The sequence below is a fragment of the Trichosurus vulpecula genome, chromosome 6, assembly GCF_011100635.1.
Source record: "Trichosurus vulpecula isolate mTriVul1 chromosome 6, mTriVul1.pri, whole genome shotgun sequence".
Lineage (NCBI taxonomy): Eukaryota > Metazoa > Chordata > Mammalia > Diprotodontia > Phalangeridae > Trichosurus > Trichosurus vulpecula.
The window spans coordinates 27,956,833-28,101,011 of NC_050578.1; the positions used below are offsets into that span (position 1 = coordinate 27,956,833).

The following is a 144,179-nucleotide window of genomic DNA, read 5'->3' on the forward strand; positions in this document are numbered from 1 at the left end:
CTGCAGCCTGACTCCATAATATACTGTATCTTTAAATTCGCCTGTAGGTCCTGTAGACTAGGCCCTAACCACTAATGAATCATCTATGATTTTGGGCTACTTCTACAAAATTGGGATGAGCATGATCTGATTGTGAAGGCAAGAGGGGAGGCCTGCATCAGGACAGGAACATACCACCCTGGTGGTAATCCTTAGGTTCTGGGTCTGAAATCATGTATTCAGACCAATTATGATATCCAGGTAAGGAATTATTAGCTATTGGTAGAAGCAGGGGAGATCTGACATCCTTCTTCTTCCATAAATAGTATTCACTCCCCCAAACTTCACTATCAGCTGATTCAGGGATTCCACCTCTCATTGAGTTAGTCCATCAGACCATACTGCAGATGGACAATGAGCTGGGTCTAAAATTGAAGAGGGGTTAGCTTGCATATATGAGAAACTGCACAGTATTTTCTTTGATAACACATTTCTCAATGCCACAAAACACTTATTTTGAATGCAAATATTCATTCAGTGATGCTAATATGGCTGCAAATCACTTTTTCAGAAGAATCACAAGTGCATGCAACCCAACGGAAAAGGGAAAGATGTCCTGAGTGTGGGGTCAATTCAATTTAACAAATATTGTGTTTTAAGTTCCTTGCTGTTATGATGAAGTGGACTTACAAGTTTTGGGATATAATTGCTGCTATGTTGAATTGGAGTTATTGGTTTTGGGATTTGATCCTCTCATGTCTGAACAAATGTTTTACTTCTTCTGCCTTTTATATGGAGAGTCTCTTATATTCTGTGATACAGAATTATACAGGCATATTCATGGTCACCATTGATATTGTGACACTTGCCTTCCTGATACACATCTCTAGGCAACCTTCTATGATCACAAATTGCAGAGAAGGTTCTGACCTGCGTTGGTAGAATGAGCTCCTCACTGGGAGTTTCCTATATCAGAGGTGTTAAATTCATAGCCCCTAGTACTCCTTAGTGAGGCCTGAACCAGATTAAAATGTAATTGGGAAATATTTAACAAAATAAGTAAAAATATAATATTCAGTCTAACAAATCCAATCCAATAAACATTTGATAAGTGCCTATTATGTGCCAGGCACTATGCTAAGTGCTGGAGATACAATTAATAAAAAGAAAGTCCCTACCTTCAAAGGGAGTAACAACACACAAATGGAGGCAAGAATGGCGATGGGGAATAAATCACCAGAGGGTACCCGGTGTGGGGCTATCTTGTTCTGTGGAGTTCAAACCAGGCAGGGCAGCAGGTGCATAATGGAGTGAGCTAGGAGTCCAGTTTCTATCCTCTATAAAAGAAGGCATTAGGAGGAGTTTGGTTCTCCACCCTCTAGCCCTCCAATCATAAGGAAGAGGAAGCTGAAGGTGGTAGTGTCACTCAGTGTGTGAGTTAGTAGTGTGGTGGTGAATTTAGAAGTTATGAACTAATCATGGGAGCCATGGAGCTGAAACCAGGCAGGGCAGCAGATGAAAAATGGATATAAATAATATTTTGTTGTTGTTGTTCAGTCATTTTCAGTCACATCCAACTCTTTGTGACCCAACTAGGGTTTGCTTGGCAAAGATACTGGAGTGGTTTGTCATTCCCTTCTCCAATAGATAATATTACACTTTAAAATTAAGTCAATATGCTATCTGTGGGAATCCTTATTATCCCCATTTTTATTTGAGTCCGACATCATGCCACTGCTCCATACCATGTGCAAAGTAATGGCATAACAAACACAAAAGGAAATCGTGATGTGTGTGTGTGTGTGTGTGTGTGTGTGTGTGTGTGTGATAGGTATGACCAGAAAAGGAGGGGGACTACTCATGTAAAAACTATTGGTGAAGTTGAGAGCACTAACATAGGAAGACTAGCTATGTGCTCAGGCCTACATCTCTTAGTCAATTGTGTGGCTGTGAAGATAGAGGTACAGTTGTATACAATCACCTGTAAAATTCTGTTCTTCTCATGTCTTCATTAGGCAAATATTTTCAATATGTGCACAGCTCATAATCCTAAGCCATTTATAGAAACTGTTGACAAAGTTGGCATATGAACTCAATGCTGCTGATGTTTTCTGGGTTGTCATTTTAAAAAAATACCATCTGTATTCTTTTTCCATCCTTTTAGAATCTTCCCCTCTTCAAGATATCTTACAAATCAATCCCCAAGTGCCTTTAAAATAGTATTGAATCCAACACTGTTTGCATTTTGGTCAGTGAAGAATGGATTTCAATTCAGGAAAGGGTTGGAATAAGTGATTTCTGAGGTCTCCTTTTAACTTAAGAGATTCTACGGTTATTGATTCCTCTTGATATGATATACACTAATCTTTGGTTCTAGTTTTCTTTTAAACATGCTTATTCTACCCTTCCCAGCTTGTGGATTATATGCATTGAAAGAAAAAACGGAGCCAGTATCGTAATCTAGTAGTTCTGGTTTTTGTCATTCATTAACATTACTCCATTCACCTAGGGCAGCCAGCTATCCTTTCTTTTTCTTTTCTTTTAAAATGTCCCTAACATTACTTAATAAGTCTTTTTTTGTTCTTCTCCTCCATCAGGAAAGATTACAGAAGTGAAGCAATCGAAGAAGAAGGAGAATCAGAAGAAAGAAGGGTCACAAAAGCCAGTGGAAGTGTGGTTCATAAATAGGGTGGTCAACATATCAAATGCTTCGGAAAAGTCAAAAAGGCCTAAAACAGAAAAGTCTAATGGATCTGATAATCCACTGATCAGGTGAATCCCTAATGACTTTAGAAAAAAAAATTGGTTTCAGTGGAATAATGGAGATAGAAGCCAGCCTATAAAGGATTAAGGAATAAGTTGGCAGTGAGGATACTACTCCTTCTAAGAGTTTGGCAGTGGGTTTTTAATGAAGTTGATAGATTCAAAGGGAGCCAAGACTCCTGGTGGCACCCCTCAAAAATAGCAGACAGAAATAACAAAGAGGAAAAACAGCTTAAACATCCACAAGAAAAGAAGTAAATGAAAATAGGCTATGACCAAAGCAAAATGCTGATACAATAAGATCATAGAACAAACGAATCAGCTAAAATATCACAAGAGCAAATAAGGGAGAAAAAAAAGATGCAATCTCAATATTGTATTCCCCAATGGCTAAAGAGTACATTCAAAGAAATTAAAGAAGAAAAATCAAAAGAAAAAAATATAAAAGAGCTTGAAAAAAGCAAAAAAAAAAAGGGGAAGGAAATAACACCAGAATTAAAAAGCTGCTAACAAAAAGGAATTAGGAGGAAATTATGAAGAAAATAATTGTTGTCTATATTGGAAAACCTGAATCAACAGAATCAACCAACAGCAGACCTACATCACTGCTTAAAACAGAACAAATGGAGAAAATACAAGCATAGAACATAACTAAATTATCCAAAGATTTGGAAAACGTAAAAATTTTGTGGGCAGCTAGGTGGCACAGTGGAAGTCTCATCTTCCCAAGTTCAAATCTGACTTTAGACACTTAATAGCTGTATGACCCTGGACGAGTCATTTAACCTTGTTCCCTCATCTGTAAAATGAGCTGGAGAAGGAACTGGCAAACTACTCCAGTCTCTTTGCCAAGAAAAACCCAAATGGAGTCATGAAGAGCTGGAAAGAACTGAAAAACAACTTTTAAAAAATGGCAGTGAAAGGGAGACTTAGATCCAGCTTGCTGGAATAGCAGGTAAAATTAAGGGTTAGGTTTTATTTTTTCAGAACTAGGAAAAATTATTCATGTTTATAGGCAAAGAACGAGCATCCAGTTGGCAGGGAAGGATTGAAGATGCAAGAAAGGGAAGGTAATTGATGGAGCAAAGACCTAGAGGGAGCAGGAAGAGTGAGAATTGGTGGCACAGACAGAGGGTCTGGCCTTGTAAAAAAGTGCAACCACCATTAAGAGAGAAGAAAAGTAAGAAACAGAGATTTTTAGTTGAAGGAAAGAGTTTAAGGAAGTCAGAATGAGAATCTCAGAAGTGGAGGGGGCCATCTAGTCCAACTCAGAAGGAATATCTCTGATAAATGATCATCAAACCTCCACTTGAGCAATGAATGAGTCTTGGCACCAATTTTGGCATGACCTATACCAGATTTGTACAGCTCTAATCTTATATTGAGCTGATATTTGGTTCTATAATTTTTATTTATCACTCTTAATTCTACCCACTGGCTTTGTGGAAAATGTCTAATTTGCTTTCACAAATGACAGGGCTTCAAATACTTATTAGTCCTCTCTCCTCTAGGTTAAACATCTTAAGTTCTATCAAATGATTTTATTAATCAAGTATATGCCAGGGACTGTGCTATTTGCTGAGGATACAAGGACAAAAATGAACCCATCCATGCCCTTCAGGAGCTTCCATTGTATAGACTGAGACACATGAAGAGGTGATATACACAAGATACATGTAAGGTGATTTGGGGTAGGCTCTATGCAGTTGAGGGGAAAAGTGGGATCAGGAAAGGGCTCATGTAGGAAGTGATACATGAAGGAAGCTAGGGATTCTAAAGGTAGAGGTGTAAAGAGAGTGCATCCCAGACACAAGGAATAGCTTGTACAGAAGCACAAAAATGGGAGATGGCCCGCCACTTGTGAGCAACAGAAAGGCCAGATCATAGCGTACATGAAAAAGAACAACAGGAGAAGTAGTCTTGGAAAGTCAGGCTGGAGCCAGGTCGTAAGGGGCTCCCACAGAGTTAGGAAGATTATCCTAGAGGCAATAGGTTGCTGCTGCTGTATCACTATATTGTCACTTACCATCAGGATGCTCTCCTGGACTTCACTAGTCTCCCAAAACTCATCCTTCAATCTCTCATCCAATCTGGGGGCAGCTAGGTGGCACAGTGAATAGAGCATGGGCCCTGGAATCAGGAGGACCCGAGTTCCAGCCTCACACACTTGACACACCTACTAGCTGTGTGACTTTGGGCAAGTCACTTAACCCCAATTGCCCTGCCTTCCCCACTCAAAAAGATCTCATCCACTCTGAAACATACCTTATGGTATACCTGCTGCCCTCTGGAGAAGGCAGAGGGTGGACATCCCCCCAGATCTTCCACTTTAGGAGGGGGCCCAGGGCAGTTGTCCAGTCACTTCCTACCGAACTATAGGTTTTCATCATGCCCCTGTGCCAAATACCCCCTCCCCTCTACCCTTTTCAGCTTCTTTTTGTGTTGTCCTTCACCATTATATTCTGAGCTCCTTAAAGGCAGGGACTGTCTTTTACCCTTCTTTGTATCCTTAACACAGTGCCTGGGCACATAGTAGGTGTTTAATGAATGTTTAACTTGACTTTGGGACTTACTGAGCAAGGGAGTGACATGGTGAGGAGTACCACTTTGGGAGGCAACCCCTCCCCAAATCACTTTGGAATTTTTATATAGTCCTATGTGTATGTGTTGTCTACCTTATTAGAATGTAAACTCTTTGAGGCAGGGACCGTTTCATTTTATCCATATCCCCTTAATCCAAAGAATTATATATTAGGGTTGGTTATCATATCTATAGTGTGAACAGAAGGTCTAAAATGCCACATCGCCAAAAAGAGAGTTCTTAAGCTTTAAAAACCTCATTAAATGCGCACCATCTTAAAGATTTCCCTAAGTGGTATTATTTTTAGGTCTGTTAATCCATTTGATTTCTTAAATCATCCCTTTAAATATTTAGTTGTTCCTCAAAAACCATCTTAACGTACATTTAAAATAGGAATGAGACAAATGAGCAGCTTAGAGATAGTTCCTCAATCCTTAAGGCCCCTAGCCTTATGTACCTGTTGGCTACAAAGTACAAGATATTTAACCACAAAACAGGAATTTTACACTTTTAAGAGTAAAAACAGGATTGAGATGTATACGAGATAAAACCATTTGGGGCTAGGCCATGGCCCAGGCCAGCTCTGCTTCTGGTTCTCTGGACTGTGCCACAACTCTGCTGCATTTTCACCCTGAACTTCCCTCAGTGCTTGGAACCTCCTCATCCTGGACCATCCCTGTTCCATACCAGCCTCCTCCTACTGGTGAGGTCCCTGTGGGGACAGGCCCAGGTTGGCCCTGCTTCTGGCTCTCAGGGCTTCAGTACCATGCCCCTGCAAGGGCACTTCTCAGCCCTTGCCCCATCCTTTCATCACCTCCCTGTTCGTCTCCCATTACAATATAGGCACCTTGAAGGCAGGGACCAGCTTTCTTTTTGCTTGTATTTATATGCTGCGGTGGATAGGGTGTTCCAAGGAGGACTAGCACTTCTGGTGTGAGGGCTTGCTGAGCCCTTTTCAGGGCTGCTCATCCACCTTCGGTTTCTACCTAGCAGGGGCTCTAGGAAGCTAAAGCACGCACAGCAGCCACACCAGTGAATGTCTCGGCAGATGGGCCAGGCTGAGGGTAACTGATGATGGGCCTCAAATGTGATGGTTTGAGTGGGGGGAGGTGTCCACCCCAAGCATGTGAAGACTTCCCCTGGTTTGTTCCAATGGCCATGAAGGTGGCTGAAGCAGGTGCTGTGGAGAGCTTAGAGCCTGGTCAGACATTGAAGACACCAATGTTATCCACTGTATCTCGGGGCATTTCCAGTTGTCTTGAAACCGGACTTTGATGATTGCATGAGGCTGACGATTTTGTGTAACTCTGCCTCACTTAAATCCAAATCATGCAATGCAAGAGTCAAGACGTCTTTGAAAATGAAGAACAAACATTTGTAAGCCTAATGCTTAGCACAGTGCCGGGACAAGTAAAGTGCTTAATAAATGCTTATTGCCTCTCTAGAAGGGATAGAGACTGACCAGTACTAGGCAAAATAAAAAACAAAAAACCAACAACGGCAGATAAATAGGGATTTATTAAAATCAACGTCTCCAACAATAAAAAATTAAACGACATTAAGGCATCTTTTACTCCATTACTGTGTATTCAGTTAAGATTTTTTTTCTTAAAATACAAGAGAGCACATCTGTACAAAATTCTTTCCAATGCATTTGGCAGAATTGTTTTATTTCTTCTTAACCTATATATTATTAAAACCTCTCGTGTTTAAGCCTCTCAATACATCAATATTGAGAAAAATATACTTTAGATTTGTGAGAAGACAGTTCTCTGCAAAAAACAAAACAAAACATGGAAAGTAACTACATACAGATGTGAACTACATGAAAAGATCACAGTGGTATTCAACCACTAGGTTTCTTTGAAGCAATTTAAACATAAGTAATTCAAGGGAATGGACAGATGAAGCCATAAATAAAGTGACAAACCTATTAATATAGACCATGCTGCCAAATAACTTCACTCTTACTATTTACTCCACTGAGATGAGGACTTTAAAAGGGTATGCTTGGTAAGCAGCTCTAATCTAATTGGCTTTACATTCCCTTAAAAAAAAGTCACACCCTAGAAAAAGACAGTATAAATTAACACTGCATATATCATTATTTACTCTTCTTGATATTTGATCATTTATAAAGCTTAACAGGCTCCTCAAAGGACACTGGACATTCCTGGTGGCATGTTTTACCTTCCTTTAAGGCAAATTTGTGAGAATAATGAAATACCAACACATCTCTGCATGAACCTGTGATCTCATTACTTAGGAAACATACAAAAACTTATGTTTTATAAAATGCCACTTCAATAGAACAGTACTGCAAAAAAATGTTGACTTCAGTTTACTGTGTTAAAAGATGGTGTTTTCTTGTATCAAGTTTCTTTCATTATTCATCATCTTTAGAACCGGTTTTGCTTAACTATAAAAAGAGAGAAATAGTAAATTTAAGGTGTTACATCATTTCCACTTCACATCAAATTTAAAACACTTCCAGTTAATAGAACTGGCAACAAAGTTTACATATTTTGAAAGCTCTTTTATTTGGCATAACTTCAAACTTTAAACTCTTCTTCAAACACTTAAAACTACAGGGTTCACTATATATTAAAATATAACTATCAACAGGAGGCAACATAAAAATTATGTCTGAAACCCACTAACAAAAACTCTGAGTGTGTAAATACAGGATAAAAGATGAAGTATTCATAAATTGTCTTGGCTTTTTTTTTTTAAGTGGCAAATTATATATATTTCCAGACTTATAACTGAGTCGATTATAGTGCCACTAGAACCAGAATGAAAAACTGGGGAGAACTTATAGATTTAGAAATGTGGAAAGAAGCTCTGGAAAATGCAAACATTTTAGGGGAGCAGACCCTGGAGGCAAACTTCCAGGCAGAGCTTTAGTGGTTATTCCTTTTTGCCCCAATATCTTCCCTCACATTTTTTTCATTTCCTTTTGTCAACCTGGCCAGAAATTCTACTCAGTCTCTTTTGGGTTAATAGGCATTTTCCTTTAAAAATGCAAATACCTTTGGGACACCTGAAGACTTTCAGGCTAATTTCGTTGTAACATTTAAACTAAGGGATTGTGAATTCTGAATAGGAGAAAGGAAAAGATGTAATTTGGGGAACATGAAGCATTCAATTGGGGGGATATATCAACAACACAAAGCCAAAAGGAAGCTGGGAAGAAGGACACTGGGAAGTGAGAGTGGTACTGAAAGGAAGGGGTGAGGAGGCTAAAAAAATACTTCATCTACTTAAAAATGTTGTCTAAGACCCTCCTCTCTTTTCCACATCCCACTAATCGCTATACCACTTAGGACTCAACTTCCAGGCTAGTATAGTTCTACTATGTTATGTATTTAATAGCTCTGTGGGCTTTTGCTGGCCAGAAAATCTAAGTTTTCCTTATAAAATTGAAACTGAAAATGCCTTTCCTATAGAAGCAAATAACAAACCTACTAATAAAGCTTTGGAATTCATAAGCTGAGGACCTCTTTGTGGGTCCTACTACAAATTTCAAACATTAGCCAGCTTAAGAGTTGAAATTCGACGACTGAAATGCAGCATGAACAGCTCATTTTAGAGGAGCATTGTAAAAGTTATAGTCCTAGCAAATTTCAGGAATAATGAATCTGGGAAAAAAGTATATAAAACTTAAAGCTGGCTAAAGTGTTCAAAAGAGTGAATCGAAGGCAACAGTTTTAAACAAAGAACTAATAAATGTGAAATCTTTAATGTAACTGTTAGGATGGGCACTTTCCTGGGCACTGTCTTGGTTTAAGAAGACAATCCATAAAAATTTCCATGGCTCAATCCACATTCCAACTACAATTTATAAACAAACTTAATTACGTACAATTAAAGATGCACTGATTTATCAGCATAGAAATTTTGAGCCTGAATGGACTTTGAGTTGGTCATCTAGTCAAACCCCATCGATTTAACTGCTCCAGTTTGTCCAAGGTTGTACAGTTATTAGTGAAAGAGGTGGGATCAGGACCCTAGTTTAAATGATGTTCAATATGCCCTGCTCTGTATAAAGGGTCAAAGTTTCAAGCTAAGCACACGCACAGACAAATTGAACACAAAATACTCTAACACAGACCTAACATGAGCCTGTACCTATGAGCCATTCCTCAGGTTTTTGTAGGCATCATAAAAGTTAGTTAACTAGAGAAGGAAGTCAGGGATGAGAGGAGGAAGTGTTTTTCAAATGGGATCCATCAGCAGATCTGGAGAAAGAAGGGGCAGAAGTATCTATGTGCAGATCCTGGAGTAAAGTAGGGGGAGGAGCTGCAGTGAGGTGAGAGGCAGTGGCAATTTGTGTGTCTGTAGGCAAAGGAGATTTTCCCCCTTCATTTAAGGGAGGGCAGGAAATGGGGGGTTGGGGGTGGGGGTGGTGTAGCTAGGTGGTGCAGTGGATGGAACACTAGACCTGGAATCAGGAAGACTCATCCTCATGAGTTCAAATCCAGCCTCAGATACCTACTAGCTGTGTGACCTTGGGGAAGTCACTAAATCTTGTCTGCCTCAGTTCCTTATCTGTAAAATAAGCTGGAGAAGGAAATGGCAAACCACAGCAGTAGCATTGCAAAAAACAAAAACAAAAAAACCAAAAACACCCAGATGGGGTCATGAAGAATTGGACATGACCGAAATGACTCAACAACAACAAAAGGAAACAGGGAAAATTAAAGGGACAATTTCGCCAGGGGCATGCTGGTTTCCATTCTGTCATTTTCCTCACCTTACCCGCCACACACTCCTGGCTTCCTCTTAAGGCTAGGTGCTCTCTGGTTGTTCAAAGCCTCTACTACAGCACCTTGGTCACCCGTCCTAGAGGTGCCTCATATACTCCAAAAGTACTACCCCCCCTCCAAAATTCTAGTTCTTTCTATCTCTAATTGGTGGGACCTCAAGGGGTTTTCTGGGTAATTTCCCCTTAAATATTAAACATTAATATCAACTATAGGTAAATGGAGGCACAATAGAGTGCTGGGCTCAGAGAGAGGAAGACTGGAATTCAAATCCAGCCTTAGACCTTTGCTGGGTGACCCTGGGCAAGTCACTTAACCAGTCAGCCCCAATTTCCTTGCTTCTAAAATGGAGATAAGAGCACCCTCCTCCCAGGGTTGTTGTTAGGGAACAGTAATGTGTGAATTGCTTAGTATAGCGCTGGGCACATATCAGGCACTGAATAAATGCTTATTCCTTCCTTCTCTCTCCCTTCCCCGCTCTCCTTAAATGCTACATAATGGGCACATCTTTAGATTTCTATAGATTTTGTCACTGTTACAAAGTGACTGTGAACTAGGAAAAAAAAAACCACTTAAAGGTACTTACATGCTGAATGTGTACAAATATCGGAAACCAGTCAAATCCAAAGGTTGTCAGGGGAGAAAATGAAAAAGAGGTTACATATAAGTTTCATTATAATACCAGTAACTACTGACATTAAGGTAATAAAATACTTTGTATTTAAGTAACATACCTTAACCACATCAACCCAGTTCCAGCCTCGTGGAAGTTCACCTTTGTGATCTACAGAATTTTAAAAAAAATTTATTTCCAAGATAAAAAAAACAAGCTTTAAAACATAGACTATTTTCTAATGCATAAATACAAAGAATAAAAACCACTTAGTTATATAATCATTTTTAAAGTAGAGTACTACAGGCTACAGTAGCTTGTTTTTTTAGTTCATTAGTAATTGAATGTACAATCTTGGTGAACTGAACTTGTTTTAACTTTAAGTTTATAAAAGAACGATCAAATATCCCTTTTTACAAGTTTGCTCCTTCTTCATTCAAGACTATATACTTTCTCTACGTGAAACACAAAGGCAAAATGTTCAGTGTGGGGAGAAAAAAAAAATTTTATTCTTTATATTTGAGACTAAAGCAGATGATTGGGAATACTACGTACAGAATGCTTACTAAAAGTGTTCAATTCATAAGGAAGCTAGGTCCATTAATGACAAGGAGAAGGACCTCATAAAACAAGTAATTAACTTTAAAAATAAAAATATCCTCTTAACTTTTTTGTTGCACAATTGATACTATGTATGTTAATGTAAGAAAATGAATTTTACCTATAAAAAGCACTGTTCATTTTTGGGGAGACTACATAACTGTGTTCAGTAAGTATGCATGAATAATAAAAAAAACTTGGTAACATTTCTTTATGGAACTCTTGGCATACTTTACTTCTTGTTTAACCCTCAAATTTCACATAAGTTATATCAATTTGACAGGCAGAAAAATCGAAGCAAAGACTCACTCATAAAGAACAAGAAAGATGCTAATGGGGTTTTAGTTTTAGATGTTCATGTCTTGCCACACCCCTCAAATCTAATATTTCATTTGGTCCAAGGGAAGGACTATATATAATTCTGGCTACTAACTTTTCTGCCTAGAATTCTGAGAATGCTTTCTTTAAGGTAGTTGCAAGTCAAGAATATTTACGACACCCAGCAAAAGTTCTTTTGGCATCTGTCAGCAGACAAAACTACTTACTTTAAACTAAGTCAACTAGGACTATGAAAGCCTGGTTTATAGTTGTTCTGGAGAGCTTAATATGCTTATGATAAGAGGCCTGGTTACCAAGTTTTCTGGCCTGTTCTTTCCTTAGTAGATATGAGCCCTTGGTAACTCTTCAACCCTCTGGGACTCCTCTGGGACATCCAAACAGCACCAGACGGCACAAAAATCTCTATAGGGTACAAAATCAACTCTCTGAAGAACCAAAGAGTGTTCATCCACGAGGCTCACCAATGGCTTAGCTAATATATGGTAGGACTTTCAGGGGAACTCTCAATAGCTGCTAAGTTTTCAGTCATTGTTGCAACAGCTGCCAAAGATGAAACACGTGTGACAATTTTACTTATATAAGGGCTGGCATTACTGCTAAGGGGACAGCTGAAAAATAATTTTGGAAAATTAAGACTAGCATCTCATGGATACTTGCTTTTTAAATTATTTAACACTATTTTGTCTCACAGTAATGATAAAAAAAAAAGTTATGAGATGACATTTCTACAGCACTTTTAAGGTTTACAAAGTGCTTCTACTTTTTCTAATGTGATCTTCACAACCAAGTAGTGCAAGTATTAGTACCCATTTTACAACTTAGGAAACTGAGGCCACAGTCATACAACCAGTAAGTGAGCCAGTATTCACACAGCGGTTGTCTGACTCCAAGTCTAGCACTCCTTCTACTACATTAGAGGTACCTCCAATTTTCTACCATAACAATCATGGCACTAGAATTCTAGTTAACTGGATTTAACAAATGTAAGGACTCTTAAACATGAAGAAACAGAAGTTCCCAAAGGAAAGAACGAACATGTAAAATATAGAAGGTGCCTTCAGACCATTTTCCTAGCACACATCACACTAAAATTATCCTGCCAACCTGAAGGCACTAGTTACTCTGACATTCACTTACCTCAAATAGCTACATTTAGTGATGAAGTGTTAGTATTAGCTGTAGTAGTGGTAGTAGTAATCACCAAATTCGTACTTGTGGCTCAAGGCTGAATCTGATTCTAAGGCTCCAAAAGTAATCTTCTGAAACAAGTATTACTAAGCACCCACACAATCATAGCATGAGGCAGTCAAAAGTTTATCCGTGAGGCGATTAAAAAAAACTAGCGGACCTAATATTTAGCAGTACAAACCTGTCTTGTCTGCTAGCTTCCGTTTCTGGGTTTTTGAAAGCTGTTCTTTTTTATCTTTTTTCTTACTAGAGGGAGCAGGATTAGGAGTTTCAACGGAAATAATATTGTTTACTGATGTCTGAAAAGAAAAAAAAAGCCACAAATTATTACAGCTCAGTACATATCAAGTAAGCTACCTACATCTAGCTCCTGAAATGTCAATTGTTTTAATGTTAAATTGACAAAATGAAAATACACAAGATTAAAGTTATCTTCTATTAAACAGATAACATCAGTATACTGCTGGAACTTAATTAAACTGTTATAAAAAGTACCAGTGGAAGCAAGATCTAAAGCATATTGAAAACAGAGGGTCATACTAGTTTCCAGGGTAGATGCTAAGAGCAGTTAATTTACTACAACTTAAAATGTTTAATTACAGGCTTCAAAATTCACATAATTCACGCCACCAAGCACCTATGATTATATTTTATTTGTCCAGATCTTCCCAATTCTCCCTCTAACCAACGAAGAGAATCTTTTTAAACACTTTAGTCATTAAGTCAGTAAGGACATTTTGAAATCCAGAACTGTGATACAGCCTTACACTTAGAGGGTAGAGAAAGCAGAAGTTACAGTGCCTGTCCTTATACCCTGATTCAGAGAACGGTATGTAATCAAGTGTTAGATGTGATGTAGTATAAATGTTAATAGTGCTACCAAAAGACACGTGCTTTAAGTTCTGACAGAATTCTGTTTTCTAGGACTCTCTCAAATGGTACTTTTGTGATAGTCAAAACCACTTTTCTGTTCAATGAAATCTTAAACTGTAACTTTAGGATGAATTACGGCAAGCCCACTTTTAACAAGAAAAGGACTATGACTTAAAAGCAATACACTTTAAAGAAAGTACCACTAAACTGTCTGAATTATATTTTTTCTACTCTCCAAGAGAATTTAAAAATAAGGGTTTTAATAGATACATGGAAACTGTTTCCCATACCTCAATGGAGCCAAATGAATATGTAGGGTATTAAATAATTCTAGTTATTGATATCTTGGTTTCTGTGTGAAACTGAAGCTTATGAAATCTAATTTCCTAATTAAATTTTAAAATTTATTTGCACCTTAAACTTGACCCAAAGCTTTTTACAAAATAAAATCTTGGGGTATTTAAAAAAGCTACCATAAGGGCCCAGATTATACGCTCACCATAGAATTAACAGGATGATGATTCTCCATGAACTGTTCTTTATTGTCCTTGGCATATTCAAACAATGTATATGTCATTGCAGTTCCAAGATTAACTTCAACTTCTTCCTGTAATTTAGCCAGAATACTTTGCTTTACAGCTGACGATCTAGAACATATATTTTTAAAAGACATTAAAAGGGAGTAAGAAAGTAAAAGGGAGAGACAAATGAAAACAGTAAAAATGAAAAGCACTTACATAGTATTGTTGAAAAAAGCATTCATAGATATGATTGGAGCTGTTTGTGGATATGTTTCGGTCCAAGAAACTTCTATTAAGAAGGCTTTGGGATCACCATTTTCACCTATCTGAAGGAAAGGAAAATGTTAAATAGAAAATAGTTATACTCGTGTTACAAAAGCCAAAGCCAATAGAAGATAAAATTATGATACTGTAACAGCAAGCACCCTAGCATACCCAGGATGGCCTGCTAGCACAGGTTCTTGGATCTGCTTTTAAAGGAAAAATAGATTTTAAAGGAGTCAACAATCTTACTTTAATTAAACATATATATCATTCAGTTAGTTCAGGGGAAAGGTCCCCGAATACAGAGAAATTACAAGGAAAAAATTCACAGATCAACAGACATGGCTTCCAACTGTCTGACCAAAGCGATACATACATGGTTACCAGACAGGAAAGCACCAACATCTGAGTTTTCAAAGCCTGGGGCTCCTTAACGGCTACCCAGAGTCTTCTCTGGTCATTTCACGTGAACATTCTTCCAATCAGTGAGCCCCAAAGCAAAATGCTAACCTCAGAATAAATACGTGTACGTGTACACACACACACACAGCCAGAAGGCAACACAACCCTTGAGCTTCAGTGCCTAACTACCAAAAGGTGTGAAAGCCTTCAAACAAGACTCCCCAAGCAAGTTCTTCCCCCAATGGACTCCACGTGACTCAGGAGGTATCAGCTGTGAGCTGGAGTTTTAAGGCAGCAAAACATAATGACTGAACACATGTGATCACATTAGCCTATTAATGGGCAGGGAAGATCTTCCTATTCCATTAGCATTACAGATATTTAAAATGATAAATTATTTTTAATACTAAATAATACTAAACCATCAATTTAACTGAGTTTTTAAAAGTCTTTTTGTAGCAGCCTGGACAAAGGGGGCCCAGGAGCTCTAACTGAGCTCCAGCTCATTCCTAATCTGTTAAGAGCTTTGGTAGTTCTGGTCTTAGAATGTAGGACTTTATATACATGCCTTATTTCTACAACATAGAGGAAGCTCCTCCAGGAGAGGTCTTATGTCACCTATGTAGTGCCAGGGACTAGCATACAGCAGGAATTTTATAAACATTTGTTGAAAATTGGGAGGACTTAGATAAAAATCCACTAATGACAGAAAAAGCTTGTTTCTGTCATCATTTCCTGCCTATCAAACCACAAGATTTGATAAGATTTGAAACCATAAGACATTGAGAAACTCAAGTCATTCAAATTTCCATCTTCTGTATTCTTTACTCAGTTCCAGGGAAGAAAATAAAAAATGATGTCTTCAACACCTCTATGAATTAGTGTAAATATTGTCCTCATTTTAAAGACGAGGAAACTGAGACTCTGAAAAGCTAAACAACTTGCTTTTGATAAAAGTTGTCTGAAGTAGGACTCAAACCCAACTTTCTTGGACTAGTGCTCTATCTATTACATTATGTGGCAGTTATGTGCAGAGGAAAGAAAATGCAAATAAATAAAATGGGAAACCAACAAGCCAGAAAAACTAAATAAATTCAATTTCATTCATTCCATAAAGAAAATTAAGGAGTTTTAAGATGCAGAAATTAAAGCTATCTATATTCATATGAAAAAATGCTCTAAATCATTGTTGATTAGAGAAATGCAAATCAAAACAACTCACATCATATCTATCAGATTGGTTAAGGTGACAAAACAGGAAAATGATAAATTTTGGGGAAGATGTGGGAAAATTGGAACAAGAATGCATTTTTGGTGGAGTTGTGAACTGATCCAACCATTCTGGAGAGCAATTTGGAATTATGCCCAAAGGGCTATAAAACTGTGCATATCCTTTGATCCAGCAATACCACTGGTAGGTCTTTATCCCAAGAGATCATAAAAATGGGAAAAGGACCCACGTGCACAAAAATATTTATAGCAGTTCTTTTTGTGGCGGCACAGAGTTGGAAATTGAAGGAATGCCCATCAATGGGGAATGGCTGAACAAGTTGTGGTATATGAACGTAATGGAATATTTTTGTTCCATAAGAAATGATGAGCAAACAAACTTCAGAAAAACCTGGAAAGACTTATATGAACTGATTCTGAGTGAAATGAGCAGAACCAGGAGAACACTGTACACAGTAACAACCACATTGTGAGATGACTGACTTTGATAGACTTAGCTCTTGTCTCAGCAATGCAAGGATCTTAGACAACTCCAAAACACTCACGATGGAAAATGCTATCCATATCCAGAGAAAGAACTTGGGAATCTGAATGCAGATGGAAACATATCATTTGCTCTCCTTTTCTTTTCTTGTTTTGTTTCTTCTTTCTTGTGGTTCCTCCAGTTAGTTCTAAGTCTTTTTTACATCATGACTAATGGGAAAATGTTTAATATGAATGCCTAAGTAGAGCCTGTATCAGATTACATGCCATCTTGGGGAGGGGGAGAAAATTTGGAACTCAAAAATCTTATGGAAGTGAATGGTGAAAACTAAAAATAAATTAATTTACAAAAAAGAAAGTTAAGAATTTTCCACAAATACTTATTTGTCATGCCTCCATTTTCTAATTACTCTTGGTCCTCATAATTTGTTCAAATTTTTATTGCTGAATGGGAAATTGGGGAGATATTTCTAAAACACTGCTTTATATTAATAGCAGTAACTACAGCATAAAGTTCAACTTTTTTAGTTTGATACTGAAGGCTGTGCCACAATCTCTTTCTAATCTCATCTTGGCACCATTCTACTACACAAACCCCCTTTCTAGCCAGTCAGAATGTTCTGATTTTATTCCTACACAAACAACATACCTGTACTGCTGAACTTACCTTTCACCCTACCTGTCTTTCAAGATGAGTTCAAGTTCTAACTCCTCTGTCAAACCTTCTGACTGACCTAGCTCACAGCAGTAGTGTTCTTTGAGAATACCCTGTAGTGCTTAACTGTATGCAACATGCACTTTGGACTTATCGCTTGCTACCTGGGGACCTGGTATTATTGCTTTTGCTTTTTAAGTCTTATCTCCCCAGCTAAAAAGTAAGCTCTTTAAGGGCAGACACTGTTTTATGCTTACATCTATGCACAGGGCCTAATATTCCCCTATGCGCAAGATGAGAGAGTATTCAAAATAAGCTCACTCTTATGGTGCTATTTGCCAGAGACCACTGCACTTTAGCACAGGCACTAGATATTTTGGCAAAACCAGTCAGATGGTTGTTAGGGTTAAGTAGAGAAGATATGAGGGCTGTAGAGTCAAGCATATGACATCACTTGAGGAAAAGGCAAACTCTAACACAAACATATGCTGCTCACCTTCTTTTTTTGAGACTATCTAATGAAAATTCAAAGTACTAGACATGTACAATACTGTTCTTGTGTTAAAGATGCACTTAATACCAATTCTATTTCAGGCAAAGACTATCCCATAACTTTTACGCATATCATCTCAAAACTGGAAAATCATTTTAAGAAAATTGTCAACTATCCCTTTATAATAGCATGGTATAGTGGAAAGCAAGCCAGCCCAAGGCACTCTGTCACTAATGGGCTGCATAATTTTGAACACACTGCTTAGCCTCTTTGGTTTCTGTTTCTTCATTTATAAAATTAGGTATTTGTCCTTCAGTTGGGTCTGACTCTTTGTGACTCCATGGACCATAGCATGCCAGGCCCTTCTATCCTCCACTATCTCTTTAAGTCTGTCCAAGCTCATCTGCATTGCTTCTATGATACTATCTATCTACCCATCTCATCCTCTGCCATCCCCATTTCCTTTTGCCTTCCATTTTTCCCAGCATGAGGGTCTTTTCCAATGAGTCTCAGCTTCTAATGTGGCCAAAGTATTTAAGCTTCAGCTTCAGTATTTGACCTTCCAGCAAATAACCTGAATTAATTTCTTTAAGTGTCAACTGATTTTATCTCCTTGATGTCCAAGAGACAGTCTCCAGGAACACAGTTCAAAAGCATTGATTCTTTGGTGCTCAGCTTTTCTTATAGTCAATCTCTCATAACCATACATTGCTACCAGGAAAACCATAGTTTTGACTATATGGACCTTTGCTGACAGGGTGATGTCTGTTTTTTAGCATGCTGTCCACATTTCCCATAGCTTTCCTTCCAAGGAGCAAGTATCTTTTAATATCATAGCTACAGTGGCTGCCTGCAGTAATCTTTGAGCCCACAAATATAAAGTCTCATATGATGCTGTTTCCATTTCATCTCCCCCTATTTGCCAAGAAGTGATGGGACCTGGTGCCAAGATCTTAGTTTTTTTGGATGTTAAGCTTCAAGCCAGCTTTTACACTCTCCTCTTTTACCTTCATCGAGAGGCTTCTTAATTCTGCTTCACTTTCATACAGGCTCCTCAGGAGACAAAAGGTGATCCAATGGAAAAGGAAATGGCAAACTACTCTAGTATCTTTCCCAAGAAAACCTCACAGACAGTACTAAAATGCTAAAAGAGATGACACTGGAAGATGAGCCCCTCAGGTCAGAAGGTGTCCAAAACATTACTGGGGAAGAGTGGAGAAGAACCACAAGTAGCCCCAGAACTGATGCAGCAGCTAGGCCAAAGCCAAAAGGTTCAGCTGAGAATGTATCTGATGCTATAAAGATCAATACTGCATAGGAACCCGGTACATAAAATCTATGAACCAAGATAAGTTAGATGAAGTCAAACAGGAGACAGAAAGATTAAAAATCAACATCTTGAGTGTCAGTGAACCTAAATGGATGGGAATGGGTAAATTCAATTCAGCTGATCACTACGTATACTACTGGGCAAGATCCCTTAGAAGAAATGTAGCCCTCACAGTCAATGAAAAGATTAGAAAAGCAGTCCTGGGGTATAATCTCAAAAATGAGGGTATTAGACTACATGATATTTGAGGTCTCTTCCAATTCCCAGATTCTATATATTTATTGTGATTAAAATAATTTGTCAAATGCTGAAAGACATACGATTTATCTCAAAATTAAAAAGTACTTCATGTCATGCAGATGAAGAATTTTTGAATTCTTAAGTTCTCTAAGGATATATGCTACAAATAAGTACATCATCAATTTAAACAACAGAAACATATGACTAGATTTATTAAACAAAAATTAGCATTTCAGCAATGACTCATATCTTTCTGCAAAAATCAATGAATAAATATTTAGAAAAAGTCTCTGCCTTCAAAGAGTTTACATTCTAATCGAAGAGGCAACATATACATAAGTAGGCACAGAGAAGAAACCTAGAGTACAAAACTTAGAAGGGACGGCGATAAAAAAAGATTTCATTCATGCTTTGTGTCTTACCCTATATTGAAATGAAACCGGACTTAATTCTCGGAAACTTTCATCACCTTCATAAATAGAACGCAATGCTTCCAGCTCCATCTAAAAGAAATGGATCAAACAAGTCTGTCTCAGAGTATAAAGATTAACTGAGATACATGGGAGCTTGAGTTTTTGATGTAAATTTTCTATGTGAACGTTAAATCTGAAGCTGATAGTTTATGGTAAGCATAGAGAACACCGCTGGTACCACTTAAAATTCAATGAAGGAAATTTTTAAATTCCATTTAACAACTGTCTGGTACTTATGACACTACTCAGGATTGCTCAATGCATTTCATGGAAGTTATAACAAAGCAATCTATCCCATGTCTTCCTAAACCTATGTAAAAAAAAAATCAGCTAATTCTTCCCTTTCAAATACTCATAAATCAGCATGGTTTTAGTCTGTTGCTATAATTTCTCTCTGACAATTACCTTCTAAAAGCTTGAACTGTAACGTCTAATAAATAAGTTACACCAAGTTTGTTACATGTCTAACAATTTACACTTAAACAGCATTTTTCTCTCAAATCTTTTTTGGTATTAAAACAGGGAGAAAGTATTCAGCACATTCTTCTTCAATGGTTCAAGGATTTGTGATTTTGTAGTTATAGGCACTCCGTGAGGAAAACCTCTCAAAGTTTCCATCTTGAAAAAACAGATTATTCTAAAAACCTGGCAATGAGTCTCTATGACCTTAGGGTGATCCTTGGACAACAAACATGCAGTATGTTACCAGGCCCACAGAAGCCTTTCCAGGTTGGGAGGACATGTTGGAACTTGTAATCTCCCAGCCAAGTATTCAAGATCCTAGGGTCACACCCAGATTCTAGTGGAGGGTTACTAGCAATACAGCAGTATTTCAGCTGGTGCATGAGGAGGTGTGCATTGAAGAAGGGATATGTTCAAGAGATCACAGATCCACTGAAGCAGGGATTCCCTCCCATGAATGCTGCATTTAATAGTGGTGCAAAACAAGTACAAAATCTTACTAAACTGAGCTTAACCTAGTCAGTGTATTTGTTTTTAAAAATATTTTGATAAATGTGTTTCAATACAATCAGTTTTATTTATAATCTTATGTATTTTAGTCAAATCAAGTATTTATTAAGTGCCTAATACGTGCCAGGCACTATGCGAAGTGCTGAGGACATAAAGAAAGGCAAAAATCAGTTCCTGCTCTCAAGGAACTTACCACTTAATGGGGGAGACAACATGCAAACGACTATATATAAACAAGATGTAGAAAGGATAAAACAGAGATGATTACAGAGGGAAGGCAACATTAAGGGGGATCAGGAAAGGGTTCTTTCGCAAGGTGGTATTTTAGATTTTATGAATTAAAAAATGTTCAAGAGTCCCTAGGTTTCACACAATGGTCAAAGAGGTCTAAGATGAACTAAGAAATGTTTCAGTTATATTACGGGTTAAAGAAGCTTTTGGGGGCTGACCACCACTCATAACATTGCTTCTAAGAGAAAATTCATTTCACATAAGGAAGAAAAAAATTAGCCCAATTGGCTCTCTGTGAAAGAGAAACTGATGGATGAAAAATATTTCTAGATGTTTTGCCTTCGCTTCCTCATCAGGCAGTTTGGATAAAAAGAACTTTTTAAAGCCACAGACTGCCTGAATTCTCATACATATTTTACAGATGAAAAAAATAAAACATACTAATTCCCTCCTAAAACTGCTTATTCAAAGAAAGAATAGTTTTTAAGAGTTCAGTATTTCTTGGAGAATTAAATAATTTAAAGAGATATGTTTTAGACTTCAAAAAATATAGGTGATGGAGGCTGCATGTATGATTTTACTAATATAGAGAATATTAGTAAACTCTAAAACTTAAGTTTTTTAGAGTTGGCTCATCAGGGATAAGGCTTGAACAACCCCCCCCCCCCATTCCCAACAATCTCCTCAAAAGTCCTTTGAAAATAGCACCACAGCAGAAATAGCTACCTTATTAGCACTGTGACTGAAATTTCTTTATTTTTTCAAAGTGCCATTGCCCAAAATTTGGGTGAGCCCGCAGGTGCCTACTTCCCACCCACCGGACAACATCAAGACAATTTGGGTACACCAACAAGCTATCTTTATTTTTCCCAAAAGTAAATGACTTAATAATTTTTAAAACTGTAACTGGCAGGCAGAGAGGGACCTAAGTCCAATTAGATTCCAAGTCCCCCTGGGATAGGCAAGTATGTGTCATATGAACACTGGTGATCGCCAATTTCGTGCCTTTCCAGAGGAATTTCGAAGTATACCAAAGAACTAGCTGTAGTTCACAGATGGCTGAGCACCAAGAACATCTTCATTTTTTAAAGTAATCAGGGATAGGAGAAGGGGAGTCGGGAGAGGGTGCGTGTGGGGAACCTACTCACTCATCATCCTTAATACTTACTTGGCGCCTTCCCTTCCCCAGCTGGGCCGGCCCCCCCCCCCGCCCTTATTTTACAGGGTCCCTGAGAGGACAAGGAGCCACTAGCCCGGCCCCACAGGTCGGGTTCCTCCCCCACCAGGGGAAGTGGGGGTGGGGGTGGAGGTAGAGGAGTCTTGGGAGGCGGGGCGAGGCTTTTAGTACGCGCTTAATAAATGCCAGTTGACTAGGAGGGACCGTGCTGGGGGTGGGGGGGGTTGGTCAGGGTGAGAGGGACGTCCTCGCCCTCTCCCGGGGCACCCACGGGGACCGGGGCTGCCCCCGGCACTTCCCTCTCCTCCCTCCACCACCCTCGGCTCCCCGTGGGGAGGGGTCCTACCTCCTGGTCCTCGTTGGCGCTCATCGCTCCGGCGAGGTCCTCCTCCCTCCAATGGCGAGACAGGAAACTGGGGGAGGGAGGAGGAGGTGGCCAAGGCGGGGGTCAGCACCCAGAGGCGGGAGCCCCCACCCCCGCCACCACCTCTCAGCACTTCAGTCCCGTCACCTCGTAGCCTGGCCTGCCCCCGGGACACCAGAACGCATGCGTGCGACCGTCCACCGCCCTCTCCGCGTCAGGGCCCGCGCGCCGGGGCCACAGCGCGCGTGCGTGCGTGCGTCACGCGCTCCGCTCCTCTCGCCCCGCCCTCCGACTCGCGAGGTCTGGCAGCGCTGAGCAAGCGGAACAGCACTTGAAGCTAGGAGGAGAGCGAGCGGGGGACGAGAATAGTGGAGTCCTCCTCGCGCCCCGCCCCTCCTCTCCCATTGGTCCGCTCCCTAGAAGCTGAAACCGCTCCCACTCTATCCCCACGCACCTAAAGAAGAACCGGAAGGGGTGAGGACGCAAGGGTCGTGGTACCTCCCAGCTCTTCATTCGCTTCCTGGGTGAGAGGGGGCGGGGACGGTAAAGTGGGCCAGGAGTCGGAGCTGAGTCGCGGGGTTAAAGGGGCGACTACGGTGGTTGATCCGCGCTCGGTGACCCCACGTCCCTCCTCCTCCCTGTCCCGTGCGGGCCGAGGCAGCAGGGGTCCCCGGAGCGCTGAGGTACGCGGCTGGGGCCGGGCGCGGCGCCCCCCTCCCCGGGTTCCAGCCCTCAGGGGCCGGCCGGGCGGGGGGCGGGCTGGGGCCCGGGCTTCGGGGGCTTGGGCGGCCGGAATCATGGCAGGGGTCTGGAACTGGACAACTCCCCCATCCTTCTTTCCTCAGCGAGATCGCTTTTGGTAGCTGCGGTGTTTGGTGTCAGAGAGCTGGGGTTTGAATCTAGGCTCAGCCTCTTCCGAACTGGGTGATGCTGGTTAAGGCCCTGTCCAACTCTCTGGGCCTCAGTTTTCTCACCTGTAAAAGTAGGGGATTGGGCTAGAGATCTATTGGTTCTCAGTCTTTTGTGTCATGGTCCCTTTGGCAAACTGATGAAGCCACTGGACCTTCTTACAGTCAGTCAACAAGCATTTATTTGGCGTTGGAAGGGACCTTAAGAGGTATTACCTAGTCAAACTCTTACTGTTTGCAGAGAAGGAAACTTGAGTCCAACCTCACAATTTTGTGGATGTGGATTTCTGCATATCTGTGCTCTGCATGTGCTTAATTATGCAGCTGCGTGGTTCCCATGTTCATTTAAAGCTCATTGCAAAACCAACAATCCTCCGAAAGTTATTAATAAACGGGACAAGAACACGAGGCTTCCTCGAAGCTTGCCTTGATTAGCACTCATTCAGCTGTCTGCTGGGGGGAAAAGGTTTTTCTGCTACAGACGTGCTCAGGCTTCTCTGGTCTTTTCCTCTTCCTTGCCCTCCGTGGCACACGGTGGCTGCTTTTTGAGATGCACAGACTTTTACTGCAGCATAAGGGAATCTTAGAGCATAAATTACGTAGGGACGAATTATAAATGCAATTTTATTCTACTCTGTTCGGCACAGATTAGCACACAGGGTTCCATAAATATTCTTCTTCTCTTAGTTCATCTGCTCCAAAGTCATCTTCTGATGTTCATGGTGTGGAGGGCATAGATATACCAGGCAGTGTATTAAGTGCTGGGGCTATAAACGCAAGTAAGCAAAATTACCCCTCCTCTGAAGGAGCTTGTGGTTCTGGTGGGGGAAGACAGCACGTACAGGAAAGCTGGGAGGAAGTATTGTAGAGGCTTAATTCCAGGCAAGGTAACGTGAAAGTTCATCCGTCAGAGCCCAGAGTGGTTCCAGGGGTAATCCTAGTTTTTGAAAATTCCCACTGGCATGCAAGTTTGTATTTTGTTTATTTTTCCCAAGGTTTTACCAAGCTGGAAAGCCATACAGTTGTTCAACTCAATTCAGTTCACAGGACATTCGTTAGACTCTTTGTGTCATACACTGTTCATTGCCTAGACTCTATGCAAAGCTTAGATGAAATATAATTTTTGTCTTCATGAAATTTCTAGCCTAGTAAAGGGATATGGATTCTAACTTCTGTCTTTCATCTCAGCCATGTGAGGACCACCTCCCATAACTAGCAAACATCTGCTCATTTTTATCGTATAGATTCTTGTACCTGTCCTTTATTAGATTGTAAAGCTTCTTGAAGACAGGGACTGTCTTTGTCCTTAATAAATGTTTATTGACTGGCTGATTTTTCCATGAAATTTCTCTGTAGTCCCCAGTCTTTAGTTTTAGGTCTTCCATATTCTTTGTGTACCAGTGGCCTGCTCCTTGTTCTTATTGTATGACTTACCTCCTTTCTACTTATACGCACTGTACCTCATTCTGTTGCCCACAATTTTGATTCTTTGGAGGTTATGGTGTTCTATGACTTGCTGCCATGAGTACTGGCAAGCAAATATTAGTGCTAAAAATGGGTTTTTCTGTCAGCAGTTCAGAATTACTTGATAGGGATGTGCAGTTACCCAAATGCAATCCAGCAAGCTCTCTTCTTAAACTTTTAGCCAAGCTAATTGTGCATAATAGCCATCAATAGCTAAAATTTATGAAGTACTCTATGTTTTGCAAAGTGCATTATTATAAATTATCTCTTGTTCTTCACAACTACCTTGTAAATTAGGTGCTGTTACTAGCCTCATTTTACAGATGAATAAACTTCTACTGAGATTTGTGATTTGCCCAATGTCCTGCAACTAGTGTCTAAAGTGGGATTTGATCTCAGTTCTTCCTGACCACAAGTCCAGCTCTATACAGTACTGCAAAGCTACATCTACTGTACTGTCATAATTTTTGTACCAACGGATACCTAACCACATACATACTTTTCACAATAGGTTTTTTTCATTTGGTCTTTTCTGAGTGTATTGCTAGGTTCATTTCTTAAGAAGCTTAGGCATAATTCAGCTAGCATAATGTCATCCACAAATAAGAGCATCTGAAGGATATTTATCTAAAGGGAACCTCTTCTTTTTGGACTGTTTAGGACATAAATCATAGAATCATAAGATTATAGATTCACTGCTGGAAGGACCTTAGAGATCCTCACCTCCCACCCCCCAACACACCCCTTCTTACTTTATAGGTTGAGAAACTGAGGAACAAAAAAGGTTAAGTAGCTTAGTTGAGATAATATAGGGAGCAAATATAGAGTTGGGACGTGAACGCAGATCCAAACCTAGCATATTTTCCATTGTGCAGTATGCCTCTCCCTGTTTTATGCCTTTCTTGTTGATAATCAGGAGATCTTGAACAAAGTCATGTCTGTGGTTCTATCTATTGACGTATGCTTGGGAGTCACCTTATCAAAGGTGCTTTTAAAGTCATATATCAAGTCAAATGCCTTTAGAAAACAATCAACAAGCCATAAATTGCACTTTTCAGACATTTGTGTGACAATGAAACTTGACCTCCATTAGATCATAATTTGGGGGGGGGGGTTGGGGAAGTACAGGATTGTAAATTCCATTTACCAATGCACTTTTTTTTTGGTCTGGGGTCACTGACATGTACAGAGTCATAGAGTCAGTATGTGTTAGGGGCATCACTTGAACCCAAGTTTTTTTTTTCTTAATTTAAGTGCAGCTCTATATCCACTATGCCTTGTCCTTTTCTCATAAACTCTCCACATAATTTTCTTTCTTTTTTGATGTGCATATAAATCTTCTGAGCTTTTTTTGTTTGTTTGTTTGTTTTTGTAGGGGGGAAGGCAGGGCAATTGGGGTTAAGTGCCTTGCCCAAGGTCACACAGCCAGTAAGTGTGTCAAGTGTCTGAGGCTAGATTTGAACTCAGGTCCTCCTGACTCCAGGGCCAGTGCTCTACTCGCTGTACCACCTAGCTGCCCCTCTTCTGAGCTTTTTAAAAAGGAGACATGAAAGTTAGTAGTTGCTGATGTCTTCTTGGTCATCTTTTTGGGTAAGAATCCTGATTTTTTCTTAATCTTGTGCTACTTTCCCCTTTTGGAGAGAGCTTAAAATTGATGGCTCAGTGCTTCCAAAACTTCATGTTCAAAACTAAGCTTTTCACCTTTCCCTCAAAAACTGCTCCTCCATTATTTAATTCTATATAATAATAAACCTGGTTTATTATGTGCTGATAGACAAGGAAGAAGAAACAGCACTAAAAAAAATAAAGTCAGAAAGAAAATCAGTGGGACCAGATCATGTCATGAAGAAGAAATTTATGTTGGAGATGGTAAAATTTTGGAAGCATTGAGCCATCAATTTTAAGCTCACATAGACAGAAAAGGAGGATGGAGGACAGATCTTCGGGGAGTAGCCACCTTAGGGAGGTAGGGAAAGGATAAGGAAGTTAATTGGAGAGGTAGCTTGCTGGCAAAGTTAATTAAGTGTTATTTTTTTCTCATCTATAGACACATTCTGGTAGAAGGCTATAATGTTAATGGGATAATAAGATCTTCCCCGCCCATTAATAGGCCTTGCAGTGGAGCCCATTAAGGGAAGCTTGCTTAGGGAGGCTTGCTTGTAGGAAGACTTTCTCACCCTTTGGTACTAAGTTAATTAGACACTGAATCATGAGGGTCGTGATGCCTTCTGGCTCTTAGAAGTGTATATATATACTCTGAGTTGGTATTTTGCTTTGTGGGTTTCATTTATGAGAAAGACCTTTTGATTCCCTGGTGGAGACTCTGTGAGTAGCCATATGTTCAGACCCCCTGACTGCTCAGATGTAAAAGCTCTCTTGAACTAGTGGTGGATGTAAAGTATGTAGCAATGTTGCTCTGGTTCAGGCAGTTAAGAGCCCTGTCTGTTGGTCTTTATGCTAATTTCTCTGCTTGTATTTTCTCTGGTGTTCAGGGTATTGACTTTTCCCCTGAACTAGTGAATGTAATTAAAAGTAGGATTGGTAACCGCTTTTTGAGCAGTCTTTCCTAAAAACAGATTAAAGAACTTGTGCTAGCAGGCCATCCTGGGTATGCTAGGGTGCTTACTGCGACAAAGGCTATGCTGCAAAAATAATTATAATACGAAACTGTGTAAAATTAAATGCATATGAGAAGAATGACAAAAGGTCTAAAAGGATGAGTGAGATTGGAAAGTGTACCAAGCGTAAGAAGTAGCTTTAGCAAAAGTATGAAAATAGGGAAGTGAGGGAGTGTTCTGGGACTAGTCCAACAGCATTGAACTATAGTTCTCAGACTTTTTGAATTCAAGACCTCTTTACACTCTTAAAAATTAGCCAAGACTCCCAAAAGAGCTCCTATTTATGTGGGTTACAGCTATTAATATTTACTGTATTAGAAATTAAAACAGTATTATTATAAAAGTAGCTTTGACTTTGCAGACCCTGTGAAAAATGTCCAGGGGTGTGTGGATCCCACTTTGAGAACCACAGGCACAGAGCACACGGAGGAGAATAATGTGAAGAAGCTGAAAAAGTAGAGGGGTGCTATACCGGAGGGCCTGGAATTCTAGCTCAAGGGGTTTCAACTTTGGTCAGTAGATCACAGAAAGCTTTTAAAAAGCTTTTGGCAGAAAAGTGATAAGGTCAGATCTAGGTACAAGGCACTTAGGTAGCACAAAGCTGAACTTGGAAGCCACTTCATGTCTCTCATCTTCAGCTTCCTCATCTGTAAAAGTGGAGATAATAGAAGCACGTACCTCACAGGGTTGCTGTGGGAACCAAAGAAGATATGTAGAGGGCTTTGCAAACTTTAAGGCACTGTATAAATGTTAGCTATTATTTTTCTTTGGGTTCCTTATTCTTCAGATGTTCCATATTTGTCTAAGGAGATGAACTAGATGATCTCTAAGACCCATTCAATTTCTATATCCTATGATCCAGATCTAAAGTTTTTAGAAATGTATGTTCCATGTTTTTAGATGGCCTTCTGTTGTTGTTTAGTTGTCTTCAGTTGTATCCAACAATTTGTGACCCCATTTGGGGTTTTCTTGGTAAAGATAGTGAGGTAGTTTGCCATTTCCTTCTCCAGCTCCTTTTGTAGATGAGAAAACTGAGGCAAACGGGCTTCAGTGACTTGCCTAGGGGTCACATGGCTAGTACATGTCTAAAGCTGAATTTGAACTCACGTCTGCCTTACTCCAGGCCTGGCACTCTATCCACTGCTCCAGGTAGCTGCCCAGATAGCCTTCTCTTTATTATAATTTATGTTCCTCTAAAGTTGGATCTCAAAAGGCTTGTTTTAAAGAGTACTAGAAGGTTTATTACTGTATTATTTAACATTTTGTGATCATATAATTCATATTAAAAGGAATTCTTTGATGAATCTTTTTGTACTAAGTACGTTCACCTTCTAATGTTTTGAATGCCAATTTTTATATTTTTTAAAAAATCAGGATAACCTGTATCTTTTTTTTCTCCTAAAGGCTATACACCAAAAACAAAGGCTTTTAAATAATCTCTTCCCTCCTCTTATTGTTTCTCTCTTCATTTCTGAGTAGAATTTTTTACTTTTATAGTTAAAGTAATAGAATAGATAGCAGGAGAGAGGAAGAACTTTGTTTAAATCCTGCCTCTGATACGTACCAGTTGTGTCACTAGCAGCAAGTGATTTAACCTCTTAGTGCCTCATGCTGCTGTCTTTTTCTGTTTTGACTCTTCCTGGTTTAGGTATCAAGACCATATTTGTATCACAGAAGGAATTTGGTAGGACTCCTTTACTTACTTTTTTTCAAACAGTTTATGTAGTATTAGAATTAATTGTTCTTTAAATGTTTGGGAAAATTCACTTGTAAATATATCTGGTCTTTTTTCCCCCTTAGGGAGTTCATTTATGGTTTGTTTAATTTCTTTTTCTAAATAGTGTTATTGAAGTATTCTATTTCCTATTCTGTTAATCTGGGTAATTTGCAATTTTGTAAATATTCATCCATTTCATTTAGGTTGACAATTTTATTGGCATATAGTTCGACAAAGTAGCGCTTAATGGTTACTTTTGTTTCCTCATTGTTGGGAATTTGCCTTTTTTATTTTTGATACTGGTAATTTGGTTTCCTTTTTTCTTTTTAAGAATCAAATTAGCGAATGGTTTATCCTTTTTATTTATTTATTTTTCATAAAACAGCTTCTAGTTTTCAGTGTTTTTTTTTTCTTGCAGTTTTGTTATTCTCCGCTTGATACTCAGGATTTCTATTTTGGTGTTTAATTGGGAGGCTTTAAATTTGTTGATTTTTCTCCCAAGTTTTTTGGTTTTTTTTTAAAGTTGTATGCCCAATTCTCTTTCTCTCTTCTATTGATCTTAGCCTTTTGAAATACAAATTTTCCCCTAAGTACTGCTTTGGCTGCATCCCATAAATTTTGATATGTTAGCTTATTGATGCTATTATTTTAAATGAAATTATTATTTCTATGATTTGTTCTTTGGATCACTCATTCTTTAAGATTAGGTTGTTTATTTTCCATTTAATCTTTAATCCATGCTTCAAAAGACCTTCAATGAGTGCATTTTTATTGCATTATAGTTAGAAAAAAAAGCATTTAAGTATTTCTGCTTTTCTACATTTGTTTGTGGAGTTTTTATGCCTGGATACATTGTCAGTTTTTGTAAAGGTGCCATGCACCAGTTGAGAAATAAGGTATACTCCTTTCTATTCTATTCCATATTCTCCAGAGGTCTATCCTATCTAACCTTTCTAAAATTCTATTCATCTCAACTTCTTGTTTAATTTATGGTTAGCTTTATCGACATCTGAGGTCTGCTAAGGTAGTGTTACTTTCTGTTTCCTCCTATGAATCATTTAACTTTTCCTTTAAAAGATTTTTGATGCTATGCCATTTGGTGCATATATTTTCAGTATTGATATTTATTCATTGTCTATGGTGTGTTTTAGCAAAATAAAAATTTCCTTGTTTATCTCTTAATTACCTCTTTTTTATTTTTGCTTTGTCTATGATCATGATTGCCACCTCTGCCTTTTTTACTTAAGCTGGAGCATAATAAATTCTGCTCCAGCACCTTATTTTAACTCTATGTGTATTTCATGTCTGTTTCAAGTGTGTTTTTTGTAAACAACATATGTTGGGGTTCTGGTTTGTAATCTATTCTTCTCTCCTGTTTTATGGATGAGTTTATCCCATTCTCATTCACAATTATACTTTTGAACTGTGTATTTCCTTCTATTCTGTTTTCTTATACTTTTTTTCCTTCACACATTAATGAAATCAAAGAACTACACCTCACCTGCCCTCTACTCTTGTTGAAGTACAAAGAATATGATTTTTAAGTAAGCCAGACTTGAAAAATAAATGTGGAAAATAATGAAAAAGGAGACTGAGCTCTTATGACTATTTTGTAGGACTAAATATAAAAACAGTACTAATGAACTATTAATTTAATGCTTGATTGGGTTAGAATGCTTGATTGGGTAGAAATTCTAATTCTATAGACAACTTCTTTTTATATTTAGATCACTTTTTCCCCCCAAATATATATTCCTCCCTTGATTTAGTGAGCTATCCCTTGTAACAGAATAAAAAAGAGGAAAAAGGCAGTTGAGCAAAACTAGTTAATATGCCAGCTGGGCTTTTGGTATTCCAGTACTCATAGTTCCCTACCTCTGCAATGAAGGGAGAGAAGTACATTTTCTCATTTCTTCTCTGGGACCAAGCTTTATTGTCATAATTACACTGCATCCAGTTCCTTTTTTGTTCTATTTTTGTTTCTTTAGTCATGTATGTTGTTCTCCTGGTTCTGCTTCCCTTTGCATTAGTTTATGTTTTCATATTTATAATTTCTTGATATAATTATAATTTCCTATTCCATCATGTTTGTGTGCCACATTTTGTTTATCTATTCCGTAGTCAGTGGACATCTACTTTTTTTTCCAGTTCTTTAGTACTATAAAAACGCTGCTATGAATATTTTATGGGCAGCTAGGTGGTGCAGTGGATAAAATATGGGACATGGGGTCTAGAAGACTCATCTTTGTAATATCAAATCTGGCCTCAGACACTTGCTAGCTGTGTGACCCTGGGCAAGTCACTTAACCCTGTTTGTCTCAAGTTTCCTCATCTGTAAAATGAGCTGGAGAAGGAAATGGCAAACCACTCTAGTATCTTTGTTAAGAAAACCCTAAAGGGAGTTACAAAGAGTCTGGTATGACTGCAAAAAGACTGAACACAGTGAATATTTTGGCGTACATGAAGCCTTTCTTCCTGTCTTTAACTTCCTTTAAGAACATGCCTAGCATTGGGATCTTTGTGTCAGAGGATATGGACATTTTAGTCAGTTTATTTGGATGACTCCAAATTGATTTTCAGAATTGTTGGATGAATTCATAGTTGTGCTAATATATATGTCTTTCCACCACCCCCACCTCCAACACTGTTTCTGTTTTTTGTCATCAGAAATTGTGATCTTTTCTTTGTATCTTGCTTTTCCTCCTCACGGTTATTATAGAAATGGAAAGATAGTTTTTTCTTTAGTAATTTCTTAATGGAAGAAATTGATTTAAGTAGAAACAACTATTTTTAAGTGTAATAAAACTTTTTATTTCATGTTTTTTACAGAATATTGAAGATGAGTCCCACCCGATGGGACTTTCCTGTGGAATTATGTTGCCGGCCTATGGCCTTTGTTACCCTTACTGGCCTCGATGTAGTCTATAATGCTGTTCATCGTGCTGTTTGGGATGCTTTTTGTGCCAATCGAAGAGCTGACCGAGTACCAATTTCTTTCAAAGTGCTCCCAGGTGACCATGAATATCCCAAATGCAGAACCAAGGTAACAGTCTTACTCTGCATGTGTGCCTGTGTGCACGAAAATGTGTGACATTACCTGAACTGACGTATCTGTCAGAACTTTATCAAGACTTTATTCACATTGAAATATTCACTTAAATGCCCTTGAAGATTAAAATGTATTAGTATTTTAACACACTAGAAAGCAGTACTTTGACTTTATAAGGACTTCTGTTCCATGAATTGGTGTTTGTATCCTTGATTTTACTAACTAAAATGGAAGTTTTAACATCAACTTAAAGACAAGGAAATGCCAATGGCTACTGCATTTCCCATCATTTCCAAGATGCATCATTATGGCTGCTAAAATTTTCTACTCTTCTGGCTCTAACTCAGCATATTGAGTGTGGAGTTTTGTATTCAGGATTGATCTTGAGGGCATATGGCATGTTTTGGAGGCTATAACTTTGCAAAAGGCTGTAGACAACAAAAGTTTACATAGGACATCTTTGCCACTGAAGCTCAGTGGCATCATGATAGAGTGGAAAGAGCTGTAGTCTCAGAAAACCTGGATTCCTGTCTGGATTACGTCACTTACTGACCGTGTGTCTTTAGCCAAGTTATTTTATCTCTCTGGCTCTTGGTGTCTCTAAATGTTAAAATGAGAAGTTTGGAGTAGATGATTTCCAAGATCAGTTCTTACGAGTCTGCGATTCTACATGGGAAACATCAGGCTTTCTCTGAAATCTTAATAGTGTGATGGTTACTAGTCACATTGTATTAATTTTCTTCTCTGTTGTTAATGTTGGGTGATACCTAAGTCACCATTCAGACCAACATTTGATGCCTTGCTTCCTGTTCTCTGAGAGTCTGGCTGCAAGTATTATTTTTTTCAAGGAGTTGGCTTGGTGACACCTCATGACAACTGACTTTATCCTCTCCCACAAGAATTGTATCATTAAGAGTAAGGTGGGGGTTATATATTGCCATGCCCCTGCAATTTAGATGTTGCTTGGAGTTCCCAACTGAATTCTTGAAGAAGGTCTTTCCAATCTGGGTTGTGATCTAGAAAATTTTCTTTTTCACGAGGTTGAAGTAGGCCCTAGCATTACAATAGTTGTTGTTCTGCCTCCATATTAAAGCACTGTGTTCCATTTTGCTTGGCCCTTGGATGCTGCAAAAGCCATCTGTTCATTTCTTGTTAGAGAAGAAATACAGGGTGTCCCAGAAGTCAGTACAGTCTTAATCTTTAGTAGCTTAATGTACACTAAGACTTTTGGGAAATGCTGTATATCATCTTAACTAAAATCTACTTTTTAACCCACCTCCAATGGAGCAGGATACCGAAGGGCAATAAATAATGAGATAGAGATTTGTAAAACCGTGAAAAGGACTCAAGAAAGCCACCTACCCATTGTTCTTCCTTGTTTTCTCTCAGATCATCAAATAACAGCTTTGTAAGTTTACCTCAACCTGTGTTAATGTTTGCAGAGGACATCCTATGAGTGGTACATCCCAAAAGGGATCTTAAAGACTGGTTGGATGAACAAACATCTGAATCTGGTTCCAGCACTCGTGGTTGTGTTCTATGAGTTGGACTGGGATGAGCCTCAGTGGAAAGAAAAGCAGTCTGAATGTGCTACTAGAGTGGAAATAGTGAGGTATGGCGTTTTGAGTTTGCATATAAATACTCTGTCAAGTACTATTTATTTAGAACTCCTGAATGCTGAATGTTATATTATACTAAGCCCATGGGGAGGGTTAAACTCCAAAGAAAGGGGCATTTCACTGCTGGCAGGCAATAAATAGAAAGGTGATGTGAAGAATGCTAGAGGTGATGTTAGCCTGCGTTTCTAACTGCTTTTGCTTACACAATCCACAATTTTGGTTGGATTGTACAATAAACTTAACTTGGAGTTAGGCAGATTTTTTTGGGTAAAAAATTGAAATTTTGTATATCTTTGAGTTGTCTTTAATTGCTGGTAAGAATGAAAATCTCTTTGGGTGAAAAAGAGGACCTCTTCTGATTCTTTTTAGTCGGTTGAATTATGATATTTTAAGCTCATAATATTTTAACTAAAAAGTAAAGCATATAAGCGTTATGCCAAAATACTTCCCCCCCTAAAATACTCTTTTTCATAATGCAGGCAAAGTTTACAAGGCAGAAACACAAAAGTTGCTGTGGTTCTCATTCAAAAGAAAACCCCTTTACCTCCAGGTATGAAAAGATTAATAAAACTATATAATTCTCTTCATCTGATTTGTTGTAATCCTTTTTTTAATCTCCTAGAAATTCTTGTTATACATTTTTTTGTTAATGTTTATATGCAATTTATAACACATGAACTTGTGAACCTATTGTTTTTGTAATGTTTTAAGAATGGTACGTTGTAGACTCTTAAGAGTTGGAAAGGGGCAGCTAGATGGTGCAGTGAGTAGAGCACTGGCCCTGGAGTCAGGAGTACCTGAGTTCAAATCTGGCCTCACACACTTGACATACTTGATAGCTATGTGACCTTGGGCAAGTCATTTAACCCCAATTGCCCTGCCTTCTCCCCTCAAAAAAAAAATTTAAATGCAATTTATTTATTTAACATATTTGGTTTTCAGCAGTGATTTTCACAACATTTTGAATTACAAATTTTCTCCCCATTTCTACCCTCCCCCCCACTCCAAGATGGCTTATATTCTGGTTGCCCTGTTCCCCAGTCAGCCCTCCCCTCTATCACCCCCCTCCCCTCTCATCCCCTTTTCCCTTCCTTTCTTGTAGGGCAAGATAAATTTCTACGCCCCATTGCCTGTGTATCTTATTTTTTAGTTGCATACAAAAACTTTTTTTGTTTTTGAACATCTGATTTTAAAACTTTGAGTTCCAAATTCTCTTCCCTCTTCCCTTCCCACCCACCCTCCCTAAGAAGTTGAGCAATTCAACCTAGGCCACACATGTATTATTATGTATAACCCTTCCACAATACTCATGTTGTGAAAGGCTAACTACATTTTGCTCCTTCCCAACCCATCCCGCTTTATTGAATTTTCTCCCTTGACCCTGTCCCCTTTCCAAAGTGTTTGTTTTGATTACCTCCACCCCCATCTGCCCTCCCCTCCATCATCCCCCCGCCTTTTATTTTTTTTTTTATCTTCCTCCCTCTTCTTTCCTGTGGGGTAAGATACCTAACTGAGTATGTATGGTACTCCCCCTCAGGCCAAATCTGATGAGAGCAAGGTTCACTCATTCTCCCCTCACCTGCCCTCTCCCTTCCTCCCATAGAACTGCTTCCTCTTGCCACCTTTATGCGAGATAATCCACCCCATTCTATTTCTCCCTATCTCCCTCTCTCAGTATGTTACTTTCTCATCCCTTAATTTCTTTTTATTTCTTTTAGATATCTTCCCTTCATCTTCAACTCACCCTGTGTCTGCTCTCTCTCTTTTACATATATATATATATAAACACATATACATATATATACACATACATACACATACATACATATACACATAGATATATACATACATACACATTCACTTATATATATACATAAACATATATATATACACATATATATATACATATATATGCATATTCCCTTCCACTACCCTAATACTGAGGTCTCATGAATCATACTCATCATCTTTCCATGTAGGAATGTAAACAAAACAGTTCAGCTTTAGTAAGTCCCTTGCAATTTCCGTTTCTTGATTACCTTTTCATGCTTCTCTTGATTCTTGTGTTTGAAAGTCAAATTTTCTATTCAGTTCTGCTCTTTTCACTGAGAAAGCTTGAAAGTCCTCTATTTTATTGAAACTCCATATTTTGCCTTGGAACATGATACTCAGTTTTGCTGGGTAGGTGATCCTAGGTTTTAATCCTAGCTCCATTGACCTCCGGAATATCTCATTCCAAGCCCTTCGATCTCTTAATGTAGAAGCTGCCAGATCTTGGGTTATTCTGATTGGGTTTCCACAATACTCAAATTGTTTCTTTCTGGCTGCTTGCAGTATTTTCTCCTTGATCTGGGAGCTCTGGAATTTGGCAACAATATTCCTAGGAGATTTCTTTTTGGGATCTACTTGAGGAGGCGATCGATGGATTCTTTCAATTTCTATTTTGCCCTGTGGCTGTAAAATATCAGGGCAGTTCTCCTTGATAATTTCCTGAAAGATGGTATCTGGGCTCTTTTTTTGGTCATGGCTTTCAGGTAGTCCAATAAATTTTTAAATTCTCTCTCCTGGATCTATTTTCCAGGTCAGTGGTTTTTCCAAGGAGATATTTCACATTGTCTTCCATTTTTTCATTCCTCTGGTTCTGTTTTATAATATCCTGATTTCTCATAAAGTCACTAGCTTCCACTTGCTCCAATCTAATTTTTAAAGTAGTATTTTCTTCAGTGGTCTTTTGGACCTCCTTTTCCATTTGGCTAATTCTGCCTTTCAAGGCATTCTTCTCCTCATTGGCTTTTTGGAGCTCTTTTGCCATTTGAGTTAGTCTGTTTTTTAAGGTGTTGTTTTCTTCGGTGTATTTTTCAGTATTTTTTTGGGTCTCCTTTAGCAAGTCATTGACTTGTTTTTCATGGTTTTCTCGCATCCTTCTCATTTCTCTTCCCAATTTTTCCTCTACTTCTCTAACTTGCTTTTCCAAATCCTTTTTGAGTTCTTCTATGGCCTGGGGCCAGTTCATGTTTTTCTTGGAGGCTTTGGTTGTAGGCTCTATGACTTTGTTGTCTTCTTTAGGCTGTATGTTTTGGTCTTCTTTGTCACCAAAGAAAGAATCCAAAGTCTGAGACTGAATCTGGGCGCGTTTTCGCTGCCTGGCCATATTCCCAACGAACTAACTTGACCCTTGAGTTTTTCAGTGGGGTATGACTGCTTGTAGACTAACGAGTTCTATGTTCTACGTTTGGGGGAGAGGTGCCAGCTCTGTCAGAGCCGCACTCCTGCTTCCCCAAGGACCCCCAGTCCAGACTGGGCTTAGATCTTCAGCAGGCTGTTGCACTCCTGCTCTGATCCGCCACTTAATTCCTCCCACCAGGTGGGCCTGGAGCCGGAAGTAACAACAGCTGTAGCTGCCCCACCTCCGCTGCCCCCGGGGCTGGAAGCCGAACCGCGAACTCCTTCCACTCCCGCAGCTTTTCCCACTAACCTTCTCTGCAGTCTTTGGTGTTTGTGGGTCGAGGGGTCTGGTAACTGCTGCAGCTCACATATTCAGGGCACTAGGGCCCCCTCCGCCCGGCTTCTGGTCTGGATGTTCCACGCCGCTCAGGCTGGGCTCTGCTCTACTCCGTTCCCAGCTCCCAGCTCCGTGTGGAATAGACCTCACCCAGAGACCATCCAGGCTGTCCTGGGCTGGAGCCCTGCTTCCCTCTGCTGTTCTGTGGGTTCTGCCGTTCTAGAATTGGTTCAGAGCCATTTTTATAGGTTTTTGGAGGGACTCGGTACGGAGCTCACTCTAGTCTGTGCTTACCAGCCGCCATCTTGGCTCCACCCCCCCAAAAAAAAATTTTTAAAAAAAGAGTTGAAAGGAACCATAGAGACTATTGATTCCAACCCAAACAAGACTCCCCATTCCAAGATCCCCCCAAAATCATTATTGTGTCTCTGAAGACCTCCAAGAAGAGGAAACCAAGTCACAACCTCTGGAACTGTTACATTTTTCAACAGCTCTGATAGATACGAATTTCTTCCTTAAATCAAGCCTAAATCTACATCTCTGCAACTTCCACCCATTGCTCTGTTCTCTTTAACTAAGCAAATTAAAATTAATCCCTCAGCCATTCAGTAACTTTAGACTGTCATATGTTCTTTTTTCCATGCTAACCTGTTCCATCGACCCATCCTCTTATGTTATGTTCTTTAGTGGCCTAATGTTCTTGATTACCTTCTTCTGAATGTGATCTACCTTGTCTCTGTCCTTCCTAAAATGCCATGCCTGGAAATGAACATAGTGTTCCAGAAGTGGTCTGACTAGGATGGAGTAGAGTGGGACTATCACCTTCCTTATTCATTCTGTAAACCAGGCCTGCACAACGTATGGCTTGCGAGCTGCCTACTGCCCATGGGCTGCTTGTGGCCTGCCAAAGGATTTTGGGCAGTCTGTGAAAAATGTAGAGGATGTAAAAGAAAGTAAAGATGTACTGAATTCTTTGTCCATGCCCCCACATGACGGGCTTAACCCACCTTCACTAGTCACTATTGAGTCTGTCCTGTGACTTGGGTTGCCACAGTGTAGCGTCTCCTGTGTGTCATGTGACCCACAGCAACCAACCATTGTCAAGTCTGTCTCTAGTCTGAGAGGAGCAAGAGTTGTATCTTTTCCCTGTGTTTTCAGTGGTTACTAAATGTCAACAGTAAGAATACCTGAAAAATGTATTAAAACTTGTACTGCTTAGCAAAGTAATTTTTTTAAACATTAATGTGATTTCATGATAAATAAAAATCTTAAGTAATAAGTGTAATTAATATTAATTGAAATTTCCCTTTTTAAAAATATAGTTTATTTGCAAAACAGTTTAATCATTAATTATACCTTTACTTGGAAAGTGAGCCACTAAAAACCTATCTGCAGCCCGAAGAAGTTTAGCCTATTTTAATTTTGACCTCTACCTACTGCCAAGTTGTGTGGGTCTTCTGTAAACCACCCCTCTATCAATAGCATTAGCTTTTTTTTTTCTTTGCAGGGGGGAAGGCCAATTGTTTTATGGTCCTAACTCCTTTTTTTCTCTCATTCTCTTTGTGATGGGCCTGCAATAGGAGAAGATGTGATTGCTTCAGAAAGGGCAGCTGCTTTATGTAACGCCTGTGAACTTTCAGGAAAATCTCTGTTTGTCCTGCCACACACTGATCACCTGGTGGGATATATTATAAGGTAGGTGGTAGAGTAAAGAAAGAGCTGTGTGTTCATGTAGAAAAATGATATGCAGAGTAGTTAATGATTTTACATTTTTAATAGCCTGTTCCAGTATTAAAATGCAAATCATTAGAGGCTCATGGCCCTTTTTTTTTTTAAGCAAGAAAGAACCCTCTGTGACCTGCCTTGTAGAGTGAGTCAAATGATAACTTCTCTACAATATTATCTTACATTTTTATAGTATTTTAGAAAACATTTTCCTCAGATCAATTCTGTGAGTTGGGTAGTGCAGTTATGGTCTCCTTTTACAGATTCAGGAAGCTGCGGCTCAGAAAGGTCAAATAACTTGGCTGGGATCCCAGGACTCAGAGATGTTGGATCTGGCACAGGCACTCAGGTGTCTTGAGCCATAAGCCAGTCTTTTGTCACTCATGCCATGTAGCCTTTCTCACTAACTACCCTCCTCAGTGGAATGGGCTAATCTGTGTTCTGCTACCTTAACTTTTCAGGCCTGGGTTTTGAACAACTTAGTATTTTGTTCTCTGTCTCTGTCTCTCTCCCTTGTCTCTCCAACTCTGTCTCTCAGTCTCTCTACTCTTCCCTCTCTCCCTCTTTGTCTCTCTCTTCCTCTGTCCACTCTCATCTCTCTGTCCATTTTCAACTGTTTTCAGTTTCTTTGTTTTTCTGTCTCTCTTCTCTGTCTCCCTCTATTCTCTCTGTCTGTCTCTCTTTTCCTGCATTTGAACCCCACTAAACTTTGCACCACTTTGATTTTAATGATTTTTTCTTGAATACCTCTTCCTGGTGTGCTAGCTATTGTGAGGGATTCAAGAGAAATATGACATCAATCTCTTCCCTCAGGCAGCTTCAGGTTATTGGAGAGAGAAGACTGATGAAGGTGAAGTAGTTAAAAAGCAGTAAAAGACAGTGTGTTGTTAAGTGACTCAATGAATGACGAAGATGTATTCTATTTAGAAGGATTTAAAAGCAGAAGAGAGATCACTGTACTCTGGGAAAAGTTTCTCAGCATCACAGAACCCAAGTATGTGCTTAAATAATTTTTTGAATTGAATTAAGATTTACTTAACTGCAACCTGACCTACCTTAAAAATGGTAGGTACAGTCACAATGAGGTTAGAAAAAATCACTGAAGGTTAGAGCTGAAAGGAGTTTGCATAACTGATTCATCTTCCTGGGCCACAGCTTCTTCATTTTAAAGTGAGGGGGGAAGTCATCTGCCTCAGTGTCTTCCTAAGAGGAAAGTGGCATGTCTAAGGACTTGAACGTAGGCCACTTTCTATTATGCAACAAGAATCTTAAGTGAAATTAAAAAACAAGGGCATTCTATACATTTAAAAAAACTCATTTCACCAAAGTTAATATAATTAATTAAAACAGTCACAGACATTTCAACTTGAATGTAAATGTTACAGAGAATGGTTTTGTTCTTTTCATATGTTTTTTAGCTCTGAATTAAGATTTGCTTGCTCTTGGACAACCAAGTGGCAAAATCACAAATAGGCTTGGGAGACTACATGTGGAGTGATAGTCTTATTTAGGACATGCCACATTTTCTCATGTCTATATTTGTATGTCTCTTAGAGTTTAATTTTGATTATAGCAGAGAGAAGTGGTGTCAAATTCAAATAGAAATAAATGCCTGCAGGCCGCATATTGACCTATAAAACCACAAATGAACATTATGTTATGTTTTTCTTTTATTAAACATTTCCCAGTTACATTTTAATCTGGGCCTTCCATGACTTTGACACTTCTGGAATAGAGAATTTAATATCCCTTTCTGATTTCAGTTTAAATATACAAATCATATAGTTTGACTTTTGATGCCTGCTCTAATTCTTTATGAAGGAAGAACTGGGTAAGTGCCATATGTATTTTGGCGAGGGGTTGGAGTGAAGAAGGTATCCAGGATAGGGGGAGAAATCAGAACAATGTTTTACTTCCCCCATCTTCTAAAAGAGGCTCTGTAACAAGAATTGTTAACCTTTTTGTGCGTCTTGGGCTCCTTTCACAGTCTGTTGAAGTCTGTAACCCTTTCTCACAATGTTTTTTTATATTCAAAATAAAATACGTGGGACTACAAAGGAAGCCTATTATGTTGAAATGTCATTTTCAAAATGTATATATATTTTTAAAAAGAACCAAATTTGTGGATTCCAGGTTAAGAACCCCGCTCTGCAGAAAGTGAACAGGAAGATAATGAATGTAGCAAGATTCCTAAACTGCTACTGTTACTGCTTTCCTTACTTTTCTTCTTCCTTTGGTTAAAAGATTTAGTTACTGTAATACTTTTCTTTTTGCTTAGGCCAGGATGCTTTTCTTGGCTAATCATAGTTTCTTATGTCTGCGCTGGACCTAGAGCCTCCCAGGAGCAGAAGAGTCTCTGGTATTCGTCTGAAGCCCTGTAAAAATAATGCGATTGTGGTTTGGAAACCTCAAGGTCATGGAACTAGAAACTGCCCGCTCTGTTATCCACAGGCTCCCTCCAGCTATTAGGATTTGATTCACAAGAGGCAAGCCTCTATCCCTACATCCACCAAAGGAACATGGCCTGTGAATGTGCCAGGGCATTGGCAGCCAAAAGAACAACCCCAAACCTTAGCCTGCTAAGTGTGTCCCCATGACAATAGAAAGATGCTGATAATTAATAACAAAATTGAAAAAAACACAGCAAGTTGTATATTTAAGAACACGTTGTGTGCTACATTACATGGATTCAAAAGAAGTAGAAGACTTTTCTCTGCCTTAAAGTTTTACAGTCTAACTGGGAGATGACTTACGTAAGCAACAACTAAAAAGCATTTCAAGACATAATGAAAAGTTAGCTGTTAAGAGTTATAGGAAATAGAAAGTGAAAGATTTTGAGAGGCAAAGTAGTTGTGAAGGAAGAACTTGAGTTACATTTTGAAATGAGTGAAACATAGGAATTGTTCCCTCCTGGTTGGGTGGGCATTTTGGGATGGAGTAAAAGCATGAAAAATGAACAAATGTTAGTATTGAGTAAAATCATTAGTCAACCTGATGACACTCCATTTTCATGCTGGACCGCAAAGATGTTTGTTTAAAATAATACTTTTGCAGCTAATTGATGCAGTGGATAGAGCACTAGCCTTGGAGTCAGGAGGACCTGAGTTGAAATTCGGCCCCAGACGTTTGATACTTTATAGCTGTGTGACCCTGGGCAAGTCACTTACTCGCAGTTGCCTTGCAAAACAAAAACAAAACAAAAAACCAACTTAAAATTCTCTGCATACCTAAAATGATATTGTTGTTTGATAACTTTGAAACTTTTCTAGCATATTTGCCCCCCAAATTTTCTCTTGTTTTTCTACCCTCTCTTTTCCATTTATATGGAAAAGGAGGGTAGTAACTATGTCAGTACTATGCTAATTTATGTTTTGAACCCTCACATTCAAAAAGAAGTAAAAGCCTTGATTGTGTATGGGGGGTGGGCAGGGAGAAGCCTAGTGCTCGAGTGAGCGTATATATGTGTGTGGGCCTGCACATGTGAGGGGGGAGAAGGGGAGGGAAGGAGGAAGGGAGGGAGGGAGGAAGAGAGAGAGAGAGATAGAGAGAGAGAGAGAGATAGAGAGAGAGAGAGACAGAGGCTTGTAGAGAAATAATAGAATTTATTTGGCCTGAAAACAGTAGTACAGGAATATGTTATCTCTGAAGTTAAAGCCATACGTTGAGAACCGAAACTAAGCATTTTTGGTGCTTCATGAGATGTTTTAGGCTTGTTGCACATGGACTCCATACCTCAAAGCCATCCAGATTGGATATAGGGTTTTTAAAATTTGTTCTAAATAGTTTCAGCAGGTGACTTCTGGGAACCCCAGGAGACAAGGTGTTCTAGCCACACATTATTGTGTCCTATTGTTTTTAAAAGCAGGCTATAGAAGTATATCGCTTGAAAAATATAATTGGAAGACATAATTCTTAATCTATGATGATCTGTTTAAACGTTAATATTTCATAAAGTATAGTTTTAGATAAAAACAATCTTCAAAATGATTTAAAAATAATTTCTACATATCCTTTTGTATTTTCTTTAGATGTTTTAAACTCTTTGAAAACAGCTTTAAAATATTCTCTCTTTTGTTATGAGATAAAAAGAAACTTAAAGTTCATTTCTTCTGTTTTATGCTGGTTTTTCTCATATTCCAGAAGGAGATTTCTGCTTTGTGAATATTTTAAATTTTTATTCAGTTCTTTCTCACTGAGTGTTCTAGATGAAGTATTGCAGTGATAGTTGGCAGAGATAGTTATTTTATCTCATTTATATTTTGGAGGTCCATTTTGAGTTCGTTCAGTTTACTGCTTCTTACTATATACCCCATTAAATTTACTGAAGTAGTTAAAAAGTTCTAGCTGTCTATTTCCTTAAGCTTTTCCAGATGTCTACATCTCATGTTCTGATGGGTGTAATAGCCTGAATTGTGAACTAAATTTTTACTTTATTTTTTAAAAATCATGTGATTAAATTGTGAAACATGATAAACCATGGTACTAAAGTCAGGCTTCATAGATAAAATGCTTTTGAAAGTATTAGTAGTTTAAGATCATTTCAGTATTAAAACATTTCTTTTGCAGATTAGAAAATGCCTTTTATGAACATGCACAGACTTACTACTACACTGAGATCCGAAGGGTAAAATCTCATAAAGAATTTTTGAACAAAACAACACACCAGGTACATATTCCTTTTTTAAAATAGGAAAATATTTTAATCATTGTAGAGTAAAATTTTAAACTTATATTTTTGTAAAGAGATCATTTTAGTATGTACTTTAAAGCTTGACTTTTTAGTGGTATAAAAGCACCCATCTTCAAATGCAGCCAAAATGTTAATTAAAAATCTGTTTCCAAGCTCTATGAGGCTTAAACTAAGCATTTAGAAGTAGGATGTAACATTTTCACAGCTCTGTTTTGGTTTGCTGTATCAGCCATTCCACATACGTCTGTATTGTATATTTTAAATTATGCTTTTAAGTTTACTTTATAGATACAGGATTGTATAAAGTGGCAATAATTTGTTTGTATATTTTTCTAGCTTTTATTTGTCAGACATCAATTCAAAATTGCTTTCTTCAGTGAACTTAAACAAGATACACAGAATGCTCTGAAGTAAGTCTATGACACTGCCAGACATTTCCCCTATTTTTTTTTATTAGCAGTTTGAAATATTCTTAGTGTCCACCAGATTTTATTTTTAAAATGTATGGTCACCTTAGACTCATGCTTAATATTTTCTGAGCTTGTCCTAAAGAAATATGTTCTCTCTCTCTTTTTTTTAATCCTTTTAACATCTTATTTCTAACTTGGAGTAAATTTCACAGTGGTTTATATTTATTCAGTCTGAAATAATTTATTTGCCTTTTAACTTTTATTTATAAACATTGACATTTTTTTCAAATTCAAAGGAATTTTTAGTATATAATTCTTTTAGTCACTTGGCTATTTTCCCCCTTGCGTGTTTCTTGATGGTGTTTCCATTTGAGCTGTGAATGAGACTGATTTTTGAATTAAATAAATAGGCAATCAATTGACTGGTATGATTTTAAAACTAGACTACTGTATGAACTTTGTTTTGGAGGACTCTTAATTTTCTTAGATTTTCCTTTAGAATTTCCATTAGATTTCTTACTTCATAGACAGAAATGGGGGTAGGGGAACATTCCTATGCTTTTAGAACACATTATAACCTTAGCAAAGCAACTTTATAGTATATCTGTCAGCTTTTAGTCTCCTTAGATGTTTTATTATTAAAACTGGAGAGGGGAAGTTGTTCACTGATGTGGTTTTAGCAGTAGTAAATCTTGGCAACTCATACACCTTTTCCTTCCTGTGTATCGCTGTGGCTATCAGAAGAGTCTTGATGAGAATATAGACCTTGCTGAAAGTAAGTAACAGAGTCCTTAACCACAAAAAATTTAATTCGACACAGTTCCCATCTCCTCACCTGCCCGTGCCAAGCCTTTGAAGATAGAAAACTTATGTAACTGACAATGGCACCTTGGCAGGGGCATCAATAGTGCAGAGTAAAAGAAGGATATTTTTTACAGAAGTGAAAGGGAGGGGAGAGGGCACAGATGAGTATTGCAAAGTAGAAAAATAAAGGAGCGAAATGGGAACTGCCTTGTTTGATTCTTGACAAAATAAAACTGTTTATTTCTACCTAGTTTCAATTTTTTTTTGTCTTGATCTGTGATTTTGCCAGTAAGGGGTTCTCTTGATGGGACATAGTCCTTTATTAATGCAAATCAATACCTTTTCTGCTACTTATAGTCTTAGGGAATTGCCTTGGCAAGTTAAATGACTTTCCCAAAGTCACACAGCCAAGCTATCAAACTTGAAACCATGTCTTCCTTACTCTTGAGGCCAGTTTTCCAACCATATGCGACATTACCTCCCAGATTCAAAATATAGTGAGAATCAGAACACATTCTTTGAATATTAACATGAAAGGCTGATATAAAATAATTAGTTTATAAAGTTGATATGGCTGCTGTCTTCTAAAACCTTTGTTACAACAAGGATTCTTTAAAACTTACTTAAGTCTTTGTTCCTTTCTTCAAGAATCCTAGGAAGAAATTATTTTGGATAGGGAAATTAATAAGAAAAACTTAATTGATTTCTATGAAGAAGACCCTATTCTGAAATTTTTTTTATTATATTAATTTATGTTACCATTGCCATTGAGCCATCTGGGGTAGATAGCCAATGTGCCAGTTCTTGATGGCATAGTTTTTATTGGTGCTTTCACCTATATTCACTTTTTTCCTCTTGTACGTATACTTTATGTCTGCCCTTGTTACTCACCTCATTAGGGACAAAGTTCCTGACCTCTAACCTACCTTGATTCCATATAGTAGCTAAGGTATAGTCTTTGTGTGTACATGTACCTTTATGTTTTGCTTAAAGTTTTTAAACAGTAAGAAATTCTTTTTCCTTAACTCTTCCTTCTCCTTCCCCAGAAAAAACCCACCTTTTTATTTCAATATTTTGGTTTTTTCCAATTACACGTAAAAACAATTTTTAACCATTTTTTTTTTTACAATTTTGACTTCCAAATTCTCTCCTGTCCTCCCTTTCCTCTGCCGTCGTTGAGGAGGCAAACAGTTTGATAAACATTATACATGTGTACTCATGTAAAACACTTCCATATTAGTCATATTGTGAAAGAATACACAGACTAAAGAAAAAGAAAGTAAAAAAAAAACCCAGTATGCTTTGATTTGCATTCAGATTCCCTCTGTTTTCTCACTGGAGATGGATAGCATTTTTCATCATAGGTCCTTCAGAATTGTTTTGGGTCTCTGTATAAAAGAACCTACTTCTTCAGCTAAATTTCAGACTTTAAAATGCTATTATTCTCAATTGGTATCTGTTGTAGATCTGTACAAAGATTAATTTTCCAGAAAAGGAAATGTTTTTCTATCCATATGGTATTTCTGTTAAACCTATAATAAGCAAAGATGATTGATCATTTTGTGGTTGATTGGGGTTCCCATTTTTTTGCCTTTCTGATGGATAATAGAACTGTGTTCAGAGGCAAGATTTCCCCATTGCATTTGTATAGAAAATTCATCCCTTCTGTCCCTCTCCCCAACTAACTGTATCCCAGGGTTGAAAGCAACAGTAATAGTGGTTCAATGCTCCATCATATTAGAATTCAGTGAATTGGGAGGATGAGGTATCAGGAGAGTCTTTCTACTCTCTGCCTCTCCCCTGTGCCCCTAGCTGCAAAGTGTCCTATTCGTATTATCCAGAAAACCTGTTTAACACTTCTGTGTTAATTACTAATTATAACTTGTAGAGAGGTAGAGTCAGAGCCTTGTAGGCCAGAAGACCTTCTTTCAGGTGCTACCTCTGATGTAGGCTAGCTGTAAGACCATGGTCAAGTCTTTCAGTGGGAATGGCAACTTCTCAGAGATCTGCATCGATAGACAGCGGTTCCACACCCAGAGAATTCCTTATACCACTAAAGTCAAAGGTCCAGACAAAAGCTATTTTCCATGAAGTTATTGGTAATGGATGGTAGAGTAAAAAAGGATGTATATATTGTCTTCCTTTTTAGTCATATTGCAAGGTAATTTTTTTTGTCTATTATAATAATTAATACAAGAGGTCCTTGTTTGTGGAAATCAGAGATGAATATGATATGTTAAATGAGTTTTTGGGCCAGAGAAACACTCAGGAAAAATCATCTATTGTTTGCATTTTTCCTCATAAATTTATTCCTAATAGTTGTTACTGTTCTTTATGATGTGTCTTTTAAAGTTAACTACCAAATGTTGTACTGCAGGAACTACAGGACTGCTTACAATCTTGTACATGAATTGAGAGCCCATGAAACTAATATGCTGGAAATTAAAACAATGGCAGGATTTATAAACTACAAGGTAACAATTCTGTATTAACTATCAAGAGGATTTTTTCTCCCTTTCATTTAAAAAAGTAAGACTGTAAGAGGATGGTAACTATTCTATAATTACATTTTTTAAAAAATCCTTGGGTCAGAATCAGTTTCTACTTCTGAGAACATGGCATTTTATTATCATCTCACCAGTTTTATCCTTCTTCCTCCCAGTAGACACTCTTATTCAGAAAAACTTAATTACGAATTCTTGGTTTTTCAATTAGTGGGTTCCCCTGTTTTCATATGCCCTTTTTTGCCTTTGCCCAATTCCTCAGAGAGAGTTAATGTTGGAGAGACTGTGATAAGAGGAAAGTTTGTAAACTACTTTCTAGAGGTTTTTTTTTTTAAATTTTGAGATACATTGTTTTTATTATTATTTAGGATTAAATATTTTTTGCCATTCTGAACTTGATGCTTTTATTCAGAATTGTTATTGTTTTATAGTTATCTCTTCCACATCACAAGGGGTAGGGGTGCGGTGCCCCCCCCCCATCTGGAAAATTCACATACAATTTTTTGGCCCTCCATACCAAGGAAGAAGTCTGAATTATTATGCTATTAAAAATAAATTATGTTGATATTATACAATCCTATACATATGTTTTATGCATTTCTGGGTTTCTAAACTTTTTCTGTGTCATCTGCTGGCCTTCTCATATTGTCTGTGCCTTCTACAAAACTCCCCCCAAATTCCCATTTAATTTCTTACGCTGACCTACAATATATCGAAACTGTGAAAGTCATGGCATGGAAGGGATAACTGTATTTAGAATTGTTAATTCCCTGGTGGTCCTAGAGATTTCTGGAATATTTTGTAGATTCGGGGGGGAGGGGGCGGGGGGGAGGGTGTGTGTGTGCGCAAGCTCATGCTAGAGAGAGAGAGTACCTCTATTTTTATCCATTTTTAAAATCCTGGATTTGTTCTGAAATTTAGTCTTTTTTTTTGTCCTTTATTGTTATTTTTATCCATAGATAAGAACTTAAAATTAACAAACCTTCATGGTAACTCTGCTAAACAGATGGAATGTAATCCTTTTTTAAAGGTTTTCAAGGAAGGATGTGTCTGGTTTTGGTTGTTTGTTTAGCTTTTTTTTACAGTAGGATTGTATAAAGTGGGTGTGTGCTTTTTGGTGACATACCTTTTGACTCTTGATTCAGATGATTTTTGTGTTTTACAGATCTGCAGGCTGTGTTTCCAGCATAACACGCCATTGGATGCAATTGCTCAGTTCCGAAAACACATAGACTTGTGTAAGAAAAAAATTGGAAGTGCGGAGTTGGCTTTTGAACATGCTGCTTGGATGTCTAAACAGTATGTTTTTAATTTTAAAAGTGATACGTAGGACTTTGGACATCTTACATTGAGTTGGATTTAGTCCTAGATTATACTAGGGTTTGTTTGATGTTAAAGCAAAGGTTTTTAATTGGCTAGCCAGCATGCAATCTGATTTATTCTAGGATTTGATGTTGAATCATTCTAACTCTTACTAGAAACCAGTAGTTAATGGTACTTTTGAGACCTTTATCTTCTGGGCAAATACAACACTTGTCAACAGCACAGAGGCTCTTGAATGATGAGAATTGTGTACTACATTGACATATATTTATTATGAGAGTTCAAATGCAGTTGTCTAAAACCTACTATTCATGTCTACTAGAGTTTAGTAAGGTGTTATAATAGATGTTAAACTTAATTAAGAGTATAATTTAATTATAACCTGCCAGAAATGGATAGAAAGTCTTATGCTGCTTAAGTGAATAATTAGTGGGCATAAATAATTTTGTTTTAATACTATTTCTTTGAAGGTTCCAGGCCTTTGGAGATTTATTTGATGAAGCTATCAAATTAGGTTTGACAGCTATTCAAACTCAGAATCCTGGTTTTTATTATCAACAAGCAGCATACTATTCTCAGGAAAGAAAACAGCTTTCCAAAGCACTTTGTAGTCATGAGGTAAGTCATTGACTTCTATGTTAATTAATTTTAAAAGAATAAATCTTTCATTCAGCAAACACTTAATCCTTTCTTAACTATGTAGCTGGCACTGGTGGGTAATGGTGGTGATATTTTTCCTCTAGTCTGTAAATATTGACAGTTTGCAATGTGTATCTTTTCAGGAATTATGATTATTGTTTTCTTCTTTAGTATGATAGCTGATATTTATCCAGCATGTATTTTACAAAGCACCTCTTGTAAGTTATCTTCTTTGCTACTGTTAATAATTCTATAAGGTAGGGATGGCCATATCATCTCCATTTTATAGATGAGGAAACAGGCTCAGAGAGGTTTAGTGACTTGTCCACTGTCACAGAGTTAGTAAATGACGGAGGAAGGTTTTGAACCTAGTTCTGGCTTCAGAGCCAGTATTCCTTCCTCTTTGTGATGATTGCCCCAACTCTTTTACTAAACCTTTGATGTCATTTTTTTGTGGAAAACATGTTGAATTCCAGTTGAACACTCCAAAGTCCGTTAGACTTTGCATTCGAGCAAAAGTCACAATTTACCTCCCCCTTTAAGGGGCAAGAAAATCAGTATGTAGCTTAAATTTATCTTTTTCTTCTGATCAGGACAGTGAGTAGGAATTGAATTGAAAGCGATTGAAAGAAGGGCATCCTTGGAAATACTCTGATAGGTCATCTTTTTGGCTCTTGTCTCCCCCGGAGTGTTTTTGATATGTTGCATGTTTTCACAGTTCTACAGCTTCTTGAATGTGACAGTACACTTTGCCTTCATCTTTAAATATGCCACTTAGAAATTGAACTCTCTTTTATAAGCAGAGTAAAGTAAAGGGGATAGTCAGTGCCTGATCATGTATGAAAACATTTTCTTTATGTTGACCATAAAAGGGAATCATGGGCACATCAAAAAGTTTGTACTTTCATATAAAAACTATCTGGAAGAAAACAGATTGGTTACCTTTGTTTTCCAGAATTTGAAATAGCTAAGATTACTACATAAAATTCAGAAAATTATCTGGCTTTGTCATTAAGGGTAAAAAAAAAATCTTTATGTTATTCGTACATGGTTTCAATCAGTCAACCAGTATTTGTAAGTTTTTGGTGTGGTATATTATTAAAACTTGAAATCAGGTTTGAACATGATTCACACATTATTGAAATTAGGATTTATTGTATGATGAAGAATTAGAAACAAGCTTTGATTCAACCAACATTTATTAAGAACTCTTGCCTTGTGTAAGGCAAAGCTTGATTCCTTTTGAAGATTTCTCCTGTAGGACTATTCCCATTTGCCAAAAGAACAAACACCTTTTACAGACAATGTAAAGAAACATGGGTGGTGTGTCAAATCCGCAAGACTTCATCAAGTTTATTTCCATGATCCTCCATTAAAGTCCTCTTCTCTTTCATTGTGTCCTGCATTTGCACTTAGATTTTTGAAGGCTATGGCAGCACATTACAGCATCTTCTAGAAAACCAGAATGACATAGATTAACTACGTATTATTTGTCTGGGGACCAAATTAGCTAAGTTCAAGAAAGGCTCATAAATAGAAAATGGGCTACTTAGTGATAAATTTTTTTAGCCCCAGGAACTCAGGAAGACAGTTTGAGATACAGAGGGTTATAATTAGTATCAATTCAGCAAGTACCCACCCTAATAAAATCATACATCCTTCAAGTATAATTTTCATGAAACTGTTATTCTGACCCTAGAGAAAATATGGACAGTTAGGGTACAGTGGATAGGAGTACCAGGACTGGAGTTAGGAAGACTTGTGTTCAAATCCAGCCTCACACACTAGCTTTATGATCCTGGGCAAGTCACTTAACCCTGATTGCCTCAGTTTCCTCATTTGTAAAATGAGCTGGAAAAGTAAATGGTAAACCACTCTAGTATCTTTGCCCAGAAAATCCCAAAAAGGGGTCATGAAGAGTCTGACATAACTGAAAATGACCAAACAACAAAATATAATAAATTTATAAATCTGATCCAGAACTTGTGTTTTAAAATGTACATAGGTGTTTGAATACAAATTCAGTGTTCATATTTCTGGAATTTCTTTCAAAATAACTTTTTAATGGATATATTGAAGAAGAAGAAGTGACTTGTACCAAAAAAAAATCAATTCTTGTTTAAGACTTTATTTAATGAATTTGCAGTCTTCTGTGACATATCCCAGTCCTGATCCCTTAGAAACACAAACAGGCACACTTGACTTTTATGGACAGAGAGCATGGCGACAAGGAATTCTAAGTAAGTAGCCTTTTTATTTTTTTTTTCTGTGTTGGGGGAGGTGGGGTTTGCTGTATTTTCCCTAGTGTAAATAGGCACTCATCTCCATTCCCTACATTTTTGGTTCTTCTTTACCTCAGATCTTCGCAGAGTTAAACAAGAGACAAAGTCTACCTCATCTCAGACTCCGAGGCTAACAATAGGCCAGCGAATTAGAAAGTTTCTAGCCCCTCTCCTAGAATATAGCAAATGCCCCTAAGGCCCAAGACTGACTAGTTATAAACCCAGCACGACTGTATGCTTTTCTGCATACTATAAACATCTGTGGGAAATGGTTCCTATTCAGAAGTCTGTTTGCCTCATAGAGACTTTCCTTCTCTATATATAGGCTAAATGAGGCTGCTTCTTTCAATGACTTGAAGTTATATATGAAATAAAATTTTCTATTGTGTTCCAGGCCATAAGCAATGTGTTTTCTTTCCATATTTCCGTGAAATAAAATACCTGCCAGTTTTTCCATTGATTGTCAGTGGGCAAATATATTATGAAGAGGAAGTTTGTCTTGTCTGGAGGCTTTTTTAAAAAGAGTATCTTTTTTATAGATTTATACTTTTCATTACAATTGTTAGACTATCTTTTTGAGATTTATACACCTTAAGAATCCATTTGTAATTAATAATATAACCCAAGCATTTTTATAATTCACCAAAAATTTAGTTTAGTAAATCACTGTTACTTTCAGCAATGTTTTGACTAGACTTTTAAGTTTGTTGCTTTGGAGATCTACTTTGACAACAATAAATGAAATCACATGAAATTTTACAATTTATTATGTTTAACTCATTAAAATATGATTGAACTACAAATGACCTAAGAAATAACTTCTCTGGATTCTTTCCAAGTTACAGAGATCATGAAGATGATGCTTGTCATCTTTGTAGTGATTGGTATCTTACTTGTCAAGGAATTTTTACTTGAAGAAGCTCTGCAGAGAAGTGAATTATGTAAACACAGTGAGGCTAATAGTAGTTCATTTCATCTTCCAGCTGTATTAATTTCAAAGGATGAAAGCACACCGAGTCCAAAATATTCTTTTCAGAACACAGATCAAAGTTCTTAAAGTAACAGCGATTTCTTTAGAGTCTTAGGTGACCAAAAAAAAAAAGTCTTAGGTAAAAGAATGCTTGTGGCTTTATTAAATTCATTATGGAGGGTTTAAGGTGTTTGTTCATATCATCCTTGTGAAGAATTTAAGTGTGTTATGGTTAAATGTATCATTTTAAATTTATCTTGTTCAGGTTTTGATCTTTCTGATCCTGAAAAAGAGAAGGTAGGAATTCTTGCTCTTCAGCTGAAGGAAAGGAATGTCAGCCACTCGGTGAGGGTTCTCCTCTAAACACTCATTATGTTCCTTAAGGTCAGCAACAAGCTGTTTTCTAACAATATCCCCCATTTGATCCTCTCTGATAGGAAATAATAATAACTCTTCTAAGTAATGCTGTTGCACAGTTTAAAAAGTATAAGTGTCCAAGAATGAAGAGTCATCTAAGTAAGTATCAACTGCTCCCTTAGCTATATATGACTTGAAATAGATTTTAAGGATTGTATTTAAATCTAGTAGGTTTTATTTTTGCTTCTGATATTTTATTTCTTTATTTTTATAGTGGTTCAGATGGGAGAAGAATATTACTTTGCCAAGGACTATAGTAAAGCTTTGAAGTAAGTATGATTATGTGTGATTTTCAATAGCCATATATGGACACAATTTGCCTCATCATGAAATCAGTGTAGCAGTTTTTATAGTAGGATTCATTGCATATATATTAGTCCGAGTGGCTGCTAACTATCCTTATATACCTCACAACTCATTCTGACTAGGATTGTTCTAAGGACCACCTACTGGCTAATTGTCTGAATGGAATTAAAGTTTTGTCTAGAAGTCAGGCATAGACTATTGTGCTTTCATGGGAAAAGTCTTACATGAATAATTTATTAGGTTTTTCATGTTTATATATGAACTGAAAAAACATAAACTGAAAATAAAGCACTTGAATTTTCTTAAAAATCTATTTTTGACCTTAAATTCTAGAATTAATGAAATGAATTGGAAAAAATAGACATACTTCTAATATTTTGGTTGCTTTCCCACTTTAATTTCTTTTTAGATTGTTGGATTATGTGATGTGTGATTACCGGGGTGAAGGATGGTGGACCCTACTTACATCTATATTGACCACAGCTTTGAAATGTTCCTACCTCATGGCACAATTAAAAGATTACATTACCTATTCCCTTGAACTCCTTGGAAGAGGTATCTTATTAAGGAAAAATGTGGTTGTGATTCTATAGGAGAACTAGGAATGAGCAAGTGAAAAAAGCATTCCACACCTACTTTTGTGTTAGGAACAGTGCTGTGTGCTATAAATAGAAATACATAATGAACTTCCTTATAGTTGAATATATGTGTGTTTTAGTGGTGATGGTAGGCATAGTTGGGAGTTTTGGTCTGAAGAGTCAAAGGGCTTGTGAGTAGAGTCACAGGGCAATTGATTATCACGCTCTTTCCAAAAGCAGTGGTAGTAGTGATTTGATTACTGTTTTGAGAGCAAAGGGTGGAAAGCTAGGAAGCTGAGAAGGGTGATCTGTTTGAGGTGACAGGAAAAATAAATATCAAGATGCTCCAGGGTTTCCTGCCTGATGATTAGATGGGATGTAAATTGTTTTCTGGGACCCTACCTTCAAGGTGTAGTGGATTAGATGAATTTACACTTATTTACTTATTCACCAGTGAGCACAGCTCAGTCTCAGGGTTGAGTTCCAAAGTTGAATGGAATTAGCTGCCCAGGGAAGTGGGGGCATAATCTCAGGAGGGAGGTTAAGTGTACCTGGAGGATGGCTCTTCTAGGTTTGGTGGTAGGGAGCATCAGCAGGGCAGATAGCAGGATTTCTGAGGGATTCCTAAATCAAAGTTTGGATGTTGTACATAAAAATATCATAGTTTTTAATATATGTATGTATATTATATATATATGTATATATATACACATATATGTATTTTCATATATATGCATACGTAGATAGGAGAAAGTGATTTTTCACAATGAGAGTTGAAGTGCTTTTGGGCCAAATAGAGTATCCAAATTCAGTATTGTACTAAACCATCTTAAGGCCTCATTTTTGGCACCTATGTCCTTAAAGGGAATTTTCATTTTTCTTTATGTCAGTTCAGGCCATCTATGATTTGGTGGGTGTGAGACTTCATCTCTAATTTAATATTTTTTAGTATTGCATAGAGCTTAGAAAGATTAAGTTACTTGCCCAGGGTTTTAGAGCAAGTATATATCAAAGGTGAGATTTGAACCCTAGTTTTATTCATTCTAAGTCCAGCATGTGTGCATGCTGCTTTTAAAAAAAATTTAGAACACTTTAATCACTTGTATGACTTCTATTTTTTAAATCCTTTTTCATATTAGCTTCTACCCTAAAAGATGACCAGAAATCTCGAATAGAAAAGAACCTTATGAATGTTTTAATGGTAAGATCTCATTTTCTTTCTCCCCAAATGTACCTTTCTGCCGCCAGCGGCTGTGGTGCCTAAATGGCCAAATGCCATGGAGAGTGAAAAGAAAAACACATAACACGGGCCAGGCGGGAGAGTAAAGAACAGCTCCATTTATTATGCAGAGGAACAGGGCTTATATACCTTTTAGGCAAGCAGAATCAACAAATCCACGTGTGAGGCATTTGCATAATGCATGACTTCCTTGAGCTTAGTTCCCCTTTTGCTGTAAAAAAAATTGGTTAATAGCCCACAGGTGCTATTTAGCAGTGTGCTGTGAGGGTTTTAGACAGAGCATGTGTGTACCGAGGAGGCTTGAAGAGCCTCTATCCTGAGCAGCACATGTATGCCGAGAGAGGGATGAAGAGCCCACGTGCTGAGTTATCAGCCCAAGGACTTTCTCAGAGCTGGCCCTCTACATCTTTCTACTAAACTTCGCTACCATCTTTCCAATCTCTCAGGTTTACAACCTTAATGTTATCTTTGACTTTGCACTTTCCTTCACTTACATATCCAGTCAGTTGGCAAATCCTATTGTTTCTACTTGTCCTCACAATTTCCCTCACATCCATCCCCTTCTCGCTAATCACAGCCACTTCCAAAGTGCAGGCTTTCATCACCTCTTGCATAGAGCTTTGCAGTAGCTTCCTAATTATTCTGTCTCTTAGCTCTCTTCTCTTTAGTCCATCCTCCATCTAGCTGCCAAAGTGATTTTCCTTAAACATTTTGCACTTGTCACTCTCCTACTCAATGAACTCTATTGCCCCTATTCCCTGTAAGATCAAATATAAGCTCTAACTGGCTTTCATAACCTGACCCCAGCCTCTTGAGTCACTCTTTCCAGACTGGCCCTCTCTTACTCTCATCACCACTCCATATCCCATGTTCGTACCCTTATGCTGGCTCTTTCCCATGTCTGGAATACAATCTTTCCTCACCTACACCTTAATAGAATCTCTCATTTCCTTTGAGACATAGCTCAAGCACCACCCTTTGCACAAAACTTTTCCTGATCTCTTCCAGTTGCTAATGGCCTTATTCCCAAACTACCTTGTACTTGTTCTATATACACATACACACACACATTATCTCCATTGATTACATGTAAGCATCTAGAGACCGGGGTGTTTTGTTGTTATTGTTACCCCAGCATCTTGCATAGTGCCTGATAGTGGGTAATAAAAACTTAATGATTGACTGATAAATTGGAGATCTCTCTTTTTTCAGTTTTCTTTCTTTGATCTAAAGCAAATGAATTGTGTAACTTTATATTGGTACAGAATGAAATTCCTGATCCAGAACCTGATTGTGATATGTCAGCTGTGAAAACTGCCCAGAAACTATGGGCTGATCGTGTTTCCTTAGCAGGCAGCAATATTTTCACAATAGGTGTTCAGGATTTTGTACCATTTGGTAAGTAATGAATGATTATATTTATTGAAATGACTCCTATAAAATTACTATGTTCAGAAAAAAATGGATAAATATGCGGTCAAAGGAAGAATTTTCAATGTGTTATATTTCATAGTCAGCTGTTCTATATTTTCTCTCATTTTCCTATTGACTTTTTTCCCATGACTCTCTTAAGAGTGATAAGCTGAAATGCCATTACTAGATGTGTATCCCAAAGAGATCATAAAAAAGAGGAAAGGACCTACATGTACAAAAGTATTTATAGAAGTTCATTTTGTGGTGGCAAAGAATTGGAAATGGAGGAGATGCCCATCAGCTGAAGAATGGCTGAACAAGTTGTGGTATATGAATGTAATGGAATACTATTGTGCTATAAGAAATGATTAGCAGGCAGATTTCAGAAAAACCTGGACAGAACTTACATGAACTGATGCTGAGTGAAGTGAGTAGAAATCAAGAGAACATTGTACATAGTAACAGCAACATTGTGAGATGATCAGTTTTGATAGACTTAGCTCTTATCAGCAATACAGTGATCTAAGACAATTCCAGAAGATTCATGATGGAAAACGCTATCCACATCCAGAAAAAGAACTATGGAGTCTGAATGCAGATCGAAGCTACCATTTTCTTTTTTCGTTTTTTTTTTTCTCGTGGTTTTTCCCTTTTGTTCTGATTCTTATTTCATAACATGATTAATGGGGAAATATGTTTAATATTATTGTACATGTATGGCCTATGTTAGAATGCTTGCTGTCTTGGGGAAGGGGGAGGAAAGGGAGGGAGAAAAAAAATTTGGAACTCAAAATCTTATAAAAGCCAATGTTGAAAACTATCTTTACCTGTAATGGAAAAAATAAAATACTATGGCGGGGGGCGGGGGGGGATGGGGACTGAGAAGCTGAGAGTCTGACTGCTTCATTTTTTTCCCTTTCTAGTTCACTGTCACTAAACATGACCATACCAAGTGACATGTGTCACAGTTGTGATGCTTAGAAATTTTTTTGTTTTACTATCCAGAAGTCTTTGCTGAGCTTTTTTTGTTCCACTTGATTAGTTCTGTATCACTTCATATAGATTTTCTTATGTATTTCTTTGAATTCTTCATATTCATTATCTTTTATGGTCTAGCAATATTTAATTGTATTCATATGTTGTAATTGGTTCATCCATTCCCCAGTACTTTGTTTTCAGCTTTCTGACATTGGAGATGATGCTTACATGAACAATTTTTGTCTGTGTGAATCTTTTCTTGCTGTCAGTAACCTCAAAGGGATTTAGTCCCAGTGTTGAGTTCCTTGGGTCTGAGGGTATAAAAATTATGTGAGAAAAGTTACCACACCAAAACTTGCATGGAATATTAATTGCACTGTATATTTTTGCATGCCTTTGCCAGCCTTAACAATCCAAGCTTAATGTTGCATATTTTTATATGTCATGTGACAAAAATATTTTGGTACCTTTGTTTTACCTACAGCATGTGGAGCATGTTAAAGAAATTGCATGCCATGCTATGAGGAAGGAACCTCCGAACTAAATTTCAGCAAAGCAATTGCATCTAAATTGTGTTCTCCCTTTTTTGTTGAATTATCTATATATACTTTATGCAGCTAAGTCAGAAGATTCATATTCTCTTTTATTGTAGAATATACATATTGCATCTTGCACATGAACATTACTAATGAGAAGAACATGTAGGGAGATTTCCAATTCTTTTACTAGTTATTTAAGGTATTTGTCTTGTTGTTTTGCTTTTTTTCAATTAATAGTTAATTCAAACAACTAATTTGCATTGCAAAGATGAAACAGTATCCATAATTATAAATATTGTTTAAATTTAAGGCATTGTTGACACTCAAACACGAATGAGTTTTTTGTGTACTTTGTAAAATTAGTTGTAGCTACGAACTTGCTTTTCGTACTCATTCAGTCCTCTCTGGTGTATAGAATTGCTCAGTGCTATTATTTCTATTTAAAGTGAATTTTTCCATAGAATCAAATAGTACAAAAACTTTCTTTACTTTTTAAGATAGCAATGATAATAAACAGCCATAACATTGTGATGGAATTCTTATTTTTACTAATATTTTAAAAAATCTAAATTGGAAAATGGAAGGTAAGTCTTTAGAGCTTATTAGCTCTATGATCACTATTTGAAATAAAATATTTGTTAGTAAAAAATGAAGAATTTGAAAAAATTTTCAGTATGCTTACAATTCAGAGTTTTTAAAATTAAAAAAAAAACTTTCTCACGTAATTAATTTTTTTTTCCTAGAGACTTCAACCTATTCAAAACATGAGCAGCAATAAATTTTCTTGTCTCTCTTCCCACAGCCTTTCCAACAATGAGCTCTCCCATATTTTAGCAACTTTGCTAGCTTGATGGATATGAAGTGATACCTCCAAACTATTTTAATTTACATTTCTTTGTTAATTGTGATTTTGAACTCTTTTTTTATGACATTATGGATAGCTTGTGTTTCTTTTGAAAACTTTTTATTTTATTTTGAGCACTTATCTATTGGGGAGTGGCTTTCAACCTTTGAAAATTTCCGTCAATTCCTTATTGATTTTGAATGTCATACTTCTATAAAAGTTATATTTAATGCAAATTTTTTCCCCCAAGTTTTATCTTCTTTTAGATCATAGTTGCATTGATTTCTCTGAATGTGTGTATGTGCAAAAGCTGCTTTAGTTTTCTAAAATTTGGGATCATCTTTTATTGTCTTTTTGTGTGCTTACAAATTATTCCATCTATAAGTTTCCATTCTGTTCTGATTTTTTTTACAGTGTAGTTTTTTTGTTTTGTTTTATGTTTAGGTCATTTATCCATTTGAAATTTCATGTGTAATCTGAATTGGAAGAGACCTTAGAAATTATCTGCTTCTTGTAAAATAGAGATTGCTCTTCCAAGTAATTTGTATTCTTGAGTTTATTTATTAGATGCTAGCCTCCCATGTATGTTTGTTTCTAGTCATTTCCAGTGATCTACTTTTCTATTTTTTTACTTAGTACTAGCTAACTTTTATGATGATTGCTTGTTATAATGTAGTTTAAGATCTCGTAGCATTAAGTCCTCTTCTAACTACTTCTTTTCACTATATTTCTTCACAATCTTGACCTTTTTTTCTTCCAAATGAGTTTTGTTATTTTGTCCAATCCTATAAAAAATTCTCTTTCTTCATTTAAAATGAAATACAACACTGCATCTTCATTTTCAAAAACTTCTGTTTTTACTTATTTGTCTTTGAACTACAGTTATTTCTGCTGAGATTGAAATGTTTTAAGTGCAATAAAAATGTCTAATATAAAAATGCATCCTTTCTGAAGAATAAGTTTTGAAGAAAAAAAACGAATGTAGGACCAGTGCCTGGAAGTATGTGACTTCTCTCTTTCCTTTTTTTTTCTAGTACAGTGCAAAGCCAGATTTCTAGCCCCAAGCTTTCATGTGGATGTGCCTGTTCAGTTTGATATTTACCTGAAAGCTGATTGTCCGCATCCCATCAGGTTTTCCAAGCTCTGTGTTAGCTTTAATAATCAGGTAATATATTTTGATTTGTTTATTCACTTGGTGGAAGGGGAAGTGTTTTATTTTAATGAAGTTTGCTTTAAACTAGCAAATTTAATATATTTTTAGTTATTGATGAATTTGTAATGACAAAAGTATTTCTGTGTGATCAGCCTTGAAATGAATTCATATTGCAAATCTTATTTATGAGCAGGCTAACTGCCTTTACAACAAAATGTTGAAAATGCTACCTTGGTTGTAGTTTTTATTTTTGTGCCACATTTATGAAATCTAAGCATTTTATATGGTGTGCATCATTGTTAGGATGGTGTTAAGTTGGAAAACTGTTTTCTCCTTTTTGCTATTTTAATTACTAATTCCAATATATTTAAAATAAATACTTAGAACAAGCTAATCTGTATATCTTAACATCTTTGAAGGCTAAATTTGTGATCATATGCTAAAATTCTGCGGTTTAAAATTATTCAAAATGTAAGTTGCAGGCTTGAGTTATTCACGAACAGTTGATATTTTTCTAATTGTTTAGATCTGACTTTATTTGTGTGAAAAGTGTTTTGTAATTGTGTTCACGTAGTTTCTGACTTTGTCTTGGCAGGTGGACTCCCAAGTATTTTGTATTATCTACAGTTATTTTAAATGGATTTTTTCTATCTCTTGCAGCTGGGCTTTGTTGGTTATATGTAGAAATGCTGATGATTTATGTGGGTTTATTTTATATTCTGCAACTTTGCTAAAGTTGTTAATTCAACTAGCTTTTTAGTTGATTCTCTAGAACTCTCTAAGTATACTGTCATCATCAGCAAAGAGTGTTAATTTTGTTGGTGTATTCTAATTCCTTCCAATTCTTTTTCTCCTCTTACTGCTATAGCTAACATATCTAGTACAATATTGAATAATTGTGGTGATGATGGGCATCCTTGCTGCACCCTTGATCTTATTGGGAAGGATTCCAGCTTATCTCCACTATGGATAATGCCTGCTGATGGTTTTAGATAGATGCTACTTATCATTTTAAGGAAAATTCCATTTATTGCTATGCTTTCTAGTGTTTTTAATAGGAATGAGTGCTGTATCTGTTGAGATAATCATATGGTTTCTGTTGGTTTTGTTATTGATGTGATTAGTTCTGCTGATAATTTTCCTAATATTGAACCACCCCTGAATTCCCGGTATATTCCTACCTGGTCATAGTCTGTGATTCTAGTAGTAGATTTCTGTAATCCCTTGCTAGCATTTTATTTAAATTTTTTGCATCAAAATTCATCGGGAAAATTGGTTTATAGCTTTTTTCCTGTATTTTAGCTCTTCCTGTGTTAGGTGTTAGCACCATATTTGTGTCATAAAAGGAATTTGGTAGGACTCTTTTGCCTATTTTTCTAAATAGTTTATATAGTTTTGGAATTAATAGTTCTTTGAATGTTTGATAGAATTTACTTGAGAATCTATCTGGCCCTGGGGACTTTTTCTTGGGGAGTTCATTGATGGCTTGTTCAATTTCCTTTTCCAAAAAGGGGTGATTTAGGTGTTTTGTTTCCTCTTCCGTTAATCTGGGCAATTTATATTTTTTGTAAATATTTATTAATTTTGTTCAGATTGCCAGATTTATCGACATGTAATTGGGCAAGATATTTCCTAATGATTGTTTTAATTTCCTCTTCATTGGTGGTAAATTCACCCTTTTCATCTTTGATTCTGGATATTTGGTTTGCTTCTTTCTTTTTTTAAAATCAAATTAACCAGTGGTTTATCTATCTTACTGGAGTTTTTTTCTCCCCATAAAACCAGTTCTGGGTTTTAGTTTTCTTACTTTCACTTTTATTAATCTCACCTTTGGTTTTCAGGATTTCCAATTTGGTATTTACTTGGAGATATTTAATTTGTGCTTTTTCCGGTTTCTTTTAGTTGTGTGCCCAATTCATTGATCTGCTCTCTCACTATTTTATTGATGTAAGCACTTAGAGATATTAATTTTCCCCTAAGTACTGCTTTGGCGGCATCCCATAAATAATTTTGGTATGTTGTCTCATTATTGTCATTCTCCTTAATCAAATTATTGTTTCTGTGATTTGTTCTTTGACTTGCTCATTCTTTAGATTATTTAGTTTCCAATAAATTTTTAATCTATCTTTCTACTGTCCGTTATTGAATATGATTTTTACTGCATCATGATCTGAAAAGGATGCATTTAATATTTCTCCCTTTCTACATTTGATTGTGAGGTTTTTCTGCCCTAATACATGGATACGTGTCATGTACAGCTGAGAAAAAAGTATATTCTTTTCTATCCCCATTTGTTATTTTCCAGAGCCTTACCTTCTTTCTTATTTATTTTGTGGTTAGATTTATCTAGTTCTGAGAGGGGAAAGTTGAGGTCCCCCACTAGTATAGTTTTACTGTTTATTTCTTATAACTGACTTAATTTTTTAAGAATTTGGATGTCATACCACTTGGTGCATATATGTTTAGTATTGATATTACTTCATTGTCTATGATGCATTTTAGCAAGATGTAGTTTTCTTATCTTTTTAAGTAGATTTATTTTTGCTTTTACTTTGTCTGAGATCATGATTGCTACCCTGCTTTTTTACTTTAGCTGAAGCATGATAGATTCTGCTCCAGCTGCTTACCTTTACTCTATGTGTCTCTCTTCTTCAAGTATGTTTCTTGTAAACAACATGTTCTAGGATTCTGGTTTTTAATCCAATCTGCTATCCACTTCCATTTTATGGATGAGTTCATCCTGTTCACGTGCATAATGATGATTACTGACTGTGTATTTCCCCCCCATCCTCTTTATCCTTCTCTCTCCTTCTACCTTTCCCTCCTCAGCAGTGTTTTGCTTCTGATCACTGCCTCCCCAATCTGCCCTCGCTTCTATCAGTTCTTTCTCCCTCCCTCCCTTTTCTTGTTCTCCTCCCCTCCTACTTCCCTATAGGGTAAGATAAAATTCTATATTCAACTGATTGTGTATGGTATTCACTCTTTCAGCCGGTTCCAGTGAAAGTAAGGTTCGTGTTATGCTGTCTTTTTCACTGTAATAGATCTTCCGTGCCTCTTCGTGTAAGAGAATTTACCCCATTTAATTTACCCTTCCTTCTGCTCCCAGTTATAATCCTCTTTCTCACCCCTTGAAGTCTCCTTATGCTAGCACCCTCTAGGTACTCCTTCTAACTGCAGTAATAGTGATACATTCTTAAGAGTTAAAAGTATCATCTTCCCATGTAAGGATGCAGTTTAGCATTGTCGAATCCTTTATTTTTATCTTTCTTTTTATGTTTCTCTTGAGTCTTGTGTTTGAAGGTTCAGCTCTGTTCTTTTTACCAGCAAAGCTTGAAAGTCTTTTATTTCAACGAATGACCATTTTTCCCCCTGAAATGCTCAGTTTTGCTGGGTATGTGATTTTGGTTGTAGTCTTAGCTCCTTTGCCTTTCAGAATATCGTATTCCATGCCCTCCAAAACCTTAGTATGGAAGCTGCTAAATCCTGTGTAATCCTTACTGTGCCTCCACGATATTTTAGTTGTTTCTTTCTAGCTGCTTGCCATATTTTCTCCTTCACCTGGGAATTCTGGAATTTGGCTGTAATGTTTCTGGGAATTTTCATTTTGGGCTTTCTTTCAGGAAGTGATCAGTAGATTCTTTCATTGTCTATTTTGCCTTCTGGTTTTAGGCTATCAGGGCAGTTTTCTTTGATAATTTCTTGAAATATGATGTTCAGGTCCTTTTTTTGATCATGACTTTAAGGTAGACCAATAATTCTTAAATTATCTCTCCAGGTCTGTTTTCCAGATCAGTTGTTTTTCCAATGAGATATTTTACATTTTCTTCTATTATTTAATTTTTAAAATTTTATTTATTTGATTCTTGATGTCTCATTAAATCATTAGCTTCCACTTGTCCAATTCTAATTTTTAAGGAGTTATTTTCTTCAGTTAGCTTTTTTACCTCCTTTTTAATTTGGCTAATTCTGCTTTTTAAGTTATTTTCTTCAGTACTTTTTTGTACATCTTTTTCCATTTTTGTGCTTCCTTTATCAAGCAGTTGACTGTTTTTTCTCATTTCTTTTCCCCAGTTTTTCTTCTATCTCTCTTATTTCATTTTTAAAGTCCTTTCTGAGCTCTTCTAAGAGTTCTTTTTGGGCCTGAGATCAATTCTTGTTTTTCTTTGAGACTTTTAATGTAGGCATTTTTACATTGTTATCCTCTTCTGAGTTTGAGTTTTGATAAATAAATTTCTATGGTCAGGTTCTTTTTGTTTGTTTTTTACTCATTTTTTTCACTGATCTGCACCGGGGCTCAGGGCCTCCTGCTGGCTTGCTGAGGCAGGGCCTGCTGGGATACTGCCTGACCTGCCCTGCATTCCGCTTTTGCCCAAGTGAGACAGACCTTTTCAACTGACCTTCCAAGTTGTCTTGGGCTGTGGAATTGTTTCACTCCTCCCTTTTGTTAATTCTGTCTTTCCAGAATTTGTTTTAAGGCTATATTTTATACTTGTGAGAGGTGAATTTGGGAGAATTCAAGCGGTTTCCTGCCTATTCTACTATCTTGGTTCCCAGACTGTATCTGGGTTGAGTCTTGAAGGACATAATAGACTTTATTAGGTGGAAGTGAGGAAGAGGTGCATTTTCAGGGATAGGAAACAGAGAGTGCCAAGGTCCAGAGATGAGAGATAAAATGTCATGTGTTAAGCAGTGAAAAGAGGGAGAGGATTCATTGAAGGAAACAAAACAATTAGAGAAGTATTAGAAGAATCAAGAGATGCTGTAATTCAGGAAGGACAGAATTTCAAGGTGATGTTATTTAACAGCATCAAATATATAGAGAATTCAAGCAGAATGAATTGCTAATGTCTCAGGGTTGTTGGCATTTCCACCCCCTTTGTCCTTATTTGCTTGAGTCAGTCCATTTTAACAAGTTCAGAATTTGCACAGTATCTGATAAGAGCCCCTTCCTAACTTGTCACTTCAGGCTATAAAAAGGGGCAAGTTTGCCAATTTCAAGGGTGGAGGGGATTGAAATGGACACATGCTCCTCTCTAGAGAGATTTCTGATGGAGAAAAGCTGACTTTTTCCATGTAAATCAGACTGACTTCTCCCCCCCCAAAAGTGCCTTAGAATTGAAACACAAAAAATAAATGAGTGGGCTGTTTTTGTCAGGTGAAAAGTATGCATAGGCTAATTATCATTGTTAGCTCCATAAGGGTCTTTGTTGTAGCAGACTCCTTAAGTCCTCCCCATTTTGTGAGATTTACCATTACGCAGAAAAGCAGCTAAAAGCTGCAAAGTGGCACAGTAGATGAAGTTCTGGACTTGAAGTCCAGAAGACCTGAGTTTAAATTCATCCTCAGACACTTACTGGCTGTTTGACCCTGGGCAAGTCCTGAACCCCTGACCCAGTTTCCTTATCTGTAAAAGCACCTACCCTCCAAGGATTATTGTGAGGATAAAGTAACAGATACTGTAATGTGTTTTGCAATCTTAAAAGCACTCTATAAATACTAGCTATTGCTATAATATTGATCTCATCCTTAAAGTATCTCTTTTAAGTCAGTAAGCTGTCACCATTCACTATAGTAGAAGCCACTTCTGAGTTCAAGTTAAGACATCAGATAGTTATTTCATTGTTCTTCATTTCTGTCTCACCTATTAATAGTAAACAATTCCTTATCAAATAATAACCAGAAATTGTTCTTTGTGATAACAAATGACATTTTACATATCCCTATATAAGCTTGCAAAGCACAGCCCTTGTATCTAATTTGATCTTAACATTGGCACAGTTTAAGGATAAAAAGTTAATGTGACTTGTCCAATGTCACACACCTAATAAGTGGTGGAACTGAGAATTAAAGCTGTTAAGTCTTGTGTTAAATTATGGATATGTGTTAAAGCTGCATCCTTGACTTAAAGGCTGTCAGTTTGCTTTTATACATTCTCTTATTTCAACTTTTTATATTATGAAGAAAGAGTGGCACTTAGTAAAGACAAATTTATTAACATATGTTGACTATATTTTCACCTCATGACAAAAGGATACAATCTGAAGATGTATTTTTCAACATCAGTATTATCCAAGTCAAGAGATTTAATTGAAAGTATTGTGTTCTCTTTTTAAATGTCAGTGACTCAATCCGGCAGGATATCTTTAATTCTCTCTATAATTTATTAATCTGCAAATGTCAGTATTTAACATTTTATAATGTTTGTAAGGTACATTGATATCATTAGATGGAAGACACCTGTATTTTTCTAAATTGGATTGAGTAATTTGAGATTGAAATTTACAATGCCTCATACAGGAATATAACCAGTTCTGTGTGATAGAAGATACACACCAAGTGGGTGATGTTTTGGAACATTCAACCCAAGGAGCCATGTGTCTAGTTCCTGGTAAAACAAGGAAGTTTACCTTTAAATTTGTTGCAAAAACTGAAGATGTGGGAAAGAAGATTGAGGTTAGTTACTGAATTTGAAAATGCTTACATAAGGTTATGTCATTAAATGGACTGATAATTCTATATCTTTTATGTATGAACATTCCTTTGCATATTGCATATTATAAAAAAGATAAAATTAAGTTGTATTTGAGTAATAGGTAATTTAATCTAGAATAATCAAAATGTCTTGTCCTTTTCAGTTATTTGCTTCTTGAAGTTATATCTGTATTGGTTGAAAAGGAATAATCGGGTAATGCAGTCTCTGGAGCCATTTGTACTATAGAATCATATTGGAGTTTGGCCCATTAGCATACTTAAATATTTCCATCTATGTGTTCACTGGTTTGGATACTCCCTCATTGACGTATATCACTTCTCCTCAATGACTTAGTGAAAGGTCTTCAGGGATTTCTTTGGTATACAAATTCACTACCTCACAGCCAGTCTGGTGGTGATTTGTCCCACACCTAGACTATCCTCAGACAAGGGCCATCCAGTCACTGAGCCTGACCTCAAATGTCTCTACAACTTGGTGCAGGACCTGCCAGAACTTACTGTCCCTTGCCATTAGTCATCAAGAGCTTAGAGTCCATCTTATGGTAAGGTTTTGAAATAGGGCTTTTGTTAGAAGTGTATATGCAGATGAATATGTTTATAATAACAACAGAAATACGATGGCTTTCTTATTTTGGATTTGAAGTTTTAAGTCTCTTAGTTTTGAATGACTGGCTACATTTATCCCAAATGTTTATTTTTTTTTTTTACTTTTTAAGTAAACAGTTCCACCAAAATAACAATTGCAACCTTTATTTTTAGCTTTGTTCTTATTATTTTAATAATAAAACTTATACTTTTTAGTTGAAGCTGAGTAGCATTCTTCAGAAGTCAGAATGCTGTTAGTTCTGTGAAATGCTGGGTTTGCTTCCCCCACCTCATATACACATTGTGAATTTGAATCTATCTCTTTTAATCAATAAAAATTTTATGGCATTTTTTGTAAATGTTTGAAGTCAAATTTGTGAGTTTAGAAGTTAAAGGCAATATGGCCATCAAAACAGACCATAACAGACTGGGGTTGAAGTTGTCAAATGTGTGAAATGGAGCTTTTCAAAGAATGCTTTGTTTTAGATTTCCTCAGTGGATCTAATCCTGGGCAGTGAAATTGGAAGATGTGTGATTCTAAGTTGGCAGGGAGGAGGAGGAGATGCTGCTTCCTCCCAAGAAGCACTGCAGGCTGCACGTTCTTTCAAAAGACGACCTAAGTTACCAGATAATGAAGTTCATTGGGACAGCATAATAATTCAAGCAAACACTATGTAAGTCTTCTTCGTTGGTCAGAATTAAGATGTGATGGTTTTGTTTTATTTTAAGAAAACTTGTTTTAAAAAATAAGTTTTCTGTGTTTTGAGCTTAGATATGTTTTTTTAAAGGATCATTTCCAGAGTTCCAAACATTTCTGTTCATCTCCGACACGAGCCCCCTGCCTTGACTAATGAAATGTATTGTTTGACTGTCACCATTCGGTCACAAGAGAAGACCCTAATCAGAGATGTGAAGCTCACTGCTGGTTTGAAACCAGGTACACTTTTCCTCTTCTTTATCAAAAAGGGCCATGGAGGAAGCAGAACTAAAAAAAGGAATGACTAAAGATATATTAGATCAAAATCCAAAGGCTGAAAAATTGGAAGAATAGATAAGGTCTCTGTAATTTTCAAAAAAGTATCTGGAAGATAGAGCTCAAAGAGAAAGTTTAATAGTCATTGATCTTCTTCCCTCCCTCATCTCCCCCCAATCCCAAAGAAACAAAAAACCTAAATACCAAATTTCAGGTCTTCCCAAAAGAATATTGTCTTAAAGTATTAGAATTCAAGGAGTAAGTGTAAATTGATAGATTCCATAACATGCCACTAGAGAGGAATCCCAGATTTATCTTAGCCAGAAATGTGGCTGCCAAGCTATAGAGTTGTCAAGTCAAAGAGGAAGTATTGCATGCAACCATGAAGAAACTGATAAAGAACTGAAGAACTTATTAGAATCATTAAGAAATACTCAGCACAATAAGAAAGGAAAAGAAAAATTAGAACGTGATTTATTGAAAAGTAAAGGAAAACCATTTCTCTCAGAGGAATACTTAATCCTGTAAAGTTGAACATGATCCTCCAGAAAGTAATAAATAGGCTTTTAAAATAATTGACTTCTAAGTATTTCTTTTGAAAAAGCTGTGGTTGTATTGGGCATGATGTTGCTTACCTGGAATGTTTGCTGCTGGGAATTATGAAATTGGTGATACACTTGAGCTTGGGAGTTCTGAGCTCTAGCAAGACTAGAGCCAATTTGGCATTCACATGAAATCTATCTACTACTACTAATGTGACATGCCTCTGAGAGTAGGAGACCACCAGGCTGCCCCAGGAGAGGCATTGTTCTCTTTGGCCTCATGACTTGGGTTAGAGCAAAGACCTGGGTTTGAGGATTTAGAGGAAATTGATACTTGTGGAAAGGTCATGAAAACATGAGTTTTATTACTATGCAGTGCAGCAAGTCGGCAAAAATGACAGCATACACAGACACACTCACTATATGGCAACACAGACAGATTTGGCCAAACAGGATCAGAATCACTCAAATGTGGGAGATGTGTACAGTGGTAAAATCTGGATGGGAGAAGTGCTCGATGTGGGGTTTGAGTAGGGAAGTTTTATATTGTAATAATGGGCTTGGTTGAGAACAAGTAATTAATGTAACAAGTAACTAATCCTAAATATGGGAGGGTACATTCCTAATCAAACCCAGATGTGATGGGGAAATACTTTGAGTCACTTATTTATACCAGACTCAGATGGAGAAGTTTCCTCACTGGAATCAGAAATTGGTTGAGGGTCCATATTTGTAATTGGAGATCTCAGAAATGGGTATTGGCACATATTCTCTGGAATCAGCCATGAGCCTCATCCAGTCAGAACAATGGTCCTTAGGGCCGTTAGTCTAAAGTAACTCCACAGTGGAGTCCTGTCGTTTATACAATATCAAACAATGTCACAGTTGTTACAGGCAGATTGGAAAAACAAAACAGGTCAAGTCTTCTTTGCTGATCACTATTGGAATCAGACCAATGAGTGGTTGCTGTACTTCCAGCCTAGACACAGTCGGTGAGAGCAACGGAAAGAAAGGAAAACAAGAAAAAGCTAGGACTGCTCAGTCTTTGAAATATAAATGCAGCATACAAGATAAACTTAAGAAATAAAAAAAAGCAAGTTTGTACCGCTCAAAAGAACTAGGTAATAATTCACTGTTCACATATTGTTATTGAGTCTAAGAGTAAATTGAAAAATCCAGAGAAACTCTGGACCTAGGTTTCCCCCCCAAAAAAACCACACTAGGGAGAAAATAAATCTTTTCATCAAACGTCTCTGATAAGAACTTGACAACCAAGATAATACACATATTATAAAACCAAAAGCCATTCCTCAACAGATAAGTGGTCAAAGGATATAAAAAGTTCTGAAAGAACTTCAAACTATAGGTAACTATATAAAGGAATGCTCTAAAACAGTAATAAGAAAAATGCAAATCAAAAGAACCCTGAGGTTTTACTGCACAGCTAGCAATTTGGCAAAGATGACAAAAGATAAGAATAATCAAGGTTGGAGGGGTGGTGAAAAGACAGGTACGCTAATGTATCGTTGGTGGAACGTGAATTGGCACAGTCATTCTGGAAAGCAATCTGAAATTAAGCAAAGAAAGTAACTAAAATGTCCTTATTCTTTGATCCAGAGATTCCACTCATAGGCATATGCCCCCAAAAAAGTCAATGACAAGAAAATCATCGTTATGTCAAATATTTAAATGATAGATAAGATATGTGCTATATAAATGGCAAACATAGAGAAAGAAAGCATTTTATTAAACTCTGGAGACAAAATAGTACTGATATCTTAACTAAGGAGAGAGAAAAATATAGAAAACTGTCTTTTGTCTTTGTTTCCGTAGTACCTGGTATGATGCTTGGCATATAGTAGACATCTAATAAATGTTCACTAAATTAGATTGAATTGAATATTACTGGGGAAAAATGTATTAACAGAGTCTGTAGGAATTTTAAAAAATTTTGCTGTGCAGTTTGGATTTTTACTAGAAATGCAGGGATGGTTCAACATTATGAAAATTATAAACATAATATAAACAGAAACATATTAATAACAAAAGTAATCAATACATAATTATATCCAAAGATGCAGAAAAAACCAATGACATGAAACATAGGAATCATGTTAAAATCAATGGAGAACATAACAATAAAAGACCCTTTCCCCAATACAGAAAATGTGTATATCTAAAACCAAATTCTGGCATTATTTGTAATGGAGATATACGAGAAACTCTCCCAGTAAGATTAGGGATAAAGCAAGATTGCCTTTTGTCTCCACTATTATTTGACATAGTGCTAGAAATACTAGCTGTAAGCAATACAAAGAAAGGAAATTAAGAGAATAAGCATTGCCATAGAGGAGGCAAAATAATTTCTGTTTGTAGGTGATGTGATATTAACTGGAGAACTCTAGAAATTCCCTGAAATTGATACAACTTTAGTAAATAGCAGGATTGACATAAATCATAAACTTTTCTGTATATTACTTACAGTACCTACCAGGAAGAGAAAGGAAGAAAAAATAAGAAAATGCTTTAAATATGTGTGAATTATCCTACAAAAAAATATATAGGACTTACATAAATAGAACTACAAAGCAATTTTTACAGAAATAGAAGAACAACCACTTTGAATCAGTGAGAAATTCAGTGTTCATGGCTAGACCATGCTATTCATATATGGTAAAATTAACAATACTTTCCAGGTTTATCCACAGATTTAGTGCTATCTTAATCAGATTGATAAAGAGGTATTGTATAGAATTGGTCAAAATCATGAAATTCTTTTGGAAGAATAAAAAGGCCTAGGGTTTGGGATATAAAAGGACATAATGAGAAAAAGGAAGGAGGGAGGCATGGTAGTTCCATAACTCAAACTATGATAAAAATAATTATGAAAACTTATCTAATACTAGATTTTTTTTAAAAAGTGGGTAGACCAGGTGAACAAGACCTAGGAACAAATGTTCAGAGTAATCTAGTATCCTATATACTCAAGAACACCAACTACTAGAGATGGAACTCGTTATTCACTAGGACTTCTGAGAAAAACTGGGAAGCAGTTTAGTGAAAAATCAATTTAGTTCTTTTTTATGTTGTTTATTTTTATTTTTCATCTCAATGATATGTAAACAAAAATTTTTAACATTCATTTTTTAAACTTTTGAGTTACAAGTTCTCTTCTTCCTCTCTTCCCTCTTCTTGAGAAGGCAAGCAGTTTAATATAGATTATGCATATGCAGTCATGGAAAACATTTCCATACTAGCTATGTTGCAAAAGAAAACGCAAATTCCCCCCCAAAATTTATAAAGTAAAAAAAGTATGCCTCAGTCTGCATTCAGACTCCATCAGATCTTTTTTTTGGAGGTAGATAGCAGTTTTCATCATAAGTACTTTGGAATTATCTTGGATCATTGTCTTGATTGAATAGGTAAGTCATTCACAATTGATCATCACACAATATTACTGTTACTGTGTACAATGTTCTCCTGGTTTTGCTCACTTCACTTTGCATCAGTCCATGTAAATTTTCCCAAGTTTTTCTGAAAGCACCCTGCTTGTCACCTCTTTCAGCACAATAGTATTCCATCATGGTCATATACTACAGTTTGTTCAGCCATTCCCCAATTGGTGGGCATCTCCTCACTTTCCAATTCTTTTCCACCACAAAAAGCTGCTGTATCTATTTTTGTACACATGGGTCCTTTTCCTTTTTCTTTGATCTTTTTGAGGTACGGAAATAGATTTAGTTCTGCATCTTATGTCATATAAAATAATAAACTGCAAATAGAAAAAATCTGATTATAAAAACATGTATCATTAAAAAAAAGAGACTGGAAAGTTTTATCTGCAGCCATGAGAAGAGTTCATAATAAGACATAGGATTAGACAACATCATAAAATACAAAATAAGCTTGTTTATATAAAATTAAACTTTTGCAGCAAATAAAGTCTATGCAATAGAATCAGAAGAGATTACAGATTTAAAAAATGTATTAGATATCTGATAAAAGTTTCATATTAAAAATCCATAGGAGGTTGACAGTTCTGTAAGACTGAATCATTTATCTATAGATGCGTGTTCAAAGGATACAAACAATTTATAAAAGAAGTATAAACAGTATCAAACCTCAACTGAAAAATGTTTCGGAATTGCTAATAATCAGGGACAATTAAAACAACCCAAGTGTCACTGTTGATCAGGCTTGCAAAGATGCTGTTGAAGGCTCTGTGGGAAGAGAAGCAAGCTAATTCACTGCTGGTAGAGCCACTAATTGGTTCAATTATCCTGGAAAGTTTTTTTAAATTATGTAAGAAAACCCACAAAATCATTCGTGTCTTTTAACCCAAGAAGATAATAACTTCTATGTACAAGAATATTCATAGTGTTGTTATGATAATAAAATCTTGAGGAGAAAACATGTACCCTATGATTGAGAAATAACTTTACAAATTATGGCAAAGAAATATAAAAGAATAATGAATATGGAAAAGTCAGTGAAACACATACATAAACTTTATATGAAGTGCTGTAGAGTGAAGAGAGCAGAGCTAAAAGAGTAAGACGATAAATAAAGTCAGCATGGAGAGGCAACAGAATTCTAGTTAAATACAATAATCAATGTTAATAGCATACTATTAAGGGTTAAGGGACATCTTTCCTTTTAACAAATTGTACTTTGTTAGGAAAGTTTAGGGTCTATTAGATATGTCAAAACAATACATTTTTTAAACAGAAAAAGTTGAAGTGTCATGATTATAAAAAGTTCTTGATTAACAATTAATGGGATTTAGTGCTCTTTCATAATAAGTGTTATGTTATTTTATCTCTCTGTCATTGTGACAACATGACTAATTCATTTTATTTTTTCATCATTACTTAAATTTTCAGGACAGGATGCCAATCTTACTCAGAAAACTCACGTGACTCTTAATGGAACAGAAATGTGTGATGATTCCTACCCTGCTTTACTTCCTGATATTCCCACTGGAGATTTGCTGCCAGGAGAACAGGTAAACTTTTTGGTCAAGTATGATTAGAAAAAAAAATTAGCTTGAAATGAAGCATGATATAATGAAAGCAATGGATTTGAATTTAGGAGGTACCAAGTTAAAATTCTGCTTCAAGCTCATGCTAGCAATGTGATTCTTATCAAGTCTTTCAACTATTCTGTGCCTCTTTTTCTTATCAGGTAAAATGGGGATCATATTATCTGTAGAACTTATATGAAGATCAAGTGAAATACTGCATGTAAAGTACTTTTGAAAGCTTAGTACTATATGACTGTAATCATTGTTACTATTTCAAATCATCAGACTACTGAAATGATAACAGAATTCCCTGAGACCTACAAATGACTTAGCTTCTTATATATTTTTTTCTCTAATACATTCTTGTTAGAGTAGTCTTGTTCAAGTCCTGAAGTTCTCATCTGTTTTAGAACAGATGATGGAAGTTCCAGGTCATTTTCTTCAATCTCTACTAACTCAAAAAAAACCCCAAAACACCCAGCCCCCGAAAAGAGGAATTATCTTCCAGTAGTAGAGCAGTTATAGTTGAATCCACAAGACAAAGCAAGAAACCCAACAAGGTAACAATATGAATTAGCACTGGAGAATGCTAATCCTTAACGTGTTCGTTCAGCTTCTCTCCTGCAGCAGCCTCCATATTTTGTAGGGACACATAGGCTTTTGTTTTGGGATTCACACATAGATTCCCCCTCTTAGGTCAGAGAGTCTACCAGCAAATCTAGCCCTTGTCTCATCCGCTATGCCATTGTAACAGGCAGCTGACATTAACTACCTAACCCTTGAGAAGAAACAGACTTTCTTCTGCCTGCGGCAGCCCCCTATCTACAGAGACTCTGCTCAAAATATCTACTTCTCCTTCCCCCCGAAACAGTAAGAAGTGGTGAATGCTGATTCAGCTCACCCAGAGAAAGAAAGTACAGGTAGAACTAAGGCAGGGGTCAGTATGCCATGCAGTAAGCCTGGATAAAAGGGAATCAAAATCCAATTGATGCCACTCCTTTCCCCCAGTGGCTACTTAGGGCAGGGACCAGACTGGTGAAAAGTAAATTCCCTAATGTGTCAGGATGCTAAGGCAGTTTCGCAGTTCAGTATACAACATATACCCACCATCAAAAAGGGAAGAATCAAAGTGACAGGGGGATGTACTTTTTTTTAACAAGGCTAAAATCAAAGATTTCAAGAGGAAGAAAGTTAAAAACCTAGAGCACAAATAGATAAATCAACATTGTGCTAAAATTAGGAAGAAGGATGACTACTTAAACATCAAAAAAGTTACAAACTTCTTTATTATGAAACAAAAGAAGTCAAACCAATGCCTACTGGTACGTGCCTGTGGAATCACAAGAGAACATGAAACAAGAAAATGTTCCAGAGTGTCTCAAAAGAAAGATGAAAATGTAAGATTACATATTAGAAGAGAAAAAATAATGAGCTTAGTGCCTGCACAACATAAATAATTAGCAGAGTAGAAAACAGATTCGCAGTGGTTAATTTCTCTATAAAAGTGAAAGAGAACAAATTTGTAATACGAGTATATTGCAGTGAGGGACAGTCTTGAAGGATAGAAGAAAAAGGCAATAACACTAAAAGAACACATGATCTGGCACATACTCAAAAATTGACCATGTACTAGGGCATAAAAACCTCACAATCCAGTGCAGAAAGGCAGAAGTAGTCAAAGCACACTTTTCAGATCATGATGCAATAAGAATTATTTGTAACAAAGAACCATGGAAAAATAAGCTAAAAATTAATTGGAAACTAAATAATCTAATTCTAAAGAATGAGTGGGCCAAAGAACAAATCAGAGAAACAATTAATAACTTCATTCAAGAGAATGACAATAATGAAACAACATACCAAAATTTATGGGATGCAGCAAAAAAAGTTCTTAGGGGAAGTTTTGTATCCCTAAATGCTTACATGAATAAAATAGGGGAAAAGGAGATCAATGATCTGGGCTGAAAAAGCTAGAAAAAGAGCAAATTGAAAGTCCCCAATTAAATACCAAATTAGAAATACTGAAAATCAAAGGAGAGATTAATAAAATTGAAACCAAGAAAACTATTGAATTAATAAATAAAACGAAGAGCTGGTTTTATGAAAAAACCAATAAAATTGATCAACCTTTGGTCAATTTGATTAAAAAAAAGAAAGAAGAAAATCAAATTACCAGTATCAAAAATGAAAAGGGTGAGTTCACCTCTAATGAAGAGGAAATCAAAACAATAATTAGGAATTATTTTGCCCAATTGTATGCCCATAAATTTGACAACCTTAGAGATATGGATGAATATCTACAAAAACATAAACTTCCCAGGTTAACAGAAAAGGAAGTAAAATTTCTAAATAACCCCATCTCAGAAAAAGAAATTGAGCATGCCATCAATGAACTCCCTAGGAAAAAATCTCCAGGGCCAGATGGTTTTACATGTGAATTCTACCAAACATTTGAAGAACAGCTAATTCCAATACTTTGTAGACTATTTGGGAAAATAGGTAAAGAAGGAGTCCTACCAAATTCTTTTTATGACACAAATATGGTACTAATACCCAAACCAGGTAGAGTCAAAACAGAGAAAGAAAATTATAGACCAATTTCTCTAATGAATATTGATGCAAAAATTTTAAATAAAATATTAGCAAAAAGATTGCAGCAACTTATCACGAGAATAATACACTATGACCAGGTAGGATTTATTCCAGGAATGCAAGGCTGGTTCAATATTAGGAAAACTATTAGCATAATTGACCATATCAACAACAAAACTAGCAGAAACTATATGATCATCTCAATAGACCCAGAAAAAGCCTTTGACGAAATACAACACCCATTCCTATTAAAAACACTAGAAAGCATAGGAATAAATGGAACCTTCCTTAAAATTATAAATAGCATCTACCTTAAAACCATTGACAAGCATTATTTGTAATGGGGATAAGCTAGATGCATTCCCAATAAGATCAGGGGTGAAACAAGGATGTCCATTATCACCCCTACTATTCAATTTGGTACTAGAAACGTTAGCTGTAGCAATAAGAGAAGAAAAAGAAATTGAAGGAATTAGAATAGGAAAAGAAGAAACCAAATTATCACTTTCTGCAGATGATATGATGATTTATTTAGAGAATCAAGTAAAAAACTACTTGAAATAATAAACAACTTTAGCAAAGTGGCAGGATATAAAGTAAACCCACATAAATCCTCAATATTCCTGTACATTACTAACAAAGCCCAACAGCAAGAGATAGAAAGAGAAATTCCATTCAGAGTTACTGTAGACACTATAAAATATTTGGGAGTCTATTTGCCAAGACAAACCCAGGGCCTATGTGAACATAACTGTGACACACTTTTCACGCGAATAAAGTCAGATCTAAATAAATGGAAAAATATCAGTTGCTGATGGTTAGGCCGAGCTAATATAATAAAAATGACAATTTTACCTAAATTAATCTATCTAGTCAGTGCCATACCAATTGAACTACCAAAAAATTATTTTACTGAGCTAGACAAAATAATAACAAAATTCATCTTGAAAAACAAGAGGTCTAGAATATCTAGGGTATTAATGAAAAGAAATGCTAGAGAAGGTGGCCTAGCCATACCAGATATTAAACTGTACTACAGAGCAGCAGTCATCAAAACTAACTGGTACTGGCTAAGAAACAGAGGTGTGGATCAGTGGAATAGGATAGGAATACAAGATGAAGAAGTCAACAACTATAGCAATCTACTCTTTGATAAACCCAAAGAGGCCAGCTTCTGGGCTAATAATTCACTATTTCACAAAAACTGTTGGGAAAATTGGAAAATGGTAGGGCAGAAACTGGGCATAGACCAATATCTTACACCATATACCAAAATAAAGTCAAAATGGGTTCATGATTTAGGAGTAAAGGCTGATACTATAAGTAATTTGGGAGAGCAAGGAATAGTTTACTTATCAGATTTATGGAAAAGAAAAGAATTCATGACCCAAAAAGAGATAGAGAGCATTACAAAATGCAAAATGGATAATTTTGATTATGTTAAATTGAAATGTTTTTGTACAAAAAAGCCAATGCAACAAAAATTAGGAGGGAAGCAGAAAATTGGGAGAAAATCTTTACAACTAGTATCTCTGATAAAGGCCTCATTGCTAAAATATACAGGGAACTGAGCCAAATATATAGGAATACAAGCCGTTCCCCAATTGAGAAATGGTCAAAGGATATGAACAGGCAGTTTTCAGAGGAAGAAATTAAAGCTATCTATAGGCATATGAAAAAATGCTCTAAATCACTACTGATTAGAGAAATGCAAATCAAAACAACTCTTAGATACCACATCTCTCCTGTCAGATTGGCTAAAATAACAAAACAGGAAAATGATAAATGCTGGAGAGGATGTGGGAAAATTGGAACATTGTTACATTGCTCGTGGAGTTGGGAGATGATCCAGCCATTTTGGAGAGTAATTTGGAACTACGCCCAAAGGGTTGTAGGAATGTTCATACCCTTTGATGCAGCAATACCACTTCTAGGGTTGTATCCCAAAGAAATCACACAAGCGGGAAAAGGACCCATATGTACAAAAATATTTATAGCGGCTCTTTTTGTGGTAGCCAAGAGTTGGAAATCAAAGGGATGCCCATCAATTGGGGAATGGCTGAACAAGCTGTGGTATATGAAGGTAATGGAATACTATTGTGCCATAAGAAATGGGGATGATACGGACTTCATAACAACCTGGAAAAACCTACACGACATAATGCTGAGTGAGCGGAGCGGAGCCAGGAGAACATTGTACACAACCACAGATATATGGATTCTGTGAGGACCAACCCTGACAGACTTCGCTCTTCTCAGCAACACAAGGTGCAAGGACAACTCCAAAGGACTCACGATGGAGAATGCTATCTACATCCAAAGAAAGAACTATGAAGTTTGAATGCAGATTGAGGCACACTTCATGCTTGCCTTTTTTTCTTTTCTTGTGTTTTTGTTTTTGGGTTGTTTTTTTTTTTTTAAGTTCTGTTTCTTCTTTCTCATGATTCATTCCATTGGTCATAATTCTTATCCACAACTTGACTAGTGTATAAACTAATTCAATGTGAAGTTATACATGGTAGTTATATGAGATTCCATGCCGTCTTGGGGAGGGAGGGGGGAAGGAGGGGAGAAAATCTGGAACTCAAAATTATGTAGAACTATGTGTTGCAAACTAAAATAAATAAATAAATAAATGAATGAATGAATGAATAAAGAAAAAGAAAAAGAAAAGAACACATGATCAATATACAAGCAAAGACCATTGATCTCAAGGACAGGATAGATATGGGCAGTTTGAGGATCATAAGTCTTTCAGAAGACCACAACAGATTTTAAAAAAAAACCTTCCTAGAACTTGTAAATACAGAAACCAAAGCACCAATTGACAGAATCCACATCCCTTCAGTGAAAAAACCTTTTGCGTCAAGCTTCTAGCCACATAGCAGCTAATGGGAATAAATCCAGTGAAATTCTGCAGATGACCAGGAGGGAGATGTTGGAACAAATACCTGTAATTTAGAGGAGAAGAACTGATGAAATAATTGACCCTGTGATTTAAAAGGCTTTCCTAGTAAGCTTTCTCTTCTAGTGAAAATTTAGTATTTATATAGAGTTCCAAAATATAATAAAAAAGAAAAGCAAGAAAACTCTGCACTTACCTGAATTAGTACTAGGTTGGTTAATAATATGTATTTTTCTCTTAGGCTCTTGGATCATGGTATATGTTTAAGCTAGGAATGTTCATTTGTTTTTCATTCCAGTCTGACACCTCATGACCCCATTTGGGTTTTCTTGGCAGAGACACTGGAGTGGTTTGCCATTTCCTTCTCCAGCTCGTTTGGCAGATCAGGAAACAGAGGCAAACAGGGTTAAGTGACTTGCCCAGGGTCACACAGCTAGTAAATGTCTCAGCCAGATATGAACTGAGGAAGTGGAATCTTCCTGATTCCAGACCTGGCACTGTATCCACCGTGCTGCTTAGCTGTCCTAAAAACTAGAGATGTAGAAGTTTTAAAAAACCATTTTTTTAGGCAACGTTATCCAGTGGGCAAAAGCAATGCATTTTTAACCTTCGGTTCTGTAATTACTCAGAACATCTCTGTATAGAGGTACTCAACCTAAAACCTAGAGAGCCAGCATAATGCAGTAGAAAGAGTCTTAAAGTAAGCTCTTTGAGGGTTGGGACTGTCTTTTGCCTCTTCTTGTATCTTTAGTGCCTAGCACAGTGCTTGGTACGTAATAGACATTTAATACATGTTTATTGATTGATTGATAAAGAGACCTGAGTTTAAATCCTGGCTCTAACATTTACCTGTTTTGTGTTCTTGGGCAAGGAAATTAACCCTGGGCCTTAGTTTTGTCATATATGAAGTGGGGATAATAATAGTTGTGCTACCTGAAGGTTGTTGTGAGATGAGCATTTCATGAGTGTGAATTAATTTTATTCTCACTTACAGCTGGAAAAAACATTATATATTCGTTGTGGAACAGTGGGTTCAAGAATGTTTCTTGTATATATTTCTTACTTGATCAACACAACTGTTGAAGGAAAAGAAATTGTTTGTAAATGTCACAAGGTAAATCTTTTTTCCTCTCTTTTGGCTGCTAGATTAGTTTATTGGAATAGAATGAAGCTTTAGCATCTTCTTAGCAGGTGTCTTTGCAATGATGAATTTTTCTTTAGCTCCTAAACTTGATAGCCCTGAGCTTCATGGTGCATTTGTCACAGTGCATCAAGGATCAGTAACTTTGATAGTGAGGGAATCTCGTCTGCCAACAGAAATCACAGCTCATCCACAGCTTAGAAGATTAGTCTTAGGTTACCTCACAAAGTGTTCAGTGCCTTTCCCAGGCTCACACGCTCGTAAGTAGCAACTGGATGTTACAGTAGATGGAACACCAGTCTGGAAATACCTGTTTTCAAATTTGGCCTCAGACACTTTCTACCTGCATAAATGTCACTCCCCCCACCCCCAGGTTCCTCCTCTGTAAAACGGGGATAATAATAACCTCTATCTCCCAGGGTTTTTGTGAAGATAAAAATGGAAAAAATATTTGTAAAGCATTTTGAAAGCGTTAAAGTGTTTGATAAATATTAGCTATTGTTATTAGCTATTATTAAGTGTCAGAATTTAAACCCAGGTCTTCATGAGTCCAGGTTTATCATTTAATCCTCTGCACATTAGGATAGAAGTGCTGCTACATGGTATTAGTCAGCAGTAGGCCGAAATATTGAAAATTGAAAGAGTAGCTAGGGAGCATTCTAGGCAGATGGGATGATTCAGCCACAGAAAGGAGAGGGGCCAAATACCAAGGAACACTCTTTCATCAGTGTTTTTCTTTCTTTTGGTCTCTCTGCACCCCTAGCTCTTTATAGGATAAAATCAGGAATGACTAGAGGAGAAAGAACTTTAAGGTACCCTGTAAAAGTAATGCAGTTGAAATTCGTTGTCTGAAAGCCCTGTGACCAAGAGATAAAAATGGATTAATTGATAGCACTAATTAAGCCCCCACAAAGCCTTGTACTTTTTGGCCGCTGCATAAAGAACCACTGATGATGCTGCTTCAGTGCCCCTTAATGGGGATAGAGATTGGAGGGGAGGGGTCCAGTTTATGAGCCAGATACCACTTAGTTGTGGATTTGTTTTCTCGGATTGCCCAGGGGACTTGTGCAGAGTCTTGGGCATTTTGTTGTGGAGGCTACCTAGTTAGGGACCTAGTTTCTACCTGCTTGACACGGTGATATGGTTTTTCCTGTTTAGGGAGTCAGAGTACACTGCTGCTTTTGCCATGTTTCCTAGGATCACAGGAGAATGGACTTAGAATTGGAATAGGGACCAAAGAGGCCATCTAGCTCAGGTTCCATTCTACCCGTTATTTTACAGATAAGGAAACTGAGGCCAGGGAAGATAACTGGCTTATTTAAAGTCTCCTAGGCAGTGAGTGCAAGCTGCCCTTACCTGCAGAGCGAGCCATTTTCCCATGGTGCCACACTTCATCCTCTTTCAGACATTTTCAAAATGCTATAATTCTAATATGATTTGAAACATGTATGTTGTTATTGTTCAGTTGTGTCTGACTCTTCATGACCCCATTTGGGGTTTTCTTGGTAAAGATACTGGAGTGGTTCACCATTTCCTTCTCCAGTTTATTTGACAGATGAGGAAACTGAGGCAAACAGGTAGAATGACTTGCTCAGGGTCAAATAGCTGAGAAGAAGTGTCTGAGACCACATTTGAACTCAGGAAGATGAGTCTTTCAGACTCCAGGCCCAGCGCTCTGGGCACTATGGCACCACCTAGCTGCTGTGTTTGTATTTTAACACCAAAGCATCTTTAGAGCTCTAGCCATCAAACTGTTTGAATGTTTTGAAACAGCATATAGTAGAGGGAAGAGCTTGGGACTGAGTCAGATCTGGGTTCTGCTTCTGTCTGCCACTGAACTACTTAGCTGACCTTGAGCCCTAGAGCTCCCCGAGCCTCAGCTCCTAAGGTATAAAGTAGGGATAATCCACACCTGTGCTCCCTGTCTCCTAGGGTTGTAAGGATCCAGTGGAAGTGAGAGGGCTTCCTCCACTGTAAAGCATTGCACAACATAAACCTTATCATGAGATTGTCATTGCATAGACTTTTGGGAAAAAATGTATTGTTGTCTTTCATTCTTATCATCTTTTAAATCTCCCTTCCCATTTAGCCTTTCATTGTAAGGAAGAAAAGCATTTAAGCAAAGCCACGTGGCACAGCAACCCTCTTTGATAACATGCACTGTTCCATATTCCATAATTTAAAAAATAATTCTTTGAAAGAAAAATGGAGGGAGGTGCATCACTTAATCTTTATGGATTCTTCTGTTACATAGGATGGGAATGCTTATTGATCAGAAATAGAATCTAAATTATATCCTTGTACTAGATTTATTTTAGTCTTTGTGGTTAGGATTTGGAAAAGGAAATTGAATATAGTTTCTAAATTCTTTTCCAGGATGAAACTGTAACAATTGAAACCGTCTTTCCATTTGATGTTGCTGTTAAATTTGTCTCTACAAAGGTATGTGCATCTAAAGCTTGCTGGAGATAATTTAGGGATACCAAATGTATAAGAATAAAATTACTCTCTAAAATCCTGATAGATCTCTCTTTGTTGTGGCAGTTTGAGCACTTAGAAAGGGTCTATGCAGACTTACCCTTTCTGTTGATGACGGACATTTTAAGTGCCTCACCTTGGGCTCTCACCCTTGTATCTAGCCAGTTACAGCTTGCTTCTTCCATGATTCCAGTGGATCATCTGCAGTCACATGTGGAGAAAGGTGAGAATTCAAATAAATTCTGTCCAATTTAAATTTTCAATAGACATTTGAAAATAAAATTTAGCTCTACATAGAAATTTTTGATAAAATTCACAATTAAGACAGCATCAGTAAATTGCCAAATTGTACCTTGCTCTGTTTAATTATATAATTATGTATTTTTTGAGAATGCCAAAATAAAAAAACCTAAAGAAATATATTTAAAGTATATAAGCAAAACCAGTTCCCTTATTTAAAACACACTAAGATATTCAGAATGTGAAAATTCAAGTTGTTGATAGGGCTTTAGATATTTCAATATTGAACATACTAAAATCTTCCTGATTTGATTTGATGTATTCACTTCCACATTTAGCATTCATGAAAATGGATTTTCTTTTTTTCAAATATATTTTTATTTATTAAATGTTTCCCATTCAGAAGAAGAAATCAAAGCTATCTATAGACACAAAAAATGCTCTAAATCACTATTTTAAGAAATATTTAATATTCATATTTTAAAATTCTGAGTTCCAAATTCTTTCCTTCCCTCCCACCACACCCCATTGAGAAGGCAAGCAATATATCAGTTACACATGTGGAGCCATACAAAGTGTATTTCCATATTAGCCATGTTGCAAAAGAAAATTCACCAAAAAAACTCCAAGAAAAATAAAGTAAAAAAAAGTGTGCTTCATTTTGCATTCAGAGTTTATTAGTTCTCTGTGGAGATGGGTAGCATCATGGATCCTTTGGAATTTGCTTGGATCATTGTCTTGATCAAAACAGCTAAGTCGTTCGCAGTTAAGAATTCTTAAAATATTGCTTATTGTATACGTTGTTGTCTTAGTTCTGCTCTCTTCTATTTGCATCAGTTCATATGTCTTCCTAGGTTTTTGTGAAAAGTATTCCATTCATCATTTCTTATAGCATAATAGTATTCCATTACAATCATATTCCTTACCTTGTTCAGCTATTCCCCAATTTGTGGGCATCCAATTCTTTTACACCATAAAAAGAGCTGCTTTATTTTTGTATATAAAGATCCTTTTCCCCTTTCTTTGGTCTATTTAGGATACAGACCTAGTAGTAGTATTGCTAGGTCAAAAGGTATATGCACAGTTTTATACCCCTTGGGGCTTACTTCTGAATTCTCCTCCAGGATGGTTGGACCAGTTCATTACTCCACCAACAGTTGCATTAGTGTCCTTTTTATAGTTCCCCTCCAGCATTTTAAATTTTTTTTTCTGTCATGTTAGCCTGTCTGATAGGTATGAGGTGGTATCTCAGAGTTGTATTAATTTGCATTTGTCTTGTCAATAGTGATTTAGAGCATTTTTTTGTGTGTCTATAGATAGCTTTGATTTCTTCTGAAAACTATCTGTTCATATCCTTTGAAACTGGTTCCCTTTTTAAGAATCCCCTTTTGCCCTCTGCAGGGAATTCTACTAGTAAATTTCTCCCTTAGACTTAGCACTTATACCTCATTATTTTTTTTTAAATTGGTGCTTTTTGTTTTTTACACCAGTCATTTCCCTATATACCTTTTCTAATCAGACCCCCCCCTATAGCAAAGGAAGATAGTAAATTAAACCAACTAATAAACCACTCCCAACAAGGTATGGGCCATTATCCTCCCATTGTCTCCCATCACTCTACATAGAGGGAAGTTTTTCGTCTTCTCTTCTGTGGGACCAGGATTGATCATTGCAATTCATCTCAATTCATCTGTCGTTTACCATAGTTTGTTCAGTCTTTGCCTAGCTGGTGGGAGACCGACTTTGTTTCCATTTTTGTTTTGCTACCACAGCAAGTAATGCTATAAATATTCGTGTAGGCCACTGGGTGGTGCAGTGATAGATCCTGGACCTGGAGATAGGAAGACCTGAGTTCACATACCACCTCAAATACTTACTTGCTGTGTGACCCTGGGCAAGTCACTTTCCATCTGCCTCAGTTTCCTCATCTGTAAAATAGAAATAATGGTAGCACCTACCTCCTAGATTTGTTGTGAAGATAAAATGAGATAACGTTTGTAAAGTGTTTTGCAAACTTTAAAGAGAGATATCAATGCTGGCTATCATCATCGTTTTTTTGATGTCTTTGGTGTTTGTGCTCTGCAGTGAGATTTCTGGGTTAAAGGTTATGAGTAGTTGATAAACGTTCCCTTGCTTAATTCCAGATGGTTTACAGAGTTGTTGTACAGCCTCACTGCTTCACTGGCAGCGCCTCGTCATACCTGTCCTCCCACATCACCTCTGACATCGACTGTTTTTCATCCTCTTTGTCTCCCAATTTTAGCAGTATGAGGAGTATGAGGAGAATTGTTTAATTGGTGCTGTTCTGGCTGTTCGTCGTGTGGAGCGCTTTTGTGTAGTTGTTGATGACCTGCCTCTCTGCTTTTGGAGACTGCCTCTTCGTAACTTTTGCCAGCTTGTTTTTAGGGCGGTGGCTCTCATCCTCAAATATTTATATCAAGTCATTATTTAACTTAGATGCCAGACCATTATCAGAAAGATATTTGGTGCAAGGATTTTTTTCTCACTAGAGAATTTTTGTTCTTGTTCCTATTATTTTTTCATATAAAAATGAAAAAATAAGTTGTCTAAAGTTTTAGTCTTTATTATCGCTTCTGCCCCTTATTTGTTAAGACTTCTTTCCCTCACCATAGTCATAAAAGGAACCTCTTTCCATTCCCTTCCAATTTTATTACGATACTTTGTGTACCTATTCCTGTATATATCTGTATCTCTCTTTATGTCTACATTTACCTCCGGCTGGGACTTAATGTAAATAATTTTGTTGTCGTTGAGTCGTTTCAGTCGTGTCCGACTCTCTGTGGCCCCATTTGGGGTTTTCTGGGCAGAGATCCTGGACTGGTTTGCCATTTCCTTCTCCAGCTCATTTGACAAATGAGGAAACTGAGATAAACAAGGTGAAGGGCCACACAGCTAGTGAGTACACAAGGCAGGATTGGAACTCAGGAAGTCTTCTGACTGCGGGCCTGACGCTCTTTTATGCACTGCGCCACCTCACTGCCAGTTGTAATAGCCAGCATTTACATAACGCTTTACATAGATTATGTTATTTAGTTATTCACAGTATTTTCACAATTATTATTCACAATAGCCCTGCAAAGTAAGTACTGTTGTTATCCTCATTTCACAGATGAAGAAACTGAAGCCGGAAAGGGTTAAGTGATTTGCCTTCAGTCACACAGCTAACAAGTGTCTGAGGCAGGATTTGAACTCAGGTCTTTTTGTCTCTCAGTCCAGCACTCTATCCACTGTGCCGTTTAGCTGCCTCTTGTAGTATATAGTGGTCCCTAACTTTCCTCACCGTTCTAGACTAAAACTTTTTATGAAAGTCTGCCAGTGCCATTTCAGAGTGATTCAAGAGAATCTCGCTGATAGTTGTCTTACAGACTGGTGAGAGTGCTAGTGAATGTTTCTGTCTTCAGTGCCCGTCAGTTGGTAATGTTGAAGGTGGAGTACCTACTGGACATTATATTATCTCCTGGAAGAGGTAAGAGTTACATAAAGCTTACCCTTTCCTCAACCTCATTGAATTTCTTAAGTGTTTATCATTCACCATTTTCACTGACCATATGGGATCCTGTGATGCATTGGGTGGCAAGTAGCAGAATAAAATATATGTAAACATTCTCTCCCTTAAAGATGTGAAAACTTACAGCAAAATGATTGCTAAATTTTTATTTGTGTTAGTCTAGATTTGGCTTTACCAAAAATGTCATCCCTTGCTTTTTCCTCCTTTTTCTTTCCTGCAAATCATCTCCCCCTCCCCAACCGTTCCCCCCCCACCTTGACCCACACTTTATATATAACAGAATTACATTTATCATCATGGGAAAAAAAAAAGACCTTAGTGCTAACTTGACTTCTCACTTCTAATTTATAATATCCTATATGTAGAATTATATTTTCATATTTGGTTTGTTTAACCTACGTACTAATAGGAATAAATCCAAAAGGTTTGGTTTGATTTTGCTATAATATTTATTCTAGTTTCTGCTGTACACATGTATTTTTTGATGAGAATAGAGTGATGAGACAAGGTTTTTTTTTCTTAAATCAATCTGTCAGGTTTTTCATTTGTAAGTCAGGGAAAAGATATGGCATGTTTCATAGTAATACTTTGTGCTTTGAAATGATAGTTTGAGAATGAGTAAGATTAGAGTTATTTTGGACTATTTAGAAAATACTCTTCATATGATTAGGTAATATTTTACTAATATTTCTTTTTTTAAAAAACGGAATGTTGAACTTGCATGAAACAAAGCTTTTGCTCCATTAAATTTACTTTCCTTAATAAACTCCTGAAAAAAAATAAAAATAATTTTTTCCTATGAAAGCAGTTAAAGAGAAGGGGTGATATATATACACACACACACGGTTTCTGATTCGCTCTTGTGTTTGCAGCATTGTGCATGAATTGTGAGTTAAACTTACAAAGTGACTTTTTCTTCACTTTTTGCCAGGACTTCAGCCATAGAAAACGTCCCTGTCGTCAACACTGTCATTACTCTGCCACATGTGATTGTAGAAAGTATCCCACTCCATGTGAATACAGGTAACAGGAATGTGAATTTCACTTGAATGAAGAAGATTATAATTATTATTACTACATGTGGGTGCAGTTGTACCTTTTCAAGCACACCGAAATCTAAATTAGGTCTTGTTTACAAGTTCTTAATCAGTTTTTATAAGAGCCAGTGTGCCACGACACTCTTTGAGTTATAAGTTTAAGGGGCTTATTAATTTATGTTGATAGTTTTCTCAGACCAGTAAAATCAAATCTGAACATCCTTACCCCTTCCAGAATTTCAGGAAACACTAAAGATTCAGTCAGATTTTTTTTTTTTTGGTGATGTTGCTTTCTCATTCTTCTCCAACTGCTTCAGAGAAAATAGTTTTTCAGATGTTTATGAATCAATCAACAAGCATTTAATTATCAGGCACTGTGGTAAGTGTTGGGGTTACAAAGACAGAAGTGAAGCCATGTCTGCCGTCAAGTAGCTCACCTTCTAAGAAGGGAGACAACGTGTACACATTTGTAGAATATTTACAAAATAGTACAAGGCAGTTTGGCAAGGGGATCTGTTTCCCAGATAAGTAATTTACTTATTGCTGAAGAAAACAAGAATAACATTTGTTAGTTATAAGAGGGACTGCAGGGGTTCATGGATATTGATGGGGAGGTAATTTGGGAGCTAATTCTTCTAGCAAAAAAATTGAACCTTGTTTTTCTTCTCTAAAGATCTGCCATCCTTTGGTCGTGTTAGAGAATCATTACCTGTCAAGTATCATCTACAGAATAAGACCAACTTAGTTCAAGATGTAGAAATTTCTGTGGAACCCAGTGATGCCTTCATGTTCTCAGGTCTAAAACAGGTACAATATTTTGCTGTCCTATGTAAAGTCTGTAGGTAGCCCTGTAATCAAGTATTTGTATACTTGTTTAAATACACTGATAGACCATGTTCTTCTTATTATTTTATTAAAATTGTATTCATTTGTTTTTTGAAAGTAATAAAATTTATATTTGTATACATAAGTCAAGAAAATACGGCACGCTTCCAGTTAAGACAGATCATGTGATGGTCAACTTCATATTATCAAGTTCAGACTTGTATGGGCCTCATGCTTCCCATAAAGTAGGTAGTTCACATGGCTTACCAATAGCACATATTCACTGACAGAATTACAGATCTTTTAAAATATTATTCAGTTATAACACATACCAGTATAAGTATAGATATAAATAGCTATATACTTATATCTAGCTTGACGCCATGCATTTATAGAAATTCTGTTTTACATATCCATGCCTACATGTATTATCTCCATTGCGATGTATGGATGTGAAATTCAATGTATAACTTGGTCCAACATAGAGAAACTTATGTGGATCCTTGTATTCTCAGTCTTCAGCTAGCATAAGCTACCTCATAGATCTTTAAAGTTATTTCCTTTGGAACAATCCAATTTACCCACCAGTTATGGTTTGTAGTAACAAAGTATGTGCTTTATAGTATATTCAGATTAGGTCAGTAGGTATCAAATCACAGAGTTGCCACACTTAGGTAAAACAGGTAACAGTTCACAGTTACTTATCTGTACCAATTGAGGAGAGCAGAGGTATGAATAATGCAGAACCGCTCATAAGTACCTTAGATTTGTTTTGGGCCTGTTCCTAAAGTTAGCAAGACACATGCATAAATTAGTATACACTTGAACACATTTATTTTCTACCTAATTCTAACATTATCCTGATTCATCCCTGTTGTTTTATAGTTTAGGATCCAAATTATCATAGGTAGATAAATGAGCATCGACTGAATGTGTATATACAACAAGCACGTGCATACCTGGTTATCTTTACTTACTACTTTTTATCATTTAGATTCGATTACGTATCCTACCTGGCACAGAGCAAGAAATGTTGTACAACTTTTACCCCTTGATGGCTGGATACCAGCAGCTGCCATCACTCAACATCAGCTTGCTCCGTTTCCCTAACTTCACGAATCAACTGCTCAGACGTTTTATTCCTACTTACATTTTTGTAAAGGTAGGAAGATAGTAGAAATTTTTCTGTTTTACTTTGTTGTCTTTTCATTTCACAATAATTATGCTTCAGTAATGATGTTCAAATGGGGTTAGATTAATTCTAATAGTTTTCATCAGAACTGTGTGCAGAGCACTGTGCTAGGGTAGACATGGGGGGCATAATGTGAGGTTTAGGTTAAGATATGGTCGCTACCCTAAATTCACTTACAGTTTAATAGAAGAGATATGACATATGTAGATAACAATATTATAATATTAAACGAGAGATTAGAGAGTTACAGAACAAAATTTGAAAAACAGAGGCTTAGTGAATTACAAGTTAAACATGAGTCAATAATATTGAATGACAACCTGGAAGTTAATGCAATCTTGGGCTGTATTAAGAGAGTTATAATGCCCAGGACCTCTAGTGGTGGTAGTATCAGGGTACTCTACCATGGTCAGACCACATCTGGAGTATTCAGTTCATTTTAGGAAGGACAAGCATGACCTAGAGAATGTCCAGAGGAGAATATCTGGGCTGTTGAAGAGGCTTAAGTTCAAGCCATGTAATAATCCATTGAAGAGACAAAGGATATTTCACCTGAAAAAGAGAAGACTCAAGTGGGGAGGAAGCGTTCTCTTCAAGTATTTGAAGGGCTGTCACGTGGAAGAGAGACTTGTTCTGCTTGGCCCTAGAGGGCAGAATTAGGAGTTTTGGGTAGAAGTTGCAGAGAATCAGATTTAGGCTAAATGTAATGAAAATTTCTAATAACTAAAGCTGTCTAGGAGTTAAATGGGCTGTCTGGGTTCACTTTCAGCTGAGTTTTTTCAGCAAAACCTAGATAACCTCTTATTAGGTATGTTGTAGATTTCCCACTTGTGGATTGGAATTGATGTTCACTGTAGCCCCTTCCAACTCTGGAAAATGTTGTGGTGTCTAAGGGAGAATGCCATTATTCGTGGGAGGATAAAGAAAGGTCCTAGTGGAAAAGTGGCCATTTTAGCTGGGTTTTGAATGAGTAAATAGAATTCAGTAGGCAAAGTAAGACCATTCCAGGCATAAAAAACTGAGCAAAGCCACGGATGCAAGAGACTGCAATGCATGTTCAAGTGGAGGAGGGTCATTATAGCAGGCGTATAGGATACATCAAGAGGAGTTCTAGGAGACATGGACACTCCCAAAATGTCTTGGGTCTTATAAGATGTGCAGATGAGTCTGCCTTTTACTTGGTGTGGAGGGTGGGATATTGAAGACTTGTAAACAGAGGAGTGACAGGATCAAATCTGTGTATAAGTTATTTTGGAAGTGATGTGGAGGATGGGTTGAAGAAGAGGAGTGGTATGGAGAGGGAAGAGCTAGAAGATGGCTGTTGTCATGAGTTAAGCCTGCTCCAGATAGAGGTAGCCAGGAGAAAGCAAAAGGACAGATGTGAGAAATGACTCAAAAATGACTTTAACAGGACTTGGTAATTGGTTGGTTTTGAGAAATGAGGAAGAGAGAAGAGTCAAGGAGAATCAGGAGATTACAAGCATGATAAACTAGGTGAATTGCGGTAACACAGAGAAATAGTAAAGTCACCCAGGAGGGGCAGGCAAAAAGGGCAGGGACCTAGCTTTGGATACATGAGTTTTATATGGGTTCATGGAACATCCAAGTGGAAATGTCGTATAAACGATGTGAAGTGGGGGTCTCAGCTCAGGAGTCAGGGATAGGGGTGTGAATTTGGGAATCCCAAAGAGGCAGTGGTTGATAGTGTACAAATGAATGAAATTGCTAAGGGAGCATGTGCAGAGAGTTTAGAGAAGGCAGCCAAGGAAATAGCCATTGGAACACCCATGTTAAGAAGTATGGAAGATTTGGAACCATGAGAAAGACAGAGAGAGGACATAAAGAAGTATTAGACGTGAGAGAGTATGTTGTCTCAGATGTTGAGGGATGGAGAGTGTATACGATAGAAGGGGGGAATAGTCATCACTATCAGTAAGGGTGGAGAATTTTAAAAGGCTGCTGAATTTGGAAATTAGGTCTTTAGTGTCCTTAGAGCAGTTCCAGTAGTAGCAGAAGAATGGGTGGAAGCTAGATTTCCAAAAGGTTGAATAGAGTAGTGAGAAAATAAAAGTGTTTTTGGGGACAGATTTTTTTTTAGTAACTTCAGTAGTAAAGAAGAGGAGAGAGATGAGATGGGAGGTATATGGAGTAGAAGAGTCAAGGGAAAAATTTGCTTGGGTCAGAGATTTGAGCATATTTGTGGGCAGAAGGAAAGAAGCCACTGACAAAGGGGACATGTTGACACATGAAGGAGAGAAAGGACTACTGGAGCAAAATCTGGGAATCATCAGTGTCAATAAGCATGAAGAATTTCAGCTGGGAAGATATGGCATCAAAGCCACGAGTAGTAGGATTAGCTTTAGTGAGTAGCAGAGAGAATTCACCTGTAACTAGAGGGAAGCAAAAATGTAAGCAATGATCTTTAGAAGTTAGAAATGGAAGCAGAGATTCTGTGGTGCTTATGTCCAGTGACCTTGAATCTTCTCAGTGGAGGAGGAAGCCTTGTCATATTTTAAAAGATCTGTAATTCTGTCAGTGAATATGTGCTATTGGTAAGCCATGTGAACTACCTACTTTATGGGAAGCATGAGGCCCATACAAGTCTGAACTTGATAATATGAAGTTGACCATCACATGATCTGTCTTAACTGGAAGCGTGCCGTATTTTCTTGACTTATGTATACAAATATAAATTTTATTACTTTCAAAAAACAAATGAATACAATTTTAATAAAATAATAAGAAGAACATGGTCTATCAGTGTATTTAAACAAGTATACAAATACTTGATTACAGGGCTACCTACAGACTTTACATAGGACAGCAAAATATTGTACCTGTTTTAGACCTGAGAACATGAAGGCATCACTGGGTTCCACAGAAATTTCTACATCTTGAACTAAGAGAGATGGGGATGGTGTTAGGAGGGTGCTGTCAAAAAGAGAAAGGGAAGGCTTTAACAATACTTGTAGGGAATCAGATAGGTAAACAGTAATGATCAGAAAGGATTATTGAACAGCAACAAGAAGCCTAGCTGAGAGTGGACATCAGGAATTTAGGTAAAAATGAGCTGTTTTATTCCCTTATCTGAGTCTTCTCCACATCTAGAGTGGAAGTGGAGAAAATGGATGAAGGATGAAGATTAGCAGGTCCAAAAAGGTGGAAGGTCAAACAGACATGGAATCCTAGAAACTAGTAAAATATCAAACTAAGCTGACTGTAAGACTAGACTCGGTAGAGAAACAAAAGAAGCCTGTGTGAGGAATAAGGAATACAACAGAAAATTACTCTGATCTCAGAAAAAGATAAAATTCTAACTTAGATCACTGAGCATTCCATATTTATGTAATACTGAAATGTATTTTTTTTCCTTCTTTAGCTTTATAAACCTTTTTTTAAAAAATAGAATTATTATCTAAATGCAATACCCAAACATTCTTTCAAATCTCTATAGTTCCATAATGCTGGATTTGGACCTTTTTTGAAAGCCTAACTCTGTGAACACATGTTAAATGCACATAGCTCATTTGCAGTTCATATGCTTATATTCTACTATCATCAGATCCTTGCAATATAAGACAAACAGGATGATTACAACAGAATCGTTTTGGAAACCATGAAGTGCTATATAAATGAGTGGCTCTTATTTTTTTTAAAATTTTTTTATTTAGTTAGTTTATTTAATATATTTAGTCTTCAGAATTGACTTTCACAGGAGTCTGAATTATGAATTTTCTCCCCATTTCTACCCTCCCCCCCCACTCCAAGATAGCATATATTCTGGTTGCCCCGTTCCCCAGTCAGCCCTCCCTTCTGTCACCCCACTCCCCTCCCATCCCCTTTTCCCTTCCTTTCTTGTAGGGCAAGATTAATTTCTATGCCCCATTGCCTGTGTATCTTACCTCCTAGTTGCATGCAAAAACTTTTTTTTTTGAACATCTGTTTTTAAAACTTTGAGTTCCAAATTCTTTTCCCTCTTCCCTCCCCACCCACCATCCCTAAGAAGGCAAGCAATTCAACATAGGCCACATGAGTATCATTATGTAAAACCATTCCACAGTACTCATGTGGACAGACTAACTGTATTTTGCTCCTTCATAACCTATCCCTCTTTATTGAATTTTCTCCCTTGACCCTGTCCCTTTTCAAAAGTGTTTGCTTTTGATTACCTCCTCCCTCTATCTGCCCTTCTTTCTGTCATCCCCCCTTTTTTATCTTCTTCCTCCTTTTTTCCTGTGGGGTAAGATACCCAATTGAGTGTGTATGTTATTCCCTCCTCAGGTCCAAGCTGATGAGAGCAAGATTCACTCATTCCCCCTCACCTGCCCCCTCTTCCCTTCCTACAGAACTGCTTTTTCTTGCCACTTTTATGGAAGATAATTTACCCCATTCTATCTCTCCCTTTCTCCCTTTCTCAATATATTCCTCTCTCATCCTTTATTTGATTTTATTTTTTTAGATATCATCCCTTCATATTCAGCTCACCCTGTGCCCTCTATCTATCTATACATATATATATATATACACACATATATATATACATATACATATATATATGTATATATATGTGTATATATATATGTGTGTATATATATATATGTATGTATGTATGTATGTATGTATATATTCCCTTCAGCTACCCTAATACTGAGGTCTCATGAATCATACACATCATCTTTCCATGTAGGAATGTAAACAAAACAGTTCAATTTTAGTAAGTCCCTTGTGATTTCTCTTTCTTGCTTACCTTTTAATGCTTCTCTTGAGTCTTGTGTTTGAAAGTCAGATTTTCTATTCAGCTCTGGTCTTTTCACTGAGAAAGCTTGAAAGTCCTCTATTTTGTTGAAAATCCATATTTTGTCTTGGACCATGATACTCAGTTTTGCTGGGTAGATGATTCTTGGTTTTAATCCTAGCTCCATTGACCTCCAGAATATCATATTCCACTTCAGTCCCTTAATGTAGAAGCTGCTAGATCTTGTGTTATTCTGATTGTGTTTCCACAATACTCAAATTGTTTCTTTCTGGCTGCTTGCAGTATTTCCTCCTTGATCTGGGAGCTCTGGAATTTGGCGACAATATTCCTAGGAGTTTTCTTTTGGGGATCTTTTTGAGGAGGCTATTGGTGGATTCTTTCCAATTTCTATTTTACCCTCTGGTTCTAGAATATCAGGGCAGTTCTCCTTGATAATTTCTTGAAAGATGATATCTAGGCTCTTTTTTTGATCATGGTTTTCAGGTAGTCCAATAATTTTTAAATTATCTCTCCTGGATCTATTTTCCTGGTCAGTGGTTTTTCCAATGAGATATTTCACATTGTCTTCCATTTTTATAATTTCTTGATTTCTCATAAAGTCACTAGCTTCCACTTGCTCTAATCTAATTTTTAAGGTAGTATTTTCTTCAGTGGTCTTTTGGACCTCCTTTTCCATTATGGCTAATTCTGCCTTTCAAGGCAGTCTTCTCCTCATTGGCTTTTTGGAGCTCTTTTGCCGTTTGAATTAGTCTATTTTTTAAGGTCTTGTTTTCTTCAGTATTTTTTTGGGTCTCCTTTAGCAAGTCATTGACTTGTATTTCATGGTTTTCTTGCATCATTCTCATTTTTCTTCCCAATTTTTCCTCTACTTCTCTCACTTACTTTTGCAAATCCTTTTTGAGCTCTTCCATGGCCTGAGACCGGTTCATGTTTTTCTTGGAGGCTTTTGATGTAGGCTCTTTGACTTTGTTGACTTCTTCTGGCTGTATGTTTTGGTCTTCTTTGTCTCCAAAGAAAGACTCCAAAGTCTGAGTCTGAATCTGAGTCCGTTTTTGCTGCCTGGCCATATTCCCAGCTAACTTACTTGACCTTTGAGTTTTTTGTTGGGGTAAAGTAGAGAGTACTTTGTTCCAAGCTTGAGAGGATGCGCTGTTGTTTTCAGAACTATTTCTATACAGCCAGCTCTGCTACACCAGTGCTTCTGCTACACCAGTGCTCCTCCTCCCCCAAGAACTGCCAACCCAGACTGAACTCAAATCTTAAGCAGCCTCTGCAGTCCCACTGTGATCTGCCACTTAATTCCTTTCACCAGATGGGCCTGGGGCCGGAAGCAACTGCAGCTGCAGTTCTGTCCTCAGAGCTGTACCACCCCTGCTGCCCCCGGGATGGTGGCCAAACCAAACTCCTTTCACTCTGTCCCCTGCAGCTTTTCCCACTGACTTTCGGTGTTGTCTTTGGTGTTTGTGGGTTGAGAAGTCTAGTAACTGCCACAGCTCACTGATTCAAGATGCTAGGGCCTGTTCCACCCAGCTTCTGGTCCGGTTGGTCCTGCTGCCACCCACGCTGGGCTCTGCTCCGCGCCACTCCCAGCTCCCTGCACGACAGACCTTACCCAGCGACCATCCAGGCTGTCCTGAGCTGGAGCCGTGCTTCGCTCTGCTATTTTGTGGGTTCTGCAGTTCTTCTCTGTTGTCTTTGGTGTTTGTGGGTTGAGAAGTCTGGTAACTGCCACAGCTCACTGATTCAGGACGTTGTGGCCTGTTCCACCGGGCTCCCGGTCTGGTTGGTCCAGGCAGTGAGTGACTCTTATTGATAATAAAGGTTTAAGAAATGCCATGTTTGGCTAAACTGTTGATCTGTCTAGTCTGGTATTCTGTCTCTGATAAGAACATCAGCAGACATCCATAGCTAGACCTCTATGTCCTTCATGAAATCACCTTCAAAAGACTGGAACAGATCCCAGATATCTCTAATTTTCCTTTATGTTACACTACAGATATTTGTATTAATTCTCTTTGACCCTTATTTGTATTTCTAGCCAGTACCAACCTCTTTGAATAACAAATTATATAAATATACTACTTCTCCTGTTAAGTTGTACTTCCCAGAATCTCAGAGCTGAAAGGGATCTCTAAGAGTGGGCACAAGGAAACACTGGCAGGAAGCAGCAGAGCTTAGCTTCAGTCCCAAGTCTTGTGACTCTAAATCCTTGCACTGCCCTCAGCTGTCCCTTTTTCCTTCCACCAGGTTGGGAGCACAGGTAGAAAGAAGAGTTGTAATTGGCCTCTATGCTACTAAAGGAAGGACAGAGTTTCCACTCTGCCTTCCTACTCTCCCGTCACCTCTTAGAGATGATTACTCCCCCCCTTAAGAAACTTTGCATTAATTCAAGGTGAAAATGAAACTTGTATCCATAGAGACATGACTACTCTAGCTCTAGTAAGTTGATTGGAGATATTAGAGTTAGCTACGTCTGGAAGCTTTAACCCCTAACTTTTCATCTCGTGCATGGTGCCTCACTCCACATAGTAATATCTCAATCTTCTTCTGGCTTACTGACAAAACCAGCTTTTCCTGGGTGGTATTTAACTTTGTAAGAAAAATAACTGCCAGAAGCAGTTGGGAGTTTTAACATTTCTTACATGCCTGCCTTTTTGATTATTATAATCCTTTTTTTCTAAATTGCAAGCATTGCATTCCAGTAAGATAACTTCTGCCAAGGAAGCCAACTGGAGATTGTTTTGAGAGCTTGCTTCTCAGTTAGTGGTGGAGATTTATAATTGTAGCAAAGACGCTTCCTCGATGTAGATTCTGAACCCCTTAGTTATTTCATTGGAAGTGTAACTGCCCCTTTTTCTTCCACACATTTTTGGACCCTAGAGAAAGTCTCAACATTTTTCTTTCTCTGACTAGAAATAATCATAATACTTCCTTCATTTTGTAGTACTTTAAAGGTTTACTACATACTTTCTTCGCTTTATGAAGTGAGTAGCAGAAGTGTTATTAGATCCGTTTTGCAGAAGAGGGAGTTGAGGTTTAGAATTGAAGTGATTTGAGTGTCACATAACTAGTAAATGACAGATTTTTGCATCATATAATGAGCAGATTATTCAAGTCCCTTTTCTACCCCTTCTGGTGGAGCTACTCCTAGCTTAACAAGGTCATAATACTTCTCACGTTAAATAATACAGGGGACAGAAATAGTTAACCTTTCCTTCTTTCTCTAAACCTGCTGTCTACCACTAATTTAGTTTAGATTCTAAATCAGGATTCCTGAACTTATTTGTGTGTGTTATGGACCTATTTGGCAGTCTGTTAAAACCTATGGATCCTTTCTCAAAATGTTTTCTTTTTAATTCATAATCACAGGAAATACTAAATTTCAATTATCAAAAGTAAAGAAATGTTTTTTAATCACCCAAGTTCACAGAGCTCCTGAAATCTGTCTTTGGACTCCATGTTAAGAACCCCTGATTTAGGAGCACCACCAAAATGTGACCCCAGAGCATTGTAAATAAAGACAAGGGAGCCTTTTCATTCACTCTCTTTCTGTTCTCCTCACCAGTGGGGCAGGGAAGGCTATACCTGTTGTTGTTCAAGTCATTTCCAACTCTTAGTGACCCTATTTGGGGTTTTCTTGACAAAGATACTGGAATGGTTTGCCATCTCCTTCTCCAGCTCATTTTACAAATGAGGAAACTGAGGCAAACAGGATTAAGTGACTTGCCCAGGGTCACACAGCTAGTAAGTATCTGAGGCCGGATTTGAACTCAGGTTTTCCTGACTAGGCCTGGCACTCTATCCACGGTGCCACCTAGCTGCCTGGACATACCCAGAATATTTCCTTTCAGTACTCATTCAGCTCCAGGGGATGAGAAAATCCATCTTATGCCTTCAGTAGGTGACAGAGACTCCTGATCTTGAAAGTTGTGGCCACTACTGGACTTAACAGTAGGAGACCAAGTTTTTCAATCCCAGCACCAACATGAAATAACTCTGTGACCCTAATCAAACAACTTTACCTTTTTTTTTTTTAATTAAAATACCCATTTTATTTGATATTTAAGTTCAGAATAAGACACACACCCAACTGGATATACACAACAATGTAACAGGTATTCTTCTAAGGTTTGTTAGTGCTCTGTCTCCAGAGATGTTCAGACAGAAGGTGGGTGACTCCTCCTCTGGAATATTGTAGAGGGGGATTATGCTTCAGGTTGTGCTGGATGTTCATTGACTTTACTTGGAGATCTATGATAGAGTGATTCTCAGTTCCTTTAAATTCAACCTGTGGTTTCATAGAATTGGCTAAATCGCCTGGTTGTCTGTAGTTATAGCCTGTATCAACTGAGTGTTTTCCAGGAAAAATAGGAAAGCGGCTCTTAGTTTGCTGGGTTCTCTTTAGGAACCGCATCTCCCTTCCTAAATTAGTTTTCTATCTTTTGGGATATCTGTGATTTCACCTTCCTATGGGGCAGAGGAGGCTGCAGTTCTTACGTACATTCAAGTATTTATCAAGTCCCTAGTATGTGCAAGGCTCTGGGAAATAAAGAAGAAACTAAAAACAACTCTTAGCCTTAAGGAGTTTACATTCTGTATGGTGGTGCGATGAGGATACAATATTAATATAGATAAGTAGGTACAAGAAAGTAGGAAGTAGAAAAGCTAGGGATTTGAGTTGGGTTGAGTTTAGAGAAATTCAAGTAGGTCAGTTTAAATGTAATTAGAATGTGTGAAGAGGAATCATGTGCAGTTCGAAAAAGTTAATGGGCAGCTTCACCTTTCTGATCCTATCTCCTTGTCTATAAAATGGGGATAATCCTTGCTAAATGCAGTGGCCTTTTCCTCATTCCTCATTCTTTTTTGACCTCTCCATAGATAGTCTATCCTCCCTGGGTTTTTTGTAATCTTGCTTTCACCTGATTTCTCCCTCCTGTCTCAGTCCCTTTTGCTGGATTATCATTCGATGTCCCAACCTTGGTATAATAGGTATACTCTTGAATTCCGTCCTAGGCCCTCTTTTCTTGTCTTTTAATATTCTGAGTAAACTCATCAGCTCCCATGGGTTCAGTGATTATCTATTTAGAAATTACTTCCAAATTTACATATCCAAGTCGTCATTTCTTTCCGATCTCAGTATTACCCACTGCCTTCTGGATATTTCTCTCTGGATGTTCTGTTGTTCTCTCCAACTCAGTACATTCTAAATTGAATCTCATTCTCTTTCCTCTGAAACCTGCCTATCTTTTAGACTTCCTTGTCTCTGTTGAGGGTATCAGCATCCTTCCACTTGCCCAGGTGTGGTTCCTAAATAATCTTGGAATCATCCTCAACTCTTTCCTTTTCCTAACCTTTCATATCTACTCAGTTGCTATGTTTTGTGTCAATTCTGCTTTGCTGTGTGTTTTTTTTTAAGATTTTGAAAATGCTTTTTTTTTTTTTAGTAAATAATATTTTTTTCCAATTACATGTAAAGACAGTTTTCAATATTCATTTTTTACAAGATTTTGAATTCCAAATTTTTCTTCTTCCCCTCACCCTTTCCCAAGATGACAAGCAATCTGATATAGGTTATACATGTTCTGCTATGTTTTTCTGTCCCCTTTTCTCCATTCAAAAAAATCATCACCCTACTTCAGGCCCTAGTTATCTGCTCCTTCAGTACCCTCTATGTAAATACCTCCGTCTCTCCCTTGACCAACCCATTCTCCATATAGCTGCCCAAGTGACTTTCTTAATTTACAGATCTGACCATGTCACACCTCTAGAAAGCCTTGGTGCCTCTCAGTTGCCTATAGGATTAAATAAAAACTCTTTTTTTATCATTTAAATCATGAAAAGGAGGGAGCCCCTTAACCTCTGAGCCAGGCCTTTTGCCTGTGGCCTTTTACCTCTTGGGAATTCCTATAGAGTTTCGTGTCAGTCCCATATTCAGACCCTCTCTCTTGCCTTTGTCTTGTCCCAGGACTTCCTTCAGTGTTCTAAAAGCCTTTCTTGGATTTGACCCATGCCAAATTGCCAGCTCCTGCCTCTTGTCTGGACTCCCCTAGAATATATCTTTACCTGCTTCTGCTTGCTGTGAATCTGGCCTCACAAGATTCAAGAACTCCACCTACTCTGAGATTGTATCTCAAGTGATGGCCTTGAACAATCCAATCACATCCCTCCCTACATAGACTTTGCCTGGACTCATTCCTCAGTTGGTTACCAGATTCTTAACCCCTTTACATTCTCCTGTCCTCCTGAATCTGAACCTCCACTATTGAACAAACACCATTCTCCTTTCTCAGCTGCCTTACTCCCATTCTCTCAGTCCTGTCCTGCTAAATGTTCTACTCCAAATTACCCACCTCTTCCAGTCTCTGGAATATCTGTTTTATACTTAACAAATTTGCTTTCATCTTAAACCTTATCCTCACCCACTCTCTCTGTCTTCTGGTTCTCATTGAGACTTGACTCCCTTTTGATGATGTGGCACCTTTGGCTCTCCATTCAATGGTAACTGATTATGCTTTCACTCATATCTCCCAGTTCACTGTGGTGGGAGAAGTTGGAATATTTCTTGTCTCCCTGCCAGATTCTCCCTCTATTACCATACCAAGGAGTAACCTCTCCTTGAGATTCATTCATTCCAAATTCATCACCCCATCAAGATTCTGGAAGCTGTCATCTACCAGCTCTCCTTCCTCATTGAATTCAGTGCCTGGATCACAGTCTTTCTTTCTGCTCCAACTCCCATCATCATCCTAAGGGAGTTCCACTTACACGTTGATACTCCCTCAAACACATTAACTTCCTAGTACCTCCAATCTTCTTAGTTCCCCGTGATCTATCCCTGCCCCACCTTCACCTCAGCTACAGACAAAGGTGTCTTGTCATCACCTGCAAGTGTTCCACTTGCTCATGAACTCTGAAGATCCTCTATCTCATCCTAATCTTGTATCATGCCATCTTTTCCTCTCACTTAGCATTCCCTGTTCTTCATCCTCATTATTGCTTCCATTCACTCCACCCCTCAACTCTTTCCAGGCTATGTCACTTGTTCACTGGCTGCACTCTCCTTTCTTTTCCATCTTGACCCTTTGGTGAATCACTTAAATTCTACATTATCCTCCAATTTCAGATGTCTGGCCCCCTTATCCTGTCACTGATCATGCTTTACCACTTTCCAGCCTTGGATTATTCCCACTGTCTCTTGCCTTTGCTCCTGTTCACTTGCTGCTTAACAGAACTAGAGAAAATCACAAAACTATTATGACTGGGTCCACTACAAATACATACATGCATATACATATAAATTCAATTGAGGCCTCATTACTGCAAGGTAATCTCTATAATTGGTTCACTGTCTCGCTCACCACAAAGACTTTCCAAACCTCCACTAGCTTCCAATGGCATGCCCCCCAGTCATATTCTCAGCTGAAGACCTTGCACTGAAAACAATGAAACTGTTCACTGAGAACTCCTCCTCCTATCCCCCTCATCTCACATCACTCAGATATCTTCCCCATATCTTTCTTCTTTCACCCCTGCCTCACATGAAGAATTAGTCCTCCTGGCCAAGGCAAACCCCAGTATGTGCACAAGTGATCCTATTCCATCCCATCTTTTTCAGCAGATTACTCCAGCTATTATCTCTGCTCTTTCACTAATCTAGAGTCTCCTTCCTGCTAGCTGTGAATAATCCCGAAAAGTATATGCTGGGCCCTTCACTCTTCTCTCTTTCTTGGCAGTTTCATCAGCTTCCATGGGTTCAATTACATCTATGCAAATAATTCTCAGATCCATCTATTCATCTCTAACCTCTCTCTTTACCTCTAGTCTCATATTTCCAACTGAGTATAAACATCTCAAGTTTAAGATAACAAATTCAATGAACTGAATTCATTATCTTCCCCTGTCCCCCCCAAGCCCACCCCATTTCCTTCTTTGTCCATTTGCAAATACTGAATTAAATAGAAACTATCAAATTGTAAACTAGTCCATTTATCCATTAGTTTAAAAGAGAATTTTACTAATCACATAAAAGCGAAAATTGAGAGATACAAGTAGAAAACACAGTATTCAAAAATTCTGTCTGGGGCACCCAAATCAGACTCACAAGAATTTCCCCCCCAAAGTAGAGCCAACAACAGCTTCCCATAGTCACATAAAAGATTAGATGGTGTGAAGGCAACAGAGTCAAGGTGTGGCAGTCCTAATAGGAGAGGGAGTGAGCAGCAGTGGGAGTTCCCATTGTCTGGAAGGGAGCATGAAATGTTCTAAGGGGAGTTGAGTTTCATCAAATGATACTAAATTGGCAAAATACATCTGAGGTATAAGACTGTTCATTCCTGATGGAGAAAGGTCCTAGAGGACAGGGACAGTACCTGGTCTGGCTTTGTATTTCCCTTAGCACCTAGTTAGTACATTGTCCGTAGTGGGTAATAATGTTTATTGAATGAATGTTACATGATGGCAGAATGCATAGGCGTTTGAAGTAGGGACATGCAGACTTTGCCAGGCAAACTTTTCAGCATGTATGTCCTTGCACTCACAGATCTTAAGAGTGAAACTTTGTTCATGTTCTACTACTGAATGGAATCCCGAGCCATGATCCTTGTTTGTGGGCCTATGGCCTGTACTGAAAAGTCCTTACAATGGCCTCTGCTTCATTGAATTAGGCTATTTTCTAATGAAACCACAGTATGATTACTGAACAGAAAGTGGGCTTCAGTGGAGAGCATTAGAGTGAACCCAATAGTAAAGACCCTCTTTTCCCCTATCTTTCGCCTACATCTCAATATTTTGCTCATGGAGTCATCTCAGTTCAAGTAAAGAGTCTGCTGTGAAAGAGACAAGGAAAAACAGAAAAGTAGATATTCCTCTCCACCCCACCTACACTTATCATTAATCCTGTTCAGGTCCAAAGTGCCCACTTATCCCAGGTCCGTTTTTCCACATGTTGCCATGTGGAAATTCTTCTAAATGCCTCTCCTGGAAAGGTGAAAAAAAGTGTGTGTGTATATGCACAATTGCAGCAGCCTTGTGGTGGGTCTGCCTGCCTCAAGTCTTACCCACTTCAGTCCCTCCTCTGCCCAGCAACTATCAAATTGATCTTTCCAAAGTGCTGGTCTCACGTTGTCTCTATTCGGTAAACTCCAGTGGTTCTATAAATTCCATATATAAAATTTCTTGTTTAAAACCCTTTATGACTTATCCCCCTCCCCCGCCTTTCCAGTCCTCTTACACCTTATACCTGCCCCATGCCATGCTGTGATCCATTCCCATTGGCCTCCTTGCTGTTCTTGCACAGGATATTCTACCTTATTACTCCCAAGTATGTTCACTGGTTATCTCCTATGCCTGGAATATTTTCTCTCCTCATCTTCGTCACCTGACTTCCCCATCTTCAGGTCCTAGCTAAAATGAGCACTTTCTGAAAGGAGCCTTTCCTGATTCCTGCTCAACACCAGTGCCTTCCTGCTGTGATTATCTCCAGTTTATCCTGTCGATAGCTTGTTTGTATATTGTTCACATCTTGTCTTCCCCATTAGAGTGTTGGGGTCGGGGACCTTTTTTTTGTATGCCCAGTATAGGTCCTGGCATATGGTAGGCACTTAATACTTGTTGGCTTGATGTTTTAAAACCAGGTTTGTTTGTTTTTCCTTCTTAAAGCCCCAGGGTCGGCAAGTGGATGATACTTCAATTGCTGCTGCGTAACCTCCAGACCTGACCCTGAGATGCTCCGAGAGAAGATCCTGCCCAAATTGGTAGAAAGACTTTTCTTTTTTCATCTACAACTATTGTTTTGACCAGACAGAAAAAGTTGGAACTTAAAAAAAAATTTAATGGCTGTTGTGACAACTCTTCAAAGAAACTGGTGTTTAAAATTTTTTTTTAAATTTCCTCTTTCATCTATTTTCACTAATATTTGAAATCTCAGTGTTTTATGGGGAGATGAGAATACTATTATTCTGGAAATATTAAATGTTTTTTAAAGTATTATTTAATATGCACATAGGCTGCCTATGGATGAACCATGGTATTAGTCGATGGCGAAGAATTATATTTAAACATTTTGGCAGCAGTAGTAGTAGCTCACAAATTTCTTTATGCTCTTAATAGCACTTACTAAACACAAAACCCTGTTGGATTTAGTCAGCACATCAAATTACACAGCAACACAATGACCCGCACTGATGACTGTTACAGAGAAATTTCCGGAAAGGTTGAGGGCAGATTAATCTAATTTCTCCAAAGAATACTTTTTTTTTTACCTGCCCATGAAGGCTGCAGTTTAGATTTTACATCAGTCATTAATGCTTGAAGTATTTGGAAAAAGAATGTTTCTGCCTACTACCATATTATCAGATTCTAAATTGAACTTTATGTTTTGGAGCAGCACAAGACACAAGTATAATTTCCTAAAATAAAATCTGTGTTTGGTCTGTGTTCAGCCTACTTAGCAGTGATGTGCAGTTTCAGAAGAACTGTTTAAAATAAATCCTTTTAAATCATGTATATACAAATTGTTGAGATGTTTTTCATCTTTAAATTTTCTGTATATTAAATTAAAACCTAACTTTGATTTCTTGGAAATGTATTATTTAAAATAAAAAAAGAATTGTCATGCAGAAAGTAAATAATGTAAATAAATAAGCTTTGAAAGACACTTACTTGTGTGTACATTGAAAGAAGAGAGTTGGAACTTCTGGTGCCAAGTGGAGGAATGGGGGGTGGGGGAGGGAATTGAAGTCCAAGAGCAGCAGCAGCAGTGAGCCTCACAGCAGGGGGCCTGCAGCAAGGCACCAAGCCTGGGGCAGTCCACCAGCTAGACTCCACCTATTCCCCAAGCAAGTGAGTAGTCTGTGCAGTGCTGCAAGGCCCCACTGATGGCCTTGACCCCATTGATAACCCCAGGGCTGGCCAATAGCAAGAACCCTGCCCATGGGGTCTGCTTGAAGAGAGACACTCTTTCATAACAACCCAGCAGCAAGGCACCACCCCTCAGGCAGTTTATCAACAAGATCTCTCCTCCAGGGCCAGCCATCAGAAAGACTCTGTTACCATCACAACCCAACAGCTAGGCCCCACTCCTGGAAGTAAACTCCATGCCCTGGGGAAAACAACATGGAGGCATCCACCCCAGAAGCCAGAAAGGAAGCCTGCCCTCCAGAGAAAGCTAGCAGCTAAGCCCTGAAGCCCAGTGAAAGATAGTAAGACCCAGAGTCCCAACACAAAAAACTTGAGACAGTACAGGACCAGAGCCCAAATCTCATATAAAAACAACAAGTCACCCCCTGTAATAGCAATTTAGATTCGAAGATCTTTCCCACCCATTGATAGGCCATGTGACTTGCTTACATCACAGGAAGCCTAAGTCACATGTAGTGAGAGGAGCCCTGAGAGGAAAAGGAAGTTGTGTCACAGGAAATGCTGAGAGAGCTGTTATGGCCATTATGACAGAACTGAGGTAAAGAGCCAGTTTGTGATAGCTGAGCAGACTGTGGTGGCTGTCAGTGAGTGAGTTTTGGGGAAGGCTCTAGCAGGGGGTTGGAGAGGTATTGGGACAGCAAGGCTCCATGCTGTGATAGTGTGTTTTAAGTTCCTTGTTGTTATGATAAAGTGGGCTCACTGGTTGTGGGAGCTGGTGGCTTAGTTATGGAATCTAGTTATTTGGTGTCTGAATAAATGTTTTACTTCTACCTTCTATGTGGAGAGTCTTTCATACTTTGTGATACAGAACCACATAGGCATATTCACAATTACTGTTGATGTTGTGTTTATTGCCTTACTGATACACTCCACCCCACCCCCGCAGAAAAAAACAAAAGGCAGAAAAAATGAGCAAAAAAAAAAAGAAAATTTGAACATAGAAAGTTACTATGGTGATAGGGAGGATCAAGGCATAAACTTAGAAGAGGACAATAAGCTACCTGTGAAGCCTCAAAGAAAAATGTAATTTGGTCTTAGGCCCTTCCTGGGAGAGCTTAAAAAAGGATTTTAAAAAGCAGATTAGAGAAAAAGAAGAAAAGTTGGGAAAAGAAATAAGAGTAATGCAAGAGAATCATGAAAAAAGTCAATAGAATGGAAAAAGATATACAGACATTTAGTGAGGAAAATAACTACCTAAAAAATAGAATTGGCCAATTAAAAAAGAAAGTGCAAAAGTTCACTGAAGAAAATAAGTCCTTAAAAATTAGGCTTGAAGAAGTGGAAACTAATGACTATGAGACATCAAGATACAATAAAACATACTTTAAAAAGTAAAAATATAGAAGAAAATGAAATTGCTCATTGGAAAAATAACTGACCTAGAACATAGATCCAGGAGAGATAATTTAGGATTATTGCACTATCTGAAAGCCATGACCAAAAAAAAAAAAGCCTGGATAATGTCTTCCAAGAAATTAGCAAACTGCCCTGATATATTAGAACCAAAGGGCAAAATAGAAATTGAAAGAATTTGCCAATCACCACCTGAAAGAGATCCCAAAATGAAAAATCCCAGGAATATCCTTGTCAAATTCCAGAGCTCACAGATCAAGGAGAAAGTATCACGAGCAGCCAAAAAAAAAAAAAAAAACAATTCAGGTATTGTGGAGCTACAATCAGGATTACAAAGAATTTGGAAGCTTCCATGTTAAAGAACTGGAAGGCTTGGAATATGATATATGGGAAGACAGAGCAATTAGGATTACAATCGAGAATCACCTACTGCGCAAAATTGAATATAATCTTTCAGGGGGGGGAAATGGATATTTGATGAAATAGAAGACTTTTGAGCATTTATTAAAAGAACAGAACTGAATAAAAAATTTGACCTCCAAGTACAAGACTCAAAGGAAGCGTAAAAAGATATAAAAGAAACAAGAGAAAACATGAGAAATTCAGTAAGGTTAAACTGTTTAAGAAATAAAAAGGTATAAAAGAAACAAAAAAGAGAAAACATAAATTCAGTAAGGTTAAACTGTTTATATTTCTATATGGCAAGATAATATTTGTAATTCTTAACTACTTTATTACTATAAAAGCAATTTAAAAGGAGTACATGTAGACAGAGGGTGTGGATATAAGTTGACTTGGAAGGGATGGTGCCCCAAGAAAGAAAATTGCATTGGAAAAAGAAGGGGGGGGGGATTGAATGGGTTAAATTATCTCACACAAAAGAGGCATGAAAGAGCTATTATAATGGAGGGGAAGATGATGGGTGGGGGTGGCAGGCAATTCTTAAACCTTATTCTCATCAAAACTGGCTCAAAGATACACACTCAGTTGGATTTAGGGGAAGAGGAACTGATGATAGGGAAGGTGATGATCAGAAGTAAAATATTTATGAGGAGGGAAAGAGTGGGGAATAAGGCGGGGATAAATGGACAAAAGATAGCATGGAGGGAAATAAACAGTTATCATAACCATAAATGTGAGTGGGATGAACTCACCCATAAAACAGAATCAGATAGAATGGATTAAAAAACAGAGTCCTACAGTATGTTGTTTCTAAGAAACACATTTGAAGCAGAGAGATACAGGATAAAGGTAAGGTGCTGGAGAAGAATCTATTATGGTTCAGCTGAAACAAAGAAAACAAGGGTAGCAATCATGATCTCAGAGAAAGCAAAAATAGATCTAATCAAAAGAGATAAAGAAAGGTACCATAGACAACAAAGTCATATTAATACTAAACATACCAAATTGTATAGGATCCAAATTTTTCAAAGAGGAGTTGAATGAGTTACAGGAAGAAATAGATAACAAAACTATATTGGGGAGAACCTCAGCTTTCCTCTCAGAACTAGATGAGTCTAACCAAAAAATAACAAAGAAATTAAGGAGGTGAATAAAATTTTGGATAAGTTAGATATGTTAGATCTCTGGAGAAAACTGAATGGAAATACGAATATATCTTTTTCTTAGCAGTACATGAGACCTACCAAAAATTGACCATGCATTAAGACATAAAAACCTTACAACCAAATGCAGAAAAGTAGGAATAGTGAATGCATCCTTTTCAGATCATAATGCAATAAAAATTAAATTCAATAATGTAATGTAAAGAGAGATTAAAAATTAATTGAAAATTAAATAATCTAATCCTAAAAGACAAGTGGGTCAAAAACAAATCATAGAAACAATTGATAATTTCATTAAAGAAAATTACAACAATGAGCCAATATACCAGAATTTATGGGATTCAGTCAAAGCAGTACTTGGGGGAAAATTTATATCTCAAATTGCTTACATCAGTAAAATAGAAAAAAAGCAGATCGATGGAAAAAAAAAAAACCAGAAAAGAACAAATGAAAAATCCCCAATTAAATACCAAATTGGAAATTCTGAAAATCAAAGGAGAGATTAATAAAGTTGAAAGTAAGAAAAGTATTGAACTAATACATAAAACTAAAAGCTGGTTTTATGGAAAAAAAAACCCAATAAAATAGATAAACCATTGGTTAATTTGATTTAAAAGAGGAAAAAAGAAAGCCAAATTACTAGCATCAAAAATGAAAGGGGTGAATTCACCACCAATGAAGAGGAAATTAACACAATTGTTAGGAGCTATTTTGTCCAGTTATGTGCCAATAAATTGGACAATCTAAATGAAATGGATGAATATCTACAAAAATATAAATTACCCAGATTAACAGAAAAGAAAAGAAAATACTTAACCCAGTCTTAGAAAAAGAAATTGAACAAGTCATCATTGAACTTCCTAAGAAAAAATCTCTAGGGTCAGATGGATTCACAAGTGAATTCTACCAAACATTTAAAGAACGGTTAATCCCAATACTATATAAACTATTTGGAAAAATAGGCAAGGAAGGAGTACTACTAAATTCCTTTTATGACACAAATATGGTGCTGGTACACAAACCAGAAAAAGGCAAAACAGAAGAATTACAGACCAGTTTCCCTAATGAATATTGATGCAAAAAAAAGGCCAAAACTTAAATAAAATACTAAGAAAGAGATTACAGCAATATATCACAAGGATCATACACTATGACCAGGTGAGATTTATACCAGGAATGCAGGGCTGGTTCAATATTAGGAAAACTATCAACATAACTGACCATATCAATAAGAAAACAAACAGAAATCATATGATTATCTCAAAAGATGCAGAAAAAACCTTTGATAAAATATAACACACATTCCTATTAAAAACACTAGAGAGCACAGGAATAAATGGAGCTTGCCTTAAAATAATAAGCAATATTTATCTAAAGCCATCAGTAAGCATCATCTGTAATGGGGATAAGCTAGAAGCCTTTCTGGTACAATCAGTGATGAAGCAAGGATGCCCTCTATCACCTCTATTGTTTAATATTGTACTAGAAATGTTAGCTATAGCAATAAGAGAAGAAAATTAAAGGATTTAGCAAACCTATTTGTATAAAAATATTTATAGCCATTCTTTTTGTGGTGGCTAAGAATCGGAAATAAAAGGGATGCCCACCAATTGGGGAATGACTAAACAAGCTATAATATGTGATTATAATGGAATATTATTGTGATATAAGAAATGAGAAGCGTAATGATTTCAGAAAAACCTGGAAAGACTTACATGAACTGATTCATAGCGAAGTGAACAGAACCAAGAGAATATTTTATATGATAACAGCAATATTGTTCTATGAAGAACAATCAACAATACAAATATCCAAGACAATCCCATAGGCCTATTGATGAGACATACTACCCACCACTAGAGAAAGAACTAAAATTGATTGAATATAGACCGAAACATGCTATTTTTCACTTTCTTTCATTTTTTTCTCTCTTATTTGAGTCTTCTTGTACAAAATGGATATGGAAATGTTTTACATAATTTCAAATCTATCTGATTGCCTACTGTCTCAGGAAAGTGGGGGGGGGAAGAAAGGGAATTTGGAACTCAAAACTTTAAATAAAAATGCTTTTAAAATTGGGGGAGGGAGAAGAGAATATTCCTAATAGTACTCAAATAGATCTGGGATCTCATCGATTTGGGAATTCCCTTCAAGAATGAAGATCATACCCCCTTCATATGCAGCCCTTGTCCATGTTGTCCCTTCTTTCAAGAAGTGACTAGTGTATGCTTCCTATTTTCATTTTGCCTTCTGGTTTTAATTGTTCTGGGCTCTTGATATCAGGTATCAGGCCACTGGATCCAGATAGTTCTGGAGGAGAAAGTGCCCTCCCTCACTCAAATCAAAATCAACTGCAAGTCATGTCATTTTCCTGTTGTCATGGTCCTCTTCAAAAACAAAGGACAAATACAATACAATATTTCTTACAACTCTTGATCATTTTTGTGACTTATAAAGATGTAGCCTGCTATAAAAATTATCTTTGAAGACCTACCTATTCCAGTTTCATGTTTTCATCAAGGAAGTCCTCGATATGCTCATAGATCATTCTCATAAGGATTATATAGTAAAGAGTAAAATAGGATGGATATTTGCCAATGTTTCCTTACTTGCCTTTTCTTTAAAATGTAAATATATGAGGCAGCTAGGTGGCACAGTGGTCAGGAGGACCTGAGTTCAAATCTGGCCTCAGACACTTACTAACCTGGGCAAGTCACTTAATCCCTATTACCTCCAAAAAAACAAAAAGGAAAAAGAAAAGTAAATGTGTGTGTGTGTCTGTGTGTGTGTTTGTGTAATTCTTGATTTTTTTTCCTTTCTTTTGGCATCTTCCCTCATTGAGACATCTTGAGAATGAATCCCTGAGTGCCTTTAAAATTCTTTTGTCTCCATCTGGGAATTCTTCTGTATTTGTTCTGATTCAGCCTCTCTTTCCAACTTTATCTTTTGATGTGCCATTGCCATGCTTTCATGTAATATGCTGTATTGGTTCTTAAGGTTGTAGAGCCTTCATTATGATGGTGGCCTCATTACAGTGACTGATGACAACAAAGTATTCTTTTCCATCATCCCTGAACCAATTCACTTTTTACCTTCAAAAAGTTGTATCCAAATATTTAAATACAATTAATTTGTACATAAAACTAAGATAATTTTTCAATCATTATTCATAGGTTTAAAACTATAAAAGAACTTAGAGGTTATCTTGTCTAAACCCCTTCATTTTAGAGGTGAGGAAGCTGAACTCATGAAAGAGGAAGTGAACTATCCAAGGTCAAAGAGTAGGTAATAAATAGCAGAGCCAAAATTCAAACCCATGTCTTCTGACTCTAACTTTCTTTTCTTTTAACACCTGGGCCCCAAATTTGCCTTTCTTTGTTACTTCATCAAACCTTAGAGATTTTGAAGGGACAATAATTTCTTCTCTTTTCAGGTGAAAATAACTGATCCTCATTTATCTCTTTCAGGCTGCTCCAACTAGTTTACCCTTTGAGTTTTCTCTTGGCTCTTGGGTTTGCATTTCAAAAATTATACTCAATCATGGTTTGCAGAACAGGAATGCTTAAAAGTCTTCAGTTCCCTTAAAGGTCAAATTTTTCTCTGTGGGATTATATCTAACTTTGTAAGACACAGAATTCTTGAATAGAGACTTTTTTCTTTTACCCTTTGGTTTATCATGTTCTCATGTCCCTTATACTTTCTGTGTAATTCTGTGTAATTTTGACTAGGATTCCTTGATATGTAATTTTATTCTCCCTAGCTGCTCCCATTATTTTCCTTTTGACCTTGACTGTCTGGAGCTTGACCATCACATTTCTGTATATGTTAAATCTGGGTTTATCTGCCGTGACCAGCCGATTTTATTTATTATTATTTTGCCCTCTCATTCCAGTTGTTTTTGAGAGTTTTTTTTTTATGATTTCTTGAATTATAGGATCTAGATTTTTTATTCTTTCTTTTCTAGTATGTCAGTGATTCTCACATGATCTCTTTTCATCCTGTGTTCTAGGTCAGTTTTTTTTTAATAGTAGTTCTAAATAGATAGTACATATGGCCTATATTCTTTCAACATTATATAACATTTTTCACTTTGCTCTAGTATTTTTTGTTTTATTATAGAAATTTTAGGTTCTGTTTCCTCCATTCTGCTTTTCAGCATATCCACTTTTGGAGTAGGGTTTTGTTTTCTGTTCTAAGATTAAGCTTTTTCTAAGTTTTTCTTTAAGAATTCTAATTTTATTCCTTAGGATAAAGGAAGCTTTATCCTTTTTAAGTAAACTTCCATCCTCTCTGAGTCCTTGTGGCCAATACTCTTTTGTGGACTTCCACTTGCAGAAGTATTCCCACATTGCAGAAGTATTCACTTTCTTCTGGAATTATATCCTCTTAACCCATAGAATTTCTTCATTGTATTGGGATTTTTTCAAGTGTTTGCTCATTTTGTTCAATCTTTACACTAGGGACGGTCACTAGAAATCCCCCTGCTTGCTATTTCTTCTGAATTTTTCTTACTTCTCTAGTTGCTGGAATTACAGCCACACCAATTCCTGAGCACACAAGGCATAGGGTGAAATTGGAGGGTTAAGAGTAGATATTTGGAGCTCCCACTCTGTCCAGAAAATGGCAGCCAGCTTGGTTTCTGAGCCCTTCACCTTCCATGCAGTCCTAGGTAGATACTGAGCAAGATCAAAGTGACTTCTGGTCCTTACACTTCAGTGCATTTCCAACCAGATCCTGAGCCCTTCCATTCTAGGAAGTCACAGAACAGTTATAGAGCTTGGTAAAAATTTACCTCCTGGGCTATTTATCCTTGGAAATTATGCAGTCTACAAATGGTACAAAAGTGGCACCCAGGCCTTCCCATTCAGAGTGATCCCAGATGGTACAAAGCAGGAACCTTTCTCTTTGGCCATTGTCCTTAGTGAAGTCAGTGGTAATTGAGGTTGATAACATGGTATTTACAAAATAAAAAAATCTCCAGGGTCACTACCTTGTCACCATTTCTTTTTGTTCATTTTTTTGCATTCATTGCTTCATTTAATGTAACATTATTGTTCTCGAGATGGTTTTAGGAGGAGTTGGGTTTAACCAGCTAGCTTTCACTTTTGCCTCTTTTACCAAGATCTCAAAGTCTTTTTCAGGACACCACACATTTAACACATGATCTACATATAATTCCATATATTATTTATACACACATGTATATATGTGTATGTATACATATACATGTGTGTGTATACATATACACACCTGTTAAATGCCTGTTGTATACTAGGCACTGTGCTAACTGCTGAGGATGCAAAAAGAAGCAAAAAGTCCCTGCCCTCAAGGAGCTTACACACATACACACACACACATGTTTGTGTAGATAGATATAGATATTGGTATCTATCTCAAAGGGATATTTAAAGATCCAGCAAGATTAAAGTTTAAACATTTCCCTTAATACCTAGGGGGCTACTTTTCCCTTGGGTCTCTGTGGAGAGCAGGCTTAATTTAGTTGAGTTTCTATATCACACTGGTATGTAGGAAGTAACAAGTACATATCCAAAGGCACTATCTGCTGGACAAGTCCTTGTTTTCAGTTATTCCTGGGTTGGAGTTCCAAAGGTCATTCCCAGAGTTTATTTCTTGCTCCTTTGGGCTTTGATGCTTCACTGTGTCTGTAACTTAGTCTCTGGAACACCAGGGCTCCCTCTGACCTTCCAAATTCAAAAGGTTAGAGACGCCACTTCCTCACCTATAATGAAAAGAATAAATTTAGAGACAAAGGACAAAGGTCTGTCTCTCCAGAAGTTCCCAAACTTATTTGGCCTACTGCCCCCTTTAAAAAAATTACTCAGCACCCCCCCTGGAAATCTACTTTCTTTAACCCTTTAATGGTTTGGTTTTTTTTAATTGCATCATTTAAAAAAATATAAAATACATTAATTGATGTATTTTAAATTTAATAATTTATTGTAAGCTTGTGGATTTTTTCCTGTATTGAAATTTTGATGATCTAATGTTGTGTCATGTTACTGTATAGTATCGTAATATAAACAATTCATTACACGCACATCTTCCTGCTGGACTTCCTGACAATCCTCCAACACTTGCTTGTTAGGACTGTCAGCAGACTTGACCACTGATTGATTATAACTTGCACTTTGTGTGTTCATTTGGAAAATAATGTCATCACTACAACTTTAACTCTGTCATACAACAGATGAAACATGTAGGAATGGCTTTTCCAAATGTTCTTCTTTCATTATGCTTCCATGGTCCCCTTATTTTTATTCAATGCACCCCAATTGCACCTGAGGCTATTACCATCACCACCCCTCCCCGATCATTCCAGTGCCCCCCAGGGGGCAGTATTGGGCCCCCTTTGGGAACATGTATGGCTTCTCCCCTTATAGCATGGTCTCCCACCAGATTCCATGAATAAATGAGTCACACAACTAGGAACCAAGAAACCTAAAAGAATGAGGCAAGATTCTGCATGTAATATTTTTTTTTAGTATAAAAATATTAGTATTTTAATAGACTATATAACATTATATTGCTATATTTACCATTGTCACTGTGATGAAATATTGTATTCATGTTGAGTAAGTGGTTGTTGATATGGTTTTAATAAAGCTCATTCTTTAGTTTTACTTTTAGTACAAAGAAAACCTTGATTTCCCCCCTCATTTTTGTCTCTTCTCCTCCCTATTTTTCTCTCCTTGTCCCCCCCCCCCAATATTTTATTTTCTTATTACTTTCGGGTTTTATAGGAAAATCTGAGGGGAAAGAGACAAAGCACAATAAAACCACAGATTACATATGCTATATTTGTAGATGTTGTGTACCAAAACTCCCAACAAAATTCTGTTTGATTCCCTCATTGTGGTGTGGAAGTGATGCTGGTATCTTAAGGGTTATCCTAATGAAACATAAGCTCTGGCAGTTTCTACTAATTTATAAACGTGGCATGGTAGATATAGTATTAGATATATATTTGGAAGATCTGGCTTTGAGTCTCAGTTCTTTTACTATCTATGTGATGTTGGGCAAATCATTTAAATGATTTGGTTCTGTGGTAAAAATAAAGTAGCTGGACAAGGTAATCTCAAAGGTCCTATCCAGCTTCAAACCCTGTCTTTGAGTAGCTCACATGTCTTTTATCCAAGGACTAAGTCTAGCTAATTTGAAGAACTTTATTGCCAGAATATTGACTGGACATTTGGTGATTAATTTTTTTTTAAATGCAATTTATTTATTTAACATATTTGGTTTTCAGCATTGATTTTCACAACAGTTTGAATTACAAATTTTCTCCCCATTTCTGCTCTCCCCCCCCACTCCAAGATGGCTTATATTCTGGTTGCCCTGTTCCCCAGTCAGCCCTCCCTTCTGTCACCCCACTCCCCTCCCATCCCCTTTTCCCTTCCTTTCTTGTAGGGCAAGATAAATTTCTACGCCCCATTGCCTGTGTATCTTATTTTTTAGTTGCACACAAAAACTTTTTTTGTTTTTGAACATCTGATTTTAAAACTTTGAGTTCCAAATTCCCTTCCCTCTTCCCTTCCCACCCACCCTCCCTAAGAAGTTGAGCAATTCAACCTAGGCCACACATGTATTATTATGTTTTCTCGCATCCTTCTTATTTCTCTTCCCAATTTTTCCTCTACTTCTCTAACTTGCTTTTCCAAATCCTTTTTGAGTTCTTCTATGGCCTGGGGCCAGTTCATGTTTTTCTTGGAGGCTCTATGACTTTGTTGTCTTCTTTAGGCTGTATGTTTTGGTCTTCTTTGTCACCAAAGAAAGAATCCAAAGTCTGAGACTGAATCTGGGCGCGTTTTCGCTGCCTGGCCATATTCCCAACCAACTAACTTGACCCTTGAGTTTTTCAGTGGGGTATGACTGCTTGTAGATTACAGAGTTCTATGTTCTACGTTTGGGGGGGAGGTGCCAGCTCTGTCAGAGCCGCACTCCTCCTTCCCCAAGGACCCCCAGTCCAGATTGGGCTTAGATCTTCAGCAGGCTGTTGCACTCCTGCTCTGATCCGCCACTTAATTCCTCCCACTAGGTGGGCCTGGAGCCGGAAGTAACAACAGCTGTAGCTGCCCCACCTCCGCTGCCCCCGGGGCTGGAAGCCGAACCGCGAACTCCTTCCACTCCCGCAGCTTTTCCCACTAACCTTCTCCGCAGTCTTTGGTGTTTGTGGGTTGAGAAGTCTCGTAACTGCCGCAGCTCACATATTCAGGGCGCTAGGGCCCCCTCCGCCCGGCTTCTGGTCTGGATCGTCCACGCCGCTCAGGCTGGGCTCTGCTCCACTCCGTTCCCAGCTCCCAGCTCCGTGTGGAATAGACCTCACCCAGAGACCATCCAGGCTGTCCTGGGCTGGAGCCCTGCTTCCCTCTGCTGTTCTGTGGGTTCTGCCGTTCTAGAATTGGTTCAGAGCCATTTTTATAGGTTTTTGGAGGGACTCGGTACGGAGCTCACTCTAGTCCGTGCTTACCAGCTGCCATCTTGGCTCCGCCCCTCTCTGCATGTAATATTAATGCCACCCTCCTTTGGTTTCCAAAATAACTTCTTTCTCCTGGGATAGAATATTTTAATTAAAAGAGCCACTTGGAAATCCTTAAATTCAGCAACTGGTATAAAATCCTATTCTCTTATGAAAGTAGTGGAATCTATCATTTATTTATCCTTGGAACCTTTTAAAGGTCACAACATTTATGTACACTGTACATAAATGCCTACATGTCAGAACAGGGAAATGCGGGTGGCATATTGTTTCTGCTGTATAGAACAAAATATTAAAGGGACATGATTTGTCAGAGAGGATAATTGCATCCAAGATCAAAATTGCTTATTAAACACTCCCACATTGGTTGACAAAAATTGTGACATTCTACAATGTAAATTGTAGGCTGTTAGAAATAATTTCTTATGCATTTTTGCTCCTTAATCATATGGAAGATTGCAAGAAGAACCTGCAAGCTTATCTTAACTTCTCATTTACAAAGCTGCTTTGTCCCTACAGTAAATGAGTCTGCATACATATCAAGTGAGAATTTTCAGACCTCTCTTCTGATTTCCTCCAAGATGTTTCAGTAGGGGTCTCCACCAGGACTTTTCTCCATGGAACACAGTGATCTCAAGAGGATTATAATTGCAGGTGATCCAAAGCTCACACGAAAGATAAGATTATGCATGTTGTGATAAAACCCAACACTAATGATGACTGGCATTCAAGAAGTGGCATAAAAAGATACCATCATGGATTTGTGTAACCAGAAAAGGAAATAGGATTGCATGTAGCAAGTATGAAGCATGACAGATGAGCAATCCCAGGGTTGTGCTGGTATTCAACTAAATGAACTTGACAAAGGCAAGACATCCTGTATGGAGGATTTTTGGAAAGAAAAGAATGCCAGTAGAAAGAAGATCCACATCACCAAAATTACAGATCCTTAAATAAGGAAGTGTAAATTTCCTGCTCAGTTGACCATGATCTACATTAAACAAATGCTTCTTTGATTGGAGAGGAGACAGATTTTCTGACTAAAGCAGTTGTATGTGTTCTGTGGACCATATCCTGTCCTCAAGCCCTTGAATTGCAAATCTGTTGTCACTTCTAAAAAATGAGATTAATATTGCCATGAGGTTGCCAACAATATCCTGTATGCTATTGATGTCTCCCTGCTTATCATGCTGTCTTAAGTTGTGATTTCAAAGTAAATTAAACAGACCTTTTTTCCTGACCAGGAGATTGTGGTTAAAAATAAATAAATAAAAATAAAACCTCATGGAGACATTAGGGGGATTATGAAACAGGGCAAGTTAAAGAGCCTCTCTTTACAACTGATAGCACCACCATTTCTGTGCCATTTTAGAAAGATATTTTTCCTCTGGATTCTGGTAATTTAGGGTATGTATCTTTATCTTGTTTTTAATTTTCTGTGCCTATTACATTATAAATTGTAATATGAAGAACTAGGATTTGTTCTCTCTTGTACAGTGTCTATGGCTTAGTTAATATGTACATAATAAATACTTTCAGATGAATTTATTATACTTGAGTCTTTGAGCGAATTCACTAAATATAATATATAAGAACATTGATAAGTTTTCATTTATTAGAATAATAATTCATGACATATCAATCAAATTGGCATAAATGGAAATAGTGTTGGAGGGGTTATGGGAAGATAAGCTTGGTAGAACTGTGAATTGATCCAACTCTGAAAAACTGGAATTTGGTAAGAAAGACTGCTGAATTGTTCATACCTTGCGATCCCTTGTGATCTCACAATGGGGGGCATAAGCTTCAAGGAAGACAAAACAGAAAGTAAGGTCTCATGTGAACCAAAAGATTCATGGTAGAACTTTTAGTGGTAGCAAAAACTTGGGGGAAAAAAGTAAGATGTCTGAACAAATTGTCAAATATGAGTATAATGTAATTGCTCAATAAGGAAATGACAAATATGAAGAATTCAGGAGAACTTGAGAATAGATGATATAACATTCCCTCTCTTTGTGGGAACTGTGGGCTTAGAATACTGTGTAGGCAATTAGGCACAGTTGGTTTCATGGCCAGCTTTGCATAACTTTTTCTTCCTTGTAAGACTAGATTCAATGGTGGGGAGACTATTAGGAAATGAGTATTAGGTAAAAGCTAAAGACATCAATGAAACATTAAAGAAAATAGCTTATGTTAATAAGCTATGTTAATGTCACATTAAGGTTTTTGAGTAGATAGTACAAGAATTTTTTAATATTGTTTCACAAATGAGGAAACAGAAGCTCATAGAAGTGGGCCCAAGACTTCAACATAGGTTTTCTAGCTTCAGATCCAGTATTCTTTCCATGATAACAAGTCACTATGCAAAATAAACATCAACCACCTTTCCCCTTGTCCCTCTTTTTTTTCAGCAGGATAAAGACAAAGCAAGCTAAACAGGCAAGTTAACAGGCTTCAAAATTATCTTGGTGGGCTGAAAAGCTTTCCCCAGACCAACCATATAGCAGTGACAAGTACCAAGTCCTGCACTTAGGTCAAAAATGTCAGCGTAGCTCAATGTGGAGAAGACCTGCCCATTCATGTAAAAAAAAGTTCACTATGTATCAATGATATGACTCACCTTCCAGAAAGGCTAATGTAACCTTAGGTTTGCCAAACAGATATAGGGAGGTGTTCATCCCACCTGGCAGATCTATTGATTGTCATTGTCATTTAGGGGGGGAAAAAAAGCTATAACTTTGAATCTGTTTAACTCAGAATTTATTCTTTGCTTCCTGGTGTTTTGGCCCAGTTTTTTAAGGAAAATATTGACAAGTCAGAGAGCATCCAGAGGACAGCAACCAAGATTGTAAATCAACTAGGTCACATGAGGAAATGTTACAGGACCTGGGCATGTTCAGCTTGAAAAAATGAAGACTAAGAGGATACTCTAGACTTTGGGTCTAGAATTGGCTGTCATATAAAAGAGATGGATAAACACATGATAATGCATTGTGTGAGAAGGTTTCACTTTTAAAGAGAAAGCCAGATAGATAGATGGGTGGATGGATGGATGGATGGATGGATGAAATTTAACAAATTTGCAGTTCGAATAGCAAAATCAATGACACTAGTTAGTATTCTGGTATTAGGCATTCAGTTAAGGAAAGTGTCATTAACCAGAACTATCTCATATCTACTGCACTGTAGTATGGATGTTCATCATGATGACCTAAAGGCACTGCAAGATACTGAATTGATTTAAAAATTTTTTATTTAATATTTTATTTTTCCCCAATTACATATAAAAATAATTTTAAACATTCATTTCTTAAAACTTTGAGTTCCAAATTCTCTCCCCTCTTCCCTTCCCTCCCACCCTCCCTAGGAAGGCAAGCAATTCAACATAGGTCACACATGTGTCATTATGTAAAACACTTCCACAATACTCATGTTGTGAAAGGCTAACTATATTTCCTTCCATCCTATCCCATCTCCCTTTATTCATTTTTCTCCCTTGACCCTGTCCCTTTTCAAAAATGTTTGCTTTTGATTACCTCCTCCCTCTATCTGCCTTCCCTTTTATCATCCTCCCTTTTTATCCCCTTCCCCTTACTTTCCTGTGGAGTAAGATAGCCAATTGAGTGTGTATGGTATTCCCTCCTCAAGTCAAATCCAATGAGAGCAAGATTCACTCATTCCCCCTCACCTGCCCTTTTCCCTTCCAACAAAACTGCTTTTTCTTGCCACTTTTATGCGAGATAATTTACCCCATTCTATCTCTCCCTTTCTCCTTCTCTCAATATATTCCTCTCTCACCCCTTAATTTAATTTAATTTTTTGTATCATCCCTTCATATTCAACTCACCCTGGCTCTCTGTCTATATATATGTATGTATATTCCCTTCAACTACCCTAATACTGAGAAAGGTCTCATGAATTACACACATCATATTTCCCTGTAGGATGTAAACAAAACAGTTCAACTTTAGTAATTCCCTTATGATTTCTCTTTTTTGTTTACCTTTTCATGCTTCTCTTGATTCTTGTGTTTGACTTGAAAGTCCTCTGTTTTATTGAAAATCCATATTTTGCCTTGGAGCATGATATTCAGTTTTGCTGGGTAGGTGATTCTTGGTTTCAATCCTAGCTCCTTTGACCTCCGGAATATCATATTCCAAGCCTTTTGATCCCTTAATGTAGAAGCTGCTAGATCTTGTGTTATCCTGATTATGTTTCCACAATATTCAAATTGTTTCTTTCTGGCTGCTTGCAGTATTTTCTCCTTGATCTGGGAGCTCTGGAATTTGGCGACAATATTCCTTGGAGATTTCTTTTTGGGATCTATTTGCGGAGGCGATCGATGGATTCTTTCAATTTCTATTTTGCCCTGTGGCTCTAGAATATCAGGGCAGTTCTCCTTGATAATTTCTTGAAAGATGATATCTAGGCTCTTTTTTTGATCATGGCTTTCAGGTAGTCCAATAATTTTTAAATTATCTCTCCTGGATCTATTTTCCAGGTCAGTGGTTTTTCCAATGAGATATTTGACATTGTCTTCCATTTTTTCATTCCTTGGTTCTGTTTATAATTTCTTGATTTCTCATAAAGTCACTAGCTTCCACTTGCTCCAATCTAATTTTTAAGGTGGTATTTTCTTCAGTGGTCTTTTGGACCTCCTTTTCCATTTGGGTAGGCATTCTTTTCCTCATTGGCTTTTTGGAGTTCTTTTGACATTTGGGTTAGTCTATTTTTTTAAAAAAATTTTTTTTGCAGGGCAATTGGGGTTAAGTGACTTGCCCAAGGTCACACAGCTAGTGTGTCAAGTGTCTGAGGCTGGATTTGAACTCAGGTCCTCCTGACTCCAGGGTCGGTGCTCTACTCCCTGCACCACCTAGCTGCCCCTAGTCTATTTTTTAAGGTGTTGTTTTTTTCAGTATTTTTTGGGTCTCTTTTAGCAAGTCATTGACTTGTTTTTCATGGTTTTCTTGCATCACTCTCATTTCTTGTCCCAATTTTTCCTTTACTTCTCTTACTTACTTTTCCAAATCCTTTTTGAGCTCTTCCATGGCCTGAGCCCAATCTTTGTTTTGATCTTCTTTGTCACCAAAAAAGGAGTTTGAGTTTGAGTCTGAATTTGAGTCTGAGTTTGTTTTTGCTGCCTGTTCATGTTCCCAGCCAACAACTTGACCCTTGAGCTTTTTGTCAGGGTATGACTGCTTGTAGAGTAGAGAGTACTTTGTCCTAAGCTTTAGGGTCCAAGCACTGCTGTTTTCAGAGCTACTTCTACTCCACAGTCACTGCAGGCTCTGTCACAGCAGCGCACTCCTCCTCCCCCAAGAACCACGAACCAGGACCGCAATCCAGATCCAAGCAGGGCACAGCAAGAGAAACTGCCTCTGTGGCCACAAAGCGCTCCTTGCACTCCTGCTCTGATCTGCTGCTAGAATCCTTCCATAGTGTGAGCCAGGGACTCAGGAAGCAGCTGACGCTGGAGCTCTGGAAGCAGACTCAGGAGCTTCCTGCTGCTGTCACTGCCACCACCACTGCTGCACCACCTCCGCCACCCCCAGGGATGGGGCCAGACTGCTCTAAACTCGATCCTGCAGTTTCCCACTAACCTGCTCTTTGGTGTTTGTGGGCTGAGAAGTCTTGTAACTGCCCCAGTTCAATGATTCATGGCCCTAGGGCCTCTTCTGGCTGGCTGACTCCAGGTCTAGTCTGTCCTGGCGTGGCCCACGCTGGACTGTGCTCCGCTCCCAGCACCACACTATAGACCCTTCCCAGTGACCATCCAGGCTCTCCTGGGCTGCAGACCTGTTTCCCTCTGCTATTTTGTGGGTTCTGCAGCTCTAGAATTTGTTCAGAGCCATTTTTACAGGTGTTTGGAGGGATTTGGGGGAGAGCTTAAGCAAGTCCCTGCTTTCCAGCTGCCATCTCGGCTCTGCCCCGCTGCAATTCACATTTTTCTTTGAGGCTTTGGATATAGCAGTTTTGATTTTGTTGTCTTCTTCTGAGTTTGTGTTTTTTTCCTTCCCTGTTATCATAGTAACTCTCAGTGGTCAGGATCTTTTTTTGTTGTTTGCTTATTTTCCCAGCCTATTTCTTTGAATTTTAGCTTTATAGTTGGGCTCTGTTCTTGGAGTGGCAGGGACACTGTCCCAAGCTTCAGGTTTTTTGTGCATCTGTTTTCAGAGGTAGTTCTGGAGCTTATGCTTCCATTTCTTCCAAGGTGGTATGATCTAAGAAGGGGTATGTTTACTACTTTCCTGGCCTGTGTTCTCATCTGTGAGCAACCATAAGCAATGTTTTCTACCCTGGAACTGTGACCAGGGTCCTTGCTCCCCTGTGCCTTCAAGCTCTGATATGGTAGTGCTCCTCTTCACCCAGGGACTATGACTCAGGACTGCAACCCAGATCCAAGTATGAGTAATGCAACAGAGTCCTGCACCCAGTGCCTGCAAAGGGACCCCTATAATCTTCTGACCAATTGTATAAGTCCCTTACAGGCTGAGAATTCTGGAAACTGCCACTAATTCAGTTGCCCCCAAGACCTGCTTCTGGTTTCTTCTAGCATGGCTTGTACTAGCACAGCCTGTACTGGAAAGCACTCCACTCACCCCAGTATGATCAACCTTTCCTACTGACCTTCTAAGCTGTCTTGGGCTGGAAAATTGTTTCATCCTACCCTGTCCTTTAGGGGGTTCTGCCATTCCAGAATTTGTTTTGATGCATTATTTATAGTTATTTGGAGGGGAATTTGGGAGAGCTTAAGTGAGTCCCTGCATTTTTCCACCATCTTGGCTCAGCCCCTGAGTTGACTTATGAGTCAAAGGATGATTACATTTGGTGTCAATGTTTTGAGTTCTAGTTCTTTGAAAATTGGTAATCCATACTGTTGTTATGCTACAAGAAATTTTTAAAAAGAGACAATTTCTGGGAAACCTGGGAAGACTTTAGGAACTGATACAAAGGGAAGTGTGCAGAGCCAGGATAATTTATGCAATCACAACAACATTTTAAAGACAAACAACTTGAGCATGTAGGTGGTGCAGTGAGTAGAGCATTGGCCCTGGAGTCAGGAGGATCTGAGTTCAAATCTGATCTTAGACACACTTACTAGCTGTGTAACCTTGGGCAAGTCATTTATTGCCCTGCCTTCCCCCATCATGAAAAATACAAACAACTTGGAAAGACTTAAGACCTCTGTTCAATGCCTTGACCAACCACAGTTGTAGAGGATTGGTGATGAAGCCTGCTACCCACCTCCTTTTGGAACATGGCCAATGGCCATGACTATTTGTTTTGCTTAATTGCTTATTTGTTACAAGGATTTTGGTTTGGTTGTGTTGTTTCCCCCAAAATGGAAGGGATGTGAGAGGAAGAGAAAATAGATTTTTTTGTTAATTGAAAAACATTAAAATAAAAAAAATTAAATTGATGAGATGGTAGCTTTGTATTAAGAATATGGTTATATTTAAATAACTATTTTATTGATTCTTTTAAAAAAATATTTGTCACTTCCCACCCCACCTCTACACACACATAATTAGAACACTGCATCATGACTCAAAAAAGTCTAGTTAAAACACAACAACACATTTTCCATACCTGTGGTCCACCTCTGCCAAGAAAAGAAAACTCAATTTTACGTCAGTTGCCCTGCCTCACTGCATTGGTCAGAGTTCCCATGCCTTTCAGTGATGATTTTCTTACATTAGTGGGGTTGCTGTGTAGATTATACTCTTGGCTCTACTCGCTCACTTCAGTCCACCTAAGTCTTCCTGAGGGTCTCCTCCATCCTCCATCTTCATTGTTCCTTCTATTACACTGAAACACTTAAATTAGCCCAAAGAATCTTTGATTATTTGAAGCATATATTTCCTTTCTGATCAATCAGAAAGTCTGCTTCCTTAGGAGCTTCCATACTTTGTCTAGAAGTGCCTTAGAAGCAATCATTTCACGTCTTACCTGCTTCTTTTTCATTGACATAGAAACCAAGACCAGTCAAGACTTTTAGCAACTAGGAGACGTGACTTCCACCCCAGCCTCTCTGCACTAATAATACATAACTCATTCCACAGGGTATTGTCGGTAGCTGATTCCAAGTTCCAGGGAACATCATACAATTTTCAAAGTGGCTGGACAGGCTGGGTGACTTATGGACAATGCGCCTTTTGTGTCCTCATAGGCTCTTTCAGTCTTGTCAAAGTTCCTTTGGACTTAGCTGACAAGAGTGTAGAAACACATGAATGTTGAGTGTGCCCTGCTAGCTTCATGATTTACTTTCTCAATGTGACTCACCTCTGAAGATGACCATTCAGGAGCGTTCTGGCAGTTGAAAATTGAGGAAGAGATAAAGCTAGCCTGCCACGTGCATTATTTATTTAGGAGCTTTTGTTTTCCCGTGTTACATATTAGTGTTCAGGTAGAGGTTTGTGAGGCATTTGGTAGGTTAGCCTGTTTGTTTGGGGTATATAGAAAAGAATGCCAAGGCACTTTAAAAAAAGCATCTAAGCCTACAATTATCATGCACCTTTGGCTCTGAAATGCCAATTATGCTATTCTTTGATTCTGCCTCTGGGGGAGAAAGGCTCACTCTATCTTGGCTAACAGTGGGAAAAGGATACTTTTGATGGACAGCGTAAATTCCACTTTCGAGGAAGCCCTTCGTTCAAAGGTTTAAAGATATAAATGTCTTGCCCAAAGTTATATGACCAGTAAATGATGGAACTGGGCCTAAAATAGTAATAATAGCCTTTATGTAGATTTACAACGCCCCTGCCTCACAGTGACCAGACAACTTGGGTAGTGCAACAATTATGCTCATTTTACAGGTAAAGAAACAGGCTCAGGGAAATTATGTGACTTACCCATGAGTTACACATCTGGAAAACAGCGTCTAAATGGCGACCTTGGCCTCCTTTCTGACTTCACATTCAGTGGGTTTTCCACTACATTGCACTGTCTTCCAATGCATGGCATACTTTTTTGCTCGGTAATCAGGATTAAGTGACTTGCCCACAGCCACACAGCTAGTAGGTGTCAAGTGTCTGAGGCTGCATTTGAACTCAGATCCTCTTGACTCCAGGACTGGTACTCTATTCATTGCACCACCTAGCTGCTCCCCCCCAATATTGTTTATTAAGGATTTTGCCAAGCCAGCTGGGGATGTAAGACAATATGTTTAAATTTCACTTTCAGAAAGGAAAATGGAGGCCAGAGCAAAAACAAGATTTGCCTCTAGAAAGGGTCTGGTAGCCTCTGGTTTGTGGCTTAACCTCTGAGAGATTCTATTGTTTTTCTAGCCTGTGGAAAGCCCCCTGGGCTCCTTTGCATGCAGGATGTATGATGGCAATAACTTCCTTTCCTAAAGAGAGAGGCATTTCTTCCATTTTCAATTCTAGTTGGCTTTATATAACACACATACACAGTGATTAGAGGCTAAAATTGGAGTCAGGAAGACATGAGTTCAAATCCTGAGCATCCTTGGAAGCCCAGTAGCTGGGAGACTATAGACGAGTCACTTAGCCTGTTTGAGCCTCAGTTTCCTTGTCTTTAAGTGGGGAGAATGATAGCACCTTCCAGGGATGTCTCGAAGACAAAATGGAGTGATACAAGGGGTCCCAAAAATCTTGGTGCAGTAGCCTAACATGAACTAACACTTTTAGGACACCTGTATCTGGAAAGAAAAGGCTTTGCAAACTGTAGAGAGCTATAGAAATGCTAGGTATTATTACTACTCTTACTAAGACTTCTCTGCTGCTTTTTCAGTGACCACTGGCCCAGCACTCCAGACACCTGAATATTTGGTGCCCAACGTGAGTGAAACGGAAATAGACAGTGAACCTGAAGCCTTCTGGGGGCTGCCTCCAAATCCTGCTTTTTCCTACTTTTCTTCTAGAGACACCCTGACTGCATATGGAGTCATAACTTCACCAAGGCCAGTTCTTATCAGATGAAGTTCCACAACCCTCTAATAAGCTCCTTAGTGTCCTGTTCTCTGCCTGGGAGCAGACCGTCTATAGTCTTCTATATGTAGAAACACCATACTGTGGCCCCCGAGAATCTCATTTATTGACTTGTCTCAGTGACAGAGAAATTCCCACTGTTAGAATCAATCCTGTGGGTTTAATCACTGTTTTCTGTCCCTGAAGTGAAACGGCCATCCATTAAAGAACAACGAAATAATCTTAGTGAATCTTAGTGAAAGGTAGCTCCAAAGAAGAAATGATGATGATGATGATGATAGAATATTTTAAGCAAAATACTTTACAGATATTATCTCATTTTGTCCTTACCACGTTCCCTCCTTGTACTTCTTTTCAGAAATGAGAGTCCGTGGGGTTACATCAGACTTTTTATTGGAATTGCTGGGGTTTTCTTCTTCTTTTTTTAAAAATGTGTTATTTTAAAGGGTGGCTCTGGATTGGGGAGGATGAAAATGCATGTGACGTGAAAATAAAAAAGAAAAATCTAAATTTTTCTTAAAAAGTAATACCTATGATCCCATAGGCACAAATTAATATTTTTGATTATGTAGCCCTCAAAGGAATGGGTCACGGGAAGGGGATAAGCCCCTACTATGTGCTAGGCATTGTGTATAAGCACTTCATAAATATTACCTCTTGATCCTCATCACAACCCTTTGTGGTGGGAGTATCAGTAAGGCAATAATAACCGTGTAGACGATAATTGTCAGAAGGGCTTTGGGGCTCTGTATCACAAAGTATACGAGACTCTCCACGCAGAAGGTAGAAGAAGTAAACCATTTATTCAGACACCGGAGAACCACATCCCACAAGCCGTTTACCCAACCCATCACAGCAGTAAAATGTTCAATACATAACGTCACAACATAGAGCCTCACCATCCCAAAACCCCTCTGACCTCCTGCTGGGGTCTTCCCAAAGACAAGCTCACAGTACAGCAAAGTCACAGTCTGTTCAGCTCTAACTATCACAATGGCAGCCATGGGCAGCCATAACTGTTCTCTCTCCCTCTCTCAGCATTTCCTGTGACACAACTTCCTTTTCTGGTCAGGAAGCTCATGTAACTTAGGCTTCCTGTGACGTAGGCAGGCCACACAGCCGATTAATGGATGGGAAAGCTCTTCAAATCTAAAGTGCTGTTACAGTAGGTGCTGTGATTAGGCTCATTTGAGCAAACTGAGACAAACAGAGGTTATATGATTTGCCCAGGATCACACAGCTAGTAAGTTTCTGAAGCTGGATTTGAACCGAAGTCTTCCTGAGTGCCCAGTACTCTGACCACTGCGCCACTTAGCTGCCAGCATAGAGGGTGAGATCAATTTAATTGGAGTGTATAAAAGGAAGGCGCCCAGAGAGGACATACTTGAGCAGGCTGCCATGGTGGAGGTCATGGGGCAAGCCAGGGACTAGGCATTACAAGGGCACTGACTGCCCAGGAGAAGCTGCCAAAAGAGGAAAGGGGATCCTCAGGACAGAACCTGGGAGACCCCAACAACCACGTGGTTCCGTGTCATCGTTTTGCCTAGGAATGACCCTTCTCAGCCATTTACTTTTTCGTGTCCCATCTATGCTGCACCCGCAGCCGTATCCGGACCTCAGCATACTAGACCTCCAGAATCCAGACCCCTCGGTCCTAGGAAGTTAATCCCTCATCTTCAGAGCTCCCACTCTAAGCCTGGTCCTCTTTATTAGTGACTGAGTACACATTAGCTCAATACTATATCTACTAACTGGTCCCCTCCCTTCCCTGTTCATCTAGTCGTCCTGTCCATCCACCCAGGCCATCTTGCTATCTATTCTCCACTGCATAAGACCCCTCCTGTCAAAAACCTCTACGCTGTAACCCTCTGGGTACAGTAATCAAATTAATAATACCATTGTTTCTGGAACAGGCACACCAATGCACCTCCCTGTTTATCAACTCACTCTCTTTGTGACTTCCTAGACCAAGCTCCCTTCCCTGGACATCACTTCCCTACATATGTTGTCTTCCCCTACTAGAGTGTAAACTTCTTGAGGACAGAGACTTTCTTTTTGTATTTGTATCTCCAGTGTTTAGCAAAGTCCCTGACACGTAGTAATTTTTTTTTCATTCATTCCATTTATTCATCAGGGGCATTTCCTTCTGTGTGCTAGATATCACTTACATGCATTGGTCAAAGTCTGAAAACTAAACTCATCACCTTCTCCAAACCAGCTCCTGCTCTGAATTTCCCTGTTGCTGTCAATATCATAAATTACCCAGGCTCAAATCCTAAGAGTCAGTCTTTTCCTCACCCCAAATCCAGTAAATAAGTCCTGTCAATTCTCCATTCATAACATCTTTATCTAGCATCTCTCTCTTGCTTTCTCCTCATCGTCTTCTTTTTTTCTTTTTTTGAGGCAATCACGGTTAAATTACTTGCCCAGAGTCATACAGCTGTGTCTGAGAGGCCCAATTTGAACTCAGGTCCTCCTGACTCTAGAGCTGGTGTGCTCTCCACTGCACCACCTAGCTGCCCTTCTGTCTCTTGCTTTCTGCTCTCACCACTCTCCACCTAATTCATATTTATCCTATTACTCCTGGAAAACAGAAAGATCATTGGATTAGAAGACAGGAAACCCAAGATGTGATCCTTTCTCTCTGCTCACTTACTGTCTCTGAGTCAGTGTCCTCATCTGTTATGTGTAAAGGTTGAATCAGATGATCTCTAAGACCCGTTCTAGTTATAAAATTCTGTTGCCTTTTCCAGTACTCTCCTGATTAATCTGCCTGCCTTTCGTCCTTCCTCCCATCCCCTTTCAATTCATTTTGCATACTGCTCGACAGAGAAATCTTTGTAAGGCATCACTTTGCACACATCCTGCTCAGAAAATTTTAGTGGCTTTTAGTTTCCAGCAGAACCAGGACCAAAACTTCCTTCAGGGTTGTAATATGAATCGGTTAGAAAGATCTTCCCCATCCATCCCCAGCCTATGTGACCTGCTTTGAGGTCTGGCCTAGCTCACAGCTGCAATACATCCTGAGTCACATGGAGCCTATTGGGGGAGGAACTTACCTAAAATGAATTGGCTTAAAGAGGAAGTTTGCTTAGGGGAGGCTTGCTTGTAGGAAAGCTTTCACACCTTTTGCTAATTTCTAATTAGGCACTGAGTCAAAAGGGTTGTGGCATCTTCTGGCTCTGAAAAGTGTGCATATACTCTGAGTTGGTAGTTTGCTTTGGGGGCTTGCTTATGAGAAGGATCTTGTGATTCCCTGGTCGAGACTGAGTAGCCCTATGTTCAGACCCCCGCCTGCTCAGATGCAAAAGCTCTCTCAATCCAGTGGTGTATGTAAAATAAGCAATATTATTTTGATTCAGGCCGTTAAGAGCCCTGTCTGTTGGTCTTTATGCTAATTTCTCTTCTTGTTTTTCTCTGCTGGCACTTTCTGTGGCGTTCAGAGTGCTAATCCTTCTCCTGAACTAGTGAATGTAATTAAAAGATATTGACCCCTTTTTGAGCAGTCTTTTCTAGTAAAGCAAATCTAAGAATCTGTGCTAGCCGCCATCCTGGCGCCCGCCAGTGCGGCCCCGCTACAAGGGCTCGGCTCAAGTTCTACCCTCTCCAACCTTTTTAACCTCCCTGGAGCTCACTTTCCCTCATCTGTAAAATGAAGAGGTTGGACTAAACAATCTCCAAGCTATCCAGGAGATGACGTGCTCCTTGAGGGCAAGGATGCTCTCTCACTTTCATCCTTGCATCCTTAGTTTCATAAACATTTAATAAATGTCTGTTGATTAATTCATTATTCCAACCCTAATACTATTTGATTCTACAAATGCCAGGGTTGGAAGTGTAGACAATGGAGGCATTTACTTATTGATTTGGGGAGGCAATCAGGGGTTAAGTGACTCGCCCAGGGGCACGTAGCCAGTCTTAAGGCCAAATTTGAACTCAAATTTGAACTCCTGACTTCAGGTCTGGTGCATTTACTTATTGAATGAAAAAAGGATGTGATCCGAGCAATTCCTTTCTCTGTCTTCCCTTTTGTTTTTAACATTATTCTTTTTCTTTCCTCTCTCTTCTTTTTGCATTTAGAATTCAAAGCACCCCTTTGACATTTGCCCATTTCCCACCCCTTTTCCATTCAATCATTTTGAAAAGAATTGGCTCTGTCCCTGTCCTTATGGAAGGAGCCATTAATCTCTGGAGAGTTGCAAGCCTCCCCCACCACCATCACCCAAATTAAAGTCTTGAGGCACTTGAGAGGAGAAACACACACATGTGGCTACAGCTGTTCCCCTCATTCCAACTCGATGTAAATGTGAAATCTACAGCAACATATGGCAAGGTGCCTCTGGAGGAAGCATGATTCCTTGTCTGAGTGTGAGAATGAAAAGTCGTGTTGTCTGTGTAATTTAGGCACTACAAAAGACCCAGGCTCTCCTTAAAACAACCCTTTTCTCTTCCCTCAAGCATCTTATGTCTCATGCATCATTAACAATGCCAGCTGTAACACCAGGGTCCAGAGTTATTTGTAATGGGTGTCTTCTGGGGGCTCCTTTAATAAAATGTAGTACTAAGCAGAAAATCATGATGCAGTGCATGTTGGGAACTTTTTCAAAGGCCCTTTCCAGACCTCTTAATTAGTCATGAAAGTGAGCATTGCAAGGCCTAAGCTCACCAGAGAAGCCTTTAATGGAACTAGAGAATAGTCCCAAATAAACAGAAAAACTTTTCCTTAATGTTATGAGGTCTAGGTTTGAGTCTTCATTTGTGGGTTTTTTTTCCCCTCCAGGAGTAGCAGAGGGAGGGAGTTTCTTTGAACACTGTTTTTGTGTAAGATCTCTGTATTGTCTGGATTCAGGAGCTACTTGTTTCTTCATCCAGTGAGGAAGGAAGCCATGAGGAGGAGAGGTTCTTAAGCCATGCTCAATTATCATAAAGATCGCTGAGCTTTTTCTGGGAAAGTCTTGGTATGGAAAATCAGCATATTCTCTCCTTTTCTCAATTGTCAGCTGTCATTCCGCTTCAGCGTCTTTGTCCTTTGCTCCAGGCCAAACGTGGAGAGAGATGTCAGACAAAGATCCCCCTCCAGAGGAATGTAAGCATTAAAGATCACAGGCATGTAGGCCCTGTCAATGTGGCCCTCTGGACATTCTTTGGGAATGACAATCCCTGCTGCTTGGGCACAGTTCCAAAATTCCCTATCAGTTTGGTATTTCGGTTCATAAAGAGGAGATAGTCTCTTTCAGCTCTAATTCTATGGTCCTGCATTTGCATTGCTTTAAAGCACTTTCCCAGCTCTCTGGAGCAGTTTGAAAGATGAGTAATTAATTACCTATTTGGGAATTTGCCCTAGGAAAATGAGATCAACTGTAGCTTTTCCCTTGATCCAAGCTTCCTGGCATCCTTTTCAAATGGGCAAAAGTCAATCATTATTAACTACTGTCATCTGCTTTTCACTCTCAGGAGTTATGCCGATTACCGAATGATTCAGTGATCTACAGAAGCATCCCCCTTGACGCTTCCAAGCGTGGTTCTCTGACAGCAATTTTCCATTCACAACATCTAGCATCTGTCTCTTGCTTTCTGTTCCCACTGTCATCGCCTAATTCATACTAATCCCATTACCCCTGGAAAGCAGAAAGATCACTGCACCAGAAGTCAGGCATACTAAGAGGTGGCCCTTTTTCTCTGCTCACTTTACTTGTCTCAGTTTACTGAGTGTCAGCTTTTCATTCTGGTACTAAGTATTATTTTAGGAAATTCGAACTGTGTAACTGGGTAGGCAGATTTGGTTCAGATTTGGTTTAACCTATGGTTAAATTTGTATTTTTTGGAAGGGGGTTGGGGGAGAAACCTATGATTTAGGGAATAGAACCAGCCTAGGAGTCAGGCAGATCTAAGTTCAAATGATTCCTTTAGCATTTTTTAAAAATTAATTAATTTATTTTTAGTTTCAGTTCCACGAGCTTTTAAGTTTTAAATTTTCTCCCCCTCCCCATTACACTGTGCAATCTCACATTAAACATATTTTCACATTAGTCATGTTGCAAAGAATTATAACCAATGGAACGAACCACAAGAAAGAAGAAACAAAACAAACCAAAAAAGAGAGACAGCAAATAGTATGCTTCGATCTGCATTCAGACTCTGTAATTCTCTCTCTGGATGTGGATAGCATCATGAGTCTTTTGGAGCTGTCTTAGAACCTTGAATTGCTGAGAAGAGCCGTAACTGTGTACACATTCTCCTGGGTCTGCTCCCCTCACTCAGCATCAGTTTATTTATTTATTCTATCTATCTATCTATCTAACTATTTATTTATTTATTATTTATTTATTTATTATTTTTCCAAATTTTCCTTTAGCATTTTTGAGAAAGTCACTTAACTAAGGTTAGTGCTTATCTTTAGCATCTCTCCAAAACTACATATTACAGACTATCGATATTAATGAGAGAGAAGTTTCCATGCTGAGGAAATCACATGTCATGACCAAAGTAAAATCACAACCAGTTGGAGCTCAAAGAGTGGCTTCCATTGTTCAGTGTTAGATTAATTATTAATTAATTAATTAATTAAATAAAATAATAAAAATAATAAAATAAATTAATTAATTGAAATTAAAATTAATTAAAATTGATTAATTAATTAATTAGTGTGGATTAATACAATTCACGTTTATACGGCACTTACAGTTTAATAAAATGCTTTTCTCATTAAAAAAAATCAACAACCAAAAACCTACATCTAAAACTTATTAACATGAAGTAGATAGTGCAAATGGTGGTAATTGTCCTTCATTCTCAAAGAGGACGAAATGATGTCTGACTGTGACTGATCACATCAATAGGAGCTCAGAATGCTCTACCACAGACCAGGCACAAATAGTCCATGTGAACGTTTGGAGGGGATTCTCTAAATTTGGCACCCCCGTTTCTTTTGAGATATTGCCATCCCCACCTTACAAATGGGGAAACTGAGACTTAAAGTGATGTATGTATGTAACAAATCTTCTCCCTTCAAGCTGCTTCTAACAATGTGCTAGTAAATGTTACAAAATCACTTCTCTGGGGGGAAAAAAGTACACTGCATTATTAAGATTTTCTCCATCGCTTTCTTAAGTCCAGACAATCACCAAAAGAACCTGGTTTGCAGATTTCTGAAATGTAAATCACTGAAAACAACAGCCAAAATGAACTGGCTCCAACATTGCCCTCCGGGTCTTACTTGCATATGCACGCACCTACACGCATGCGCATATGCACGCATCTACACGCATGCGCATATGCACGCATCTACACGCATGCGCATATGCACGCATCTACACGCATGCGCATATGCACGCATCTACACGCATGCGCATATGCACGCATCTACACGCATGCGCATATGCACGCATCTACACGCATGCGCATATGCACGCATCTACACGCATGCGCATATGCACGCATCTACACGCATGCGCATATGCACGCATCTACACGCATGCGCATATGCACGCATCTACACGCATGCGCATATGCACGCATCTACACGCATGCGCATATGCACGCATCTACACGCATGCGCATATGCACGCATCTACACGCATGCGCATATGCACGCATCTACACGCATGCGCATATGCACGCATCTACACGCATGCGCATATGCACGCATCTACACGCATGCGCATATGCACGCATCTACACGCATGCGCATATGCACGCATCTACACGCATGCGCATATGCACGCATCTACACGCATGCGCATATGCACGCATCTACACGCATGCGCATATGCACGCATCTACACGCATGCGCATATGCACGCATCTACACGCATGCGCATATGCACGCATCTACACGCATGCGCATATGCACGCATCTACACGCATGCGCATATGCACGCATCTACACGCATGCGCATATGCACGCATCTACACGCATGCGCATATGCACGCATCTACACGCATGCGCATATGCACGCATCTACACGCATGCGCATATGCGCATTGTGGAAGAGGGAGGAGTTGAGAAGCATGTAATCTCTAAATTAAATTGTAGCATAAACTTGTTCAGATAGTAATCTTAATATTTATGCACATCTACACGCATGCGCATTTGCGCACAAATACCCAGATGGCCCTGGAGGAGAAAGTGAGGCTGGTGACCTTGCACAGCCCTCCTTCACAAAGTCAACTGCAAGTCACGTCATCATTTCCCTGATGCCACATTCCTCTTCGAAAACAAAGGACAAACACAACAACAAGGACATTAGGTTAGAAACAGAGTCCCAAAACCTTAGACTAATTAATGCACCTAAACTGGTTCCAACATTGGGGCTGAGGTGAAGTCTGAGATCATTACCCCCAAGACCTCATACTGGCCATCCTTGTTAGCCAGAGGACCCCGGGGAGTCAGAGCCTGAGCTTGCTTTTAGAGCACTGTGATGTGAAATGGTGAGGAAGCAAGTGTGAAGAAAGAAAACCATCCTGGTCTAGGCTCTTGGAATCAATTTCATATTGAAAGAGAATGAGAATTCAGCACAGATCCTCAGGTTCACTCTAGGGTGTATGAGGAGTGGATGTTAGGGCCAGGCCGGCCTGTTTAGCTGATCAGGAACGTTGTGGGTTCTAGATCTCATTGCTGGTCTTCTTGGAGGGATAATCAGCATTTGGGGACCTATGATGAAAAAGCTCTGTGTGTGTGTATGTGTATGTGTATGTGTATATATGTGTATCTCTGTGCCTTTCACTGGCTGTGCCCCCATGGGCACCTTTATCACCACCTCTTAGAATCCCTAGTTTCCTTCAGGCCTCAGCTTAAACACCATGAAGGCTTCCCTGGTGTGTATGTGTGTGTGTAAATATATATGTATGTATTATATATATAAACCTACTTGCACACATGTTGTCTGCCTTGTCTAAATTATAAGCTACTTGAGGGCTTATTGTGTCTACAGTCATCCCCTTCCCCTTAACTGCACCTTTGTCCCCCCCACTCCCTGCTCCAAAGCCTGTAGAAACTATCTGACCCTTTGAGCAGCTGAAATCCTACTACCTCACTGTTCCATTTGTGCTTATACAGGTCCTTCTCAGACAATATATGATCAGTGATTGGACTCTGTTTCATTTCAGGTTTCTTCTGGGGCCTGAGGGTCTTTTGTTAACAAGGGATGTGAACTCAGTTCTTCCTGACTCCAAGTATAGAGCTTCATCCCCTACTCAGGCTCTCTCTCATGTAACACTTACAGGTTGGGAACCACTGCTCTAGGCTCTTGTTAGGATTCTGGTATCTTGTAGAGTTCGGGCCAAATAGAGTCTGTCTTTCACATATGTGGCCTAGAACATACAAGAAAGGCTCTCCTGCTGAAATGTGTGTTGACTGGAATTCCACCATTAGTGATCCATTCTTTTGAGTACAGTATTACCCAGTTCCTGAAGTCTTCATTAACGATAGTATTAGTTGACATTTCTGTAGAACTTTATCCTGGGTTTTTTTTTTTTTACATTGAATAGTATTTTTTTCCAATTACATGTAAAGATAGTTTTCAATATTCATTTTTGTAAGATTTTGAGTTCCAAATTTTTCTCCCTTCCCAAGACCAAGATCTGATGTAGGTTATACATGTACAATCATATTAAATGTATTTCCACATTAGTCACGTTGTGAAAGAAGAATCAGAAAAAGGGAAAAACCATGAGAAAGAAAATAAAAGGGGCAGGGCATCTAGGTGGCCCAGTGAGTAGAGCACCAGCCCTGGAGTCAGGAGGACCTGAGTCACTCAACCCCAATTGCCCTGCCTTCCCCTCCTGAAAAAAAAAAAAAAAAAAAAAAAAAAGAGAAAGAAAAGAAAAAGATAAAATCGTATGCTTCAATCTGCGTTCAGGCTCCATGGGTCTTTCTCTGCATGAGGATGGCATTTGCCATCACGAATCTTCGGGAATTGTCTTAGATCCTTATATTGCTGAGAAGAGCTAAGTGATCACAGCTGATCATTGTACAGTGTTACCGTTACTATGTTCTAGTTCTGCTCGTCTCGCTTTGCATTAGTCCACATTTTTCTGAAATGCTCCTCTTCACTTCAATGTCCTTATGGCACATATTCACATACCACGACTTCGAACTTTATACTGTTTACAAAGGGCCTTACATAGACTCTCATTTTACCCTTTCAGAGTCACAACTAGAAATCCAAGGTAAACGGAGTCCTAAAGTCCTTTAGTGTCCTAAAAGAGCATGATGCTAGTGCTTCAGAGAGCACCTCACCAAGTGAGCAGGAGAGGCAGAGGACCATTCCCTCGAGCTGTAGCTCTCACAGCTAGGGAATGGGGAGAAAGGCATCATCGTGACAGGACTTTGGGGGTGGAAGTCCAGGGGGCAATGGGAAGGGAAAGGAAGGGGAGGGGGAGGAGAGGGAGAGGGAGGAGAGGGAAAGGGAGGGGAGCAGAGAAGGTCAGGTGGTTGGCACACTGAGCAAGCCCAGAGGACAATGCTAATTTGTTCTGGATCCTTACAACAATGCTGTGTATCACCATTTAACTGCTTTAGCCAACGGAAGTTAAGTGAATTGTCTAAGAGAAGTAGGGAGGATGTATCAAAACTGTATTTCAGGGCTGTGCTAGAGACAGCTCCTTAGGATCCAAGAGCTGTTAAATTCTCAGTGTAAGCATTTATACCTTGGAAACCAGCAACCGCTACACGCCAAGGCTTGATTTATTTTTTGTTGCCTGCCTAGACTTAGAAAGTGACAGTGATAAAGATTAAACTTTAAAGTGGGTCAAACCTCCAGACAGCTGGGAAGAGCTGGTTGTTAAACATTTAACAGCACCCTGCCCTGCAGCCCAGCCCCTGATTTCAAATCCGGGGTTCTCTCTTACACGCATAAAGTAACAACTCACTTAAGATGTCTGTGTAAACACGTTTATCATCGACAGAGTGTCCAGTTGTGATTTCAGACCCTGATAGTGAAACATGTCTCCCATTTTTGCACTAAGGTGTGGTGGACTGCAGGTGTGATACGGGGCATATGTTTTCAGGTGTGATCAATACACGTATTTGTTTTTGATTGTCTGTAATTATTTGTCATAAGGAAGGGTTCTGCCATGGGGGTAGGGGGGAGGGTGTCCATTGGGAAATGACAATGGTGTTTAAAAAAAAAAGAAAAGGAGCATAGATAGAACATTTAAAAAGGAAAAAAAAATCATCAGACGTTTTCTTTCCTGATTGAAAGAATTTTGGTAGCATGGGAACTCCGAGTACCTAGGATTAGATCAGAGGTGTGCTGATAAATGTTTAACAACCGTCTCCTGCCCCACCCCACCCCCATATACTTTGAAATTTAATCTTAACACTTTTAAAGGTCTAGACAATCAGTAAAACAATAAATCGAGCCATGATTTGTAGCATTTGCTGATTTCTAAAGTGTAAATGATCCCTCTGAAAATTTAACAATTAGCTCTTTCCCCCAAAGCTGTTTGTGCTGGTTTAAGCTTACCCCTGAACTCGATGAACCTGACTCACTGGGGAAGAAGGAAGCAGATGTTGAAAGGAAGGAAGAAGAGCTGGAAAGGATGGGAGGGGTTTGGAAAAAAGGAGCCTTGACTGGAGGAAGTGGTGGCCCAGATTCAGAGGCCCAGCCACACCGGGGCGTCTCTGGACATTTGATGGGTTGTGCACAAAATATCGTTACAATTCATAGCGTAAACAGCCAGCGGCTGAGGATTCAGGGCCGGAAGGGTTCTTGTGGCAGGAGCTGGCTATCTACAAGATTAATGAGCTAATTTCAATTCACGGGTGTGTAAAAGCTCCCGTGATAATGGAGAGCTGGGCTCTTCCCCTCCTCCCAGCTTCCCAGCCTCCAATCCATTAACCTCTGCCCCCTGGCTCCCCCACCTTGTCTGCCAGAGTTCCAACAAAGGTTAAGTCAAAAGTTTAGCTTGGAATCAGAAGTTGAGCCAGCTGCTTAAATACCTGCGTCTTCCAGGCTTTTACAGTCAGCACTTAACAACCTGGCCACACTACATTCTGAAATCTGGGCTTCTCCAGTGCCTTCAAGGATAAGCTTTGTGTATTTTTTCAGGTAGCTCCAACTAAATCAGATCAAGAGTTGGCCCTAACAGAATTGTGCAAGTCAGCTTCCAGTTTCCTCATCTGGGAAACGAGGGTGGGGGGTGGGAGTGTGTGTGTGCCCTATAATCCTTTCAGGCTCCCTACAGTAGTAGGACCTATTGTCTTCAGACTTCTGGTCCTCTTTCAAAATTTATCCAAACTCTCCAAAGTAGCTCAAGTCCCTGCTAAAAGACGGTGAAACTAACCTGGTTAGTTAATTTCAGTTAGGTTGCTAATAGCAATCTCTGACTTGTATCGCTCCTATTAAATAAATAGAAATAAATTAAAGTTTTTATTTTAACAGCTATGGATATTGTGGCAAAGCCAAGAGAAAAAGATAAGACTGGGCAGGATGCCTTTTTCTGAGGACCTCAAATATAATATTTGTAAAAAATGTTTAGCACAGTAGGTGCTATATAAAAATGTATTCCCTTCCTATTTCCGCTTCAAGTTAGGTCATATCACTGGCTCACGAGATACTACCAAGTAGTCACAATTAAAACAAGGATTTTGTTCATTTCTTGAATTCAACCATGTGTAAGAAAACAGCATTGTGTTGAGCAAAAGAAATTCGAATTAAATTTAATTAAAAGCCATTGGCTGGTTCAGGAACTTGGGCTCAATCTATAAAAGGATATTATTTGTGACTATCAAGTTATCTTTAGAAAGCAATGCTTTCATTTAGTTCCGTCTGAGAATTACTTCTGAGTGTCTCACTTGTGGAATCATAGATTTAGAGCCTGAAGGGAACTTGGAGGACACTGAGTTCAAGTGCCTTATGATAAGGAAACTGAGGAACAGAGAAGTTTTAAATGACTTGCCCAATGTTGTGCATTTACTAAATGTCTGAGGCAGGATTTGAACTCTGATCTTTCTTACTCCAAATACTCTATTTGAGTGCCACACATCTAACTCTAGCTTATTCTCATAGCACAACTTTTGTGAGAAATTCCTTCAAAAAGTGATAGATTTCTAGAGAAAATAGATCTTCGTTAGTCATTCAATTACTTTCTGAGGAAATAATCTCTTTGGAACTTTGGATTTTTAAGGCATTATTTTTACATACCTCTTGTACATCACTTTGTCCTTTCAAAGTGCTTTATAGCCAATAACTAGTTCATTTTTCTCCATTCCACCAACATTTATTATGTATCATCTGTATGCAGATTACTATGCTAGTTGCTAAGAAGATATAAAATTTAGATAATTTTGACATTTACATAGGGTTTTGAAATTTGCAAAGGACGTTATATATATTATCTGACTTGACTCTCACAATAATCCTATGAAGATGTACCAGAAGCGAGCGAGACACACCACAAAGTATAAGTTTTAAGTGGAGAATCCATTCTTTCTGGGGGTGCTTGTCAGTAGCTACGGGTTTCTCAGGGGTTCCTAATTTTCCTTGTATTACATTCTCCACTTTTTTTCATGGGGGGTTTCAAATCCTTGAAAAAGGAACGACCTGATGGGGCATAGCAATAAAATTAGGAGTAACCAGGTGCTGAAAGCAGAGCTTAGGAGTAACCAGGTGGGGACTTTCCTTTTCAGAAAGGAAATAGCAGAGTTGGGAAATAAAGTCAGGAAGAATCCTACCTAGGCTGTGTCCAAGGTCATCTTCACGACTACTCCCAGGCAGACCCACCTAAAAAATTCTCAGCTTGTAACGCCTGCCATGCCATTACTGGCTTCATGTGACCTAGTCCTGTAATCAGAGCTTAAGACAATATTAAATTGTAGTCGCATAAAATCTTAAATAGCAAATAAATATCCTTCAGATAAGACTGCCCAAATTCTACTGAGCTAACAATTATCAAATCAAGCTACATAACTTTTCCATCTTCTAAATACTTCCTCACACTCATCTCCAACTTACTTTGACCTTCTGAAACTATCATTCTCGGGACAGGAGAGGCTTAGCTAACTCCCATTTGTCCTCAAACTTTCTTATCTGCCTTTCCTCAACCTTAATTTACCTTTCCAAATCTTTCAAACCTGGTACTCAGTCTTCCTTTACATTTCAACCATAAGACAAAACAATTCATAAGTTAGTGCTTTCATTGTCATAACTGTGTATACTGGAATCCCATTCCAGCTTCTTAAACACAGAAGGACACAAAAAAGGGGATTTGTTTTTTTGTGATAACTCATTCTAAAAGAAGGGAACACTTATTAAGAGATCTGCCATCTTATCTTCCCCTGACGGTGGGTTCTTCTCCATCAGATAGCAGACTTCACTAATTAAACTACCAGGCCAAACCCATCTCAAGTCTTAGTCTAATCTTATCAGTTTTTTTTAAGAAGCCAGGTTGGAGGCCTTCTTGGCCCCTACCATCCTCTTATTGCTGCCCCTCCCCTTTCCTTCCCTTCCTACAGGTGGGCTAAAGTGAAATTCTTTTCTTCTTATCTAAACTAAGGGCGGGGAGGAGTAAGGAATTTAGACTGTTGTTTGAACCTCCTTACTCAAAAAAAAACTTGAATAAGAAAGACATTGAATGGGTGCTTCTATAGATAAGCATTAATTCTAATAATTCTAATAAGGATTTTTTTATCCTGATGTTAAAAGGCATGCTCGCTAAACTTTCCTGAAGACAATTATTTAGAAGGTTTTAAAATGATAGACATCTCCTTCTTTTTCCTTAAAGGAAATTAACCCTTAAATGCTGGAATTCATTAACTAAGTTGGTGCCAAATGTCCTCAAATATTGCACAGAATTCCTAGACATTACAAAGTTCCTTAATCAAAAAGTGTTATAATGGGAGGACACTTAATTTCTATAAATTACATACTCAATTAATTTGCCTTATCACAATAATAAGGTTTACCAGGACTTAAAAAAGCTTTTTCCATAAGAATTCCTCTACACAGAAAACCATACAAGATTGATATGACTAGATGGTTTCAAAAGTTCTTGTTTCAGTTAATAACCTCAATTTCTTAATTAAGTACAATTCTTAATCTAACAACATCCAGATTATAAGAGAAATTATTCTCTAACAGCACCAATTTGTATATAATAACACCACAAGCACTTATCATGTACTTAAAACTTGAAACAGATTCCAATTAATTACCAATCTAGTGATCATAACTGAGTTGGATAAGCAAATCAAATCTGATTCATAACCACTAGTGGTAACATTTTAATTTCTAAGGCCCAATACTCTCTGCATTGTAAAAGATTACCACATTTTTCAATATTGCTGATACATCTGTTTGTCAAATTACACAATTTAGAAATGTACCAGTGCCCTAAACATAATTATGCATTTTAAAACTTGAAACAACCCTTGTATCAATTTAGGTGAACACATTTCTAAATCTCCTTGCACAGAGAATCTTTCATATCATTATTTGAAACTATAACTTTAAATCACCAGATATATTCTCATGATAGAAAACTTTTTCACACAGAAAGTCTGTTCTCATGGTTAAATATCAGTATTATTAATTATTTACTTGTTATAACCACATATAACAGTTCCAAATTTTATCACATCCTTTTAAAAACCCAATTCACATATATCAAAATCAGATTAAAATTGCTATAATATTATTTCTTACCACACAATAGTCTTCTCAAATTTCACAATCTAAGAGAATTTTTGGGAACACAATGCAAGTTTAGAAATACAGAAACAATAATTTTCAGATGACATCTATTGCATTTCCAGATACAATATAGGAACTGTTGGTCTTATTACTTCCAGTATTATATATTAATATAAATACATGTATCACATATATTAATACATTAACATCCCAAATACACTTTAGCTGTATATTCTTCAGCACCACTACCTCTGGCCCAGGTGTAGGAACTTTTGCCTGGCCATGAATGAATTTATGAAAGAAAGAGAAACTTAATTTTTGCGCCCACTTTTTCCAAGCTTCATCTTATACAAAAATGCCTAAAAGGATTTTTTCAGACTCCCAAGGAAGATAAGGGCTCTAAAGGGCTCCTCCCTACGTGGGGCCTGGCAGCCCCTTGAGGGCAAGGAGCCTACCTTTCCAAGCACTAACTGACCAGCCCTATTTCTTTACAAGTTTCCTTTAGCTTCAGCTCTGATAACCTTTCAATGTGGAGGGTGGGGAAAGGGTGAGGCCAGGAGCACATGGCAGCCAAGAGGAGCACATGGACTCCTGACTAGACAGGTAATCTCAAGCTGCTATTCTACAACCCTCCTAAATTCCTTATACAGGTTTTCTATCTCTCTCTTTCACAAATTTACCTTTTAAACTTTACCACAAGGACAGGCTACAAAGGTACTCAGGGGCACAGGACTGACTGTCAGTCTGTGAATTTCTGTCCCTCTCCTCCTTTTGCCCAGTGGGGAGGGCGATTTAAGTTTTTCCCTACAGTTCTCCTTCATTCTCTTCTAATCCGATCTGGGAGGAGAGGAGTTTGATTTAACTGCTCTTTTACTGCAGCCCTAGTGAAAAGATCTTAATGATTGTAATTCAAATAAACCACCCCCTTGCTCACTCCCAAAAACCTCTTTTGTACTCGAATCTAAGGGAATCAGGGACTAAGACAAATGCGAGAGAGTCCCTCTGAAGACTTTAATGGAGGTTTAGCCCGAAGGCATTCATTGGGAGGAGATGTTTTCAGCAAGAGTGAGCTCCTGGAATGGATTTGCAATTTCAGGTGTTCTTTCTTCCCAAATTCAGCTAACCAATTGCCAAACTTTTTAACAATTTAGAACCTAGAATTTGCCAAATTTTAATCCATTCCCCGTAGTTCCATGTTGGCCAAACGGGAGCCACAAGGAAGGGAGTCTGTTTCCTTAGTGGCAGCCTGATATCTCTGGCTGCCTATGTTTCAGATTTTTTTAACAAAACATAGACATTTCACAATTTTGACGTAGACACATGAACAGAGACAAACTCAGAACGTAACAAAATTCACGGGTGTGGATCGAATTGAAGGCTAAGCAGGCCCCCTCAGAGGAAAGATTTCCTCCTCAAAGATAGACCCCCAATCTCTCTCACACCTCCAACACAAACAGAGACCAACAGCATGGGTTAATTGGAGGCTAAACAGGTCCCCTCAGAGGAAAGAAGATAAACCAGGTTCCCTCTTCAAGGAAAACACCCCAATCTTCCCACACCCCAATAGGAAGGGTGGCATCCCAGCCCCCCTAGCTCTGTACCACAGCCTCATCAGGGTTTAGCATGGTATCAGAGACCCAAATGGCTAGCCCCAAACCAGAAACCAAACCAGAAAAACCTTACCTCTAGAGGTCTACAAACCAGAATTCTCCATAGGCCAAAA

The 144,179-nt window shown here is 38.0% G+C and overlaps 2 protein-coding genes across 3 annotated transcripts; one reads left to right on the plus strand and one right to left on the minus strand.

The window, feature by feature from the left end:
* Window positions 1–6,822: 6,822 nt before the first annotated feature.
* Window positions 6,823–22,826, minus strand: RWDD4 (RWD domain containing 4). 2 transcript variants are annotated; one of them, XM_036764774.1, is made up of 8 exons: window positions 22,520–22,826; window positions 19,743–19,823; window positions 14,440–14,549; window positions 14,202–14,349; window positions 13,011–13,128; window positions 10,824–10,873; window positions 10,676–10,678; window positions 6,823–7,742 (listed from the first exon to the last, which is right to left on the minus strand). In XM_036764774.1, exons 1-8 carry the CDS (start codon window positions 22,541–22,543, stop codon window positions 7,710–7,712), a joined length of 567 nt encoding a protein of 188 aa, XP_036620669.1. In that variant the 5' UTR covers window positions 22,544–22,826; the 3' UTR covers window positions 6,823–7,709. The 2 variants fall into 2 exon arrangements, with proteins under 2 accessions (XP_036620669.1, XP_036620670.1); XM_036764775.1 differs by lacking the exon at window positions 22,520–22,826 and having other exon boundaries at window positions 14,440–14,545; window positions 19,743–19,825.
* Window positions 22,827–22,989: 163 nt separating this feature from the next.
* TRAPPC11 (trafficking protein particle complex 11) lies at window positions 22,990–105,042 on the plus strand. Its single transcript, XM_036763180.1, has 30 exons — window positions 22,990–23,220; window positions 32,074–32,287; window positions 33,736–33,905; window positions 34,392–34,462; window positions 38,995–39,109; window positions 43,706–43,805; window positions 44,166–44,239; window positions 47,421–47,517; window positions 48,713–48,846; window positions 49,341–49,488; window positions 51,656–51,749; window positions 53,027–53,106; window positions 53,199–53,277; window positions 53,393–53,447; window positions 53,894–54,039; window positions 55,202–55,263; window positions 56,568–56,700; window positions 60,111–60,241; window positions 66,527–66,682; window positions 67,793–67,980; window positions 68,095–68,243; window positions 73,705–73,826; window positions 80,336–80,455; window positions 82,859–82,924; window positions 83,027–83,183; window positions 86,576–86,687; window positions 87,661–87,752; window positions 88,440–88,573; window positions 89,586–89,753; window positions 104,197–105,042. The coding sequence occupies exons 2-30, from the start codon at window positions 32,084–32,086 to the stop codon at window positions 104,239–104,241; spliced, it is 3,402 nt and encodes a 1,133-aa protein (XP_036619075.1). The 5' UTR covers window positions 22,990–23,220; window positions 32,074–32,083; the 3' UTR covers window positions 104,242–105,042.
* The last annotated feature ends 39,137 nt before the right edge of the window (window positions 105,043–144,179 follow it).

Coding starts and splice junctions, on each gene's coding strand:
- RWDD4 (XM_036764774.1), bottom strand. CDS start 22,543: ATGAGCGCCAACGAGGACCAGGAG. Junction 19,824..22,519: donor GCGCCAACGAGGACCAGGAG/GTAGGACCCCTC, acceptor CATTTCTTTTAG/ATGGAGCTGGAAGCATTGCG. Junction 13,129..14,201: donor ATCATCCTGTTAATTCTATG/GTGAGCGTATAA, acceptor TTTTCTTTTCAG/ACATCAGTAAACAATATTAT.
- TRAPPC11 (XM_036763180.1), top strand. CDS start 32,084: ATGAGTCCCACCCGATGGGACTTTCCTGTGGAATTATGTTGCCGGCCT. Junction 32,288..33,735: donor ATCCCAAATGCAGAACCAAG/GTAACAGTCTTA, acceptor TAATGTTTGCAG/AGGACATCCTATGAGTGGTA. Junction 87,753..88,439: donor CCCACTCCATGTGAATACAG/GTAACAGGAATG, acceptor TCTTCTCTAAAG/ATCTGCCATCCTTTGGTCGT.